At 41.8% G+C, this 143,088-nt stretch overlaps 4 protein-coding genes and 3 pseudogenes across 25 annotated transcripts; 3 read left to right on the top strand and 4 right to left on the bottom strand.

Annotated features, from left to right (window-relative positions):
• Nucleotides 1–8,520: 8,520 nt before the first annotated feature.
• Nucleotides 8,521–15,277, top strand: TROAP (trophinin associated protein). Of its 7 annotated transcripts, XM_081129224.1 has the most exons (15): nt 8,547–8,656; nt 8,829–8,983; nt 9,071–9,254; nt 9,985–10,142; nt 10,226–10,363; nt 10,548–10,630; nt 11,141–11,193; nt 11,861–11,982; nt 12,935–13,051; nt 13,160–13,243; nt 13,328–13,387; nt 13,645–13,779; nt 13,935–14,562; nt 14,736–14,929; nt 15,094–15,277. In XM_081129224.1, exons 2-15 carry the CDS (start codon nt 8,840–8,842, stop codon nt 15,139–15,141), a joined length of 2,148 nt encoding a protein of 715 aa, XP_080985350.1. In that variant the 5' UTR covers nt 8,547–8,656; nt 8,829–8,839; the 3' UTR covers nt 15,142–15,277. The 7 variants fall into 7 exon arrangements, with proteins under 7 accessions (XP_080985349.1, XP_080985348.1, XP_080985350.1 ...); XM_081129223.1 differs by having other exon boundaries at nt 8,521–8,592; nt 13,160–13,387; XM_081129222.1 differs by having other exon boundaries at nt 8,530–8,614; nt 13,160–13,387.
• Nucleotides 15,278–16,521: 1,244 nt separating this feature from the next.
• On the bottom strand, nt 16,522–19,105 carry C1QL4 (complement C1q like 4; the record flags this gene model as incomplete). The annotated part of the gene is made up of 2 exons (XM_081128870.1): nt 16,522–16,701; nt 18,569–19,105. The coding sequence occupies 2 exons, from the start codon at nt 19,103–19,105 to the stop codon at nt 16,522–16,524; spliced, it is 717 nt and encodes a 238-aa protein (XP_080984996.1).
• A 10,723-nt stretch (nt 19,106–29,828) lies between these two features.
• Nucleotides 29,829–35,960, top strand: DNAJC22 (DnaJ heat shock protein family (Hsp40) member C22). Of its 3 annotated transcripts, none has more exons than XM_081128131.1 (4): nt 29,829–30,109; nt 30,844–31,792; nt 32,711–32,892; nt 33,411–35,498. In XM_081128131.1, exons 2-3 carry the CDS (start codon nt 30,953–30,955, stop codon nt 32,888–32,890), a joined length of 1,020 nt encoding a protein of 339 aa, XP_080984257.1. In that variant the 5' UTR covers nt 29,829–30,109; nt 30,844–30,952; the 3' UTR covers nt 32,891–32,892; nt 33,411–35,498. The 3 variants fall into 3 exon arrangements, with proteins under 3 accessions (XP_080984257.1, XP_080984258.1, XP_080984256.1); XM_081128132.1 differs by lacking the exon at nt 33,411–35,498 and adding an exon at nt 35,942–35,960 and having other exon boundaries at nt 29,905–30,109; XM_081128130.1 differs by lacking the exon at nt 33,411–35,498 and having other exon boundaries at nt 29,905–30,109; nt 32,711–33,399.
• A 6,510-nt stretch (nt 35,961–42,470) lies between these two features.
• On the top strand, nt 42,471–135,195 carry SPATS2 (spermatogenesis associated serine rich 2). Of its 11 annotated transcripts, none has more exons than XM_081129121.1 (15): nt 43,015–43,402; nt 44,161–44,241; nt 88,583–88,704; nt 88,994–89,257; nt 100,781–100,860; nt 104,117–104,225; nt 104,905–104,954; nt 109,632–109,893; nt 111,344–111,511; nt 114,215–114,350; nt 124,055–124,113; nt 128,072–128,181; nt 131,424–131,526; nt 132,692–132,906; nt 133,965–135,195. In XM_081129121.1, the coding sequence occupies exons 4-15, from the start codon at nt 89,233–89,235 to the stop codon at nt 134,274–134,276; spliced, it is 1,629 nt and encodes a 542-aa protein (XP_080985247.1). In that variant the 5' UTR covers nt 43,015–43,402; nt 44,161–44,241; nt 88,583–88,704; nt 88,994–89,232; the 3' UTR covers nt 134,277–135,195. The 11 variants fall into 11 exon arrangements, with proteins under 11 accessions (XP_080985245.1, XP_080985242.1, XP_080985238.1 ...); XM_081129118.1 differs by having other exon boundaries at nt 43,090–43,402; nt 44,158–44,241; XM_081129119.1 differs by lacking the exons at nt 43,015–43,402; nt 88,583–88,704 and adding an exon at nt 42,471–42,970.
• On the bottom strand, nt 71,656–72,303 carry LOC308553285 (large ribosomal subunit protein eL32-like; annotated as a pseudogene). The gene is made up of 2 exons: nt 72,238–72,303; nt 71,656–71,991 (listed from the first exon to the last, which is right to left on the bottom strand). The product of its transcript is annotated as a large ribosomal subunit protein eL32-like (transcript).
• LOC308552561 (large ribosomal subunit protein eL15 pseudogene) lies at nt 80,479–81,083 on the bottom strand (annotated as a pseudogene). The gene has a single exon. The product of its transcript is annotated as a large ribosomal subunit protein eL15 pseudogene (transcript).
• Nucleotides 91,725–92,867, bottom strand: LOC308553588 (keratin, type I cytoskeletal 18 pseudogene; annotated as a pseudogene). Its single transcript has one exon. The product of its transcript is annotated as a keratin, type I cytoskeletal 18 pseudogene (transcript).
• Nucleotides 135,196–143,088: the final 7,893 nt, after the last annotated feature.

The raw sequence follows: 143,088 nt of genomic DNA, 5'->3' as shown, positions 1-143,088 counted from the left end.
TATAGCCATACAATAAACACTATATTCAGCTATAAAAAGAAATGAAGTACTTATATATGCTAGAAAACATTATGCTAGGTGGAAGAAGCCAGACACAGGAGGCCACATATATATGATTCCATTTATATGAAATATTTGGACTAGGGAGACAAAAAGCAGATTGGTGGTTGCCAGGGGTGTGGGGAGGGACGAGTGAGGAGTGACTGATTTATGGGTATGAGGCTTCCTTTTGAGGTGATGAACATGTTTTGGAACTAGATAGAGGTGGTGATTATACAACACTGTGAGTGTACTAAGTGTCACAGATGCTCACTTTAAAATGTTTTATGTTATGTGACTTTTACCTGAATTAAAAAAAGAAGAAACACTGCCCAGCCAGGCGTGGCTCAGTGGTTGAGCGTCGACCTAGGATCCAGGCGATCGGGGTTCAATTCCCCGTCAGGGCACATGCCCGGGTTGCGGGCTCGATCCCCAGTCGGGAGCTTGCAGGAAGCAGCCGATCAATGACTCTCTCATCATTGATGTTTCTATCTCTCTCTCTCCCTCTCCTTTCCTCTCTCTGAAATCAATAAAGATATATTTTTTTAAAAGAGAAAGAAAAAGAAAAACCACTAAAAAAAGCTTATAGCTAAGACCGAGTAGAACCAATATTTCAAATGAATATAATTAACATTGTGAGAGAGATAAGAAATAATCTAATCTCCATAAAAAATAGATAGTTACAAAAAAAGAATAATTAGAGACCTTGGAAATAAAAATTGTAATTGTTGAAATGTAAAATTCATCCTTTGAGTTCCTTATGTGATGGTCAGTCACATTCAGCAACAAGAGGAGACACAGGAAAAGCATAGGAAACCAAAGTTTATTATATTCACAGGTCCTAGAGAGGGGTCATCACATGCCACACAGGGTCGCAGGGGAAGCTGTGGGTTTTGGCCCAGTGGCAGAAGACAGGAGGGAAAGAAGAGCTTAGGCCACCACGTTTATTGGAGTTTCCAAGGGAAAAGTAAGGCAGGGCAGAGTGAACAGTTTGGGATTGGCTAGAAGAAATCATTTCGGCAGGCCCTAAACTATAGGGGTGGGCCCTAGTTGCCTGATATCTGGTCCTGGGACAGTTAAGGCAGAGGAATATTGCCTCCTGGGGTATAAGGACCACATAGAGGAGGAAAGGCTCTAGATTGGTTAATTTGCATATCAAAGGAATGCTCCAGGCTGAGCTGTGGAATTAGCTAGCCCTGAAGAGGCAGTCTTTTTAGTTTGAAAGCCTTTTTTTAAGATATCAAAAGATTATAACATGCAAAAAAAATTCATATATTATATATTACATATAAGTTATATATATGTATACACACACACATACACACACACACACATATGTATATATATATATCCCTGACACACATTACAGAGATGATTTGAAGAATTCCAGAATGTTTTTATTAAAAACTAAATTAGGGCTGCATTCTTCCAGAATTTACAAAAGGATAAAGAGAAAGCATAAAAGTTGAAAACATGAATAATAGATGCAGAAAATCCTAAATCTGTCCAACAGGAGTTTTAGTGGGAGAGAACAGAGTAAACTAGTACTTCCCAAACTTTAGCAAGTATACAAATCATGTGAGGATCTTATTAAAATGCAGATTCTGATTCAGAGGAGCCACAAACCAGACTTTTGTTGTTGTTGTTAATAGATCTTTATTGATTTCAAAGAGAGGAAGGGAGAGGGAGAGAGAGAGAGAAATATCAATGATGAGAGAGTCATTGATCAGCTGCCTCCTGCACGCACCCTGCTGGGAATCGAGCCTGCAACTGGGGCATGTGCCCTGACCGGGAATGGAACAGTGATCTCCTGGATCCTAGGTTGATGCTCAACCGCTGAGCCCCCATTGGCTGGGCGATGAACCAAACTTCAATAAAAATTCCCCAAAGCAGAAGATGGGTGTAATTCCTGAGGTTGAAAGGCTCTTCAAGTGCTCATTTGGATAAATTAAAACAAACACCAGGGTATAGTGAGAGAGGAGAGAGGTCTGAGATGAGGTTGGAGAGGAGGCAGCGGAGACCAGGGAGCACTTATAAGGCATAATACTCTAGAAAAACTTTGGTTGATTCTGACTGCAACTGCAAAGGACTCTTCAGAATAAACAATGTTACAGTATTTCCTTTCCTGGAGAAGAAATGGAATTGATAAATTATCATTATTTTTACTGGATTAAGGTCTGTCTAGTTCAAGAGATAATTTATACATTTTGCAACATGCAACAAAATTCTTATAACTTTTTGCCCAGACTAGTATGCTTGCTACTTTTAAAGATTTCTGTTACAGAATGGAAAATGCTGGCTTCTTAATACCTCCACACTATTAAGATTATAAAAGGGGAATACTGACAACTTTCTTCTAGGAAACATACATAGAACTTGACCATAAATGTACCTCTCTTTTTTGCTCCTCCTTTTAACACAAAGGAGCCTCAAATATTTGAAATGAAAAAATAAACTTCACCAGCAGAGGGCTAAGAAACCACTGCAAGTTGTGCCTGATGCTTACTTAATGTTTGGGTATATTAATTGTAAAATAAAACAACTATAGAAAAACACTATTTGGGCTGATCTCTGTCCCTTTTTATTGCAAAATTTTTAATCTCAATTCATTAATTGGAGCAAAGAGAAGAGAGTCTACCTTATTTTAGCAAGTTCCTAAGTAAGATGTTTATAAGGACAATAGAAAGCCTTTGAAGTGTATTTTAAAACAGGTAACATGGTTTTTATTTATTTTTTAATCATACAATTTTATTTATTTTATTTATTTGAGAGAGAGAAATATCACTTTTTATTGTTCCATTTATTTATGCATTCATTAGTTGACTCTTGTATGTGTCCTGACCAGGGACCGTGGCATATCAGAACAATGCTGTGGACGAAAAGGGGCCACATACTAAACCTGACAAGCTCAGGGGAGTCCTGTGTGGTGGCCTTATAAACTCAGAGACTTAAAGTAACCATATAAGATGGTCTGAGATGAAAACTTTTTAACTAAAAGCAGTTTATGGTGGGTAGTCACCATAATTCTAGGCTAGAATCTTCCCTGACAAAAGTCAGTCTTTACCTTAATTGAGCCTGTGTCTTTTTACATCTACAATAACATACCTTTGGAAAGTCAAAGTAATTTCCTTTTTTCTGAACCCTTTACCTGGGCCAGTATGGCTCATTTGGGACCCCTCGAAGCATAGGCACCAGAGTGGAGACTACATATCCCCTTATTGATATTTTTATCATGTTAATTATTGACTGTTAACTATCCTGCACCCACCTATGGAAAAGTATGTGTCTATCATTTTACTTTTTATCCACTCCTAGAGGTTTCCTCACTTTGCTTTCTCTGGCCTCCCTAATCTATCACCAGTGGATTTCATGTAACCCACTTATGCCTCCTCTTTTTAAAAAAATATTTTTATTGATTTCAGACAGAGGAAGGGAGAGGGAGAGAGAAATAGAAACATCAATGATGAGTCATTGATTGCTGCCTCCTGCACGCCCCCTGCTGGGGATCAAGCCTGAAACCCAGGCATGTGCCCTGATCGAACTGAGATCTCCTGGATCATAGGTCAGTGCTCAACCTCTGAGCCACACCCGCCAGGCGCGCCCCCTCTTTTGAATGTAATGTATAAAATAAGATGCAGAACTACCATTTTCTGGAGCATTTTCTCAGTCCATTGAAATTTTGCCGATTCAATCCCTGGTCAGGGCATGATCCCCACCCCAGTAGGGTGTGTGCAGGAGGCAGCTGGCTCATGTTTTGCTCTCACATCAATGTTTCTCTCTCTCTCTTTCCCTCTCTCTTCCTCTCTAAAAATCAATAAAAAAAATATAAAAAAATTATTTTCTTCTGTTAAATCTGTCTCTGTTAATTTGATTATTAGCACAGCCAGAAGAATTTCGAAGGTGGGAGGAAATGTATTAGTTTTTTTTTTAGCTCCCACATACTGAAGGATACAGAAGACAACTTGAAAGGGCTCTCAGTGATGAAATCAAACAACTTGAGTATCAAAATAAACAATATTAGTCACTGGATAATAACCCACTGAATATAATAGGAATTTATGCATCCATACTGATATAATTAAGTAAATAAAGTGAAAGTGTGATGAGGAATGGAGTATTTACATTATCTCAAAGTTCTTTCCACCCCAGAGCTCCCCCAATACTTATTAATACAGCAGGGAAAGAGTAATTTATAGTACAGAAACCTGGCAGATACCACATTAATCAAGTAAAGTAAAAGGACAGATGGAAACAGGCACCTCCTGATAGGACTCAGTAGGCAGAAAACGACATCATTTCTGTGACGGTCCTGCCGATGATGCACACCTTGAGGAACTTTCAGACAAACCCAAGTTGAGGGACATTCTACAAAAACTGGACTGTAATCCTCAAAAGTGTCAAGGTCATCAAAGTCAAGAATGAAAAATTGTTGAATACTTACCTGGCAGGGGAGATACCATGATCACGAAAAATTGTTGGAGATTGAAGGAGACTAAAAAGACATGATAAGTAAATGCAACACATTACTGTGGACTGGATCCTTTTGCTATAAAAGGCATCACTTGGAAAACTGGTGAAACTTGAATGGGGTCTGAGGCTTAGGAATGGTAGGAATGCATCATCAATGTTCTTGTCCTGATTTTGGTTGTTGTATTGTGATTAAGTAGGAACATGTCCTTGTTAGCAGGAAATATACACTAACATATTGGGGTGGGTGTGTGGTGCAACTTACTCTCAAATGGCCCGGCCGGTGTGGCTCAGTGGATTGAGTGTTGTCCTATGCACCAAGAGGTCACTGGTTTGATTCCTGGTCAGGGCACATGCCCAGGTTGTGAGCTTGATCCTCAGTAGGGGGCATGCAGGAGGCAGCCGATCAATGTTTCTCACATCGATGTTTCTCTCTCTCCCTCTCCCTTCCTCTCTCTAAATATCAATAAAAACATATTTTTAAAAACACACACACAAAAAACAACAAGAATAAGAAACCCAACAAGATAGATGTAAAGACTGAAAGGGAACATATAGGGAACATTCTTATTAGCAGAAGACACAATTATCTCTATAGAAAACCCAGCAGGATCAACAGACAAACTAGGAAAACCAAGAAAAGAGTTTAGCCCGGCTGGGCGTGGCTCAGCGCTTGAGCATCGACCTAGGATCTAGGCGACCGGGGTTTGATTCCCAGTCAGAGCATATGCCCGGGTTGTGGGCTGCAACCAATCAATGACTCTCATCATTGATGTTTCCATCTCTCTCTCTCCATCTCCTTTCCTATCTCTGAAATCAATAAAGATATATTAAAAATAAAATATTTTTAAAAAAATGTTTATTAAGGTTGTCAGCTAGTAAATCAATGATCTTCCTCTACAGACCTAAAGGAAATATTTGCAATGTCTAAAGTGGACATGGGGTTAATATATGAATGTACAGTGAAATCTTATACATCAACAAGATTAAAGACAGGAAAGCCAATTGGAAAAAATATGCAAAGCATATGAGTAGGCATTTCAAAGAGAACAAAGCTCTACTGCCTAACAAGAATGTGAAGTAACACTCAAACTCCCTAATAACAAGAGAAATGCAACTTAAAAGAACCAAGAGTCTACTTAATTATCCATTAGAACTGTAAAAATTAGAAAGTTGTATAATATCAAGTGTTGGAGAGAATAGAGGTGATAAAAACTTTCAATTAATATTGAGAGTGTAAACAGATACAGACATTCTGAAAAGTGATCTGGCAGTATTTAGTGAAGTTAAGTGTGCATAAGCCTCATGACTCCAAAATTCCACTCTCTTTATGGTATATTTCCTAGGGAAATTCTTGAATGGATCCAAAGGGGACCAGGTAAGAAGATAATTCTCTAGAATTGCTTGTAGAAGTGCAGAATGGATAAGTAAACTATGATGGATGCCCCCTATGAAATCCTATGCAGGCCCCAGTAGAAAACTGTCATAAGCAATGAACTAGATTTATATATAGCAATAAGTATGGATCCTAGACACGAAGTTGACTGGAAAAAAGTAAAAACACAATCAAATGGCAATGCCACTTATGCAAATTAAAAATGCATACACTAAAAAAGCTGTAGTAAGCTGAATAATGAATGCCTCCCCCCAAAAATGTCCACATCTTAACCCCTGAGTCTGTGAGTCCCCTGAGTATGGCAAAAGGGATTCTGCAGGTGTGATTAAGTTCAGTACCTTGAGATGTGAGATGGGGATATTATTTTGGATTAGACGGTAGACCTGATATAATTACAGGGTCTTTATAAGAGGGAGGCAGAAGTGAGTGCGTGGGAAATGTGATGACAGAGCAAGAAGTTACAGAGAAGGAAGATGGGGCCACAAACTGAGGAATGCTGGCAGCCTCTAGATCTAGAAGCTGGAAAAGGCAAAGAGACTCCCCGGAAGCCTCCAGAAGGAATAGAGCCCTGCCAATACTTGATTCTAGATTTCTGACCTCCAGATCTGAAAGAGAATAAATTTGTATTGTTTTAAAAAGCCATTAAAATTGTGGCAATTTTTTATAGCAGTAATAGGAAACTCAAGCATACATGCATAGTTAGGAACATATATCAATCACACTTGAGTGGTGTCTATGGGGGAGAATAGGAGAGCAGACAGAGAATGAAGGGGGTAATAGAACAAAACAAGAGAGGTGGCTTGTACATTGATGAAAACACTATGTTGTAACCTGAAGAAGAAGATTAGCTCAAGTCTCTGTAGAGAAGATCTGGCAAAGACAGACAGAAGCAGGTCACTCTGAACGATGTGTAGAAAACAGGTTGGCCCAGCTGGGGTTGCTCAGTGGTTGAGCATCAACCTGTGATCCAGGAGATCACTGTTCGATTCGGGGTCAGGGCACATGCCAGGCTTTCAGGCGGGATGCCCAGCAGGGGGTGTGCAGGAGGCAGCCAACCAATGACTTTTTTTCATCATTGATGTTTTTACCTCTCTCCCCCTCCCCTTCCTTTCTCTGAAATCAATAAAAACATATTTAAAAAAGAAAGCAGGTTGGCTGTTCTGGTAGGCTTGGCAGATATTCTGAGCATTGGCTCTTTTAAAGACTTTTCTGATATAAAATCAGTCTCCCTTGTACCTTGATTCAGTAAAGCGGGTGCCCTGAGGAACAGGCAGAAGTGTTTTGGTTATCTATACCGCTCATGAGAAATCACTCAGTTTCTCTTACAAATTTGATTAGTGTGAGTCAGTCCAAAGATCTACCCTGGGTAGCCTGACAAATTCAAGTTTCCAAGTTTGTGACGATGAGAACCAGCCTGCACTGTGCTGACTGCCTTCAGATCATGCAGAGCCGGGGTGCAGCCGCCGCCACCGGGCGCTCCCCCCTCCCTCGGACCGAGGCCTCCTTCCCCCTGGCATCCCAAATGCCAGCAGAGGGCCGTACACACACACAGTAGGCACACAGCGCTTGTTAGTAACCATCTCTGCTCGCCTAGGTGTTAGGATTTGGCATTCACAGTACCTGTTAGTGGCATAAGGTGACCTTCCCTTTCCCTCAACTCAGACCATCTGTAGTTTTATTTCCTATGCTGCATCTACCCCCAAGGGCTCAGTAGTCTCTGAATACTCCATATTCTCTCATATCCACTTGCCTTTGCAAGTACTGTTCCCAGTGCCTAGAATAATGTTCTCTTTTTAAAGAAGTTCCAATATTACTTCTTCTTGGAGTTCTTCCTTGTCTTTCCATGCATTCATTTGATCAATTATTCATCCATCTATGGACTCATTCAATAAACATTGAGCACCTTTACCAGCTGGGCACAATGCAAGGCACTGACAATGTGATAGTAAACCAAATATAAAGGGTCACCACCCTCATGGAGGCCTAGCGGGGGAGACCGAGTTTAATAAACATAATTTATTATGTTCACATTGATGAATATACAAGTACCAACAGATACATGCTCTAAGGAAACAAACTGTTCTTTGAGAGCACATAACCAAGAAATCTATTTGGATTAGGGTGAGTTATGAGTAGAGGGGTTCAAGGGGGGCCTCTCTGAGGAAATGTTTTCTTTAGGTGTCTGGAACGGCGTCCCCAAGGCTTGACGCCGCACTGCGATTCCAGTCGGGTCGCGGGCTCTCCCACCGGCAGCCGACAGAGGCGCCGCGATCACGACGGCCAGCCCTTCCCACAACGCAGGCGGAACGCTCCTTCCCTCGCCAGTCCCGAGACCTCGCGAGAGTACGAGGGCACCCGTTATTGCCCAGACTTGGGGCGCCACGCCTTCCGGTCCTCAGAACCGCCTCCTCCTTCCTCTTTCCTCGCCTTCCACCCCGCGCTCCGCTCTTGGATTGGCTGATTGAGTCGCGTCAGTTTTTTCCTGGCTAGAAAGTGGTTCGATAACCAGTCCTATTTTGGCCCCGCCCACGAAGCCTGCGGATTGGGCGGCTGAGTTCGAGCGTCACGCGCCTCACGGCAGACCAGCCAATCAGGAGCTTGGCGTATTTTACAAACTGGTGAAGTAGCTGCCCCAGAAGCCAAGTCAGGAAAAAGCGGAGTGGGGGCGATCCTGAGGGGTTCCGGGGAAGGTGTGGCACGGGGATCTTGAAGGTTCTTAAGGAGCAGAGGCAGCTCGGGGTCCTGGGGCGAAAAGTAGGCTCAGAGTGTCTGGAAGTGGCACCCAGAAGAGCCGGCCTTGCAGGCGCCGGGACTTCTGGGCGCGTGGATTTGAGCGAAGGTGGAAGTATCTGGGATGTGAGGACCGCACCAATGCCCCAAACTGGCTGACCTTTAATCCCTGATCTTGCCTTCTTCTCCATCTCAGTTGTAGCCATCATGGCCACTTTCCAAACCAAGAAGGATCCTCTCCTCCGGGGTGTTTCACCCACCCCTAGCAAGATTCCAGTACGCTCAAAGAGACGCCCGCCTCTCCCCACAGTCAAGCCTTGCTCCCTGGACCAGGAGAACCAAGATCCAAAGGTAAGGGGGCTTGGTGGTGAACACAGTAGCTACAAGGAGGCAGCACACACCAGCAACGCTGAATTTTTTTGTCCTCCCTTCCCCCAGAGATTGGAGCAGAAGTTCACTATTCAGCGTCCCCTTGTTGACTCAGCAGGCCAGCCAAAGGCCACCCATCAAACAGAGAAATCAGAGAGATTGGTGGGGAGCACTCTACTTCGGAACCCATTGGAGGAGCTCAGGCCTAGCCCTAAGGGACAAAATGTGGGGCCTGGGCCCCCTTCCCAGACAGGTATTTGTTGGAGGCCTAGAACACAGTCTCCTTGGCTGGTTGGGAGAATGAGATGGGGATGGTGGAGTTTGAGGGCTTTCCACTCCTCCAGTCTCCTGCAGACTATAAGAGTCTTTCCTGGTCCCTGCTCCTGGAAAGCTCGGCTCTTAGAAATCCTCTGCTTCCTTCAGCAAAATGTCATCTCTTCTAAAGCCTTTTCCAGCTCCCCAGTCACAATCCATTACTCTGTGTTCTAATACTTTGCTATACTCTTTTATAACAGTTCCATACTTTATTTTTGTTTTTGTTTGTTTGTTTGTTTTTAGAGAGAGAGGAAGGGGACGCGAGAGAGAAACATCGATTTGTTATTCCACTTATTTATGCATTCATTGTTTGATTCTTGTCTGTGCCCTGACTGGGGATAGAACCTGCAACCTTGGTGTATTGGGACGACACTCTAACCCACTGAGCTACCTGGCCAGGGCACATGTCCATACTTTGGGTTGAGTCTGTTACTGCTCTGTAGTTTGATGATAGCTTTTTGAGGATGGGCTTTGTCTTATTCATCTCTGGGCCTTAGGGCCTAGAATAGTGTCTTACGTAAAGTTCTGTGAACATTTGGTGAGTTGAGTCCTATTATCTGAGTCTCTGGCTCGCTGTTACACCTCAAGATGACTACCCTAGGGTACCTGTCCCCTCTCAGCCTTCCCTCTTCCTATTCCATCTTACCTTTCCTTCTCTTCCTTTGCAGAGATTCCAGGGGTCATAGAGTTTGTGGCTGACCCTGAGGCCCTAGCTACCATCCTGTCAGGTGAGGGGGTGAAGAGCTGTCACCTGGGACGCCAGCCCAGTCTGGCTCAGAGAGTACTGGTTCGAGGGAGCCAGGGAGGCACCGTCCGGAGGGGCCAGGTAATGAGACAGGATATAATGAGATCAGGCTGGGGTGGACTGAGGAGGGAATCCTGAGCTCATAGCCTCTTTTGCTGTCCCAGGGTACCCGGGCCTCTACATATTTGGCCCCCATAACCCCCCATAACCGACTGGACCCTGCCAGGGCTTCCTGCTTTTCGAGGCTGGAGGGACCAGGACCCCGCAGCAGGACTTTGTGCGCCCAGAGGCTAGAAACTGTGGTGAGTGCCTTTGGGAGGCTGATACTCTGCTTCTGGGAGCTCCTTCCAGGGACAAAGCTTGGGAGAGAAGGTACCTCATGATGAGCCAAAGGGGTTCTGTAAAGGCAGGTGGGGTTGGTGGTGAGGCCTGAAGGTTTGGGACTCACCTCTGACTCTGCTTTTTTCTTTTGCTTTTATGGGTCAGATTCCACCTGCAGGACCTTTCTTTCACCCCTCTGCTCGCCCCAGCTTCCAGGAGCTAAAAAGAGAGACAGGTGGCAGCAGCCGGTGAGAAGGAGGGGGTCATTTGGAAGAGAAAGATCCAATGTCCCATACAGGGGTCCTTCAGAGCTAGGATCTTCCAGTAGCTTTAGGACTTCCCACCAACCCAGGAGGGGAAGAGGGGAAACCTGTGACTGCCCAGGTGAGCCCTTGGAATAGGATTCGGGCCTTGCTAGCCAGGCTTCTATAGGACATCAGTTTCTTCAGGTTGTGGGAGCAGAAGAGTACAAAAATGAGAGGTGCTATCTCTTTCGTGTAGTGGCTAGAGCACAGTCTGTGGCAATATATGGAACCTGAGTTTGATTCCTGACTCTTAGCAAACTTAACTAGTTGTGTGAGTTTGCCTTAATCTCCACACTTTAATTTCTTTAATCTGTCAAATGAGGATAATGTTTGTGTCATCATTAGAGGTTGTTGGGAGAATGAAATGAAATGATGTTTGTTAAGTAGTTAGCACAGTGCCCAGCTCATACTTGATACTCAGTGACTGCTAGCTGCTGCCCTTATTGTCATCAGGACTGCAGTGAGCCAGGCCTCAAGACTGCACCTGGAGACCCCAGCCCAGCCTGGTGAGTGTGTCTGGCCATGGGGAGAGGACAGGGGCAGGTGGGCTGTTTGCAGTATGAAGCAAGAGGAAAAAGCTCAACATGCTGGGTCAGAGGTTGGCCCGGTTGCACTTGTGTCGAAGGATGTGGTCCCCACTCCTACCCTCTCCCTGCCACTTCCTGCAAAAATTGCCTTCCACTCACTATTTTCTGTTTTATCCTTAGCCCCTAAGAGCCATCAACACACCCGGAGCCCACTCAGGGTATTCAGATTAATAAACAATTCCTCAAATACTTCTGGGCTCCAAGGGGATGCTGGATGTGTCCTCATCCCTCACGGGGCAGTGGGCACTGTCAAACTGACATACCCTCTTTATTTTTATTTTTAATCCTCACTCGAGGATATCTTTTCCATTGCTTTTCAGAGAGAGTAGAAGGGGGGGGAGAGAGAAAAACATTGATTGGTTGCCTTTCGCACGCACCCTGACTGGAGCCGAGGATCGAACTTGCAACCGAGGTGTATTCCCTTGGCCAGAATCAATTCCGGGACCCTTCAGTCCACAGGCCAACACACTAACCACTGAGCAAAACCAGCTAGGGCATGACATATCCTCTGTAAAGGTTGCAAAGCCCTGTGCTGAACTTTAGTGGGTGTTCCAGATACTACAGCAAATTTCCTATCTCCTCCTAGCTTCCTCTCTCCCTGAAGGAGAACATGAAGTTGTCACTCACTCAGATGAAGGAGGAAGGGGCCCCCTCGGTCTGGCCCAGTGGGTTCCATTAAGAGAAACCCGGGAGATAACCCACACCAGGGTGAGATGGGACCCTCCTGGGATAGGGGAAGTGGAGGGGGGGAGGCGGTGCTTGGGGAAATTCCCCAGCAGCAGCCAACATTGAGGATTGTGGGTGAAGCCAAGTAGTCCTGGGCTTCAGGTGTTAATTGGATCTGGGTTTGCTCCTGATGGGCCCAGTCCCTCTCCAGAGAGGGACTGGTCTCTGTTTACCAGGTGTCTGGGTTCTGGAGGTAAGAGATCACAGTCTAGTATATATTTGTATCACCATCACATCAGTGCTGAGAGATCTGACACTTGTTAGCCAAAGCATTCATTCATTCACAAGTATTTATTGAGCAGCTACTGTGTGCTAAGCACTGTTCTAGGTTCTGGATATACAATAGCAAATAAGTTCACATTCTAGAAGGGAGAGGCAAAAAGTAAAATATATAGTATATCAGATGTGGTAAGTTCTCTGAAAATTAATTAATTAATTAATTAATTAATTAATTAAGGCACTGAAGGGAAATGGAAATGTGGAGGTGGTATTGTAACTTCAAATAGATTGGTCAGTGGGATCTTATTGAGATGACATTTAAGTGAAGACCAGAAGGGACTGAGGGAGTAAGCCATCCAGATATCTGGGGGAAGAACACACCGAGAGAACTGCAGATGCAAAGACCCTGAGGAAGGAATATTCCTAGTTTGTTTAAGGATCAGCAAAAAGTTGATGCCAGCAAGACTTAAGTAAGGAGAACAACAGGAAGTGAGGTTAGAGCAATGACAGGATTTGACTGGTAAGGATTTACAAACAAGTGTAAGACCTTGGAGTTTACTTGGAATGAGTGGAAAGCCATGGGGAGAGGGAATGAACAAGGGAGTGACATGATTTGATTAAGTCTTAAAAGAATCACACTGGCTGCAGTAATGAGAACAAGACCTAGGAAGGCAAGGAAGGAGGGACCACTCTTCCATCTTGTTCCTCTCCACAGGACAACCATGATGGCCACCTGATGGCCTCCCCTGGCCATGTGCTGCTACCATCCGCCCCCCGTCCATCCCCCTTTGGATTAGCTCAGCGTGTTCCCTCCCCTGGTTCCTCAGCTCCGGTTTGTACCCATAGCTTCTAGGGGCTGGGCAAGGGCAGAACAGTCTGGCTGGTATCCCTGCTAGATCTAGGTTTTGTCACTGCTCAGCCAGCCCCATCTCTTCTCCAGCCCTCATATTCAGTGTTGCGGCGTCTCGCCATTCACCCCAAAACTCAGCTCACACCCATTCCATTGGCCCCCAGAGCTCAGCAGGTAAGAGAGGGCAGGGGAGGTAGCTGGCACAGGAAGGGAATGGATGGGTACAGGAAGAGTTATGACATCTCACTTCTGCCCCAGGCCCGATGTTTGAGTGGCCTCTCTCCTCAGTCTTGCCCTGAAGAGCCTGCCCTGCCCTGGGTAAGTGCCCAAAGCCTTCCCATTCTGAAATTCCTCACTGTTCTATCAGTCTGAGGTCCAGCAGTTTGTGGCAGGTGGGCTCTCTGAAAAAGCTACCTAACTCTCCAACTCTTCCTGCTTCTCTACTGTTTGTCCTCATCTCAGTCTAGGGCCTCTTAGTTAGGGACCTGATCCCTTCCTCATGAGGGTAGGACTCAGACTGGTCTTCTCATCCCAGCCAGGCTTCCTCACGTGGTCCCTCTCTTCCCATGTGGCAGGAGCAGATTGCAGTCCGGTTATTTGACCAGGAGAGTTGTAAAAGGTTACAGGAGGGGCCTGGGAAACCACCTGTGGCAACTCCTCATGAACCCCACCCTAGTAGAACCCCTAACCTCCAAGAGCTGAAGATGCAGGTGGGTTTTTATAGGCAACCATTTTGACACCTGATGGGCAGTGACAGGGCTGGGGAAGGGAGAAATGGGAGAGAGGGTATAGGAATAGGACAGTGTGGGTAGAGACTTGAACCCACATCTTGACATCACACTGGGGTATTCTCTTCCACCCACAGCGCATCAGTATCCTGAAGCAGCTTTTGCAACAGGAGGTAAAGGGGCTGGCAGGGAGCAAGTGTGCCCCCCTTAATGGAGGCTCCTCTCTGGATATGGTTGAACTTCAGTCTCTGCTGGCAGAGATTCCTAGAACTCTGAATGCCCCAGAGCATAATTCTGGGGCTTTCCACCTTCCTGAACTGTTACAGCACTCTGAACTGCCAAAGCCTTGCTTTCCAGAGTGTGGGGAACCACAGCTCTGCCCTGGAGCAGAGCCTGATGTTGCTCAGCCCTGCCCTCCAGCAGAGCCAGGGCCCCCAGAGTCCTGTCTTAGGAGGGAGCCTGAGATACCAGAGCCTACCACCCAGAAACAGCCTGAGGTATCTGAGGCCTGCCCTCCAGTAGAGCCTGGACCCCTTCAGGCCTGCTCCCAGGGGCAGACTGGACTCCTAGAGCCCTCCCCTAGGGTAGAGGCTGGGGCATCAGAGGCCTGCTCCCTGGAACCTAGGAGTACAGAGTCCAGTCCACAGCCCTGTTGCTGTCAATGGGCTCCAGCGACCACCAACGTGATCCCCTCCCAACGCCCACTTTGTGCCAGCCCTCCTATCTGCTCACTTCAGCCTCTGAGGCCTCCAATAGGCCAGGCAGGTAAGTGGTTGGGAGGGGCTTTGAATAAAGGGGGTCCTCATGTTGCTGGGAGTGGGACCTAATTAGTATGCTCCTAATTGGCTTGCCTCTTTGTGGGGGATTGAGAAAGGGCAATATAAGGTGAGAGTTTAGGATGCAGAGCCCACCCTGAACTCTGGCCCTCGAACCCCCAGGCCCCAGCAGTCTGGCTCCTCGAACCGTAGCCCTGAGGCAGCGCCTCAAAGCGTGTCTTACCGCCATCCATTGCTTCCACGAGGCCCGCCTGGATGATGAGTGTGCCTTCTACACCAGCCGAGCCCCTCCCTCAGGCCCCTCTCGGGTCTGCACCAATCCTGTGGCCATGCTATTGGAATGGCAGGATGCCCTGGTAAGCCTCCCCATCCACAGCCAGGCTGTGCCTGTACAGCAAGCCTGTGGGAAGTAGGAAGCAGGGCAGGGAGCCAGCCTTGGCTCCTTTACAAAGGTTAGTGGGGAGGGGTTGACTCAGTTCAAGGATGGCTGGGCTGTGATAAAGTCTTTCTCTCTCTCCAGTGTTTTATTCCAATTGGTTCTGCTGCCCCTCCGGACTCTCCAACATGAAACACCCACCTCCACCCGCTCCAGCCCCGTCTTGATCCTTCCTTTCAGCCCTTATTTATTGTCATTGTTGGTCCACCCCATGTGATTGGGAGTTGACACCCTTTTGTCCTTCAATAAAGTTTCTAAAGTGTCCAAATGTTTGCTTCCCGCTGGTCTGACCTGGGCCAGCTACTGCTGTTGCTCTCCAGTTGCCCACGTGGTGGCAGTGTCCTCCAGCTTAGAGCCAGCCCTGGGCTCTCCGGGTCCCCACGCAACCTCACCTTGGATCTGTCCTGAAGGGAGGAAGTCATCCTACTCTTGTTCACCCCACCTGCTCAGCAAGCTCTATGAGTATGTTGGGGGACATCACTCATTGTCCCCTTTGGGGACCTGCTCTTCTCCCTGGTTTTTGAGATCAGTACCACTTCCAGAAGCCATCAGCAACTCCTTCATCCCCTAGAGCTCCTCTTCTTAGAACTCTCCCTGTATCAGGCAGAAAACTGAACACTGGACCCATATCCTTGGAACCCTCCCCTGTTAATGTCACTCTGGTTGGTGTCTACCTATAGCGTAAGGCTGGAAGCTCTCCTGAAGCTGCTACCGCCCCCCTCCCCCTTCCCACATCCCAGCAGAAGCCCTGGGCTACTCCCCTCCTCCTCCAGAGGCAGGCTTGCTGGGAAGAACTAAACTTTTGCCTCAGGCTAGGTGGGTGGGAGTCCTCCAGAGGAGTATGGGTAAGGGTCAGCCCCCAGTCCCCCCTCCGCACCAGTTAAGAGGCACACACATTCTCTAATGTCACTTTATTGGAAGAGGCAACAGCAGCTGTAGCCCCAGGGCTCAGCCCAGATGGGGGTGAAGTGGCGACTGTACAGAATGAGTTTCAAATGCTAGGAAAGAATTCACTGGTTCCTCCAGTTCACAAGAAGGCTGCCAAGGCGGGAGCCTGGAGCCTGAAAAATGGGGATGGCAAGAGTTTTTATGACAGGACCAGCGCCTACTCCCGCCCTAACGTCTCCTCCCACCTACATGGGCTCCTTCTATCTGCTCTCTGCCCCCCCAAAATGCCAGGTGTGGCTAGTAAGGCTGTTCCCCAGCTCCGGAGCGGAAGAGAGGGCCACGACCTCCTCCGCACCTCATCAGACCGGCTCTCACGCGCCCCACGCACACAGATGCTGGTGGTCCCTTCCCCAGCTGCTCTGCTCCTCTGGCCGGGCCTCCTCCGCCCTCTAGCCTCTCATCCCCCGGAGCACCGAGTCCGCCTCTGCCTCGGGAGCAGGCAGGTCCGCCCCCCACCGCCAGGCTCTCAAAGGATGGGGTGGCGCCTTGGATGGAGCCGATTGAAAGTGGGTGAGGAGGGAAGCGAAGACGAAGGGCAAACGAGGGGCGTGGATGGGGCCCGGCTCAGTCCGGGTAGATGATGAAGCCGGAGAAAGTGCTGTACTTGTTGGTGTTCCCGCCGTGCACCTTTCCGCCGTCCAGCTTGATGAAGACTTCGTCGCCCACATCCAGGTGCAGGATGACGCTGTTGCTGGCGTAGTCGTAGTTCTGGTCTGCGTCCTGGGCAATAGCACTGGCCCGGACCTACCGAGAGAGAACAGAACAGCCGCTTCACCCCCTGTGCAGAGCTGGGGTGATGAGAGGGGTCGGCCGAGTAAGTGCAGCTGGGCCTGTGAAGGCAGAGCGAGAGTAGCTGGCTGCAGGCGCTGGGGGGGAAGGAGAGGCCAGGAGATGGCTGAGCTTCTCAGGCACCACCATTCACCAGCTGTGCGACTCAGGCAAGTTTCAGGCCTTCTCTGGTCCTTAATTTGAGCTGTAAGGTGGGAGGTAATTATAGAACCTACCTTCTAATGTTGTTTGGATTAAATGAGTTACTACATGTGAAGTGTGTTAGAAGAGTGTTTGGCTAAATGCTATAAGCCTTTGCTATTATTATCATTTAGAAAATAAAATTAGCCTGTAGGATAATTTCTAAGATTCTGAACCCCCTGTGGCCTCCTAAACTTGCATTCCTATCCCCAAGTGAGAGGTGTGTCCATGAGTATGCAAAGGTGTGGGCCTTAAATGGGAAGGTACAATGATGCATTCTTGCTTTGGGGTGTCCATTTCCCTCCTAGTTCCCTCTGGCACACCAACGTGGGGGTCGCCTTCTGCCCCAACAGGTAGCCCCTCCTCCCCTCTGGTCTCGCTGCTGCTGGTTGCCACCAGCCCCGGCCCCCCGCAACCCCCCTCTTCCTATCCCGAGGGGGCTGGTTATTAACTCATTAATTATTCATCATTATTCTAATCACTATTTACCGTCCTCAGGGCCCGCAGTGCCCGTGCTGTGCAATACTGAGTGGGAGCCTTGCAGCCCTGGCCCCCTTGGAAACCGGCACACTCTAGATACACACTGGCCCCTCCACCCACTCACAGATATCCCCTCCACCTACTCACAGATATCCCGCATAGACCACACACACCTGCTCAGTGACACAAGCAGATAGACACACTCTTTGTTCACACCTTCGTACCACCCTGGCACCCACAGACGCACTCGCATCACCACACTCACACTCCCTTGCACACATGCTCTATCGCACTCCCATACAGACACACACACACTCTAACGCCCTTTCCCTGGGTTCCTGGGGCGGCCCTGCTGGGAGGAGACCCCAATGCAGTGCCTGCAGGTCTTGGAGCAGGTGAGTGCTGTAGCCTAGCAGAACCCAGGTTTCCCACAGCCAGGATGAACAGGCCGATGCATCACTGCATGGTCAATGCCACCCAGTCGCGTGGGCATTCAGAGGTCACCGCTAAGTCCCAACCTTACCCCCAGATGCTAGTGCGGCCCAGGCACCTAATCCAACCCCCACGCCTAAGGCCTCTCACTCCCTCTGTGTGTGTCCGGGTCCTGGAGCTAAATCCTTGGGGCTATTCTCCCAAGCCAAGGAGGCAGTGACTCCAGCTGTGACCACAGGGTCAGGGAGCAGCAGAACCTGGAGGCCGGAGGTTGCCAGGGAGGATGTGCGGCCTACTGGACTAGGCCCCACACCTTCTGCTTTGCCTTTCCTCCTCCAAACCCGTCCTTTGCCTCTTTCCTTCTCCAAATCCGTTCCTCCAAGCAGGCTGGCTGGTCTCTTGAGCTACCAAACCATTTCTCACCTGCGCTTACTGACTCAGTATGAGCTGAGCGGAAGGCCGCCCTAGAATTGGTTCCAGGCCCTGGGACTAGCAATAGAGCTGATGGTAAATGAGCCACTATTTTCCTTCTTTTTTACCTTTTCCTAAAAAATCCAAGCTGAATGCCCCCACACCGGAGCGCCTGCCCCATGTGCACTGCCTGTGACCTGGCAGCCTGGCGTTCCTGGATTCAGCGACGCTGTTTTGGGGAAGGGGATCGGGTTGTGTGATGCAGAGAGATTTAAGAAGCTGCCGGGCGAATCTGGGGCTGGGGGGGGGGGCATCTCACCTGGCCGTTCTTCATCAGGTCAGCCCACATGCTGGTGCCGTCGCCGCCGCGCATGAGCACATGGTAAGCGAAGAAGTAGACACCCGGCATGGGGCAGGTGAACTTGCCGCTGGCCGCCTCGTAAGCGTTGCCCACGTTAGTTACCACGTCGTCGAAGCGCAGCACCTCGTAACCCTCGTGTGGCCGCCGCAGGCCCGCGTAGAAGGCAATGCGAGGCACGTAGCCGGCAGGAGGCGCCACCCCGCCGGGGCCTGGGCCAGGAGGGCCCGGGGGACCTGGCCTGCCGGGCTCTCCGGGTGGCCCCCTGGGACCTGGAGGTCCTGGGGGCCCTCGAAGACCTGCCTTCCCGCGCCGACCTACCTCTCCCTTGGAGCCCGGGGGAAAGGGGGACACGGAGACGGGCGTGCCGTCGGGTCCTGGGCCTCGAGACCCATGCGGGTCGCATACCATGCGACAACGACCCAGCATCTCGTAGTGCGCCGGCCCCCGGGAGCTGTGTACCAGCAGTGGAATAGCCACCAGCAGCAGCAGCACCATGGCCACCCCGACGGCCGCGCCCGCCACGCGCTTGCGGCGGCTCAGACGCGACGCGGCCAGGGCCAGCAGATCTTCCTCACTCTTGGGCGCAATGGTGGCGGAGGCTCGGGGCTCTCCGCGGGCCCGGGAGGCGGTGGCCGGGCTCGCGCCTGGGTCGGGCCAGCCCCGACGGCTGCGCCCAGTCCCCCCCGCCCCTGTGGGCTCCCGCCTCAGCTGTGCGGTTCCCCAAACCTTCCGTCAAGGCGAAGGTCTCGCGTGGGTTGGGCCAGGCGCAGCTCCCGACGGATCAGAGCCCGGGGTCCTCTATTACCCTCCTGTTCAGCCTAATGTTCCCCGGCGCCTGACATCTGCGGCTTCTCGGACGGCTGGTTTCTTACAGGTTTCGGATGCTTGCTCTCTGGACAGCTTCTTTCTCAAGGATGCCGGAGCCTAGGTCCCCAGCTACCCAGACTGATCTCTCGTGGCCGGAGCGGAGACTACTGTCCGCGCTCTGGACGTCCCGGGCTCTGCGCTGAGCGTGGCACCCACTGGGCTCGACCTCCTCGTAGGTTTGCGCTCTGGCTCTCGGCGAGCACTGACCCGCCTTTCTGCCCCACCCGCGGCCCCAGCCCCTGCTGGAGCCCTGGCCCCGCGTGTCTCTCTGGTAGCTCACTCCCTCTCTGCGTCCCTAACCTTCCTCTCCTCGCTCCCAGGGCGGCAGTGCCGGCGGTGTGAGCAGCTGCGCTCCGGGAGCCGCTATAAGCGGCCCGGGGCGGAGCGACCCCTGGCGCCCGGAGCGGGAAGCGCGGGGGCGGGGCAGGCAGCGGCCCCCACCCTCGGACCCCCGCCTCTCGGTGGATGCTGGGCTCTGAGCGATTCTGCAGGGGTTCATTGCTCCCACCTATCCTTACTTTCACCCTGTACCCCGAGTTGGGTGTTCCCAGAGCCCAGAGGAAGCCAGAAATAGCGATGGGATAGAAAGAGGTGGGGATGCACACAGAAGAGACAGGTGGATTCCTGAGCTAAAAAGAGCCACCACCACCACCCCAAAAAAAAGAAAAAAGAAAGAAAAATGGAAATAAAATCCAACAAGCAAACAAACGAAAAAGAAGGGAGAGAAAAAAGAAATTCGCCACCCCAGACCCCTCAGTGCCCCTGACCGAAAATCATATGGTAAAGGGTTCAATGGTACATGTTGGCTTGAACTAGAAAAGGCAAATCTCCAGCCTCGACCCCCAGCACTGGGGAGCGCAGAGCCGCCGGGACAGCGAGGGAGCAAGAGAGAAAACAGACCAGCCTGTGGAAGCCAGCAGGAAACCGACAGGAAAGCAGGAGGGGCGACAGAAATCAAAGAGACAGAAAGCCAGATAGAGACGCAGAGACAGAGACAAAGCTTGGAAAAGAGACTAACTGACAGCCCCAGAGGGGGAGAGGGAGAGACAGAGACGGAGAGAGAGAGACAGGAGCCGAGACAGGTTGACAGATCGAGAGAGAAATGTAAATGGCGCGCTGCAGAGAGACACCCTGGTCCGTGTTCGGACTCCAATGTGACATATCAACTGTGGGGAAGACGCGGGGGCGGGGCGGTTCTTCAGCAGAGAGGTAGGCTCTGGGCCTGTGCATTGTGACAGTGTGCTGCCAGGTGTGGACGTGGCCATGGGGGCCCTGGCCTTGTGTGTCCCTGGGTGAGTGGGATTATTGTGGATTGTTTTGTCCTGGTGTGTGTATGTGTGAGGGCTATTTGAAGGGAGGTTTTGTATTTGTCTTCCTCTTAGCCCTTAAATGTGGGACTCTAAGAATGCCATCTTTCCTATCTCAGGACCGGAGAGTAGAGAGTCTACTGGGGAAGAGAATCAGAAGGCAGCTTGTCCCTTGTCCAGCCCAGCCCAGCCTAATTCCAGCCCTGCCCTAGTCCCAGATTTTGTCCAGCCCTAGGATCTCTGCCACCTTCCTTCCCCTTTCCTCATAGATCTATGATTAGATAGAAACCCAGAGAAGTTGGACCCCCACATAATAAATGTTTGGAGGAGGGGTGTGAAGTTGGTTATACAAATTACCATAACCAAAAATGCAGATTAAGTGCTAAGCATCCTCCTGTGGGAGGTGACTGTGTCTACCATTCCCCATGACCAAGAGGAAACACGCTTTGATAGATCCCTCTCTGTGAGGGGTCAGAGTCCAGAGAAAAAGCTAGGAGCTGCATTCTTCCTTAGCGTCTGGCCCTTCTGGGGGAAATTGCTTGCTTACAGGGACCCCAGGGCCAGAGGCTTGGAGAAGGGGCTCCAGGGCTGGCAAAGTGGGGGTGTTTGAAGACCCTGGAGGTGGACAGCTGCAAAGGGCCTCTTAGACTAGGATAAGCCAGGACCGTAATGTATGGGAATATAGCATGTAAAATGAAGGACACAGGCACAGCAGGGCATGATTATTGGGTGAAGGTGATTTCCTCATTTCTTGTTTACTGTACCCCTTTTCTGCCTCTCCCAGCCCATAATGGTGCAGGGAGGAAGAGGCTGCTGAGGCTGGGCCTGTGTGGAGGGAGGCCCCTAAATGCTTGAAAGGGTTGGAAGAGAAAGAATTGGCAGTCAGTGGGGGAGGGGCCTCCTCCTCCAACCATAAATACAAATTTTATTCAAGGTCTTTGTCGCCATTTGTCTTCCTCGGGGGGCTGAGGGCCATGTCGGGCCCGTGCATGTCTAATTCCAGATCTGCTCCCTCAGGCTGGATGATGGATGGATCAGAGAGGAGAGAGCAGTCCAGGGCTCACATCAGCCTCTCCTGCCTGATCCTCAAGGCCCATCGACCTCAGGTCCTGCCACTCTCCTTCCTCTTCCCCACTCCCTCCATTCACCAGAGGCAATCTTTGTTCAGCCCCACTCCGCACCCCACTCTCCTACTCACCAAAGCCCTCCTTTTGAGCTCCTCACCTCAGCCCTCTTCTCTCTGGAGCTGCCCTCTCCTATCCCCAGCCCAGGCTATGAGCTGCGGTGACCAGCAGGCTGCAGGCGGCAGCGGGCGTGTGTGTGGGGGGAGCAGGCTTGGCTCACAGGGAGCTGAGGGGCCAGCTCCATGAATTTATTCATGTTCTGTTGCTCTTTCCCCACGCTCTGGAATGAAGCTGCCAGCTCACCAGGTCCTTATTGCTTCCCCTGCAGCTGTCACAAGGAGGAATCTGGGTAGGGTCAATGCCAGTCAGTGCTCCTGAGGCCAAAAGCCAAGTGTCTGGGCTCAGGAGGAAATTCTGGGGCCCAGGCTGGGATCTGGGATGATGTACCCAGAGCTCCCCAGGCAGCCAAACTGGGAGGCCCTAGGAAGGTGATATGGTTGGGAAGGGGAGATAGGCAGAGAAGGTTGTGCTATGGGACATAGAAGGGGCAGTGGAGGTGACAAGGCTGATGGGGGAGAGGAAGCCTTTAAAGAGTTCCCTAGGCACAGCCTAGTCTGAATCCTGCCTTAACCTCCAATCTTGACTCTGCACTAACCCTGACCCTAACCCCAAATTATACACTTGACTCCTCTCCAATCCTAATAGGAACCTTAACTCCATAGCCTTACCCTAAATGGAACCCCTCCCCGCAGGTCCTGTCCTGGAACCCAAGGTTCTCTCATGAATTTTCCCCAGGGCTTACAGCCAGGTGTGCTTCAGAGTTCTGAGGACCAGACTTTTGATTAGCATGTGATTAGCATTTGATTTGCATGTAATATATGTCTTCTACTCTGTGGAAGTTTTCATGTTAAAATTTTATGAAGTCTAGCAGAAAGGTCCTGGCTTCTTGAAGACTCTCTCTTTTTGTTCTTTCTCCCACACCGCTTATCACTGATCCCAATGCCCTAAGGGGAAATAAAAGGGGTAAGGAGATGAGCAATATAGGGCTCATGGGAGGGAAGATTCTGGCAGTGTGATCTGTTCCTGTCATTTTTGGTGTAACCTCCACAAGCCTCAGTTTCCTCATCTGTAAGAGGAGAGGAACCAGCTGGCTGGTGTTACATTAAGATTTAAGGAGGCACTTTTTTCCTTGCACTCTTTCCTTCCCCAATTTTTAGAGTCATTCATGGTGTGATTCTCCTTCCTCCCCACCCCATACATTCTGATTTTCAGCTCCCACATCTAAGATGACATAGGATTGGAAGCAGCCTGGGTTGCCTGGTACCAGATTCTTGATATGAAGAGAAAGAAACATAGTCCACTTGATGGCATGGAAAGGGAAATAGCATTATTGGGTGTTTACTGTATGCTAGGGCTTTTACATGCAAGTTCTTACTGCACCCTCACAGCACCCTGAGAGGTGGATATAGTGTCTCCATTTTACAGATAAGGAAATGGTCCCAGAAAGGGAAAATGGCTTGTCCTAGATCACCCTGAAAGTGGCAGCTCTGAAACTAGAGTTCTAATCTCCTGGCTTCCTTGGAGAAGAGAAAAGGCACCTGACGCAATGGAAGGGTGAGAGAAGCAAGACAGGAGTGTGGCGTGAGGTTTGAACTCCTGTCAAAGGGGAGACCTGTGTGTGAAGCCAGCAGGGTAGGTACCTGGCTCAGGGTAGCCCCCATCTCCAATCACCAGCGCTATGGAGACTAACACCCAGGGGGTGTTCAATTTCTAGTTAACAGATGTCGGTGGACGTTAGCTGCAGAGAAGAGCTGTTCCGAGGGAAGAAAAAAGAGGTAGGTAGAAGGAAACGAAGCGAAACTGAGGGAAATGTGCTCAAGAGGTGACAGGGAGGAGAGCTGGTCAAGAGGGCTGAGGATGGCTCTCCTCCCACCACCAGGAGGAAAGCAGCCAGGATCCTAAAGCCTGCATGCACTTTGCCCCCTTGCACAAAGGGTCGGCAGGCCTCGGCCGCCGGGGAGAGGGCGCGGGCACCGCGCGGCCTAGGGCTTCCACTCCTCTGCCGCAGGAGCCCCGGGAACCGCAGCTCCCGCAGCCTTGGGTTCGGAGCACCGGGCAGAGGACGCGCTCTTGGCTCCACAGGGATTGCGTCCGAGGTGTCTGTCAGACCACAGCCTGCTAGCTTCCGCAGCCCTTGACCCCTGGTCAGGCGCAGCTCCTAGCCCTGACCTTCCTCTCCACCTCCCTTTCGACCCCCTCGTCCCCACCGTCCCCCGGTTCCAGCCTCCAGGTAATGCAATGAGGCGAGCGGCTGCACAGACAGCTGTCAGACCCCTCATTTCTCCGCCGGGATATGGGATCCCGCGCTGGGAGACCGACAGGTGAGCAGAGGAGGGGTGGTGCAGGGAGCCGAGGGAGGGGTGCTGGCTGGTGAGGCCCGGGAGCCCAGGAGGCAGCACCGCGCTCAAAGCCCCGAGGGCCCGGCTAAGCGACGTCGGCCCTAGGTGCTCTTCCTGCCCAGGGCCCCTAGCTTTTTCCTCTCCAACCAGCAGGAGACTTAACGAGCCCCACACCCACCGCGCCCGCGCCCGGGGCTCCGGGTCCTGCACCCCCGGCCAGCCTGGCTCGTTTGTGCGCCTCGCGTAGCGGCTCTGCGCCGGCGGGCGCGGCCCGGTGCTTCTCCCACCTCCTTCCATCCCTTCCTTCTGGCTCCCCCGCCTTCCCGCGCTCCCTCCCCGGCGGCCGCGGCCTTTATTAGGGATTCCGCGGCTGTCGGTCCCACCATCCATCCTGTCCGCCGGCAATTAGGCGGCCAGACAAAGAGCAGCTTCGGATGGATGAGGGTCCCGGCGGATCGGAAATGTGAAGGGTCAGCGCTGCCGCCCGCGGCGCACCCCGCTCCCCTCTCTGCATAATCGCCGGCCGCCCGTCACTCAGCCGGCCGCCGGGGGAGCTCCGGGGCGCGGGCTGGGGAGAGGGCGGGGCTCGGAGTGCAGCCCAGGCGCTCGGGGCCGGAGGACCAGCCACAGGGCGCCTCCTGCGGGAGAACTTAGGGCTGCGGCAGACCCGAGGCGCCGAGGGAAGAGAGGGTAGGATCCGGCCCCGGGGGGTCCCTGAAGGCGGGCTGGGGAAAGGCTGCCTGGGGGCTTCCAGTGAGGAAGCCGGGACTGTAACTGCGGGAGACGAGAGGCCGGGGGCCCAGACGCCCACTGCTGGGAGTCTGGGGGACCGAAGGCTTAGGGTCTCCGGTCTGTATAAGTGGAACTGCGCCCAGTAAGAGCCGCCTTAGGGAAACTGAGGATCCATAGCCTGGTGCGCCTCTGTCGGAACAGAATGTTACTACTCTCCTATCCCCCATCTCTTAAGTGAAATCCAACCCATTCCCATCAAATCCGGAAAAGCTCCAGGGCTGAGCGAGCCCGGATGGAACCGCGAGGAAGTTCAAGGAGTGTGGGTTTTTGCTGCGGATTCTTTGGCACTGCCTTCCAGCTGACAAATCAACATCTCAATCTGACAATTAGTGGTCGAGGTGGGGGGAGAGGGGCTCTCGCCGCCAGGACCGCTTAACCCTCCCAGCGAGCCGCAGAGAGGTGGGCGGTGCTGGCAGTGATGAACGACTCCAGGGGGGGGCCCGGGGCCCCGAGCGCGCATTCATTACTCGACTGACAGGCGGGCGGCGGGCCTGGCGGGCCTGGCGGGCCGCGCGGGTGGACGTGCTGGGAAGAGACCTGTGGCAGGAGGGAGCGTAAGGGCGGCGTTTAACAGCTCCACCGCCTGGTCAGCTCCCTGCTCTTCGCCTCGACCCTGGTACTTGACTTCCTCGAGCTTGGCCTCTCAGCTGTTGGGGCTGGCCCTGGCTGCAGAATTTGGGGAGCGGGGACAGGGGACCTAAGCCCTCTCTTCAGGTTAGGCGATTTAAAGATCTGAGATGCCAAGAAAGGGTGTAGACAGGCCTTAGGACTAGGAGCTTTGGCCTGACCTGGGAGGAACTGTGCGTGTCTGCACGCAAGCACAGAGGTGGGGTGTGACAGGGACTGATGGGTGTGGATCCCGCCTGGGGGGCAGTGACTGTGTGTGTCAGTGTTAGGATGTGCCGGCCTGATTTTGTCAGTGGAGGTGTGAGCTGGGAGTGTCTGAGGATGAGCTCCCTGCCCGTCTGCCCCCCCCGCCCCCCACAGACACACTCGCTGTCAGCTCTGTCTTCAGTTCTGTAGGAAATGGCAGTGTGCTCAGTGACAGCTGGGTGTGCTGCTGGGGGTGGGGAGATAGGTGTTCCCGGTGAGGATGCTGGTCTGGACAACTACTCCCTTCCACCACCTCCACCCCAAACATCACCCTTTTCCCAAGCTTCCTGAAAGTAGTGGGTATTTTCCCTCCAACAGAGACCCAGTTGCTGAGTCCTGGGGGAGGAAGTGGTTACTATCCGTATTCTATAGTCCACGCACAGTCTCCATCACACACACAGTCTCTAATATAAGCAGATGTGATCTCTACCCACCCGGCTTCCCCACGCCTGTGGTGATAAGAGAGGAAGGTGGATCTCAGGAAGGGAAGAGGCAGGCCACCAGACCTCCAGGAGAGCCGCCTCTTTGGGGCCCAGCCTAGCGGCCCCTGGGACTCTTACCTCTTGGATCTCAGGTCCAGTCACTGGCTGGCGCCTTGGGAGGATAATGCTAGTCATAGTCTAATAACTCTCATCACCCGACTTTGTCTCCACTCTCCTCCCCACTCTCAAACACAAACAGGATGATCCTTCTCTTCAGCTCCGAATCTCCTGGGTCTACAGGGCAGAGATTTGGGGTGATTCGGAATCTCTGGTCCCCCGTTTGTTCAGTGTGTTTCTCAGCCACCTTCCCTTTGCCTTGCTCTCCCTCAGATCGAGGGTGTCTCTTGGACCCTCTATGTCTTTGTTCCCAAAATCCTCCTCCTTTTATCGGCATCTCTCCACATTTAGGGATCTTTCCAAATTTGTCTCCCCACATTTGGGGGTCTCTCTATGTTCCTCTGGGGCTTCTCCCTCTGGGAATACCCCAAGGCAGCAGTGAGGCCCATTGGAGTGAAGAGAGGGACAGGGCTTCCTTCCCGCTCCCATCCAGGGGCGACTGCAACCCAAAGGTGGCCAGGCAGCGGCGGGGCGCGGCCAGGTCGCTTCTCATTCAGGGCACAGGCGCCAGGTCGATGCCCCGCTGTCCACCCCCCTCCAGGCCGCCCTTCTCCAGGCCCTCGCCCCCTCCGCACTCCTGGAAAAGGCAAATTTGACATTTTTAAATCCCGAGCCTTAGAGGGATCGATGCGGCCCGGGGGCCCCGCCCGGGGTCGATATTCCTGATTGGGAAGCGGCCGAGGCGCGGAGCCGGGTGTAAATCACGCGGGCTGGGGGAGGGGCTCGGGGAGCCAGCCGCGCCCCAGGCACGTGGAGTCAGGCAGGGTCCCGGCCTTGGGGGAAGGGGAACCCCAGGGCGCTGAAAGGACCGACCTCAGCGACCCCGACACAACCCCGCCCAGGGCTCCCCTCCCCCCTCCCCCCCCCAGCTCTGCCAACTCTGCGGGCCGGCTCCCGTCTCGCTTCAGCGGCCGCTACCCTCCGTTGCCCCTGCGGCCGCCAGGGAGGCCGGTGCCGGAGCCAGCCATGCGGCGGCTCCTCTGCGGCCGCTCCCGCGGGGCCTGGGCTTCGGCGGCGGCTGTCACGAAGCCGACAGGCAGGCCAGGCCGGGCAGGGGCGGGTGGCGGGGGAGAGTTGCTGGAGGTTGGGGGGGGGGGCTGGCGCGGATCTGGCGCACAGTGGGCGCGCAACAGATGTTTGTGGAATTGAGGGACTGCAAAGCGGCTTGGAGCACCGAGGGGGGGGGAGCCCCGGGCTGCAGGGAGGGGCCGGGAGTGGGAGTCCAGCTATTCTGAGGGGCTGAGCTGGGACAGACGCCTCCCTCCCTGTGACCCGGGTAGTGAAGAACAAAAAAGAATGGGGTGAGCAGGGAGGTTTAGGCCCCAACCTACAACTGCCTCCACCGCCCCTGCCCCGAATCATCGCAGTTCTCTGTTAGGGAAACCGAGGCACCGCGTGTGAGAGAGACCAGGAAGGTTAAAAGCAGGATCAGCGACGGGGCTGGGGCAGCAGCCAGATTTACCGGGTGGGCCTCTGAGTTCACCTGCCTGCCCCGGGTCCGCTTCTTGGTAAATACACCCCCACACCCCCGGCGCAGCTCAGACCCTCGCTGCCACTTCAGCTTGTCGAATCCCCCCACTTCCCACCCCGCGCCAGTTTATAGAACAATTTGGGGAAAACAATCCGGGCCGAGTGACGGCCCCGTAATTGTGACAAAGTGAGTGCGGGCGACTGGAGAGAGCGCTGGGGCGGGAGCGCGGCGGGCCGAGGTGCAGGCAATCGCGCTCCCGCCCGCCCCGCCGCCCTCTCGTTCTCATTCCGGTCACCTCCCATCCCTCTCCTTGACTCTTCTCCAATTCTTCTTCTCCCGGCCCCCGGCGCCTCCCTCCGCTTGTTCCTCCATCGCTCTTCCCTTTCCTCTAGGTAACGGCTCTTCTCCCGCCCCCGCCGCGCTGCAGCCCCTCCCCCGGTGCTTTTCCCCTGTCTCTTCTCCCTCTCTCCTCCGCCCTCCACTCGTTTCTCCATCTTTTCCTTGCGCTCAGGTCGCCCTGGGGCCCCTGGCTTCCAGCGCGCAATCCCCAGTCCTAGCTCCTGAGCTCCAGCCCTACGCCTCCTCCCGGGGAGGCCAGCGCAGCGCCGCGCTCCTGGGTTCCCCGCGGCGCTCAGGGCCCGCGCTGCCCGCCCCTTCCCTCCCCCGCCGCCCGCCGCCTTCTCCGCCCCTCTCCCTGCGCCCGGAGCTAGTTTGTTTGTGCAGCGGCGGCCGCTGCCGCCGGAGCTGTTTGCCCAGCTTAGCGCGCTGTCGCGCGGCGCGGGCCCAATTAAGTCTCATTCATTATTCAGCGCCCGGGTCCGCCCCCACCCCCAGCTGGCTGCAACCGAGGCGCTTGGGGGCCCCTCCCAGCCCTCGCCGCCTAACGCGCTCTAAGGCTCTATGGAGCGCTGTCTTCCTTCCCGCTGCCGGGGTAAGGACTGAGGGGGCTGGGAGTGTGGAGGAAACAGAAACACTGCCAACTGTAGGGAGGCGACCAGGCTAAGGCTCACCAGGCCCAGCCCACCCCCCAGTCGCGGCTGGGAGACCTTGGAGAGCCAAGCCTTTTCTGTACAGACGAGGAAACAGTCCCCAGGAGCGGCGTGACTTGGCCAAGGTCACACAGCAAAGCCAGGGTTGGAGCCCAGGATACTAAAGTGAAGGCATCTTTCATCCCAGCTCCATCACAGCATCGAGGCGAGGCGGGAGGAAGGCAGACTACGCTCGGGCTGCGGCCTTGCTCTCCTGGTGGGATGCCCCTCACCCCCTGTCCCTTTTTGCCACTGGTTCTCCCTTCTGCCATAGCTGCCGGGATACAGCCGACTTGGGCTCCTGCTTGATCGAGAGGTTCTTCAGGCCTCAGGCTCAGGTCCAGATGTAGTTCCCCCTGACCGGCACGCCTGGAACGCGGCAGTGAGGCAAACTCAGGGGTGTGTGTGTTTGTGTGTGTGTGTGTGTGTGTGTGTGTGTGTGTGTGTGTGTGTGTGTGGTGGGGGTCCCTCTGTGTAGCCTGTCCGTGGATGTCTCTGCCTTAGAGGAATTGGAAGTGGAGCCATCCACGGCAGTCTTGAAGGACTGGTAGAGAGAAGAGAGTGCAGCCTGCAGTGATGGGGAAGCCACCCTCCTGCTTGTGGGGGTGGAAAGGGGCGATCAAGGGCCTATTTTTGCATTTATAGGGGGACTGCCCAGAGTAGTTTTGCCGGGGCAACTGGACAAGGTGAGTGCGGGGACCCGCCGGGCCCTTACCTGGCCGGCAGCGCCACCTGGCGGCCGCGGTGCCGGAGCGCTCGGCCGGGAGCGGGACGCTCCGCCCGCCCCTGGAGCCTGGGGGGCTGGATACGCCCAGAAAACCATAAACCGATTTTACCCGAGAGGGCGGGCGAGAGGAGCTCGAGGCTGACAGGTGATCTAGAGGGGGCCGGGGAGGACCTCGGGGAGGGGCCTGGCCCCAACGACCCGACTTCCGTGACACAGCAAACGCAGAAAGACAAAGTCCACTTGGATGGAAGTGGGAGCGCAGAGAGGGGCCATTTTGACTCCGGTGCGACGCGCGGGGAGCCGGGGTCCCAGGTACGGCCGCTCGTCCCGGGGCCAGCGGGGACTGGCTGGTGGTCAGGAGTCACGCTCTCGGCGGAGGGCAGAGACTGGCAGGCACACTCTGGCATGTGGTTTGCTATTGTGGGGACTTATGGCTGCTTTGGAGAGACTTTCCGAGTCGGCCCTGGCAGGAGGTGGTTGAATTGCGGGGTGCCAGGGTCTAGGTCAAAATGTAGTTTTCCGGAGCTGTGTAAGTGGAGGGAATTCAGGACCTTTTTCAAGTTGGGCTGTGGGAAGATGCCATGGCCTGGAGAGCTAGGGAGGCTGGAGAAGGGCTAGAACCTTGGCCAAGGTTCTGAGGGCCGCCACAGTCGGAGTTGAATTGGGGGACAGGGACTTTCCAAATGCGTAGGAGCTTTAGGAGGACACCCTGTTCACACCTAGTCACGCCACTCCCCACTGAGTAATTCCCAGGTCAGGGATCAGGGGAGGTCTACAATTTAAGCTGCTGATTTGTTTTGTTTTGTTTTGTTTTTGTACCTGTGTTGAATCCTCAGTTACTCAACTGAAAGCATTTAAAACATTCTTCTTTCCTAAATTTGAAGTCGCTATGGTTGTAAAAAACAGACATGAGGCGCTAAAGCAAAGGGTTTGGAAGAACCAGCATTTCAGGGACACTCTGGAAGATCTGGACTCTTATTGGAAGAAGTGGTTACTGTGTTGGGACCTGGGTATAGTCTTACGGCTGCTTTTTTTCCATCTCCTAGGGTCTAAGGATAACTCTGTGGCCATGATTCTCACAGAGGACCCCAGATTTCTGCATTCTGAGCAATGTCGTGTGCCGCTGGACTTGTTCTGAGACCCTTTTCCTAAAGGATGGCCAAGGGGCTCCTGATGACCTATGTCCTCTGGGCTATCGGGGGCCCTGCTGGGCTCCACCACCTGTACCTGGGCAGGGACAGCCATGCACTGCTCTGGATGCTTACCCTGGGAGGGGGTGGGCTGGGCTGGCTCTGGGAGTTCTGGAAGCTCCCAAGCTTTGTAGCTCAGGCCAACAGAGCCCAAGGACAGAGGCAGAGTTCAGGAGGGGGGATACCCCCTCTGAGTCCAATTCGCTTTGCTGCCCAGATAATAGTGGGCATCTATTTTGGCCTTGTGGCTCTCATTAGCCTTTCCTTCATGGCCAGCTTCTATATTGTGGGCCTCCCACTGGCAGTTGGCTTAGGAGTCTTGCTGGTGGCTGCTGTTGGCAACCAGACCTCAGACTTTAAGAACACTCTAGGGGTGGCATTTCTTACTTCCCCTGTCTTCTATGGCCGCCCCATAGCTATTCTGCCCATCAGTTTGGCGGCCAGCATCACAGCCCAGAAGCATCGCCGCTACAAAGCTTCAGTTGGGTCAGAGACACTCGGTGTGCGGCTCTACCGCCTGGGCTTAGCTTACCTTGCTTTCACGGGCCCGATAGCATACAGCGCCCTCTGCAACACAGCTGCCACCCTCAACTATGTGGCAGAGATCCTTGGCTCCTTCTTGAGTTGGTTCAACTTCTTCCCCCTCCTTGGCCACCTCATGGAGTCTGTCCTCCTTCTGCCTTACCGTGTCTGGAAGCTGCTGGTGGTGGATCTTGGCTTCAGCAGTGGCCATTTCCAGGAATGGGAGAAGCTCTATGAGTTTGTTCACAGTTTTCAGGATGAGAAGCGTCAGCTGGCTTACCAGGTAAGGTTTTCTTCCCTCTCATTCCTATCTGGGAGTTAGGCTAAGCCTTATTGGAACCCGTGCCCCTTATGTGGAAGCCTTGTTTTCATGTCTGCTGGGTCAGGCCTCAGAAGGGTGTCCTGGCTTCTTTGGGTTTCTCTGTGCAATGGGTGAAGGCGCAGAGGCTCTAATAGTGAGTGGGGGAAAATATATGTATTATTTACTTTTTATTGAGGCATAACATATATAAAGTATACTAATTTTATGTATATACCCATATAACCACCACTCAAATCAAGGTATGGAATATTTCCATCTCTACTAGAACATTCCCTCATGCCCCTTCCCAAGCTATATTTTCCTCAGAGGTAACATCTATTCTGACTTCTGTTACCATAGATTAGTTTTGCCCATTCTTGAACCTCATATAAATGAATCATTCAGTATGTGCTCTTTTGTGTCTGCTTTCATTCAACATTATGTCTGTGAGATTTATTCATACTGTTGCACACAATTGTAAATTGCTTGTTTTCTTGTATAGTATCCCATTATATGAATATACCAGAATTTATGTATCCACTCTATTGTTAATGAACATTTGATTTCCGGTATGGGACTATTCTGAATAAAGCTGCTATGAACATTCTTGTACATGTCTTTGGTAGACATACATGCTTATTTCTCTTGCAAGGAGATCTTGTCAGGTATGTGAAGTTGGAAAATGGGCAGCTGTGATTAAAGGCAAATTCTGGTTCTTGCCATGAGATCCAGAACTTGTCCTTGTTTCAAAAGGCTGGAATTCTAATGTGAGGCTCTAGGCCATTTTCACGGTCAAGTAGGAGCCAATCCCAGAGATATCAAAACCTGATTTAAGAAGGGAGCAGAGAAAGGCCCAATTGCCCTGTGGGATTCTAATTTATCAGCTTCTGTTTCCCTAAGGTTTTAGGTCTCTTAGAGGGGGCAACAAATGAAGAAGTACATCAGAGATACCGGGAACTAGTGAAGATCTGGCACCCTGACCACAACCGGCAGCAGACAGAAGAGGCTCAGAGGCACTTCCTGGAGATCCAGGCTGCATATGAAGTCCTGAGTCAGCCCAGGAAGCCCAGGGGATTCTAGAGGTGAGAAGAAAACTTCCCTTCGAGGATGGACTCTTCCTGGCAGAGCTGGGCAGGGTGTCACAGCTCAGCTTTGCCCACAGGGGGCACCCAACAGCATTAAAGAAACTGCTTGTAGTGGAGATGAGAAAACCTTAAAGGGGTGAGAAAGCTATTGTGGTGGAAGAATGTATTTATGTATTGAATTTCTGAGTTCTTGGCTATTGTATTCCTGACTATTTTTTCTTCAAACTATACAGTGAAATGAAAGACATTATAAAACCAATAAAATATCTGTTAGAGAATATACCACCTTATCCCACCCCTGGTACATTGATGAGTGAAGGAGGAAGGTTATTTAACTTTTTCTTTTTTAATGTGCAAAGCACTGGATTAGGAGATTGGAGGAAAAATATGAAGGTTCTAATATTTCACAAGTTATCCTGTGACAAAAGCGATTAGATCTATTCTGTGGATTATTAAGAGGTAAGACTGATGTTAAATTTCAAAATTTCAGAAAAATATTTCAATTCCATTTATAGAACTTTCTAGGAGCTGCACTTTCCCCAAGAAGGAACAAGCTGCTGAGGAGGAGGGGATATTCCCCTATCACAGACTCTTCTGCCTGGAGTATTGTGGAGAGTTCATGGGTGGTTGGACTGGCTGACTTCTCAGGTCTTCCCCAAATTTAAGATCTGATTCAGAGCTACAACACCTTGCTCTCTGGGAGCTTACAGTCTGGCGGGGGATAATCACACAGGTACACAGATATCAAAGTCCACTTCGTTCAGTGTTTTGAACTAAGTGTCATAAGAGGTGTAAATAGAGTGCATTGGGATATTAGACAAGAGACAGATGACACTGTTTTAAGAGAACTCACAGAAAAATTCATGATCTTATATCTCATATGCCTTTATGGGGACTTTGAAGAAACCCTACGGAACCAGCAGCTTGAGCATCTTAAAGGAGCCTTACTTAATTCCCAAGTTACTAACCAAGTGTGGAAGAAACAGTCCAGGATGCAAAGGAAGACTGGAGACCAGGCACAGGATGTTAAAATGATATACTTTTACTCCAGCTGTCTTCTTCTTTTTTATGTGTGTGTATCTTTCACACTCTTTCTTTCTTTTTTCCTGGAAGTTAACTCTGAGCAGTATATATATGTATTAAAGTATGCAAAAAAACCCCCCCCAAACCTCTGGAAAAACCCCCAACTCTTTTTTTCTGGAAGTTAACTCTGAACAGTATATATGTATATATGTATACTGTTCAGAGTTAAAAAGTAGAATTTAAAAAGAATTATTTTGGCTAGTATTCTCTACAAATTAAAAAAGAAAGTCCAATCAATTGAGAGGAGTGAAATTTGTAGACTTCTTTTCTTTGCATTCATATATAAAATACTTTAATTTTTTTGCCAATGAATTTATATATCATGATTTCAAATTAACTTTCACACCTTTTTAAAGTTGCCAAAAATTATACACATTTCCTTTGAAAAACACAGTTTGTCAAATTATCACATGGAGTTTTAATGAGGCATTTTCATGAGCTATTAATTGGTAACTTAACGTGATATGTAGTACTACATCTACAAAATGTAAATATATGTATATTTTAAAATATGTTTTTATTGATTTTAGAGAGAGAAGAAGGGAGAGGGATAGAGAGAGAGAAACATGGATTGACTGCCTCCTGCATGCCCCTTACTGGGGATTGAGTCTGAAACCCTCAACACGGGTATGTGACCTGACCTGGAATTGATCCTGTGACCTCTTGATTCATGGGTCGATGCTCAGCAATTGAGCCACACTGACTGGGCAAAAGTGTAAATATATTAAAAAATAATCTATGAGGTAAAAGAGGCAAAAGAGTGATTAGGGTCTTTACTTGATTTAGAAAATTATTTTAATGTCCTCAAATTTTGTTTTTGTTACAAAAATATGAGTATATTTTAATTTACTCAAATGGGAGTAAATACTAATATAGGGTCAAACAGAATGGCATTTTAAATGATTGATAATTCAGGAAAAGATTATAACAATTTATACTTTCACTAGCAGTGTAAGAAAGTGGACTTCTCTTTGTAACTGGCATGGACTGTTAATCACTCTTTTAAATTTTTGTCAAGATGATGGGTGAGCAATAGTATTTGCTTACTCTAATTTGCCTTTCCCTGACTCCTAGGGAAGTTTGTCGTCAGTGAATTGCCTGGTCTTATCATCTGCCTATTTGTTTTGTTTTTAAATAAATGTGATCCAGTTTGTCTTTATGAAATCTATTTTGTTTTCCTTGCTTGGTAGAAACCTTAACCATTTGTCTTATTATAGATATTTTCCCCTAATCTATAACTTGTCTTTTGTTTGAACATGGGTTTTAGGGTCAGGAGGATTAGGATTTGAATCTGGTTCCATGATTTTTAGCAATGTGATCGTGGGTTTCTTTCGCCTTAGTTTCCTCTAAAATTGAGGTAATATTATGTACTTTTAAAGGGTTGCTGTTGGAAAAAAGATAGCATATGTAGAATGAGCAAATATAACCAGTAGCTCCCTTTCCCCTTTCTAGCCTATGTAAAGAAATAGGGCTGGCATATTTAATGAGTTAACTGGTGTAGAATAAAGGTTCTACCTGTCAGGCCGAATTTTCTGAGAGTTTATTTTGTATTTTTTACAAAATTTTCTTTTGGCTTCCTGTAAATCACTGTGTGAATGCTTGCAAATCATGGTTAGAAAGAATTGAATAGGAATGCTGGATTGTGTTGTGGTGGTAGGGTTACAAGTGGCCCCTCTCCCCCCTCTCTCTTTTCTAGATGCTCTCTCGTTTTATAATTAAGAAAATTCCAGCGTTTCTTAGCTGTTTATGGGGAACCAGTGAAGTAGTTTGGGTTTGGAGGTGGTTATAGTTTTAAAATGGGGCAGAGCTTGTCTGAGCTAGCTGTGATGGCAGAAGGCCTCAGAATGAGACAACTCCGAGGGTACGATGAATTTCATGGGAAGAAGATGGGGAACTGCTTGTAAGGTGGCCCTTTTCCCCTGCAGAATCTCCTTACACAATTCTCTTGTCATTTCTTTGGCAGATTCATTTCAATTAGGGAGGCTGTTCCTTGATATTTGGAGTCTCAATCGTTCCATGCAGAAAAGCAGAGGTATTTATAGTATTTTATGAAGTGCTACACTATGGGTGGTCTGCTGCCCAACTCGTACCCCCATCCCATTGGTCGCTTTTTTGTTTGTTTTTTTGGTTAATCCTCCTTCTTGTCCTGTCTTTGAGCAGATACTGAAATTGAGTCCTTGCCAGAATTAGACTAGCCACCCACCCCCTGAGGACATCTGTTCATATATCTAATAGCCAATGGTGTAGCCCAGCCTTTTTTTTTTTTTAAGGATAACAGTAACCTTTTTTTTTTTAAATCCTCCCCTGAGGATATTTTTTCCATTGCTTTTCAGAGAGAGTGGAAAGGGGAGAGAGAGAAAGAGAGAGAGGGAGAGAAACACACCAACTATGAGAGACACACACCAATTGGTTCCCTCCGGCACATGCCCCAACCAGTGTCGGGGATTGAGCCTGCAATCGAGGTATGTGCCCTTGGCTGGAATGGAACCTGGGACCCTTCAGCCTGAGGCTCTAACCACTGAGCAAAATTGGTTGGGGCAAAATTCACCCTTTTAAAGTATACAATTTAGTGGGTTTTAGTATATTCATAAGGTTGTGCAAACATCAACACTATCTAATTCCAGAACGTTTTTACCATCACAAAAAGAAACCCCATACCCATTAGCAATCAGTCTCCATTCTCTCTTTCCCCCAGCTCTGGGCAAGTACTAATCTACTTTCTGTCTCTATAGATTTGCCTACATTGAACATTTTATATAAACAGAATCATACAACATCTCCTTTTCTGTCTGGCTTCTTTCTCTTATAATGTTTTCAAGATTCATCTATGTTGTAGCATGCATTATCACTTTTTTTCCCCCAAATAACATAGCATCATATTTTAATGCTGTATAATATTCCCTTTTTTGGGAGACATTTAGGCTATTAATATATATTTTTGTTATAAAGAATGCTACATCGATACCTTTATGCTTCTAATTCATCTATTCTCTTGAATTATTTCAGAATAAATTCCCATGGGTGGGATTACTGGGTCAAAAGGTATGAACATTTTTATGGCTCTTGTCAATATTGCTCTTAAATTGTGGTGCCAAGAACTAAATGCAATTCTCAGATGTGTATAGACAGAACAGGGTACTGTGGGGTTATTAAGTTCTCAAGGTCTGGACAATATATCATTCTTTAAATCAAGCAGCCTAAGAATTTATTAGCTTTTTTTGTTGTTGCTTATTGAGCTTATAGCCAATAAGGCCCTTAGATATTTTCCTAGGCACTGTGTCTTAAAGCGATGTTTGCATCTACTCTATGACCCAGTGGTTTCTGAGGACTCTCTGACCTGAATTTAGTATTTCTTTGTTTTCTTTTTTCTTTAACAGTGATCCTAAGAAGCTAACAAGAGGTGTTTACTGCAGTTTTAGCTGAGAACTGCAGATGGCGCCTTAAGGCTGTCACAAGGGTAAAATATGTGCCTTCCCTTTTTTTAGGATCTGATAGTGGCACCTCCATAGCAGGTTCATTACCAGAGTTCAGTCCTCCCCATTTGTGGGGAAGAAGAGAGCAACTGTGAAGTTGGATTTGGGTGTTATTCAGAGAAAGCTCCAACTGAAGCAAGTTTTCTAGTTGTCATTTGATTTCCTAGGGGACTCTGGGGCAGTGTATTTCGTGTTAGAGGTTTCTTTGCTTCAACATACATTTCATGCCACTGCTTTGGTTTTTGAAGTTGACACCCTGAGAAGCTGAGATTTTTGTTTCTCTTCCTGTTCCTTGCCATCTCTTTCTCTTAGCCACTGCAAGGGATTGAAACTTGTTCAACTAACTGGTTTTGTTTGTTTTGCTAAGGTGGGTTTTGAACGACAAAAGCAGACAATTTACATGAGGGTTCAGCTAAATGAGGTTTCACTTCAATGATTTGTTGCTCTTTTCATTTTCCTTGTTTTTTTTCCTTCCAATTCTCTCCTTTCTCCCTACCTCTCACCTACCCCTCCCATAGTCCATCTGCTTATTTGCAAATTATTGTAAATTTAAGCAAGACCTTGAATTTTCTGAATTTAAACCTGACAAGTTTCAACAGAACAAGGCAGTGCCTTGTGTGGGAAAGTTGGAAGGGATTCATTTCAACTCATTCTGTGCCAGACTTTAGTCTCATATCTGGGCTGAGAAAGGTTGTAGGGAACATCCTCTGTCAGGCGGTGACTGGGTTAGCATGTGAGCCTGGCTTTGCAAGCACCACTTAAAAGGACATTATTTCCTAGCATTAATGGGTCAGGCACCTTCCAGATGAATTACTATCAAGAAAGAAATGGGGGGGGGCATATAAATGTGTTCCATTCATATGTTTCCCAGTCACAGATCTGAGGGCAAGTAAGGCTCATGTTACGACCCCACCTTTTCTTCCATACCCATAACCACCAGTTTAGACTTGGCTTCTCTTGTTTCTTTCTCCTTTTCATTCCTGGAGTCCACAGCAGAGAGTGTACGTTTACTGCTTTTCTGTATAATTTGGGTTGGAAAGCAAATAACTGCTCATTAGGTGCAAGTGGTGCCATATTATTTTATATTAATTGACTGTGAACTCATTGTCTCTTAGCAGTTGACTTTTCTTGCACAGCTAAGAGACTGATACTTTCAGACTCATCTCCCTTCAAACTCTAATTCTTTTCCATCAGTGTGTTTCTTGTCCTCATGTTAATACCTTTTCTGATGTCACTCTTCTTTCCTGTAATTATTTTTCTTTCTGTTAATTGAAATCTTTATATTTCTTTTACGATCCAGCTTAAGGTTTATCCCTAAGTGATGCCTTCACTGACTAATTCCATCTCCAGTAATCTTCCCCCCTTAAATTCCTTCAGCATTCTTGTCAAGTTTGTACCATTCTATCTAGCATTTTCTTACATACTGCCATATAATCATTCCGTCTCATGTTTGTAATTCTTGTCTCCCTAACTATGCCAAAGCCCTTTGAAGGAAGGGACCGTCTTCTCCCAGTTCAACTAACGGGACATTTATTAAATCTATTAACTTGTTATTTAACAATTTAAAGTCTCAGTTTCCCCATTTGTTACATGGGGATAATGATGCCTGTGTCACAGGGATGTTGAGACAATAAAATGAGACAATGTATTGAGAGCAGTTTATGAACCAAAAATCATATGCAGAGAGTAGGCATTATTAATTTTTTAAAAATGGTGACAGACTGTATAAATGAAAGAATATGCTGAAATTCCATGAATGAACTTACATAAAAGCAGTATTAGTTATATATCTTACACATAGAAACAAATTCACTAAAGATCAAATTCAAGTTTTTAATGAAGTTTCAAGGTCACTCTCTCTGAATTGAGTGTTTATAAAATCTGAGTTTTGGTTCTGACATTGCCACCAATTTTGCAATGTAACAATTTAACCTTCCATACTTTAAGGCCTTTTCCAGCTCTAAACATTTGATACACAACTGAATTTGGGTATCTTACCCGTGTCTTTGGACCTCAGTTTTGTTATCTGTAAAATGGGAAATGCCAACCTAATCAAAATCCTTTAATAAAACTTTAGAGTGGATGTTCAAAGAAACATTAACCCTGTACAGAAGTCTCTTGGGAGAAAAAAGTTTCCTTGGGGGAAAGCTGCATACTATATAGTGCATTCCCTTCAATATTAGCAAAGCATATTACCATATCAAATGCTCTTAGAAGTAAAGCAACCAATTTATCTTGATCTTACCCAGTGTTTCCTAAACTTATTTGGACCTGGGATAGTTTTTTCAGATAACATTTATTTAGCATCCATGAAACTAATTTTCTAAGACACACAGTTTGGACTGATAACATGAATATTCTTAGGTATTAGAAGTTGTCCAAGCAAAGGGAAAAATACACCCTTATGAGATGTTCTCTGCTAGTCTTTGTGCCTGTTGTGGCTTGTAGCTTAATCTTTAGTCAACAGAGACTTTGAAAAATCATGCTCCTCAGTTAGTCATTGATTATCAAGTCTCTAAGATAATGAGTAAAACTTTTAATTCTCTCAGATTATTGTTTAATTTTAGCCTCCTTTTCTTCTTCATAAAAACATGGAATCTGGCAATTGATCACTTTAGTTACAAAATACCAATTCAAAATACACAAGAAAAGTTCTCATCTTCCAGGATCTATTCAAAACATAACAAATTAGGTCAGGTTAATATCTGCAGATTGTAACTGCCAAGGTGAAGAGTATGTCATGATTTATTCTTAGTTCTAGTTTTGGCACTCGATCATTAGGTAACCAGAGATAAATTAATTCCCTTAAGGCTGAACTGAGACATATGGATGTTATTTCAAAATGATCTTGTTTAGTAATCCTTAGCAGTTATTCTAGTAACTTCAGAAATTTGGTGGTTTTTGGTTTGTTGTCTTCAGAGTAGGTTACAAGAATTATATGTTGAATTTATTACAGCATTTCTTATTTATAGACAGACTGTAAACAATTTGCAATTATTTCAAAGCAGGAACAATTACTTTGTTTTATTGTGAAGTATAGCATACAAAATAAAAAATATATAGGTAATATATAGAACAATGATAAAATTAATCTTTGTAACCCAGTTCCAAAAAGTATTTTTGAAACATTTGTTGAGTGTCCTTTGAGAGGTTGAGTGCTGCATGGAGAAAGGGCAAAGGTGGACCATGAGTTACACTCGGGGTATTTGCAAACCCCAGTCAGCAAGACATATGCTATATGTGACCCACCCTCATTGGAGGGCTATTTTTTGAGTAAAATCCTTAGGAGGAGCTTATGTACCCTTACTGCCACCCCAGGGATTTAGCAAAATGTTCCTCTCAACCACATTCAGAATTCTCCCTTGAAGATCTGTTAAATATGATATTCTTCATCTTATTAGATTTTCAATGTTTGACAACTCTCCTCCTAGATTGGGCCTAAGCGTGCTCTTTAATCCACCTCTTCTCTTTGAGTGGGGTATCCACACAGAAAAAACTCTCTCCTGTTAGATCAGGGGCTCTCTTAGAAGAAGCATGATATTTTTCCTAAACCGACCATATGGTTTCCAGGAGTGGGGCCTTTATTTTTCTCCAAAAGAAACTATATTGGTTTTGCAGCAGCAACAGGCCCTGTAATGACAGCATTTCCAGAGTGACTTTAAAAAAAAAAATTTATTGATTTCAGAGAGAGGAAGGGAGGAGGAGAGAGAAACATCGATGATGACAGAGAATCATTGATCGCCTGCCTCCTGCATGTCCCAGATTGGGCACTGAGTCTGAAACCAGAGCAAATGCCTGACCTGGAATGGAGCTGTGATCTCCAGGTTCATGGGTCGAAGCTCAACCGCTGAGCCATGCCGGCCAGGCCAGAGTGACTTACAGTAGGTGAAATCAGTCACTATGGACTAAGAGCTTGGATCCTATTGGTTCAGGTCCCATTCTTTAGTATGAAGTTTCCTATTAACCAGAACTTATCACATGTTCCCACTCTGTATGGGAGGGAAATGGAATTGTAACTGTCATTTATTCCACTTTGCACTTTTCTTTTTCAGCACTTACCACGTTATTATAGTTAATTATTTAATAACTTATATCCTCCTTTACAACTGGGTACTCTCCTTGGTGATAATGCTATTGTTTTATTCTTTTTTGTACACGACCCAGTGCCTAGAACAATGCCTACCACTCATTATTGGGTACTTATGCCAATTTAGTGAATGAAAAGAGAGCAGATATTTGGAGGTCTGCTTCCATTTGAATCTTTGAAAGAAGATTCAATAGGAAGCAACACATGGTGTAGTGCCTTTACTAGTTGGATGATTTACTCTTGTTTCCTTAGATTTGTAAATGATATGGTTGGATTAGATTAGGCATTATTAACCAGGGGTCAGGGGGCTCCAAGGTATTTTTGACTTCCCACCCCTAGCAAAGTTAAAACAAAGGACTGGATGACTTCACAGAGATTTACTATACTACTCCATAATATGTACTGCAACTGCAGTAACAAATATGCGGAAACCAAAACTGCATTGTGCCTGTGGCCATACACATTCATATACACTCTCGGGTTTGTCCAGAGCCCTTATGCTTTGGCTTCAAAAGATAAAAACTCGAGGACAGATTCTGATTAATTTTTTTAATGCTGATTACCCAAACTCCCAGCTTGTAGCCGCTCCTAATAGGCGGCTGACCAGTGGGGCGAGAGCTTCACATACGCAGGATGCTGGTTAGGAAAGGGCACAGATAGTAGAGGTGGTTCTGGCCCTGGGGAGGTTGGGAGTTTGACCACGAAGACAGAACGCTATTTAACAGGAAGATTCGACGGGCCGTGAGGCTGACCGCAGAGAGGGATGCAGACAGCCGAGATCAGAAAACCGACTCAGCCATGGACTTGGGGAGTGTGGCGGGGGCACCTGGCTGGGGTAGAGAACCCTCAACTCGCCGCTGAGGTGACCTCGCGTCGGGCCCGGGTGGCGGCTCCACCCGCCCCATCCCCCACCGACCCGCAGGCCTCCCAGGAGGCTGAGCGGCGGCCAAATCCGGACCTCCCGGAGTTTCCCGCTGTCTGCGGCTCTGAAATAGCCTTTTGTTGTAAAAATTGGGTCTGGAAGGAGGCGAAGGGGAAAGTGGTGAAAACTCACAGGGCGGAGATATCAGCGGCAAAAGGGCGGGCGCCCTGAGGGACCATGTTCCGGCCACGACGTAGAGAGAAAAGCCCCTCGCGCGGTTACCCTCCAGGCGCCCGCCTTCGGCCACCTCCGGGAGAGTTTCGGCTCTTTCCGGCAGTTCCAGCTCGGGCGCAGCACTCCCAGCGCGCGCTGTCCCCCTCCCCCACGCCGCCCGCTTCCTCTGGCCGCTGGCCGTTCTGGTGGATGCGAGCTCGCGTCCCACCCGTCTCCATGTCCATCTAGTTTGTTTCCGACCAAATCCTTCAATCCTTTCCCTTCCTCGTTATCCCAATCCCCGGCGACGCCCGAGCTCTCAACTCAGCCGCGAGGGACCTGGTCACGAAGGCGACGGTAAGCCGACCGACCAAAGTCCGCCTCGTTCCCGCAGCCTTCCCACTCGCGCGCCGAGTTCGCGCCGGCGCGAGCACGCGCCCCGTGCGCTGGCTGGCTGGCGCGCACGCGCCCGAGCGGGCTTCGGGGCGGGGCGAACAGCTCGAGCCCCGGCGAGGTCGGTGTGGACCCCCACTCTAGCTCCGGCCCCCAGCCGCGGCGGCGATTCCCAGACCGCCCGCCGGCCGAGGAGGGAAGCGGGGAAAGGGGCGGGAGGGGGCGGGGCGGCGTCCTGCTCTGGGAGAGCTGGGGGAGGAGCGCGGCAGCGACGGCGGCGGCTCTGGGAGAGTCGAAGGAGGCGGCGGAGCTCCTTTCGTCTTTTCAGACCCCAGAGCGTCCAGGACGCAGAGCCCGGAACTAGGGGGACGCGGCGACTGCGGGGGCGCGGCGTAGGTGAGGCTGAGTGTGCTGGGTGGAGGGGCTTGGTGGGGGATGAAGGGGGAGCGCTGAGGAACAGAGCGGGCTTGAGGGAGGGCACTGGGGAAAGAGTAGTTGTTGGGGGCTGGGTACGGAGAGGAGGGGGACGTGAGCCCTTAGGACTTGGAGCACCCAGATGGTAAAAGGTTTTTGGGGTCAGTGGGGCGGGCCGAAGCACACCGGTCCAAGTTGGGGTGTTTTCAGAGACATAGGCCGGGGAAACAATGGAGTGAGGGGGGTTTCTGGTGTGACCGTGTGGGGGGTATTGGATTTTAAGAGACAACAAGAGATAGAAAATAATGAAAGAATGGGTTGTTTGGGAGAAGCACAATGAATTAGGAATGCAGTGGGGATGCGTAAGGTCATCTGCTTGGGTGCCAGAGGTCCTTAAGATTTGGGGGCAAAGTGGGATTTGAAAATAAGAGACAGAGCATTTTTGGAATTGAGGAGAGATAGAAGAGCATTCTTGGAATTGGGGGGTGGAAGAGAACGGAAAATAATGCGAAGTGGGGCAGAGAAATAAAATAGATGTGGTTTGGGCTTGAATTAAAGCAGAAGAGTAGATCCAGTTAGAGAGTGTAGGGTAGGTGGACTAGAGTGGCATCTTTCTCTTAATTCATCCAGGATGATTGGGTAAGGAGTACAAGCTGTTCTTTTCATAATTTGGTTATAATTTATAGACCGTTTCATTGATAAAGCATGCTTGTAATAGTTATTTCTCCTTTGTTCAGTAGGTTACGGTACCTAATTTACCCGTGGTTAATGAAGCAGGAGAGGACAGATAACCAGAAGCAGGCATCTTGCTTTTGAGACAGGTCAGTGATAATGCAGAGTTCATGGTGTTTGAGGGAGAACCAGATTTGTTTTCGTTAAGACCAAAAAGTGATGAATAGCCTTGATAAAATCTTAGTTATCTGTACTTTGTTAGAATTGCAGTTTCTCACTGAGAAATATTCATGTACCATCTGCTACTGGTTTTATGTTCGTGGGAGAGAGCTTAGGTGCTGCCTCAAATTCTTGATGCCGATTTCAAATGATCAGGCTGCCTCATACCGTCTAGTTTGAATGAAGGTGATTTGAAAATCACTTTATATGAAAATACTGTGGGGAAGTATTTCTGGGGTTATGATCTTTACATTTCCTTGACACTTGGATTTCCAGACTAAATTTTGAATGAATGGTATTAGATATAAGATTGCCAATTTTGAAATTGTAGTTACCTTTATGTGTTCATAAATAGTCCATGTTAGGCTTTTTATTTGTTGGGTGCTAATTTTTGCTGACTCATCTAAGATTTCTGGGAATTCATCAGCTTATATTTATTTCTCAGCTAGGTCTTGGATAGTAGCATCAGGCCACTTCATAAAGATCCAAAAGTAATGATCTAAATTGTCACTTATATGTTATAAAAACTGAACAAAGCAAGGAGTGTCCTCATTAGTGATAATGTGGCTCTTTATTGACCTCTTTCAGTGGGCTAGGACCGTGCTAAGATTGTTTTGTATGTATTATCTCATTTAATTCAATCCTCACAATTATTTCCCATTTTATAAATTAAGAGGTGAAATAATTTACTGAGGTCACAGAGCTAGTAAATAAAGCTGAATTTGGGCCCAGCTCTGTTGGATTCCTTCTTTAAATCTTCACTGCCTGGTGGTTCTTCCTGCTCTCTCCCTCCTCCAATCTTAGTTGTAGTACAAGAAGAATGTATGGGTTGCAACTTGGTCCTGATATGATATTAGTGATTTAGAGGAAGATTGGGTTAGTGGGCTACATCTGTAGAGTTAATTGAATGTTTACTGCTCCTGTGATATCTGGGGTCCTGATAATAGGGCTAAATCATGTTGCTAAGGGTTTGTCCTATGAGCACACATTTTTTGTTTAGTGTACTGCTGAAGTACTGTGCATACGTGTCACTCTTCCTTGTAGGAGTCAAGACAGCCAGTTGTGGAACCAAAACTAATTCACACTGGAAAACAATCGAAAACTGCTGAGTGCTCAAGTGCCCTCCAAGCACCTGTTGAGCCCATAGTTGGAACTAGCATTATCTCTAAATATAGGTAGGATCCTCTTAGAAACCCCTAGTGAAACAACTAGAACTGAGAGAAACAGCTGGGGCCTGAGGGAGGAGCCATAGGTTACTGGTCAAAACTTCAGCAGCATAGCCCCTGGAGGCTGATCCAGGAGTAGCTAAGGGCTACCGATAATAGTGAATGGTGGGAAGGGAGGGAATTATTTGAGCATTTATCTATTCCAGGCTTTGAACTCAATGTGTTTTATGTATATTACTTTATAAGATCGTCAAACAATCCTTATAAGATAGATATAAGCATTATCCTCATTTCTCAAATGAGGCTCAGAAAGGTTAAGTAACTCTTACAAAATCAGTTAATAATAGCAGTGAAGAAAGTTTGTATGTAGTATTATTATTATTGTTGTTCTTGTTGTTGTTGTTTTAAATTGCTCCTTGCAGTTTTTCACTGTAGAGCCACCATATTAAAATTGGGAACTTAAAAGTCACTCGGCCTGGCCGGGCGTGGCTCAGCGACTGAGCGTCGACCTAGGATCCAGGCGATCACGGTTCGATTCCCGGTCAGGGCACATGCCCGGGTTGTGGGCTGCAGCCAATCAATGACTCTCATCATTGATGTTTCCATCTCTCTCTCTCCATCTCCTTTCCTCTCTCTGAAATCAATAAAGATATATTAAAAAAATAAAATAAAAAAGAAAATACTGAAATAAAATTAAAAAAAAAAAAAAGTCACTCGTTAGGATCCACTGCACTCCTTTGATAGAAGTAAAACTGGTTATATCAGTCTTGCTGCTTTCATTGGAGACTGGAAGGAAAAGCTTTTTTTCTTTTTTCTTTTTCTGACTTAATTGTTGGGAAGGGGAGCCCATTCATTTACTTGACAAATGACCTCTTGTAGAATATAATTCAACTTCCTCAGTTGCTTGGTATATATATCGGTAGCAACATGAAAATGGCATGTCCATCTCTCCTCTGTTCTGAGATCTTGACTTTCAGGTAAGTCATCTCGGCTCTAGATGATGACAGTGAAGCATGCGTGCTACAGACTTTTACCACTTCTCATGATATTTTTTTCCACAAAAATTTGATCATCGTTCTTGCTTGGTTACTTTTAAAAAAATTATGGTAAAATATACATAAAAAAAGTTACTTTTTAAACTATCTTTAACTGTACATTTCAGTGGCATTAAGTATACTCACATTGCTGTGTAATCACCACCACCATCCGTCTCCAGAACATTTTTATCTTCCCAAATTGAAACTCTGTACCTATTAAATAATAACTTGAGAGTCCTTTCTTCTCCCAGGCCTGGCAACCACCATTCTACTTTCTGTCTCTGTGAATGTAAGTACTCTGGGCACCTCATATAAATGGAATCATAGTATTTGCCCATTTGTGTCGGGCTTATTTAGCACAGTGTCCTCAAGGTTCATCAGTGTTTTAGCCTCTGTCAGAGTTTCATTTCTCTTTTAGGACTGCATAATATTCTACTGTATGTGTATATCACACTTTGTTGATCTATTCATCAATAGATACTTGGGTGGTTTCTGCCTTTTGGCTATTGCGAATAATTCTGTTGTGAACACTGGTGTACAAATACCTGGTTGAGTCCTTGCTTTCAGTTCTTTCGGGTATATACTTAGAAGTGGGATTTCTGGGTCATATGGTAATTCTGTGTTTACTTTTTTAAGGGAGCTTGGTTAATTGTAAATGGTGATTTTATTATGTGTTCACCTGTAGGTACCACTTGGCCTATGTTTGAGGGATGATGTTTCCTCTACTAATTTTTTCTGTACTATTTTCAGGACACTTGTACTGGAAATGATTCAAAAGGAAATGATTTACCTAGTTGTGATTGCTTTCTTTTAGCTTCTGCCTACTTCTATTTATGTATCATGACATCTGGCAAACACATTAAAATATGTTTCAATTTAGCAATAAAAGTCCTTTTGAAAAATGTTTAAACATTTCAGCTGATGAATAAAATGGGAGTTTCTGTTCTAAAGTGTGAAATGTATCCAGTGGAAGGAACCATGCAGATCTTTTCAGTCATACCTGTAAATATGGGTAATCATCTTAAGAACATTATGTGTATGTGAAAAATGTGTCAGTAGTGTAGAACATTTTCAGTTTATTTTGCTGCCTTTGATTGAAATTCAAGGTACTTTTTCATTTAAAAATGTTTTACATGTATGAGATACTGACTACTACTTATCTTTGGTATTCCTTCTTCATTCATTGAATAAGGTTTTTGTGTCTGCTATATGCTTTAAATATTTCAGGAAGGTAGCTGTAATACAGGAAGTAAAATTGGCTGAAGTCATTTGTTTGACTCCATTTTCTTTCCCTCCCTTCATATGTGAGAGAAAGTTGACACACTACAAAATACAATAGGTAGAAATAGCTACAGATTGACACAGTGAATTGTCTCTCTTTTCTAAATGACACAGTGAGGTTAATTATCCCTGCATCTTGCTTCTTGAGATTATTGGGTTATAAAGGGACTTCAGGCTCATGTGCCATTTTCCAGGAGCCTCAAAGGAGACTTAGTGAGTCCATACTTATCTTGGAAGTGGTCTGTTGATTCTGAAATATCTCTAAAGATTTAAAGTTTGTGAACACCTTTTCTTAAGGTTACTGGATATTAAGGGTTGGTCAGAGGCCAGCATTTAGTGTCCATGTTCAAATCTATCATGGCAGCCTTCATAAGGGTGCCTTCCTGAAGTATACATCACCTTCAGCATAGATTTTGCAGCAGCCCCAGGCCCTTAAAACATTCTTCAAGGTCTGAGAATGTAGCCATTAGTTTAAAGGTAACTTCTGCAGTCATTGTTCTATGACTAATTTGTGGTTAGGGGTTAGCTAGCAATTCTTATTAGTTCAAACCCTAAATAATAACCTTCGATTACTGGTAAAGAGGATTTTTACATTACTTAATTAGCAAAATGACATGATTACTAGTTGTGGAGGATGGGTGTTCTTGAGAATTGGCTAAAGGGTGTTGGGACTAAGGAGAGGAAGGAGGTATGTGACCAGGCCATTATATGGTTGTAGATGAATCATAGATACGTGAAGATGTCTTTTGTATTTGAAGATGCTGCTAATGATGTTAGTCCCTATTGACCTGTATTGGACTGAAAAGACCATCTTGAAAAGCCTGCAGTCCTTCCTTTCTTGAGTACATATGATCTGTCCAGTAGAAAATGATTTGCTGTTGTTTTAAGGCTAACACCAGTAGTAGAGCAATACTTTTCTTTAAATTATCCACTTGGTCTCTCATTACAGCATGCCAGTGTGGTCAGCTCACTGGTTATCTTCTACTGTTACATTGACTCAAAGTATGCATTAGTGGGTGATGAAAGTGACTCTTCAGCTTGCTTTGTTTGGTCATCCTCTTATATCTTTATAGTAAATTGCCTTCATAGCTTACCTGCATATCCTGCACAAGCTTTCAATACAAGGATCTCATTATAAGAAGCTCTCTCACTTTTGATGAAAACAATGAAACTTGTGTATAACTAAAATGGAATGACAGGAAGCTAAAGTATTGTATCTGAGTATGTGATATTGAACCACCCTGGACTAAATGAGCCATATAGCTTAGATACAAACTTGATGTTTTGTTATATCATACTAGTCAGTACCTAGTAGGTTTCTTCAGATGGTTTATCTAATTCCTTAAGTGGACAGTGCCTTTTTTTTTTTTTTTTTTTAAATCCTCACCTGAGGCTATTTTTTCCATTGCTTTTCAGAGAGAGTGGAAGGGAGGAGAGAGAGAGAAACATTGATGTGAGAGAGACACATCGATTGGTTGCCGCCCGCATGCACCCCAACTGGGGCCAGGGATTGAGCCTGCAACCGAGGTATGTGGCCTTGGCCAGAATTGAACCCAGGACCCTTTAGTCTGTGGGCCAATGCTCTCAACCACTGAGCCAAACCAGTGAGGGCAAGTGGATGTTGCTTTAAACAAGGCTTAGTTGGGTAATCTTTTTTCACATCTGTCACTACTCAAAGGTTGTACATATTTTATGTCAATCTTTGACAAATTGATATTCGACATTTGTCATTGGTCTGCCTGTCCTGTAATATTATGATTGATCCTATGAGTTAGACTACAAGGTATTAATATATGATGCTGTATAATTTGGGAGCAAAGGAATGCAACAATAACGATGACTGAATTTGTGTTTGGGCGTCTAATTTGATGACATAGGAAAAGCTCCTGATAAGGGAGGAATATTTGGTACCTTCATCCTGATTACTTGTTACTTGAAATCTTAACATTTAAGTAAGATTAAGTAGAATTATATTCAATTTTTACATGATTACATTTTTGATTGGGCAGTAAAGCTGAGAACACATCATCCTTTCACACTACTGGCTAATCATTTCCATTGTGAAATAACTCAGAGTACATTATTAAACTTCTTGGCAGATGAACTTTTTTTTATCCCCACTCAAGTATATGTTTTTATTGATTTTTAGAGAGAGAGAAAGCGGGAGAGAAACATTCATTGCTTGCCTCCCATACACACCCTGACCAGAAATCGAACCTGCAACCTAGATATGTGCCCTGACTGGGAATTGAACACAAAACCTTTTAGTGTACAGGACAATGTTCCAACCAACTGAGTCACCTGACCAGGGCCTGACAGATGAAATTTTGATGCCTGAAATGTGAATTTACTGAGTGGTATTAGTTAGGATCAGGCTAATACTGAGAGTATATTTATAATCCCATATTGTAGTATTTTTCTTCTAATTGCTTATTAAAATAGGGGAGCTGTATGACATGTTAAAAGCACAGACCTCCACAGTTGTGTCATGTAGGAGTTGCTAATGAGTTGGATTATAGATAGTTGTGCATAAAATTAATTGTTGGGGAGAGGGGCTATGAAGGTCCTTCATTCTATCAACAGCAACGATAAAAGAGTACAAATCTGGTGCACAGATCTGGCTTACAATCTTTACTCCTCTACCTACTTCCTCTGTGGACTTGGTCAAGGCATTTAATTTCTCCCCAGCCTGTGTTTCTGAATCTGCAAAATTGGTGCAGTAGTAATCTCTACCACAAAGTTGTCATGACTGTTGAATTTTTTCTTTTTTGAGGTGAAATTCACATAACATAAAATTAGCCCTTTTAAAGTATACAGGTCAGTGGTATTTAGTACCTTCACAGTATTTTACAACCATCATTCTATCTAGTTCCGGAACTTTGGCATCTCTCCCAGGGGAGACCCTGTACCCAGTAAGCAGTCACTCCTCATTTTCCTCTCCCCCTATCTCTTGGTAAACAGTAGTCTGCTTTCCATCTCTATAAATATATCTATTCTGGATATTTCAAATACATGGAATTATATAAGTGACCTTTTGTGTCTGGCTTCTTTCACTCGGCATAATGTTTTTGAGATTCATCCATATTGTAGCATGTGTCAGTACTTCATCTCTTTTTATAGCTGAATACTATTCCATTGTGTGGATACATCACATTTTGTTTATCCATTTATCTGTTGATGGACAATTATGTCATTTCTACCTTTGGCTATTGTGAATAATGTACCAGTATTTGTTTGAATACCTATTTTCAGTTCTTTTGTGTCTGTACCTGAGAATGGAATTGCTGGGCCATATAGTATTTCTATATCTTTTTGAGGAACTCTCATACTGTTTTCCACAGAGGCTGCACCGTTTTACATTCCCACCAGCAATGTTCAAGGGTTCTAATTTCTCCACATCCTTGCCAACAGTTGTTATGTTCCTTTTATTTGATTGTAGCCATCTCAGTAGGTGTGAAGTAGTATCATATTGTGAATTTGATTTGCATTTTCTTAGTAACTAGTGATGTTGAGCATCTTTTCATGCACTTGTTAGTCTTTGGAGAGATGTCTGAGTCCTTTGCCCTTTTTAAAAATTGGGTTGTCTTTTTGTTGTGTTACAAACATTGAATTTTAATGGCTATAAAACATTTAGTTCAGTAATGATTAACTAATAATATAATTAGAATTATTTTTGCTGCATGTGGCCTGAATTGGAAAGCTAAAAAACTTTGTTTAGCTTTTCTAAATAGGAGTGGAGAGGCAACAAAACTTAGTTGTTGTGAGTAAAGGTTTGACGCTGTCATTGTTGGTTCTTTGATTTTAATTGATACTCCCAATCAAGAAATTAGACACACATAAGCAAAAATCAGTTTATCTTTGGCAGAAATCAGTACAGTAAATCCTCACTTAACGTTGTTGATAGACTTTGTGACTTTAAATGAAATGTTGTATAATAAAATCAGTTTTATCATAGGCTAATTGACATAAACGAGTTAAGTTCCTGTGGCATCTCATCAATGTTATAACAAAATGATGTTATTTGTAGACCTGCTGTAGTGCCTTCTAGCTATAACTGAGATTTAGATTGTCTATCTTTATTTTACCCTGTTATGAGATACTTGTTATAAATACTACTTCAAAATTTTTTGAAAACTGGGTCAAGGAAGCCTACTTTTTATATTTACTGGTATGCAGTTGATGAATTGTCATGTTTTTATGCTTATTGCAACTTGGCCATATGGGCTGTTCAAAAGAAGATAGTTGAGAATAGGAGGTCAAAGTAATTATTAATTTAGAATCCTACTCTCTAGTAAGGATTGTACTATCTTGAACTGATGAACATATTTTGCTTGGTTTATAGGTAGACATACTCATTTCATTATGTCATGATTTGGAGTGAGGTGGTTGCTTTAATCAGAACATGCAGAAAACTATGCAAATCTAAATTGTGGTTATTTTTTTGGAAAAGGCAGCAAAGAAGAGAAAGTGTATGCTTTCAGGAACTGGAGATTATTCAGATCTCTCCTGAAGCCCACCTACCACCCCACCCTTGCCCCTGCCCGGCTGTCTTCCCAAGCTTTATATGCCTCAGCTCTGAACCCTCCTTTTGTGATGCCTCTATGCCTTTACCTATTTCCTAAACTCTGCCTGGAATGCCTTCTAAATCTGATGGTGACTTGCCTTCCTGAAGTCTCTCAGGCAGACCGAACACTCCTTTTGGACTTTTAATTGTTACATACTTTTATAACAGTATTTATCATAGTGTGCTTTTATTTTTAATTATTTTATTAAGTCCTCACCCGAGGTTTTTTTTTCCCATTGCTTTTCAGAGAGAGTGAAAGAGGGAAGGAGAGAGGGAAAGAGAGAGAGAAACATCGATGTGAGAGAGAGACGTCGATTGGTTGCCTCCTGCTCACATGCTGACTGGTGTTGGGGATTGAGCCTGCAACTGAGGTATGTGCCCTTGGCCAGACTCGAACCCAGGACCCTTTAGTCCGAGGGTGGGTGCTCCAACCACTGAGACAAACTGGCTAGAGCTATTTTTTATTTATTTTTTTGTTAATCCTCACCAAAGGATATTTTTTTCCATTGATTTTTTTAGAGATAGTGGAAGGGAGGGGGAGAGACAGAGAGAGAGAGAAACATCTATGTGAGAGAGACATATTAATTGGTTGCCTCCCGCACACGCCCCTGACCAGGGCCAGGGATCTAGCCTGCAACCGAGGTACGTGCCCTTGACTGGAATTGAACCCACGGCCGTTCAGTCCTCAGGCAAGTGCTCTAACCACTGAGAAAAACTAGCCAGGGCCATAGTGTGCTTTTATTTTTTAAAATATATCTTTATTGATTTCAGAGAAAGGAAGGGAGAGTGGGAGAGAGATAGAAACCTCAATAATGAGAGTCACCCGGCTGGGCATGGCTCAGCGGTTGAGCGTCGACCTGGGATCCAGGCGATCAGGGTTCGATTCCCGGTCAGGGTACATGCCCGGGTTGTGGGCTCGATCAATGACTCTCTCATCATTGATGTTTCTATCTCTCCCTCTCTCCCTCTCCTTTCCTCTCTCTGGAATCAATAAAGATATATTTAAAAAAAAAAAAAAAAAAAGAGTCATTGATTGGCTGCCTCCTGCACGCCTCCCACTGGGGATCAAGCCCACAACCTGGGCATGTGCCCTGACTGGGGATCGAACCACAATCCCCTGGATCATAGGTTGATGCTCAACCACTGAGCCACACCGGCTGGGCCCATAATGTGCTTTTAAAATGCGCGTTAAAATTTTTAAAGGTGTACATGCACATGTTAAAATTGAACAGTACAGAATAAGTGGTGAAAACAATTTCTCTGGTTCTCTTCCCCAGAGGCAATCACTGATAGGACTTTTTCTTCTCTGTCCTTCCAGTGTTAGTCAGTGCTGATACAATAATTTTTATAGTGTATGAAATGCTTAGTTTTCTTAATTTTTTTGCAAAGAAAAAATTCAAGCATTATAGAAATACACAGAATGAAAAGTGAAAGGTCCCTTTTTCCTTGATCCTTAATTCTTTTCCTTCCTATGTAGTTATTGTCTTTCTCAATAACATTCCTTTGTACAGAGATAATCCTATTATAAGCCCTTTTAGTTTGTTCCACTTACATTTACTATTTATATAAAATACTTTGCATGTATTGTTGTTTTAGTGATTTTTATATATCCTGTAACTTCCTCTATATAGCCTAATTGCCGTTTCTAGCAATATTTCAATGAACACTTTTTTCTATGCTTCTTGTTGGACATATTTGAGTTTTTATTTAGGTTGCTAGAAAACTGCTGACTAAAAGTATATTCTAAAAATTTTGTTGAATACTGCCAAATTCCTTTTTTTTAAATCTTTTTATTTTGAAATAATTTCAGACTTGGAGAAGAGTAAAGATAGTACAGAGCGTACCCATGTATTCTTACCCCAGCCTCCCCTAATGTTAACATCTTTCGTAACCTAGTACATGTTATCAAAACTAAGAAATTAACATTGGTACAGTAGTATTAAACTGTAGACTTTATTTGGATTTGCCCAGTTTTTCCACTAATGTCCTAAAAAGTTGTAGGATTCGGTTCAGGATCCCACATTGCAGTTAGCCATCATGTCTCTGTAGTGTCCTCCTATCTGTTGACAGTTTCTCAGTTTTTCCTTGTCTTCTTCATTACCTTAACACTTTTTTTTAAGCCTCACCCGAGGGTATTTTTTCCATTGATGTATCAGAAGAGTGGAAAGGAGAGAGAGAGAGAAACATCAATGTGAGAAACATTGATTGGTTGCCTCCTGCACATGCTGGGGGCTGGGGATGGAGCCTGCAACCGAGATACGTGCCCGTGGCCGGAATTGAATCCGGGACCCTTCAGTCCAAGGGCTGACGCTCCAACCACTGAGCCAAACTAGCTAGGGCACTATCTTTACACCTTTGAAGAGTACTGGTCATGAATTTTGTAGGACATCTCTTAATATAGCTTTGTCTGACATTTTCTCATAATCAGACAGAGGTTATGGATTTTGGGGAAGAATACTACAGAGGTCATGTGCCCTTCTCATTGCGTCATATTGGGGTAGATGATAATAACAACATGTCTTATTACTGGTGATGTTAACCTTGGTGACTTGATTAAAGTGGTGTCTGCCAAGTTTCTTCATTGTAAAATTTCTGCGTTTTCCATTTGATAACTTTATGTGTTGCTAAGTCCAGCCCACACTTAAGTTCCACCTCCTGGAGGGAGAAGTATCAAAGAATTTGGACACATGTTTACACCTCCACAGTAATAAGTGTTTTAGGGAGATAGTTTCAGGCTATGCAAATATGCTGTTTCTCTTTAAAGTTCCACCTGTTAATTTTAGCATTCATTAGTGGATCTTGCCTGCAGCAGTTATTACTGTGGTATTCTAACAGTTATTTTCCATTTCTTTCATTCTCCATTTTTTAATTAGATATTTTCTGTAAGGAGACTTGTATTTTGTCCCCCATTTATTCATTTAATAACTTATTTACATCACTGTGGACTCATGGATATTTATTTTATTCTTTGGCTACAGTCCTCTGCTTTGCTAGCTGAGCTATCGGAGGGAGCGTATTTTATTATTTGGATCACAACATTATTTACTCTGTTGCTCATTAGATTGTTTTTAAAAACCTGTACCAGTTTATACTCCAACTAATAGTTGTATTTATTTATTTAAAATATATCTTTATTGATTTCAGAGAGAGGAAAGGAGAGGAAGAGAGACAGATAGAAACATCAATGATGAGAGAGTCATTGATTGGCTGCCTCCTCCATGCCCCTGACTGGGGATCAAGCCCACAACCTGGGCATGTGCCCTGACCAGGAATCATACCCCAATCGCCTGGATCCTACCTAGATCGACGCTCCACCGATGATCCACGCCCAGTCGGGCCAACTAATAGTTGTAGATAATGAACTTATACACTTATAACATTAGCTATTATCTGATGAATTAAAACACTTTAATTTTTCCTCTTGAAACATGAAATTGAGTGTTTTATATGGTTATTGACTATATTTCTTTGTGAATTTTTTTTTATATACTTTGCCCATTTTAAATTGTTTTTATTTTTTATTTTATAGACTTTTTACACTCTGAATATTAATTCTCTGTTAAATATAATTGTTTTTCCTTTTGGGAAGAAATGTTTTCCTTCTCTCTTTTTTAAATTACAAAAGTAATATGCTTATTGTAAATCATGTATAAAGTGAAAAGGGAACGTCTCCTCACGCTCTCTTCAGTCTCATTCCCTCTGCATAGTACTGTTCTTATACTACAGGCTAACAGTTTGGTATTTTTTCTTCCAGAACTTTTTCTGGAAAAAATGTGTATGTGTGTGTTGTATGTACATGCTAGTGCATATGTGTATATATGTTTTTTATAAGAATGGAATCATAAAATAGTAGTTCTTCATTTTGCTTTTATCACAGGATTAAACAAATCATAGAATACTAATGTGTTGTAAATGTATGTTTCAGTATCTTTCACTGGATTTATAAGCTCCTTTGTATACAGACTGTGGTTCTTTTCACTATAAAGGTATTCTTTTGCTGTGTAAATGATACCACCATCCATCTATTTGTTCATGCCAGAAGCTTTTTATTTCTTTCAAAAAAATTTTTTAAATTTATTAATTAGAGAGAGAGAGGGAAACATTGATTTGTTGTTCCACTTATTTATGCAGTCATTGGTTGATTCCTGTATGTGCCCCGACCAGGGGTCGAACCTGCAACCTATTGTGTTGGGTCAACACTCCAAACAACTGAGCTCCCTGGCCAGGGCAGAAGCATTTTAATTCTTGAGCAAAGTTTTATTGAGTGCCTACTATATGTCTGATACACAAAGTAAAGTAAGATAAAAATCCTTGTCTGCATGCAACGTATAGTCTAGTAGGGGAAGAAGGGTATTAAGCAAAGGTGTATAATGCTTAGTATTTCAATTGGTGATAACTGGTGTTGAAAAAACACACACCCAAAACAAAATCAGGAACGGTGATAGAGAAACTCTGTTAGCATGTGACTCAGTGTGAGAGAGGAGTGGGTGAGGAGAGAGAGGAAGGGAGGAAAGAGGCCTTATTGAGAAAGTAATACAGTGGTACCTTGGTTTTCGAACATCTCCATGGATGAACATTTTGGTTTACAAACACCGTAAACCCAGAAGTAAATGCTTCGGTTTTCAAACACACCTCAGAAGTTGAACATGCCACACGGCTTCCGCTGAGGGCAAGATCCTGAGGCCTTGCTGTCGGGTATTGATCCATCGGTTTTTGAACATTTCAAAACTCGAGTGGTCTTCCGGAATAGATTACATTAGAAAACTGAGGTACCACTGTATTCAAACAAAGTCATCTTTGATTCCTTTCTCTTCCTCATACCTCTGTCAGATTCATTTCCAGTTCTTATTGATTTTGTCTTCAAAATACACCTCAAACGCACCCAAGTAGGTGGATTAAATTGGCAGTAGCAGTTTGTAAAAGTTGTCTTCTAATTGTTTTAATATTTTCAATAAGTTAGGAATCAAAGTGCTCAGCTGAGAGTGAGGGTGGGGAGGAGAATGTAACGGAGGTTTGTGGAGAGAGGAGGTGTGAAATTGTTCAGGAGAGTGGGAGAATGACTGAAGCAGGGAAATATTGTATGATTGCCAGGTGGCATTAAGGGCCCCTTGAGGTTTGTCGCCATGAATTCAAAGTGAGATTAGTCAGTATGGTTTTTTACTCCAGCCACGTTCAGCTGCAGTGGTATATGTTTGGAGTGGATTTAACCATAGAAAGGTTTTACCAAAATAGTAGAACAAAACACAAGACGATCAAGAAATAGAGGACATGTGCAAGGGAGTGAATATGTATTCTGTGGAATTTAAACAAGGTAAGGAGGAAAGGGAGGACATTAAGTGGCTAAGAGATGGTTAAAAAAAATGGTTGAATAAATGAATTGAAGGGCCTGGTGGGATCAAAAGATGTTGGAATTTGGGTATATGAGATATAGCTATAAAGATAGCAGGTTGTGGTCAGATAGTAGATACAAAAATTAAGATCGTAGAGGCATTATTGTGGGATACGTGGGTAAGGGACAAGATCATTTGAGGCAAGGAATTTAAAGAGATAGGGATTCAGAGAGATGGGATGTTGGAAAGATCATCAATTTGAAATCATTTAGACTTAAGACTAGCAGTGTTGTAGAGAGTCATAGTGTTAGGGTTCTCCAGAGAAAAAGAACCAATAAGATCTCTCTCCTTCTCATCAGTGTTCATGTCTTATCTCTCTATATTTGTCTTGAATGAAATCTATTGTAAGGATTGGTTCATGCCATTATGGGGGTGGAGAAGTCCCACGGTGAGCCATCTGCAAGTCAGAGACCCAGGAAAGCTGGTGGTGTAAATTCCAGTCCAAGTTTGAAGGCCCGAGAACCAGGAACATCTTAAGTTCCAGTGCAAGGGCAGATTGATACCTCAGCTCAACCATCAGCCAAAGAGAGAGAGGGAGAGAAGGAATGTCCCCTTCCTCTGCCTTTTTGTTATTCTAGCCCTCAGTGGTCTGGATGATACCCACTTATATTGAGGAGGGGCCATCTGCTTTATTCAGTCTGCCTATTCAGATGCTAATTTCAGAGGAAAACACCCTCTTGGCACATCCAGATATGTTTAGTCATATATTTGGGCACCTTGTCATCTAGTCAGGTTGACACATAAAATTAGCCATCACAGCCAGGTATGGGTAATAGAGTTTTCATGTGATATTCAAAGTAGAGGTTTTCTAGGGAAGGGGGAAGGAAACTGATTTGGAAGCATCAGTGAGGAGCAAGGAGGACACTTTCCTCATCCCTGGTTCCAGTGTAGGAGGGGTGGGGAAAGATAGCTTTCACCACTTAAGGACTGTGAGGGGTGTTTGACTTGAAAGGAGAACCAGGTTTATTTTGTTTGTTTGTTTTTTTATTTTATTTTTTTTAATTTTTAAATTTATTGTTGAGAGTATTACAGGTTTCCCATTTCCCCCCCCAATTGATCACCTCCACTTTGCTCCCACCCCGTCCCTAGGCCTTCTCCCGGTTATTGACTGTGTCCATGGGTTATGCATATATGCATATAACTTCTTTGGTTAATCTCTTCCCACCCTCCAACCCCCTTCCCTCTTTCCTCTGAAATATGATCGTCTGTTGCATGCGTCAATGTCTCTGGATCTATTTAGTTCGTCAGATTCTTTTGTTCATTAGCTTCTTCCTAAACTTCTTTCAACTTTTCCTGTAGTGCTGGTCTGGTGGTGATGAACTCCTTTAGCTTTTTCTTATCTTTGAAGCTCTTTATTTGACCTTCAATTCTAAATGATAGCTTTGCTGGGTAGAGCAATCTTGGTTGTAGTTTCATGTTTTACATCACTTTGAATATTTCTTGCCACTCCCTTCTGGCCTGCAAAGTTTCTGTTGAGAAATCAGCTGACAGTCGTATGGGTGCTCCCTTGTAGGTAATTAACTGCTTTTCTCTTGCTGCTTTTAAGATTCTCTCTTTGTCTTTAACCTTTGGCATTTTAATTATGATGTGTCTTGCTGTGGGCCTCTTTGGGTTCCTTTTGTTTGGGACCCTCTGTGCTTCCTGGACTTGTAAGTCTATTTCTTTCCCCAGGTAGGGGAAGTTTTCTGTAATTATTTTTTCAAATAGGTTTTCAATTCCTTGGTCTCTTTCTGCCTCTTCTGGCACCCCAGTAATACGAATGTTGAGCCTCTTGAAGTTGTCCCAGAGGCTCCTTATACTATTTTCATATTTCTGGATTCTTTTTTCTTTTTGCTCTTCTGGTTGGGTGTTTTTTGTTTCCTCATGTCCCAAATTGCTGATTTGATTCTTAGCGTCCTCTACTCTACTGTTGATTCCCTGTAAATTATTATTCATTTCAGTTCGTGTAGCCTTCATTTCAAATTGGGACTTTATTATGTTATCGATTTTCTCAGTTATTTCCCTAATAGTCTGCTTAAACATCCCTATAACCAAAATTCTGAACTCTCTATCTGTTAGCTTGCTTGGATCTGTTTCATTTAGTTCCTCTTCTAGAGATTTCTTCTGTTCTTTCCTTTGTGACATATTTCTTTGCCTCCACATTTTGGCTGCTTCCAGGTGTTTGTTTCGATGTATTAGGTAGAGCTGCTATGTCTCCTGGAATTTGTAGAGTGGCTTTGTGTAGTAGGTGTCCTGTAGGGTCCAGTGGCTCAGCCTCCCCAGTCACCTGAGCTGGGCCTTCTAGGTGCTCCCCTGTGTGGGCTGTGTGCACTGTAGTTGAGCCTTGGTTGCTGTTGGTGTCACTGAGAGGAGTTGACCCCCAGGCCAATCAGCTGTGAGGATCAGCTGCAACTACAGCCAAAGAGCTTCTGTGCTGGAGACACCCCTATGGAGCAGGATTTACTTCAGTGGAGCTTTGGTGTTCAAGTGAGCCCCTTGAGTGTCACTTGTGGGTTTGGTAGGGTTGTAATCCAGCGTGGTTGATTCTAACCACCAGGTGCACTGTCTCTGGGGCCTCCGGGGAGGTGCAAAGTCAGCCTGTGCCAGTGCCTTGCCCAACATGAGCTACACAGCAAACCGTAGTTGGCTGCTACTTGTGCTGGGTTTGGAGGTGTGCAGGAGAGACCAAGCTATGAGCCAATACAGGCTGCCACTAGTGCCAGGCCTGGGGCCTCTTATCAAGCCATATGGGGCCTGCTGCTGCTTGTTTGAGAGATTTTAGGAAAGTCCTAAGCATGAGGCTCGAGAGTCCACTTGCACAGAAAAGCCCCTGGAAATGGCCTGGATGAGCCTGCAGGTGGGGAGGAGAATGGCCTCGGGAATCATGGGGCGGGGCCAGAGGTGTGAGTCAGGCGCTGGCGATTCAAATATGGCGCCTGCCTGCCAAAGAAGCAATGGCCTCTGCCAGCTCTTCTGCCCGGGAGGAAGCTGCCCCTCCACCTCTCACTCCAACTTCAGGCAGCTTAGTTCCTCCCCAGGTGTCCCAGGTTCCTTTCAAGCTGCTGCCGGGCGCTGGGCTCAGAGGGAGCGCGTCTCAGTGAGTCCCTGCGTGGGCCCTTTAAAAGGAGCTGCCTGGGCCTCTGCAGCCTCCGAGTCCCTCAGTGACAGTCCCCGCTGGTTTTTACAGCCCAAAGTTGTAGGGACTTCTCTTCTCGGCCATGGAGTCCTAGGCTGGGGGCCCGATGTGGGGCTGGGACCCCTCACTCCTCTGGGAAACCGCCACCACTGAGATATCCCTCCCAGGTTTATTTTTTTATTATTATTATTATTTTTAATATATCTTTATTGATTTCAGAGAGAGGAAGGGAGAGGGAGAGAGAGAGATAGAAACATCAGTGGTGAGAGAGTCATTGATAGGCTGCAGCCTGCAAGCCGGGCATGTGCCCTGACCGGGAATTGAATCCCAGTCTCCTGGATCCTAGGTCCAACGCTCAACCCCTGAGCCATGCCTGGCCGGGCTCCCTCCCAGGTGTAAACCCGGCACCCAGTGTGGGCCCTGGGCTGTGTCTCTGGGATTCAGCCCCATCCTCCCGCGTCTCCGCGTCTCCTACTGGTCTCTGTGCTTCTTCAGTTCCCTGGTTGTAGGGCTTCTGTTCAGCTGGATTTCAGGAGGTTCTGAGTGATGGTGGTTCGGTATTTTAGTTGTAATTTTTTTTTTAATTTTTAAAAAATATATCTTTATTGATTGCAGAGAGAGGAAGGGAGGAGGAGAGAGAGAGAGATAGAAACATTAATGATGAGAGTCATTGATCGGCTGCCTCCTGCACACCCGACTGGGGGTTGAGCCCGCAACCTTGGCATGTGCCCTGACCCGGAATCTAACCCCGATCACCTGGATCCTGGTCGATGCTCAACCGCTGAGCCACGTCCGGCTGGGCATTAGTTGCAATTTTGATGTGGTTGTGGGAGGCCGTGGGTATGGCTGTAACCTACACTGCCATCTTGTTTCTCTCCCTCTTCTACTGATTTTCAAATTGAACATTGTCTTTCTCTTTTTAGTAGTTAATCCTTAAATTTTTAACATGCATATATACTGAACTCTAAAATTAATGTCTGCCTTCCTGAACAATACAGGAACTTTAGAATGCTTTAAATCACAATCCTTATCTCTACCCCAATCTGTTTTTATTGTTTGCTACTTTAGTTTCACTTTAAATCTTGCTTACTGTAAATATTTCAAATGTACAGGTAAAAATGGAGAATACAGTAAGTAGTTCCTCCTTATCTACAGTTTCACTTTCCATGGTGTCTGGTCAACTGTGGTCTGAAAATATGAAGTGGAAAATGCCAGAAATAAATAATGCATAAGTTCTAAGTTGTTCCATGTAGCGTAATGAAATTCTGAGTCCTCAGCTCCATCCAGCCCAAGACTTGAATTGTCCCTTTGTCCAGCGTATCCATGTGGTGGTATAAGCTACCCCCGTTAGTCACTTTGGTGGTATATGCTAGCCCCGTTAGTAGCCTCTTGGTTAGCAGATCAATTGTCTTGGTATCACAGTGCTTGTGTTCTAGTAACCCTTATCTTACTTAATGGCCCCCAATCCCTGGCAGGGTAGCTCAGTAGGTTAGAGTGTTGTTCCGATACACCAAGGTTGTGGGTTCGATCCCCAGGTGGGGCACATACAAGAATCAACCAGTGAATGAATGGATGGGTGAAACAACAAATCTCTCTGTCTCTCCCTCCCTTCCTCCCTTGTTATCCCCCTCCCTCCCTCCCTTCCCACTTCTCTCTCGATCTCTCAAAAAAAAAAAAATCAAAAGAAGAGATTTATTTTAAAAAAATACTGGCCCCAGAGTGCAAGGGTATGCTGGTAATTCAGATATGCCAAAGAGACGCTGTAAAATGCTTCCTTTAAGTGAAAAGGTAAAAGTTCTTGATTTAAGAAAGAAAAAAATTGTATGCCAAGATTGCTAATATCTATGGTAAGAACGAATCTTCTATCCATGAAATTGCCTACTTTATAAATTAAACTTTACCATAGGTAGTATGTATAGGGTTTGATACTATCCTTGATTCAGGCATCCACTGGGGTCTTGGAATGTATACCCCACAGATAATGAGAGGGACTACTATAATACAGAAACACGTGTACTCACCACAGTGCTTTGTCTAATCTTTATTATGCCAGTTTGCTCCACATCTTTTTTAAACTGACCCTGTATATTTTCAACATTTCATACATGTAGAAAGAATAATATAATGAATTCCCATGTACCCTCATCTAGCTAGTAAGTATCAACAATTTTTCCATTCTTAGTTTCATCTATTCTTCCCTCTCCCTCTTTTGATCAGTTGGTTTGGGTACTGTCAGCATGATCCATTCTTTTCTAAAAGTTCTCCATGGGCCTTTCATCAGTGGTTTTAACAACCTATTGCTTAGATCCATTCTTCCATTAAGGCTTGCAAAATAGTGATTTTTCTAATGCTGCTATTCTGTATTTATTAGCTGGAATTCTTCTATAAGGATGAATTTTCCTTCATTAACTTTTGGATTACTCTGAAATATGGTTTATACAGGAGAGGCAGAATAAATGCTTTGGTTCTTTCTCTTCATAAATATTTAGAATAATGAAAAAGTGACCAATGAGGTTTTTTGCTTGAGTATGATTAAGAGTTGATTTTTACGTATTTAATATGTTTTAGGCACTGTAGACATTATTCTTATTGGTATTCATATTGCCCCATCTTAGTCTAGTGGGAACCCATTTAAGTTGGCTCCTGTGTCCTTAATAAGACCCCAGTAGTCTTTGATAGCTTCCTTGCTTTAGACACAAGAAAATACCCCAGGCTCATCCTTCCATAAACCCGGAACCAGCCATTTCTCTAAGAAGCCCTGGTTTCTTTTATTGGGAAATTGTATTTAGAGACCACAACTTAGGCATCATAAAAAACAAAGCAAAAAACATGGCAGTTATGTTGCCCTCCTTCCTTCCCCAGAGTTAGCCACTATAGCATACTCAGTGACAATCCCTTGAATGCTTTTAAAATTTTTGCTATGTGTATATGAGTATATACAAACTATAGAGTATTTCATTGGTTTTAAGATGCGTATCTCCCCCCCATACTCCCCCATTTAATCTCTGAATTTGTGATGTGTTTACATTTGATTATATTTTGGCCGAGTTTTTTTCTTAGTAGTTTATAAGATAATGACCTGTTTTATCTGTAGTTTCTTAGGTTAGAAGGAAAATAGTATTTAAAATTTTACACTCCATGAAAGCATCATCATATTGGCTTATCTTTTGGCAGTTTGCTTTACTTGCTCAACATGGTTTTTGAGATTTGTCCCATGTTAATAAATGTAGCTCTAGTTTGTTTTAAGCTTTCTATGTGTTTGGTTGTATGGATATGCATTTTATTTATTTATTTATATTTTCATTTTTTTTTAAAGGACTTTATTTACATATGTTTTTTATTAATTGATTTTTAGAGAGAGGGAGGGGGAGAGAGAGATTTGTTGTTCCATTTATTTATGTATTCATTGGTTGATTCTTGTATGTGCCAACCAGATGGGAGATTATATTTGCAACTAGTAGCTTTGACAAAGGTTTAGTTTCCAAAATATATAAAGAACTCATAAAAATCAACACCAAATAAACAAACAACCCAATCAGAAATTGGGCAGAGGACCAGAACAGACACCTCTCCCAAGAAGACATACGAACAAATAAATATATGAAAAGAAGTTCGACCTCACTAGCAATTAGGGAAATGCAAATCAAAACTACAGTGAGATACCACCTCACACCTGTTAGAGTGGCTATTATCAACAAGACAAGCAATAACAAGTGTTGGAGAAGTTGTGGAGAAAAGGGAACCCTCATTCATTGTTGGTGGGAACATTGATAAAACCACTATGGAAAGCAGTCTGGCGATTCCTCAAAAAATTAAGAAGAGAGCTACCACACGACCCAGCAATCCCTCTCCTGGGTATATACTCAAAAAACTCAAAAACATGTATTTGAAAAGATTTATGCACCCCTATGTTCACTGCAGCATTATCATGGCGTCTAAGACATGGAAACAACCAAAGTAGGACTGAATAAAGAAAATGTGGTACATGTACACAATGGAATACTACTCAGCCATAAGAAAGGATGAAATACTGCCATTTGTGACAACATGGATAGATCTTGAGAATATTATGCTGTGAAATAAGTCAGTCAGAAAAAGCTAAGAACCATATGATTTCACTCATATGTGGGATATAAAACTAAAACTTGGGGACACAAACAGCAATGTGGTGGTTGCCAGAAGGAAGGGGGTGGGGGGTAGGGGGTAAAGGGGTCTTAATATATGGTGATGGGAGAAGATATGACTTTGGATGCTGGGCACATAGCAATATACAGATCTTGTAACATTGAAAACCCACACCTGAAACCTCTATGTTCATATTAACCATTGTCACCCCAATAAATTTAATAAAGTATTTAAAAAAACCACAAACAAAAAAATGTCTTCTCAAACTGATTATGTTATATTTTATTTATTCTCACTGCTTTCTGGCTAGCTAAAAAAAAAAAAATATTTGACAGTCTAGGAAAAAGTGAAAAAAGAAAGTTTAATTGCTGCTAAATAATGTGGGATGTTTTAGTTATTTGGGAGCATAGAGGATTAAGGCTTTTTTCCTTAAAATGTGTAGTTGGGCCCTGGCCGATTGGCTCAGTGGTTAGAGTGTCAGCCTGTGCACCAAAGGGTCATAGATTTGATTCCCAGTCAAGGGCATGGACCTGGGTTGCTGGTTCAATCCTGTGCACCAGGGTACATGTGGGAGGCATCCAATCGATGTTTCTCTCTCTCCCTTCCACTCTCTAAAAATCAATAGAAAAAATATCCTTGGACGAGGATTAACAACAACAGCAAAAACAACAAACAAAATGTGTAGTTGGAAGTGCTTATACAATGGAGAAAGTAATTCCATTTTCAGAGTACGTTATCTTACCTCAGGCCTCCTTGTTCTTCCTACTCCAGAGTACCTTCTGCCATTCTGCTGGGGCCAATTAGTTCTTAGCTCAGGTGTTTCAGTTTCTCTACAGAAGTTGAGCTTAGCTATGTTTATAACCTGTGAACATCAAATTCCTTTTTCTTCTAAGAGTTAGAACATTAAGTTCCTTGCCAGTGATCTAAAACACACTGAATTCCACATCTTCAGATGCAAAACATTTATTTTGTCTGAACTTTGATCATGATGTTTAAAAACGAAGACCTTAGATCGCTTCTCAGCCTTTTGGCTAAGATCAAGTGTAGTAAAAACAAAGACCTTAGAAAGGAAGAGACTAGGTTATTACCTGTTAGTGATACTTATTCTAGTTCTGCTGCAGATATATACGCAGTTGAAAACACTACAAATTAGTGTTTTGTTGCAGAGGATGTAGTATGACCACCAGTCTCAAATTATTTAATCATTTTAAGAAATATTTATAAAATAACTGAAATCATGCTAGTAACCAGCAAATCATTAACTTTGTGTGTGTGTAAATATAGGTGATTTCAAATGACACTTAGACTGGCATACAATTTGAAACATACTAATTGTCACATTGCAGTTGTATACATGTTAAATCAATCATAATACCTTTTTACCATGGTCAAATCAAATATTTCAGCTGGGGGAAAAAGGAACTGAGTGAGCATAATGATATTATTTGATGTTATTTGGTTGGTAATGTAGAAAGGCAGGCTAAATTTGACCTAATATTTCAGGCTAGGGTCTCCGGCACGTTGTTTCAGTTGTCTATTGCTAAGGAACAAAAACCATTCCAAACTTGGCATAAGACTTTTACGGTTCTGAGTGTTGATTGGGCTCAGCTAAGTTGTTTTTGAACAAGTTCTGTCGTGCAGAGCTTGTAGTCACACGGGACCTGGAGTTACCCTGAAGGCTTCCTTCCAGACACATGTCTGGCACTTGAGCAGGGAAGTCCAAATATCTAGGAGCTGGAATAGCCAGAGCTCCTTGAACATCTTTATTTCTTCTCTATTTCTTTGTAGTCTCTCCAGCATAGGGGCTTCATAGTAGGCAGACATCTTGCATGGAGAGGCCTAGGGTTCCAGAAGCACTTGTTCTGAGTAGGGGAGCTGTATTGACTTTTATGACCTAAATTCAGAATCAGTGTCGTTTCCACTGCATTTTTTTCATTGGAAGCAAGTTACTAAGTCGAACCCATATTCAAAAGGAAGGGAACTAGACTCCATCTTTTGCTGGGAGGAGTGTGAAGATTATGCAGACATATTTCAAAATCATTTCAGTCTTCCCTCTGGCCACAGATTATATTCCTGCTACATTCAAAACACACCCCTTCTCAAGGCCCCCAAAGTCTTACCTAGTACAGCTTCAGGCTCATGCTTGAGGTTCAGGATCTTTCTGTCTAAATCAAGTCCAGGTGCAGATAAGGCTGTGTGGATATGGTTCCTTAGGTATAGCTCCTTGAGTACTATTGCTTTCACTTTAAAGACCTGTGAACTAGAGTCACATTATCTCACCTTATACCCAGCCCACCCAGTATGCAGCATTGGACAGGCATAAGATAATCACTATAGACACTCCTGTTCAAAAATAAAGAAAAATGTAAGGTACACAATAGTCACTGGTTCAAAGCAGTTCTGAAATCCAGCCAGGCACATCTTAACCAGTTCTGTGATCAGCCCTACTGCCTAGGAACCATTCATCACAGCTCTTAGTTTTGCCCTTGAGTTATTCTTTTCCATAAAATGTATCCAGTGTTTGCAGCTGAGTAGTTTTCTCAGCCTATATCCTGGCCATAGAGGTGTGAGAGTGTGTGTGTGTGTGTGGGGGGGGGGGGGGTCCTCCCAAAACCTCTTTTCTTTTTTTTCTTTTTTAAAAATATATCTTTATTGATTTCAGAGAGGGGAAGGGAGAGGGGGAGAGAGAGAGAGAAACATCAGTGATGAGAGAGTCATTGATCGGCTGCAGCCCACAACCTGGGCAGGTGCCCTGACCGGGAATCAAACCTTGATCTCCTGGATCCTAGGTCGATGCTCAACCACTGAGCCACGCCTGGCTGGGCCCCAAAACCTCTTTTCATTTTGTACTGTCTCTGTCCTTTTTAGTCTAAGGTAACAATGTTTCTGAACATAAATTCTCTGAATCTTATTGATGGGTTCATTCTATTAGACACATTGATATAAGCCCTTTTCTTTCTACTCTGGGCTCTGTAGAGAAGGAAAAAGTTTTCCTTGAATCTCTTAGGTCCATGGATGGATCTGAAAATTAAACTGACAAAGATTAAGAGGAGAAAACATACATGTTTATTTATATGTTTTATGTGACATAGAGCCTTCGTAAGTACCTGAAGACCCAAAGAAATGTTTAAAATTGAGTACTTTTATGCTGTGTTTGATGAAGAGTGGACAGTCGTGAAGGAATGTGATAGGTTAAGGAGCATGAATTAAGTGTATAAATGGGAAATTTGGCAAGGTCTGTTTGTTAGGATTCTTCTCTGTGTCCCTTTGTATTTGTAGATAAGGATGTTCCTTTCCTTCTGGTTATAGGGAGGACATGTTTTACATGAGGATTTTATTACTTGCTTTAGGGGAGAAGGGCAGGGAAAGGACAGAATGACCTTCCTGCTTCTGCCATTTGCTCCAGTTCCTTCAGCTTTAAGTATTCAGTATGCCGAGGTGCCATATTTTGGCGTAGCATGTCCTGAACCCTATCAGCTCCGTTAAAGACTTTTGTGGGACAGTACCTTTAAGATATTTGGAAGGACTTTTGTTTGAAAGGATCTGTGAGGCACAACCTTCAATCTCTTTGGAGTCTAAACTAGGGGTAGGCAAACTATGGCCAGTGAGCTACATTTGTTTTCACATTTATTTTTAAAGGGTTGTTAAAAAAAAAAAGACTGTTCGCCAGACTGTGTGTTCCCTTCAATGCCTAAAATATTTATATGACCCTTTACAGAAAAAGTTTGCCAACCTTTAGTCTAAACAGAAGTTTAATTTTTTAAAATTAAATATTTTTATTGATTTTTTTTTTTTTTTAGGGAGAGAGCAAGGGAGAGGGAGAGGGAGAAACATGGAAGATCACCTGCCTCCTGCACACCCCCTACTGGGGACTGAGCCCACAACTCAGGCTTGTGCCCTGACAGGGAATCAAACCAGCAACCTTTTGGTGCACAGGATGATGCCCAACCGACTGAGCAGCACTAGCCAGCCAAAAGTTTAATCTTTAGGCCCTGTTTCCCTGCCTTGGATTTGATCTTTGAGAAGTTTCTTAATTTGAGAAACATTTTGTCATATGGTGAAACTGGGAGTAAGGAAAGGGGGTTTTTTTGGACCTAACAGGTCCTTTATTTTATATTTCCTCTATAGTCTGCTTGAAAATTATATAATCCCTTCTTTTTCTTATCTCTACCTGTATTTTATGATACGTAGCTAAACAACGACAACAAAACCAACTGGTTGACACTTTGACATTCTGCCTGGAAATCTTACCTAGATTCATTATTTCATTAGTTCTATTTTCTGTTTTCCACATTGCTGCAGGTGACTTCTTTGCTAAACTTTACACCATTATCTAGTAAGATTCTTCTTTCCGTCAGCTTCCAATAACTCTTTTAAGCCAAGCAACCTTTTTCTGTCATGAGTGAGATAATTAATATTTTAGGTTTTTTGAGCCATATGATCTCTGGCAGACCTACTCAATTCTGCTGTTATAGGAGAAAGCAACCACAGACAATATGTAAATGGGGATGGCTGTGTTCCAATAAAGCTTTATTTACAAAAACAGTAGGTTGAATTTTGCCAGTAGATTATAGTTGGTTGTTTTTAAATCTTAATTGACATCTTCCTTGAGGTTTTTCCTAATAGGGTCCTTAAGACCCTTCAGCCTTTCACTAACACTTTTTTTTTTTTAATATATATATCTTTATTGATTTCAGAGAGAGGAAAGGAGAGGGAGAGAGAGAGATAGAAACATCAATGATGAGAAAGTCATTGATCGAGCCTGCAACCCGGGCATGTGCCCTGACCTGGAATCGAACCCCGATCGCCTGGATCCTAGGTCGATGCTCAACCGCTGAGCCACGCCCGGCTGGGCTTCACTAACACTTTCAAGGCTCTTCTTGCCTTCATCTGCCACCCAGTCCCAAAGCCAAACAATTTAATTTTTTGTTATGGGAACAACCCACTCCCTATACCAAAATCTGTTTTGGTTATCTATTGCTGTATAACACACCATGAAAAATTTAGTGGTGTAAAATAACACTCCTTTTTATCTTCATGGTTCTGATGTTTAGACTTCATTAGGTAGTCGTTTCTCAGGGTTTCTCATGAGGATGCAATCAGATGATAGCTGGGGATGGAATCATTTAAGAGGCTTCTTCACCAAAGTCTCTTAATGCAGTTGGAGGCAGCTGGTAGCTAGCTGGGCCTAGAGATGACTCCTCATTCACATGTCTGATGGCTGGGCTAAGAGGATTGAAAACAGCTGGCATTCCTCAGGCATCTAACTCTCTATGAGGCCTGGCCCATAGTCTCTCCATCACAAGGGCTTTAGGGAAGCTGGATATCTTATATGGTGAATCAGGCTCCAAAGTTGTGTGGCCTGGAAGAGCACCAGGCAGAAGTTTCATTAGCTTTTATAACCTAACTTCTAAGGTTGCTCAGTGTCACTTCTGCTTCATTCCTTCTATGGGAAGAGAATTAGACTCTACCTTTTGATGGGAGTAGCATCATAGAACTTGCAAATACGTTTTAAAACACAGAATGCTCCCCCACATATCAAAGAGTTTTGGAAGCTGGGATGTAGTGGCTCTTTCTCTCTTCCCTGCTCATGGGGTTGGAGGTAGGAGACCACTTCACTTCATTTAATGTTCCAGAATGGATTTGTCAAGATGTCAAGAACTGTGGAAGGAGACTTCACAAAAAATGCCTCTTCAGTAGAGAGAGGACTGGGAGCTTTGGACTTGACATTCTTTTTCCTTTTGTATGAGAGTAAGCATAATGGTGCTTCCATCCCAAAAGAGAAAACAAAGGAAACAAACAAAAATCTCTCAAACTATTAAAAGTTCGACCATTTATAGATTTGTTTGAATTGACTAATAAAATTTTTGTAAGGATTAAAGAATATGTGTGCCTGCTTGTCATTTATACTTTCCATTGAATTAGTTTATCTAACTTTCTTGATGCCTGCAGGGATATTTCCAAGGGAAACTTTGCAAGGGGGGTAGGTGATAGAAATAATTTTAAATTTGGGGATTCTAGAGCAGGTGGAAAAGCAGGTTATAAGAGACTTTGAATAGCATTAGGGAATGGTCTGTAGAACTGTACTACTACCAGACCCCATCTGAAAAGACTTTTTCACCTTATGTAGTGATCTGGCTCTGGAAGTAAAATAATCAGAAAAATTTGTGTTTTGTGATACGTGCTTTATAGAGGCTGTTGTGCTATTTTTTTCTCTTTCTCTCTAGATAGAAGAAGGTGTCAGTGAATACGTTTTGCTTCATTTGTTTATGGTCACACAGGCAATGTGAATATTGCATTTTTATGTTCTTTTCATTGTTTTCTTTTTCTTCCCATTTTGCTTCTTTCTTTACCCTTCTTTCTGGTTTTGTACACCAAATTCTCTGATGATCTGAAAAAAGAAGATGGCTTAGTGAATCAGAAGTTATAATAGAAATAGCTGCCTGCCATTATCTTTCCACTTTTGGAAAGAAGAAATGCTTGTATTCAATCTTTTACCTGTTTTATTTTTCCGCGTATCCAGATCTATATATACATTGTTGAATTGGGGGTAGAGAAAAGCCTATTAACTTTTATTTTAAATGATTCAGTTATTTTATTTTTGAAATGCCAGGTGGTAGAATTTTATGGTTTTATTAACACAAATACAATGTGCACACAAGCTGCCTATTCATTTTCTTCGCTGCGCAGCTGGGCGTTGGGATTGGTAACTGATGGCCAGCTGGGCTGCTCTTTCCATAATGGCATGTGGGTCTTTGAGGAGATGCCGTGAGCAATCTCAGCACAATAAGATTTGTTGCACACCTGCAGCACTTCAAGCTCCTTGATGCTGTGGACCAGGAACTTTAGAAAGCCACTGGGCAGCATGTGGTTTGTTTTCTTGTTGCTCCTGTAACCAATGCTGGGCATCAAGACCTGACCCTTGAATCTTCTGTATACTCTATTGTCTCTGGGTTTCCACCAGTTACACTTAATTTTGACATCAGTCTGGTGCCAGATGAACTTTTTTTTAAAAATATGCTTTTATTGATTTCAGAGAGAGGAAGTGAGAGGAAGAGAGAGATAGAAACATCGATGAGAGAAACATTGACCAGCTGCCTCCTGCATGCACCCTCCTGGGGATCAACCTCAAAACCTGGGCATGTGCCCTGACTGGGAACTGAACCAGTGACCTCCTGGTACATGGGACTACACTTAACCAACTGAGCCATACCGAGCCACACTGACTGGGCATTAATTTCAGATGAACTTCTTGGTCCTCTTTTTTATTATCTTGGGTTTCACAAGGGGTCTGAGGGCAGTCATGCCATGTAGGAGATGGCTGCCTGATTCAGTTATTTTTTGTATGGTATTTGAAAAATGATTTTACAGAGTTTTGATAGAATCCTACAAACACATGCTAATAATATGTAGTGGTATGATAACCTCGAGAAGAGTCAGAAAAGAAAGTTCTGGAATGAGTTACATTCCTAAGGAGGACAATACATAGCCATCTTTAACTACTGAAAATGGGGAAGACTTCATTACAGTTCTTTAACTTCAGTTGCAACTTGGAAGAGGTAACATCTGCACCTTTTTCAATTGTTTATCTGCATTCTTTTTCCTCTCTCCTTCTAGTTGACACATGGTTGGGTGGGAATAGAGGTGGGGAGAAGGAAGAGTTAACTTTTCATGCTTTTAAGTCGCTAATATTACTTAACTGATTTCAACTAGATGAAAACTTATCTTTTAGAATATTCAGTGGATGATATGCTGCATGCATTATACATTCATTTTAAGAATTATAGTGGCATGAATTTATGAATGACATGGATACCAGCTTATTTCCAGTCTGATCTTGCTCTGTTCATTTTTGGACAAAGTAATTACTTGTTAGAGCAATATTTTTCTGGCATGTTATATGCCATGAGAATGGTTTGGAAGGATCTGAATGAATGCTTGAGTGTAAAGATTTTGGGTGCAACTTGATTTTATTCTTTTTTTAGCATATTGGCAGAGTAGTTTGATCTTAGGAGAGGAAAAAAGCTGCTTTGTGAGACCAGTAATTCCATAGAGACTAGTGGTATTAGAGATGTTTTAAATTTAGGGTTCAGAAAGCCAGAAGATCTGAGTGTTGGTATGTTCTTTCCCCATGTATTAATGAATTTAAAATATGTTGTTGATTTAATGTTTAGTTTGTGTATTGACTTTTGGTTTGGGCTTCTTTAAGTTGTATGTACTTATTTGAATCAAGTTAGTTAGTTAAAAAATATTTAATTATTCTGTCCTTTCAACTGACATACAGTATTTTGAAAATATTAGTTTGAAAAGACAACTATTATTTTGAAAACAACAGATGTATTATTTTTGTGATTGTACAAATGTTACTGGCAAAAAATCTTCTGGATCATAAAAAGCATTTGTCAAATGTATATTTTTAGTTTAGTATGAAAATGTACCATCTATATTGTTGGGGAGTATAATTAACAACAATAGTTCAGATAAAAGATTCTAAGCCTTTCTGAAATGGTGAGACTTCTGTCCTTAAGACTGTTTTATTTACACTATGCATAAGGAAAAAAGCAGCTGGAAATACCATTTGAAAGAATTCTTTTGTGACTTATGGGCTTTTTCAAGACCAGCTTCAGCAATGACTGTGCTGCTTAGAATCTTAAAAGTTTCAGAGCTGGGAAGGGACAAGAAAAAGTTTTGTCTGGCCTTCTTAAATATATACATGACTAGAAAAGGATGTTTTCTTCCCTTGAGCTTTTGCATTAAATTTTTCACTTTCCATGGTGTTCACTATGTGGTGTATGAAATTCATTGTTAAAGGATTTTTTAAAAACAGGCAAAATCATGATTTTCATACAAACATGAAATGAACACATGTAAAAGATGTTATTAAACTCATTAATTAATGAGAGAACCAGTAAGATGTTGAAATTAGTTCAAAGGAAAATTCAAAGTACCATGCATATATAGGACCAAGAATGCTAAAATGTATTTACAAATCGACCCAAAACTAGCTTTTTCTACTTTACATGTGGGAAATCATTCCTACCTTCACTGGATAGAATCTATTTGTTTATGTATAGACAAGAATCCTTTGCATTGCTCTCAGTTATCTGTAACTTACAGTTCTAAAATAGCTCAAAGATCATAAAGGATGCAAACCTCGTAGAATCAGATAACTAGAAAGGGCGCACATTACACAATGCCAGTTTTTTCATTGAAGATGCCCAGCAATCTTTTTGGTTCATTTCAAAGTTTTTTACAGTTTTCTCCATCATAAAAGGACAAAATAAATGGGCTTGTATTCTGTTTATTTTTATTTTTTTTTTAATCCTCACCCAAGGATATCTTTTCCATTGCTTTTCAGAGAGAGAGTGAAAGGGGGAGAGAGAGAGAAACATCAATGTGTCTCTCTTATCGATGTGAGAGAGACATCGACTGGTTGCCTCTTGCACACGCCCTGGCCGGGGATTGAGCTCGGAACTGAGGTACACCCCCTTGGCTGGAATCAAACCCAGGACCCTTATTTCAAGGGCTGACGCTCTAACCGCTGAGCAAAACCGGCTAGGGCTGTATTCTGTTTTTTTACAACAAGCCAATGTCTCTTAGTCTTAGGGCCTTACTGTTGTTATTCCTTGTAAATAAGTTTTCAAAATTAAAGAAAATTAAGTTATTCTTAGGTGGATGTTTTTTAGTATTTTAATTGGCATTAGAACACTTCCTCAGATTAGTGTTTGAAGTTCGGACAGATTGTTAAACTGCATCTTTAAGTGGTTAGGTAGCAAGTTTTGTAAGACTACCCAGGGCCTACTATTTTATAGACATTTAATTAGTAAAGAATAGTAGTAATAATTTGAAGGGAGATAAAACTCTCCTGCCCAATTTTAGTCCTTAAAAGTACATACTAATTTGTTAGAACTTTAGCAACTTCCCCATGTAAATACTTTTTACCTAGGTTATTGAAGCTAGGGAGGAGAGGGCACAGAGTTGGCATTATCTACTCCAAATTCATACTAGTTTTAACTGGACCTTTGCTACTTCATGATATGTTTATTTCCCTCATATTTCTTCCCTTTCATATCCCTGATTTTGAAGTGCCAGGGTGGTATGGTGGAAAGAAATAGAATTTGTAGTCTCATAGACCTGGGTTTGAATCACCACCCCTTCATTTACCAGCTGTTTGATCTTCAGAAATTCGTATAATCTCAAGTTCCTTCAATTAAATGAATAATAAATACCAAACAAAATTATGAACTCTGTATGTAGAGGATGTAACAGTTCCTGACAGTTAGGCAGTAAATGTGTTTTCTTACCTGTTCCTTTCAAGCCCTCAAACCTTCTTGCTTGCTCTTCTGTTTCTGTTAATTGAAACAATTGCAGTCATGTGATACGACCTCCCTCATCTTCCCTCTTCTATGTCTTTATTTCGTCTTATCTTTTTTGCTTGTTTCAGAATCATTTTTCTTTTATCTTCAGGGTTGTTGTAAGGCTTAAATAAGATAATGTGTAGGAAATTGCTTAGTATATTTCCTGGCATATATTAAATAAAGATTAGATGAATCTGAATGTAAGGTTAATTTTATCTTTGATTACCTTTCTATCTTGCTTTTTCTTTCAGTTATTTTCTCTTTTCTACAAGTATTATCCTTCTCTGTAGTATGTTTGACCTTTTTCTTTTTTTAGAATAGTTTATTGATTTTTAGAGGGAGAGGGAGAGAGAAACATTTATGTGAGAGCGCAACATCAATCAGCTGCCACCTGCACTCCCCCCACTCGGGATCAAGCCAGCAACCCAGGCATGTGCCCTTGACCGGGAATCCAACTGGCAAACTACTGGTGCACTGAACAACACCCAACGAACTGAGCCATACCAGCCAGGGCTTTCTTTCTCTGTTTTGAAAAAGTGTTCCCTATTTTGGAGGTAAATTTACCCTTTTATTTTGCCTTGCTAAAACTCTAGCTAATAGCCGATTTCATTTCTTTATGGCCAAACTTCTCAATTGAGTAGTTAAGGGATTTGGCCACCACTTTTTCATCACCTGCTCTTACAGTAAACTCTTGCACTCTGATATACCATAATTCTCCCCTGAATCTGAAACAGCAGCGCCCTCCCACTCAAGCTCCCATAAGGCTTAGAATGTAGTAGGCATTCAATGAATATTAGTTGAATAATAAATGAACTAGAAGCTTTAAAATACTATCACTGAAAGCTATCTAATTCTTTCAATCAGTGGGTTTACAGATAAGAACCCTGGCCAGATGGTTCAGTTGGTTGGAGCATTTTTCCATACACCAAAAGGTTGCGGGTTTGATTCCCAGTCAGGACACATACCTAGGTTGCAGGTTCGATCCCTGGTTGGGGCACATATAGGAGGCAACTGATCAGTGTTTTTCTTTCACATCTATGTCTCCCTCCCTCTCTCCCTCCCTCTTCCCCCTCCCTTCCTCCCTTCTCTCTCTTTTAAATCAATTAAAAAAAAACCCTTGGGTGAGGACTAAAATAAAAACAAACCAACAACAAAAAAGAAGTCTGACAAGAAAGTATTATACTTAAATTCAGTCTTAACTGGATGCTCGTGTATAATGTGAGTTTTGTTTTTTTTTCTGAGAAACCCATGGTTTGTATCCAATTCTGGAAAGATTTTAAATACTGTGTTTTAGAGAAAGTTTAACTCTCAAGGAAAACTTATTAGCAAAAGCATCTTTTCTATTTTTAAAAAATATATATTGATTTAGGAGAGAGGGAAGGGAGAGGGAGAGAGAGAGAAACATTAATGATGAGTCATTGATTGGCTGCTTCCTGCATGCCCCCTACTGGGGGTCAAATGGAAACCCAGATATGTGCCTTGACCAGGAATTGAGCCGCTATCTCCTGGATCATAGGTTGATACTCAACCGCCAAGCCATGCCAGCTGGGCTTTTCTATTTTTCTTATGAGAACTCACACCATTGTTTTTCCTGTTCAGTGATACTCAGACCTTGGTTCTTGAGCCCCATGTAGGCCTTTCAGCAGCCATCTTCTTCTAAGACCTCCATTGTGTTAACCAGATTGTGTCATGATAGGGTAACCATGTTGCCCTCCGATTAATGATAACTAATATGGCACCAAAAGTATATTCTTTTAAATACAACAGTTCCAGCTTTGGCCAATTGATTTATCTCTAGTCATTTTACTAAGTAGACTTGACAGTTAATATTTTCACTTTAGTTGTCTAGTAGATAGTATTAATTTGCAAAAAGTTAATACAAATTTTCTTTGATTATAGTAGAAGTCTCCTTGTCTGTTGCTATTCTGTTTTATATAGTTTATTGTTAATTGAAAAAGTTGGTTAAAGCAGGAGTTTAAAAATGATACATACCATAAGCATTTTATTTCAGCTTAAAACAAATAAATATACATTTATTCACCAACCTTATGATGTATTAAGTGTGAGTCTGCTGATTAGAGTTCTTCATCTTTTTGGCATTAATTATACTCTGTGATGCATTGCTTGAAACTTCCAATTACAGTTTTTCTAAATGAAGTGAGAACTCAGTTACTTGAAGCAATGTGTATAGGCTCCTCCTAGATTTTTAATTTTCCCCAAGTTTATTTATGTGTTTTACCCCACTTAAATTGAAGACAGTTTATTTATTTATTTTTATTGAATTTATTGGGGGGTGATGTTGGTTAATAAGATTATACAGGGTTCAGGTATATAATTCTACAATACATCAACTGTATATTGTATTGTGTGTTTATCACCACCACCCCCCAGGACAGTTTTTCAGATGATTTATATTTAGTCTTCCAGAGCCTTCAACTTAGTTTTCAAAGAAATAGCAGCTTTTTTTTACATTCATAGTTTATTAGTATACTTAGTATTTTAGTATAATTATGTAATTGTAATTATGGGCACAACTGGCATTGAGTAGGTTTGAGAACAAATACATCAGGTCAGTGTAGTGTAGTGGGAGCAGAAATGCTCCGTGCCAGTGTTGCCTGTTAGCTACCAGTGTTCAGCCAGGGTTACAGGCAGTGCATGGTAAAGGGAATAGTGACTATCAGGTAAACTTTCACATTAAGAGGTAAAAGGATGTTTAGCTTAATTGGTAATCTTTTACATGTAATAGACACAAAGTGAAATGCAAAATGCTTAAGGGTACAGTTTGATGAATTTTTACACTGTAAATACACCCATATAACCATTACTCAGATCATGGTAATAGGACATTACTAGGATCCTAGAAGCCTCCTTTGTGCCCTGACCCAGTTTCTCTCCCACCACTATTCTGACCTCTATTACTATGGATTAGTCTTGCTAGTTTTTGACTTTCATAGAAATGGAATCTTACAGTATGCACTCTTTTACACCTGCCATTTTTCACTTAGCATTGCTTTTGAAATTCATCCATGTTATATTGGTAGCTTTTTCTTTTTCATTGTGGCACAATATTCTATTCTGTGACTATACCACAGTTTATCCATTCTGTCATTCATAGATGTTTAGGTTTGTTTCTAGTTTTGGACTCTTACAAATATTGCTGCTCTAAACATTCTTGTACATGTCTTTGGTGCACATATGCATACGTTTTTGTTGAGTATATACTTTGGAGTGAGACATCTGGATCATGGGATATGCTTATGCTCCACTGTCAATATGTGAGAATCAGTTATTCCACATTTACCAATGGCACTTTAAAAAAACTGTATTATGTACTTATTTAGATTGTTGTTTTATGTTGTATATTTGTTTTTTTAGAATGTGATGTAGAATATTTATGAACCCACCATCTAACCTAAGCAGTTTAATATTGAATATTGACAGTATCTAACATATTTTCCTCTCTAATGTCCCCTTGGTTTTCTAGGTAAATGCTATTCTAAATTTATTTCTTACCTTTTTTTTTTTTTTTTAAATATATCTTTATTGATTTCAGAGAGAGGAAAGGAGAGGGAGAGAGAGAGATAGAAACATCAATGATGAGTCATTGATTGGCTGCCTCCTGCACACCCCCTTCTGGGGATCGAGCCCGCAACCCGGGCATGTGCCCTGACGGGGAATCAGACCCCGATTGCCTGTATCCTAGGTCAACCCTCAACTGCTGAGCCATGCCTGGCCGGGCTATTTCCTACTCTTTTCATTGCCTTTCCAAATAACAGTTTTATCAGATACATATGAGTGTCTAAATAATATATTGTCTAATGTTAGTTGTGTTTGAATTTTTAAAAATGATATGCAGTATGTAATCTGGAAATTGATTTTTCTTTCATTTTTATGCTTAACATTATTTTGCTAAAATTTATTCATATTGTTACATATAGTTGTAGTTGGCTCATTTTCTTTGCAGTGTAATATTTCATTTAGTGAATACATCACAACTTACTCATTTTCCTATCGATAACATTTGGATTATTTCCATTTCTTACTGTTATGAATGAATTCTACATGTTTTTGCATGTACCATGAGCAAGAATTTCTCTTGGTATTTACGAATGTAATTTCTGGGTCATAGGATTAATAAATGTTTTACTTTACAAATAATGCCTATACTCCAAAGGGGTTGTACCAATTTACACTCTTGCCAACAGTAGATCAGAGATGAGATCATTTTCGTTATGAGAGAATTTTAAATTACAACCTCAATTACTTTTAAAGATATAGGGCTATTTAGATTTTCTATTTTTGTGTGTGTCTCTTCAGTAACTTGTATTTTTCAAGAAGTTCTCTAAATTTTCAAAAGTATTTACATAATGTCTGTATGATTGTATTATATTTTTGTTTGTAAGATCTATACTGATTCTTTTTAAAAAATCTTGATATTGGTATTTGTGCTTTATTTTTTCCCTTGGTCAGTATTTCTAGGGATTTTTTTGCTGGACCAAGAAATCAGTTTTTTCTTTCATATTTTTTTATCTTATTGTGGTAAAAATTTTAAACATTATGGTAAAATACGCATAACATAAAATTGACAGTTTAAACAATTTCATTATTTTTTTATGCTTAGTTTGTAATCTTTTTAAAAATCTTTATTGCTGAAACTATTATAGATGTCTCCCATTTTACCTCAATTTTTCCCATCCCCCCCAGGCCTACCGCACTATTGTCTTATGCATGTATGTATATGAACAATTTTAAAGTGTACAGTTCAGTAACATTAAGTACATTCACATTGTTGTGCAACTATCACCAATTCATCGTCAGAACCTTTTAATCTTCCTCAACTGAAACTCTGTACCCATTAAACAATTCCTCATTCTCCTCTCCCCACAACCCCTGGTAACTACCATTCTACTTTGTCTGTATAAATTTGACTACTCTTAAGTACCTCATATAAGTGGAATCATACAGTATTTGTCTTTTTGTGACTGGCTCATTTCATTTAGCATGTCCCAAGGTTTATCTATGTTTTAGCATCAGAATTTTTTTCCTTTTTAAGGCTGATTAATAGTCTGTCTTTCATAATTGTTTGTCTTAAATTGTTTATTAGGTAAGAATTTAACAAACGTTACATATATTATTTGTAACAGTAGAGCTGGAGAGTATTGCACCTTCTCCAAGCTCCACAGTGAGAACCACCAAATTGTGTGGTGGAACTTGTGGCCCTTTCTAAGGCCATTGCACTTTTGGCCTGCACATGTCAGCCCTCACATCTCCCTGTGCTTGTAAGCTGGTTTGGTGATCCATTGCATGTCAGGATTCCTTCTGATGGCCTTATGGAATGGATCAATGAGCATAACCTCAAAGAATCTATGTGGAATCTTCACCAACCCAGTGAGAATTCAGGACTCCTAGTGGCATGCAGCTTGCTCCTCGGCAACTGAAAGCTTGAGCAAACTTTAGCTGTTTAACACCATGATGGACAGACTTTACTGTAGGTCGCACCTTTAGGAAATGGGCATTTGCAGCCACCCCAGTGCACACAAATCCAATATATGACATAACCTTGCTTGTTCTTGTATCCCAGCCTGCGCACTTTTATCAGGCTGGGTGAGGGTGGAGGGGCACCCTGTGGAGTGCAGAGAGCTGGTGGTACTGCCAGCAGCACACCCTGAGAAGAAAGTTCATTATATCGGACTGCTTCTTTCTCTATAGCCCCCGGACATACTTGTAAGCGTCCATCTTGGCTTACTTGATGGCTGTGGCTAGATGGAAAAGCTCCTAATTTTTTATCACAAGTACTGGCACATAGTAGATTCATGTTAAATACTTATTAATTGATCAGTTAATAATGTTTGCTAAGTTAGCAGGGGTGTTAGAAATCACTTTCTATATGCATGGAATCTCACTTTATGGATTGGAATCCATGAATAAGGTTGTTTTTAATTGCCTTGTTTTGTTTTTGCCTGGTAGCTGTCTCAGTTCCCTTGAGCTGCTATGCATCTGTGCTTTGGGGAGATGAGAGGAATAGAGTTTATGTGTGTGTGGGGGGGTGGGGATGAAATGATCAGTATTGTTTAACACAATTATTGAAGAATTTATATAGGTGATAATTTGGCTTGATTAGGTTTGGGATATAGCCACCTGCATGAGGAGGAGGATACAGACAGCTCTACCAACCCAGCTAGCAGTGAAATACAAGAGACAAACATATATATTTGTTCGCCTGCTTCTCTTGAGCCCCTCTACTCTCACACTTACAGCTGCCACTGATGACTAATGTTAAGCAATTTGGAGGGCCCTGTGTCTTTTACTAGTAGTAAAGAGGAGTTGTGGTATCATCTGGTTTCTGATTTTCCACTTAGATTGTGTTTTAAATTTTCAGAATTTTTTTTTGTTCCAATTTCCAGTTCTATGTTATTTTAATTAGAGGTTTTTATTAATAAAAAAGAATTTATTGGTTTTTCTAAATGAAAATTTTATTTTCCAAAATAAAGTTTATGGTGATCATACCTTATAATTATGGGAGAGTTTTTAGATTAGAGTGGCATATGGATCAGAAAGTGCCAATGAGTAAAGATATTTGTTGAAAAAACAGACTTTGGAAAGGCCTCACATTCGCCTTTTTGACTTAAGGAAATCATCTTTTTTTTGTTTCTGATTATTTTTTAGAATATGTCAGTGCATTAATTTGGGTCTCATCTCCTTTTTCATATTCCTTGATAAAGGTAATGAGAATGATATTTATCGACAAACTGATGACTGAGGAATAAAAGCTCTTGGTTACTTTCTTATAATCAAACTCTTTAAAATCAGAAAAAATATTTTTATTTGGAACTTCCGATTTTCTTGCTTTTGGTTATTATTCTACAGGTCTAAAGAGTTAGGGTTTTGTAGGTTCTCTTATTGACATTTCTTGAACCTGTTGATTGGGTTTCTAACTTAGAATAAATATTATTTAGATTCAGTAGGTTTTTAGCTTTAATTTAATTTACTGGGAAGGAGTCTGTAAAAAAAAAATTAAAAATTTTTTGAACAGATAAGTTGTTTATACAGTTCCAATGTAAAAAAAAAGTAGATTGAAAAGTCTTTCTTAACCTAGTTCCCTATTTTTTTCAGTTTCCATTCCTCGATGGATCATTACTATTGCTGGTTTCTTGTTTATCTTTCCAGATATACAATATGTATGTGTATACCAGTGAATATAACTATATTCTTGTCCTCCATCATATTTATTTAAAAATATATCTTACTATATCAATACACAAAAAACTTTCTTTTCTAAAAAATATTTGCATAGTATCTTCGTATAAGGATGAACCATCATTTATTAAATTAGTGTCCTGTTGATGTACAATTAGGTTGTTTTCAGTCTTTTGCTCTTATAAAGAATGTTGTATTGGATAACTTTGAACACATCAGTTCACACAGTTGCAAATATGTTTGTAGGGTAAATTTCTAGAAATTGTCTTGCTGGACCAAACAATATGCATTTTTAATTTTGATAACTAATGTCTAGATGTCTTTCATAGGTATTGTACAAATTTACACTCTCACTTAGATATGAGTGTATAATCATTTTAGATATTTGCCAGTCACAGGGTAAACAATAGTGTCTTAGTAGTTTTAATTTGTATAAAATAGGTTAAATTATTGTTTAGTCTAAATATACATACACAGTATAAGAAGTCAAATATCGTAAGGCTTATAATAATTTATTTAGAAAATAGTCCTCTGCTCCCCTCTCCCCCAACTCCCTATTCTAGCTCTCCATGGATAATCATAAATATTTCTTCTAGTATTAATCTTCGTATTTCCGAACAACATGGTGATACGGACTGACTGTTTAATTTTTTCAGGGCCAATTCTGTTGTGGAAGATGAGGATTTAGTCTTCTTCCCTCCTTACCCATCCCCCTTTTCCTTGGTTTTATAGATAGGTAGATTTTGTGACCATCTGTATTTTAAATTTAAAATAACTGCAGGTACCTTGGTGTATAGTCCAGTTAATTATTTGTTAGTGTGTCAGGTCCTTGTAATGTATGCCAATGTGAAAAGTTATATACTCCAAGACTTGAGAATTATACTCTATATCTTTAGAGTGCTTTGAATCGTTTGATTTCCTAATTGCACATCATCTAAATTTAATGGAGTTGCCATTCTAAAGCTATATTAACTGTAATTGTGACCTATTGCTAGTAACCCATAGTCTTGGTAAAGTTCCCATTTGTTTGTTACTTTTAGTTTGAGGGGACACATCTTTTATTCAGTTAATACCAACCATTGTTTATTGAGTAGTTGTCAATAAGTGTCAGGCATTTTTCTAAGTGCTACAACTGTATGAACTCACTTAAACCATATAGCAACCTTGTGAGGAAGATGCTAGCATTACTTGCATTTTACAGATGGAGAAACTGAGACACAGGGAAAGTAAGTAGCTTGCTTGAAGTCATTCAGCTAGGAGGTGGTGTAGCTGGGATGGAAACCCAGGCAGTCTGGCGCTAAAGCCCTCATTTATCCACTCTGCTACACTGTATCTGTATTAACGATATACTCAACCTCAATAGAGAATGTGCTTTGGTTTGGTTTTCTACTAGGGTGATGGATTTATTGCTAATCCATCCATGTTTAACATTTCTCACTTCTTTTTTTCCAAATCAATATATTCCTGAAGATTTTAAAAAAGAATTTAAGCCCTACCCTAGCCAGTTTGGCTCAGTGGTAGAGTGTCAGCCTGTGGGCCAAAGGGTCCTGGTCCTGGGTTTGATTCCCGCCAAGGGCATGTACCTCGGTTGCAGGCTTGGCTCCGGTGGGGGCTTGAGCGAGAGGCAACCACTCAATGTGTCTCTCTCACATCGATGTTTCTATTTCTCTCCAAAATAAATAAAAAACATATCCTCAGGTGAGGATTAAAAAAATAATAAATAAAAATAATTTAGTATTTTTAAATTGTGGTAAAAAACCCATAATATAAAATTTACCATCCTAGCCCGGCCGGGCGTGGCTCAGCGGTTGAGCGTCTACCTAGGATCCAGGCGATCGGGGTTCGATTCCCGGTCAGGGCACATGCCCGGGTTGCGGGCTCGGTCCCCAGTCGGGGGCATGCAGGAGGCAGCCGATCAATGACTCTCTCATCATTGATGTTTCTATCTCTCTCTCCCTCTCCTTTCCTCTCTCTGAAATCAATAAAGACATATTTTTTTAAAAAAAGGTGAGCTCACTACCCTTCTCCCTTTAAAAAAAAAAAAAATTTACTATCCTAACAGTTTTTTATTGTACAGGTCAGTAGAATTAAGTATACTGCCCCTGGTATCCACCATTCTGCTTTCTGTTTCTGTGATTTGACTACTTTAGTATAAGTGGAATCATATAGTCGCTGTCTTTTTTGTGACTGGCATTTCATTTAGCATAATGTCCTCAAGGTTCATCCACGTTGTTGCATGTGATAGGATTTCCTTCTTTTTAAAAGCTGAATAATTTCCCATTGTATGTATATATTACCTTGTTTATCTTGTCGTCCTTCACTGGTCATTGGGGGTTGTTTCTATCCCTTGTCTAATAAGAATAGTGCTACAATGAACATGAGTGTGCAAATATTTCTGATATGCTGCTTTCAGTTCTTTCAGATAAATCCCCAGAAGTGGGATTGCTGGGTCATACAGTAGTTCTATTTTGAATTTTTGAGGAACCTCCATACTGTTTCCATAGTTGCTGCACTGTTTCACAGTCCCACCAACAATGAACAAGGGTTTCAATTTCTCCACATCCTTGCCAACACTTTTTTTTTGTAGCAGCCATCCTAATGGTTATGAGATAATATCTCATTGTGGTTTTGATTTGTATTTCTCTAATGAGTGGTGTTAATCATTTTTTAATATGCTTGTTGGCCGTTTGTATATCTTCTTTGGGAAATAGCTATTCAGGTCCTTTGCCAGTTTTAAACTGTATTTTGTTGTTGTTGTTAAGTTGTAGGAGTTCTTTATATATTCTGGATATTAACTCCTTATCAGATAAGTGATTTGCAAATACTTTTTTTCATTCCAGTTGCCTTTTCAGCCTGTTGATTATTTCTTTTGATGTATAGACGTTTTTAAGTTTCATGTAGTCCCATTTGTCTATATTTGCTTTCTTTGTGCTTTGGTATCCTCTATCCAAGAAATCATTGCCAAGTCCTGTGTCATAAAGCTTTTCTCTGTGTTTTCTAGGAGGTTTAGGTTTTATGTTGAGGCCTTTAATCCATCTTGAGTTAATTTTTGTATATGATGTAAGGTAAGAGTTCAACTTCATTCTTTTGCATGTGGACATCTCATTTTCCAAGCACCATTTTTAAAAATTAAATTTATTGGGATTACATTGGTTAGTTAATATATGTTTCAAGTGTATAATACATTATCTGTGTATCGCATTGTGTTCTCACCCCTCAAAGTATAGTTTCCTCATCACCATATATTTGGCCCTCTTTACCCTTTTCATCTTTCCCCTACCCCTCTTCCCCCCTGGTAACCACCATACTGTTGTCTGCCAACACTGTTTGTTAAGAGACTGTTCTTATCCCATTGAGTGGTCTTGGTGCCCTTGTCAAGTCATTTGACCACCCGGCCTGATGTGGCTCAGTGGTTTAGCATCAACCTAGGATCCAGAAGATCATGGTTCAAGTCCTGGCCAGGGCACATGCCCGGGTTGCAGGCTTGATCCCCAGTAGGAGGCATGCAGGAAGCAGCTGATCAATAACGACTCTCTCATCATTGATGTTCTCTCTCTCTCTCTCCCTCCCTCTCCCTTCCTCTCTCTGAAATCAATAAAGATATATTAAAAAAAAAAGTCATTTGACTATATATGTGAGTTTATTTCTGGGCCCTCTATTCAATTCTGTCGGACTAAATGCCTCTCTTTATGCCAATACCACACTTTTTATTACTGTAGCTTTATAATGTGTATTGAAATTAGGAGATATGAGGCCTTTAACTTTGTTCTTTTTCAAGATTGTTTTTGGTTATTCAAGATCTATTCCTGAAATTTAAAAAATTTATACATAACATAATATTTATCATTTTAACCGTTTATAAGTGTGACATTAAATACATCCACAGTATTATATGACCATCACCATTCTCTACACCCAAACTTTTTCATCATCCCTAACAAAAACTTTGTACTCATTAAAACAATGACATTCTCTTTCCTACTGCCCCCTAGCTACTGGTAACCTCTCTTCTACTTTCTTTCTTTTTTATCCCTTTTAACCCATTCTGATAGAGTATATGTACCTTATGCCCTTTTTTGTTGTGATTTGAAGTGAAAAAATAAATATAACAATAATAAATCAAAGAAATAGATTTTAAAACTACTGTCCATCCTTTTTCCATTTCCCCACCTTGAGAGTCACCAAGCTGTACCCTCAGGCTTAGGGTGCCTAAGAACCAGCAGCATATGTTTGTATACCTGGTAATAGGTGTGAGGTCCGTGACCATGGACTTCTTTAGAGCAAAACGAAATGAAGATGAAATAGGGTTCGTTGATTTTCTTAGCTTTAAGTTCTAGCTCACAAAAGTAACTAATCCCAGACTGACCATGTCGAATTTGCTTTAGTACTTAATAAGCAGCAACAAATTAGTACAGATTTAATTTTGTTTTTTTAATCCATCCATCCCAACCAGTTTCCCCACACTTCAGACTTTAATTTCATCAGTACAAAGAAGTATTGCGTACATTTTGTTCCCATGTTGAAAAAATGCTTGACTGAATTGTTTCTTACGTGCAAATGAGTGGCTTGGTCAAGAATGTCCTTTGTTTTTTTTCCCTTAGTTTTTACAGAAAATTTAAGGTTTTTTAAGTTATATTTTATTTACAGTAAAATGCACAGATCTTAAGAGTACATATGTATGCATCCATATAAGTACCACTCAGGTCAAGATAAAGAACATTGTACCCCTCAGAAAGTTCCCTGTTTCATTCTCAGAGGGACACCCTCCTTCCAGAGAAGGAATGTGATGACCCTTTTATTATAATGATATAGCTCTGTCTCTAGTAATATCTTTTGCCTTAAAGATATTTAAGGCAAAATATCTTTGAATTTTGAGTTTGGCTCAAACTCTTATAAAACTTCAAAAAAAAAAGATTTGAATTTTGTTCTTCTAAAATCTCATAAAATGTTTTTTGTGTTGTTGTTTTTTTAATATATCTTTATTGATTTCAGAGAGAGGAAGGGAGAGGTAGAGAGAAAGATAGAAACATCAATGATGAGAGAGTCATTATTGATTGGCTGCCTCCTGCACGCCCCAACTGGGAATCAAGCCTGCAACCTGGGCATGTGCCCTGACCAGGAAATGAACCACGATCTCCTGGATCATAGGTCAGTGCTCAACCACTAAGCCACGGCTGGCTGGGCCTCATAAAATGTTTTCTATCAGGCCTACTCTATCCACTGGTAAATTTCATGTATTTCCAGAGGCTTTGACTGATTCTCCCAGTATGGCTTAGTACTCTGGAAGATGGTAAGCCCCAGAGTTGCCTCCTCCACGCACCCTAACCAAGTCTTGGGATCGAACCTGCAACCCAGGTACATGCCTTTGACCAGGAATCAAACCCGAGACCTTTTGGTGCAAGGGCCAATGCTCTAACCACTGAGCCACTCCAGCCAGGGCTCTTACTCTTTTTTTTTTTTACTTTTAAAAATTATTTACTTATTGTTATTTTTAATCCTCACCTGAAGATATGTTTTTTCCCCCATTGATTCTAGAGAGAGAGGAAGGGAGAGGGAGAGAGAGAAAAACACTGATTAGTTACCTCCCATATGAGACCCAACCTGGGAACGAACCTGCAGTCTGGGTGTGTGCCCTGACTGGAAATCGAACCCACGACCCTTCAGTGCATGGGATCATGCTCTAACCACTGAGTCACACAAGCCAGGCAAGCCTCTTACTCTTAATGGATTTTTAAAAAAACTTTCCCAGGGCTATCTACTCATCCCTTCATTCTCCTTCCACATTGGAAAGTATTTCATACAAGGTTACTTTATTTCCTTCTTGGGTTGCAGTTCATAAAATGTTTTTTCTTTATCTAGAAATCTTGGACATGCATTTTTTAAATGTTTAGTAATGTGGAAAAAAATAGCATTTTTATCTTTATAATTTATAGAAGCTTTCTGTAGTATGGACTAAGCCAAATTTTGATGTTTCAGGTTTCCTTATTAAAATTCCTTTGTGTTTTCCCCATTCACCCCCTACCCCAACTTTCTTGCAGATGCATTTGAGCTGGAAAACCTGAGAAGAGATTAGAAATAGGAAATTCTAGAGGAAGAGAAAGGACCCTTGATTTGGATAGGAAGAGCAGGTAGCAAGAAAGATCTTATGGAATGATAAGAGGTAATATTTTAGTTTGTGAAGCAGAGATGTGGATATTTGAGATAGATACAAAATATAAGATGACTAAGAAAACATGCTTTCTGAATTAAGGAGATGGTTTGATTCTAAGATTAAAGTTTCTGAAAGAGGAAAACATTGCTTTTTACAGCCATATTTTAAAAATTCTTTTCTTCTGATCGCTAGTTTTGTTTAGAAAAAGTACAAAATAAAACCTGTGGATATCTCAGAAATTTTGTACAGATAGCTATTACTATAACAGTAAATATGTGTGTATTTTTTCCCCTTATAGAATCTTCGTGGGAAGAGAGACATGAATGCCTGCAATGATATTTCCTGACAAGAAGTTAATAGAAGGAAAGGAGATTACCAGTTAGAGAGCAGAATTTCAAATAACAAGGAGTTTGTATTTATCACCTCCAACTGCAGACTTTTCTTGCCTACCTTTAAATCAGAGATAACTACAATCAGAACCCAGACAAGGCAAAAGAATACTTTTCTTCTGTATCTTTTGAGATCAAAGAAACTACAATGTCTAGGAAACAAAACCAGAAGGGTAAGATTATTTGTGGGCATAAATTGTTAAAAGTATAGTTGTGGAGTAATGATCGCCATTTATATCTACATTTTAAAAATACATTCTCTTACTGTGTTTTGAATGGTTATGCTTTCCCTCACCCTGTGTAGTACTACTGATAGTTACAACTTTTTGTCACGACAGAAATTAATTTTAGAAGAGTACAGAACATTCATAACTTTATGTGTTATCTCATTAACTAAGTATCTGTAGATATTACTTTATAGCTTTGTGTATTACTAATTTGGGAATTCATATAACAGTTGCTTTTCTAGTCTGATAAACCTAATAAATTGGAATATAATTGCAAGAAAGCCAAATGCCTCCTGAAAATGCAGTTTTTGGAGAGTGAACATATGTTAGGGGGAGTGGTAGGAGATAATTTACTGCAGGATATTCTGTTTCCTTTGAGTTGATGTTTGATTCGGGACAGGAAATGAAGCAAGAATAAATGCTTCTAGATATTGATTGCTTCTTTAGCTTTCCTTCCGGGATTATTACTGTAGCTACTTGTCAAAAGTAAAATATAAGGTGCAAAGAGTCAAGAAATATCAAGAATAGTTATAAGGAGGGGAAGGACAACAAAGACTATGTAAAATCACTTTTCCATTTCCTAGAATAGCTGCAAGAACATTAAGGGACAAATTTAATAATAGCACTAGAACTGTTATACACAACTGGAATGTATTTATTAAGAGAATGATCATAGCTATTCTGGCTACCCCCCTTTCAGTTTAATATTTCTTTAATTGAAAACAAAGCTGTAGATACAGATCTCACATGTTAAATATGAAAGAAATGCTTTTAAACTTAATTTTGACTTGGCAGTTTAAAAACCTTATTATAAGAATAATATATCAAAGCTCCTTGTGCTTTTGAAAGCTGTCATTTCGTTGTATAGTAAAGCCACATAAAGAAAATCTGGGCTCTAAGGAATGGTTAGATTATTAAAGATGCTGAACTGTCCTATGGAACGAGTTTTATTAGCCGAAAAGTTTTTATAACCTTTTTGTTTCTTCTTCAGACAAAGTTTAATTTCATCATAATTCAGTTTGCTTTTTACTGATACACTGAGTATCTATTTTCCTCCTGCAAATGAGAAATACTATAGTAAAAATAGGATTCCAGACTTTAAAATAAAATAATTTCATCTAAAAGGTTTAGCATTTAACTTTTCCTAAAAAAGTTAACTTTAGCAGATTGCTTTGACCTTTAAAAACTTGAGTCTTTATGTTTGTGTTTTGCCAGAGCTCTAAAAATGCCTTGATTACTGTAGCTTTATAGTGTTCTTGAAGTCAGGTAGCATTAGTTCTTCAACGTTGTTCTTCAGTATTGTGTTGGCTATTCTATGTCTTTTATTTGTCCATATTAACTTGAGGATCAGTTTGTAAATATCCACAAAATAAATTAGTGGGGTTTTTACTGCGATTGCTTTTAATCTACAGACCAATTTGGCAAGAACTGACATCTTGACAATATTGAATCTTCCTATCCATGAACATAGAATGCCTCTCCATTTATTTAGTTCTTTTATTTCTTTCCTCAGAGTTCTGTAGTTTTTTTCATATAGGCCTTATGCATACTTTGTTAGATTTATACGCAAGTATTTTGGGGGTGCTAATGTAAATGGTATTGTGTTTTTTATTTTAAATTCCACTTGTACATTGCTGTTACATGGGAAAGTGATGGACTTTTCTATATTAACCTTGTGTCCTGCAAACTTGATATAATCATTATTAGTTCCAGGAGTTTTTGTTTTGTTTTTTAAACATATCTTTATTGATTTCAGAGAGAGGAAAGGAGGGGGGGGGAGAGAGAGATAGAAACATCAATGATGAGAGAATCATTGATTGGCTGCAGCCTGCAACCCGGGCATGTGCCCTGACCGGGAATCGAACCCCGATCTCCTGGATCCTAGGTCAATGCTCAACCGCTGAGCCACGCCTGGCCAGGCAATTCCAGGAGTTTTAAGTAACATTTATTTTAAAAGTTTTTTATTGAGCCCTAGCCGGTTTGGCTCAGTGGTTAGAGAGTTGGCCCCTGGACTGAAGGGTCTTGGGTTCAATTCCGGTCAAGGGCACATACCTTGGTTACAGGCTCAATCCCCGGCTCCTGTCAGGGCAAATGTGGGAGGCAACCAGTCGATGTCTTTCTCTCGCATTCGACGTTTCTTTCTCTCTCTCTCTTTCCCTCTCTGAAAAGCAATAAAAAAAAAAAATCCTCAGGTGAGGATTAAAAAAAAAGTTTATTATTGAAATTTTAAGCTTATAAAAAACAGAATAGTATGATGCACTCCCCAATACCTATAACTGAGGTTCAATAATTAACAGCACATGGCCAATCTTTTCATCTATACTTTAACACCCAGTGGATTATTATTATTTTTAATGTTCAATGATCTCTGAATTTTGGCCTCCTCTCCCCCTTCTGCCCCCCTTCTGCTACCTTAACAACTCAGAACTTTGGTGTCATTGACCTCAGATACCACTTTGCCATCCATAATCCTGTGGGTGGTTGTCCTTTGGATGGATTGCATGGAGTTGCTGGTGTCCAGGGTGTCACCAAGATCGAAGTCCTCCCCTTCTTCCAGCAGGTGGTGGTAGGTGGCGATCTCAGCCTCCAGCTTGACCTTGATGTTCAGCAGGGCTTTGTATTCCTGGACCTGGCACTTTCCCTCTGCCTGGGTCTGGACCAGCTCTGATTCCAGGTGCAGCGGGATCCCATTGAGCTATTCCATCTGCATGGCATAGTGCATCTCCATCTCCCTCAGGCTGTTCTCCAACTGACATTCAGATTTCTCATGGAGTGCAGGTCAGTCTCCAAGGACTGGACCATACATCTCAGCTCTGTGTCATCTCAGCAGCTCCTGTCTCAGTGATCTATGAGGTGACTACTGTGGTGTTCTCCTCAGTCTGCTGGGTCCAATACTTGTCTAGTTTCTCTTGGTTCTTCTGAGTCAGTTCATCATACTGGGCCCAGATGTCTGCCATGATCTTGCTGAAGTCCTGATAATTTGGTGACATCCAACTCCCTGGTAAACCCAGACTTGGCAATCTGGGTTTATAGGACATTTACTTCCTCCTTATGGTTCTTCATGAAGAGTAGCTCCTCCTTGAGAGCCTCGATCTCTATCGCCAGCTGAAGCTGAGTGATATTGGTGTCATCAGGGCCCTTCAGAGCCCTTTGTTATCACTCTCCACAGATTAGCGCATGGCCAGCTCTGTCTCATACTTGACTCTGAAGTCATCATCAGCAAGACGGGCATTGTCAGTCAGCACAGAACGATGCGAACATTGTCCACAGAACTTTCAAAGATCTGAGCCCTCAGGTCCTTGATAGTCTTGAAATAATGCCCCTAATCTCTGCCCTGGGGTCCCTTCTTTTCCAGGTGTTCCTGGATTTTGCTTTTCAGTTTCTGATAATCAGCTTCCAGGGTTCTCACCCTCTCCAGGTAGGAGGCCAGGTGGTCCTTCAGGCATTGCATAGTCTCCTCACTCCGGATGCCCCCTATGCTTGCCAGAACCCTGGCCATCCCCACAGCCAGGCCCCTGGACTTCCAGCTGCCCTGCATGCTGGTGGAATAGGACATGGAGATCTAGGAGCTTGAGCCCCTGGCACCTGCAAAGACTCTGGCAGGTGTAACACTTAAATCTAGGGTTCACTGTGTGATAATTATAACAACTATTTGGAAATAGAAGTATTTATAATTAAAATAGATTATTGATTTATAAGTCAGTTTAAGAAAGAAGAAGCTAATAGACTTAATTCTTATTTGCATGAGGTTAATGAATGAAGAATAACAGATTTTGCAGTGCTGTGGTTTTATGAGAAGGATGATTTTGTTGGAGACTGAGCATGTGATTAGAATTGATGTGTTCATTTCTGTGCTTTGAAGCAAGGGGATGGGATGGGGTGGAGAGGGACAACATTGACTATTTGACAGGGCTAGAAGGAACATCCAAAGCAAAGTCTTTTATAATGAAAAGGAAATATCTCTCACATCTAACATACAGTTTTTTTTTGTGTTTTTTGTAAACATATCTTTATTGATTTCAGAGAGAGGAAAGGAAAGGGGAGAGAGATAGAAACATCAGTGATGAGAGAGTCATTCATCGGCTGCCTAGCCCACAACCTGGGCATGTGCCCTGACCGGGAATCGAGCCCCGATCTCCTGGATCCTAGATTGATGCTCAGCTGCTGAGCCACGCCTGGCCGGGCCATACAGATTTAAAGAGATGATTTCCTTTTCTTCACTCTCCAGATTCTCAAAAATTCTACTAGCTAGTCTGTACTGATCTTAGTAATTGAAGATTTGTTTGACTTTTAAATGTCACAGTTCTTAAATGTTTTAATTTTTTTGACTTATGGAATTGAGTTTCCTGGAATAAGCTGGTAGAATTCTTAAGAATCTGAAGGACGGTAAGGAGTAGGAAATAATTTTTTTTTAAAAGATCTGTGTTCAACCCACCTACCTAATCCATCTAAGCCCAGAAATATGGCATATGTTACAGTAATATCCAAGAATAACAATCCCATAAAATAGAAGATCCCATTAAATAGAGAAATGTTAGTGAAATCTAAAAATTAGGCTTTGATTTGTAAGAGAGAATGAAGTAGGCCCTTAGTAGCTGAAAGTATGTTTTTCTTCAGACTTAATTGACCAGCTCCCACAGAGGCATTTTATAAGACATAATTTATTTGCAGACTGATTTTCTGGCTTTTAGGTTATCCAGATTTCTTGATTTTTTCCCCCCCTCTTTTCATTGGCTGTCCAGCTTTTAGCCACATCACAATTTATTTTTACCTTTCCCAAAAGAAAGGGAGAGATTAGCTGGTAGAAGGGTAAAACTCAAATTAGTCCTTCTTACTGTGTACTTGGTAATAAAGACTTAGCTAAATATTTTAATTTTTATTCTATTTTTGTGTACCTTTCCTTAAAAAAGCCTGAATATTGACTGTAAACATATCAAAATAATTCTAATGTGGCTTCATAATTTTCTAAATAACTGTTTGAATTCATGTAATCTGTCGGACTACGTACAAAGTTGTTTGAATAAAACTAGCTCAGAGATGATCTAGAATAAGCAAAGAATATGTACTGATCTTAGCAATGCAAAATTTGAGGGTTTTGTTTTTGTTTTTTAAATCAGTTCTTAGGTGCTTTAATTTTTTTGACTTATGAAATTGAGTTTCTTTCTTGGAACAGCTGGTAGAATTTCTGCGAATCTAAATGATGTTAAGAAGTAGGAAAAAAAAATTTTAACCATATATTTTATTTCATATGTGGGAGAACTAATTCCAGACTAATGAGAAGTGACATTGAGACAGAAGAGGTTGGGCATTAAAATCAATGTTATTGCCTTCTGGCTATTCTCTAGAGTATATTACTAAGAAGGTTTTTGAAAGGTGAACTGAGTTTCCTATCCAGTCACCATTCATGGAAGAATTGACAGAATTATTATTGGAACCAGAAACTTTTTAAATAATGAGACCCTCAAGAATTCTTGGAACTTAAAAAATAGAAGCTTATTCTGTTGCTCCTGCTGGAAACCTGAGAAAATCTATTGGTGCAAGTAAGGTAGGATTTAATTGCCTCTCTGTATCTTTAATAAAAACCCTGACTTTCCATCAAGTTCTACCAGGAAAAATCAGAATTCATTCTAGAAGTTTGGAGCCCAGCCGGACGTGGCTCAGCAGTTGAGTGTCAACCTAGGATCCAGGTAATTGGGGTTCGATTCCCGGTCGGGGCATATGCCCAGGTTGCGGGCTTGATCCCCAGTCGGGGGCGTGCAAGAGGCAGCCGATCAATGACTCTCTCATCATTGATGTTTCTATCTCTCTCTTCCTCTTCTTTCCTCTTTCTGAAATCAATAAAGATATATTTTTTAAAAAAAGACACAAAAAAAGAGCCTTTAGAAGTTTGGAGATTTCCCAGTGTAAGAGCTTTGTTTTATAAGAAGAGGCCCAGTATCCTTTAGAATGTAGATGAAGCACTCAAAGGAACAAAGTAAAGAAAAAAATTTCATCATCTGTTAATACTATATGATACATAAAAGCAGAGATAACAGAAAGATAAAAGGCTGCTTGCTTCATTCAAGAACCATTTAGCAGATTGATCATTGAAGTTTGGACTTTTCTGAACATACAAACCACAGTAATCATCCAAGGTGACTGGGAAGACCAGTTGACGAGACTACTGAGAGGATTTGTGTGTTTGGCCATTGGCAGCCAAGGTGGAGGTTTCTTTACAACTTTTAAAGAACTAAATATTAAAAAGTATTAGCATTTCAGAAGGCCACAACAGTACACTAAAATAGAATTACTTACAACAGACTAGAAGTCTTACAAAATGGCACTTTGACATCGTTGTCTTACAAAAATTTTCATCTCCGATTTGCTCCCCTTCCAAGCCTGATTCCCATTATTTACACATTCTCTCCCTTTTTAAAATACATAAATATCTTATTTCTTACCAAAACAGTCACAATTCTTCCAAACTTAGGTGATAAATTGGCAGAAGAGAGTATTACTACCTAGGAAACAGAAGTTGGTGGAATATTTAGTTTTGAAGTTGTAAATACACTCTAGGCTTTCTAGTAGTGTCTGTGACAATATAACTTTTCCTTGATTCACATTTGTACAATATAACCCCTGCCCCCATATTTGCCACTAGTGCAAATGAAGACACTGAACTCCACTTGTCCTTTCACTGGTGACTTATACGTGGATTATTCTCAAAATTGAGAAAAAGCTATTTGAAGACACTGGTGGTTGAGTATTGTCTGTGTTCACTCTAAATAAGAACTTCAGGTTGTTTAATTGTTCATGAGATACCACTTCTGCAAAATTTGGCACTTAAATAACCTCTGCTCTTGAGTTTGCTTTTTAATTTTTAAGAGGAAGTTTATACAGTTTGAGAAAATATGACAAATGATCGTTACACTTGTTAGATTATCTGTTTGGACAGGCTTCCTTACCTCAGAGCATATCTGCATTTAATTGGATCTAACCTCTGAGGCTTCTCTTTGGCCATGGTAAAATGTGAATAATTTTGTTACCCAACTTGTTTTATGTATGTGTAAGAAATATCAGTGAGTAATAACAAGAATCTGAGATCCTTACAAGAAAGGTAATATACCAAGGTACTGTTAAAATAATGGCGACTTAGGAACCAGTTTATTTGGTGAGTTACTGTGGTTTAAAACTTGTTAGGATACTTGTTCAATTCCAAAGAAGACATATAGATGGCCAACAGGTACATGAAAAGGTGCTCAGCATCACTAATCATCAGAGAAATGAAAATTGGAACCACAATTCTGATTAAAAAAAAAGACAGGAAATAACAAGTGTTGTCCAGGATGTGCAGAAAAGGGAACTTTGTGTTAGAATGTAAATTGGTGCAGACACTATGGAAAATAGTGTGGAGTTTCCTCAAAAAATTAAAAATTGAACTATATGACCCAGCAGTTCTACTTCTGGGTATTTATCTGAAGAAAACAAAAACACTATCTCAAAAAGATAATATATTCCCCCATGTTCACTGCAGCATTATTTATAATAGTTAAGATATGGAAACAACCTAAGTGTTCATTGATGGTTGAATGGATAAAGAAAATGTGACACATATATAATTCTCATTCAGTCATGAAAAGAAGGAAATCTTGCCATTTGTGACAACATGCATGGACCTTAAGGGCATTATACTAAGCTAAATAAATCAGAAAGATGAGTATCATATGTGGAATCTAAAAAAAAAAAATCAAAATGAAAATAAACCTAGCTCATAGATAACAGAGAATAGGTTGGTGGTTACCAGAGGAAGGGGTGGGGCATGGGGGGAATGGGTAAAGAGGGTCAAAAGGTACAAACTTTCAGTTATAAAATAAATCCTGAGGATGTTATGTACAACATGGTGACTATAGTTAATTATACTGTATTGCACATTTGAAAGTTGCTAAAAGAAAAAAATTTTATAACCATGTTAACTGAATAGACTTATTGTTGTGATCATTTCACAGTATATACAAATATCAAATCATTATGTTGTATACCTGAAACTAATATAATGTTATATAAATGTTAATTATACTTCAATTAAAAACTTGTTCAAGGTTGGTTTGATATATGGAATAATCAGACTCAGACATTTCTGTGTCATTCTCAATCCCTAAAACAACTTTTGCCTGATTTTTGAAGCCAGCAAAAATAATAATAATAGCCCAGCCACGCGTGGCTCAGCAGTTGAGCGTTGACCTAGGATCCAGGCGATCGGGTTTGATTCCAGGCCAGGGCGCATGCCCGGATTGCGGGCTCGATCCCCAGTCGGGGGCGTGCAGGAGGCAGCCGATCAATGACCCTCTCATCATTGATGTTTCTCTCTCTCTCTCTCCCTCTCCCTTCCTCTCTCTGAAATCAATAAAGATGTATTTTTTAAAAACAAAACAATAATAATAAAGCCTGCAGTATTTACAAATATGTCAGTGATACTGTAAAGAACATACTTTTTTCAAAATGTTTCTAACTGTGTGCTATTTGAAATAATTCCAAGAAACTTCTGAGATGGTTCCTGATAGAGGGAAATAACTGATAAAAAGAGAACTCGATTTCAAGGGTTCCTTGTGTCCTTTATGAATCTTGCCTGATAATAGTATTTGACTGCATTTTTTCCTTTAAAAATATATTTCTCATAGAGTATACATGCTCTTCTATCACAGGATAAAACCCTTATTTCCTACCAATGAAGTTAAGTAAATTCTGGGCTTTCTTTGCATGTAAAAATAAGAGCATTGTTAAAGCACTAAGTATTGTTGATAAGAATTAAAAATAACTTTCTTTGTAATGCTGAGAGGCACTCAAGCTCTAGTTCTTTGATGAAAGATTTTCAATCTACCCACTTAAATTGTTGGTTTAAGAGGCAGTGTAGCTGGTGAATAGACAAGATGTTAAACTATTGCTTTTCCTTTTTGGAGAACTCGTGATTTAAAAGATAAATACTCCCTCAATGGCTCTCTTGCCCCCTAGCTTCTGGTTGGTTTTGGCCATTGGGCAGCATGGGCAGGAGATGGAGAAAGGGGTAGAGTGCGGTAGGAATATTTATTCCCTCAATCTTTCCCTGTGGGGTGGGTCACTGTGAGCTTACTGTGACCTTTGACCAAAGGTCATAGCTACCATCCTATGGCCCTTACCACACCAGGTAAAACAAAGATGAAAAAGCCCTGTCTCTGGTTTCCTGTAATTGCTGTCTCCTTATACCTCTTTTAAAAACCTCAGGGGAACAGTGCACATTGCTTTTATCAGCCAAGGGGTAATCACTACATCTTGTGGTTTCCCTACTCTCTATGAGCACCTTCTAAAATAGTCTTTTTAAAAAAACTCAGATTTCCCGAGTGTGCCATTTGTTTTCTGCTGGGATCCTGACTTAAATAATAGCTGCTTTATGTGTTTTTAATCATTATCCTAATTGATATGCCAGATAAACCCTAATAATACTGTACTAATTTGGGGGGAATAATAACTGAAGGTGTTTGCGGAACTACCCTTTGTTTTCCTTGCACTTTGTTTCATCTAGTGTGTGGATAAAGAAAAAAAATAAAGTGTATAAGGAGTTAGTAATACTAATAGTTCATTTAAAGATAGACACCGAAATGCTGTTTTATTTTGTGCCCCCTCTCTTCCCTAAAAAAGATTGGTGGTTTGATTCTCTAATAAGATTATTGAATTCCTTTGTGTCATCTTACTGCTCATTACTGTGTCTTAGGAGAGAATACTTATAACTTTCAAGTTGTATCATTTGGCTAACCTACAGCAATTCTGAGAGGGTTGCTAGAAAGTATTTTGGTTATATAGGATTTTCATCATTATGTACTGTGACTCTTCAATTATTAAAGATAATTGGGAATTAATCATATTATGTAGTCATCTGGAAAACTCGGGCTTAAATACTGAGTTTGTATAAGTGCAGTCTGATTATTTGTTAACAGTCTCACAACTGCCAGTATTACAGAGGTTAAATCTAAATGAATTCATGGTTCATTGGTAATTGGCAAACGTAGTTTCTTTTGGAATGACATACGTTGTATTCATATCCTCCTTTCCGCTTTTAGTACCAAAATGTGTTATCATTCTAACTTATAAATTATCAGTCTTCCATAGCAACTAGGAGGCATTTGAAAACACAGGATAAAGATTGGGCTGTAAAAGAGGTTTTAACTGAAACACATCTGTAATAAGAGCAAAATAATTTGGAAAATGTACTAGAATATTACTGTATTTTTTAAAACCCCTGGCCATTCAGGTTACTTATAACACAATGGATGGCTTATAAACAACAGAAATTAATTTCTCACAGTCCTAGAGGCTGGAAGTCTGAGATCAGAGTGTCAGCATGGTTGGGGTGAGGGTCCTCTTCTGGCTCGCAGACTTCTCATTAGGTCTTAATATGGTGGCAGGGTTCTAGGGAGCTCTGTGCAATCGCTTTTATAAGAGCACTGATCCCATTCATGAGGGCTCCACTGAGGATTTATTTACCTTCCAGAGGCCCCAACTACTAATACCGTCACTTTAGGGTTTTGACATACAAATTTGGTAAGGGGGGGACACAAACATTCAGACCATAGCAACCCTTTTTTTCAAAACTTTATTTTAGTTGCTTTGTTGAAATTCTAACCCCCAAGCTACTCCCAAGTATGGTGCATGGATCAGCAATGTTCATACTACCAGGGAGTAAAAATCTTAGGCCGCAGGCTAGACTACTGAATCAGAACCTACATTTTAAGCTAAGATACCCCAGATAAGTATACACATCAGAATCTGAGAAGCATTCTGACCATTTTTTGGATTGCATCTAATTAGATTAAAACAAAGTTGTCAAGTGTTTAAAGCCGAGGTAATTTATTGATCACATAGTCTCAGGTAAAGAAATTAAATTTGCAGATAGCCTTTTTTTTGTAAGTATAGGGAAGTCGAACTTTTTTCTGTAATCACATTAAACTCAGTTTTCCCATGTTGTGCTGGTAATGTAAACTCAGGGACATTGCTTCATCAGGGATTATATTGGGGACAAACATGAATGTATTCATGGAGTTCATAGTCTAAAAACATGATGTGTGTGGTGCAGTCTAGAATATTGAAATTACTTTCTTGTGTTGTTAATGCCACAGACGTTTTCAGATTTGTTAGTGAAAATTTTACCTTGGGGAGCGGTTGACTTTCAACATTTCTAGAGGGCCTTTTAAATTAAGATAAGATAGTTAACAAAGATATCAAGGATTACTGGAATAGTTTAACATAGTCTATGTATTTAGTGTTTGTCTCAAGCTGTGACAGTTTCTATTAAAATCACATTTTATTTTATAATATTAACTCAAATGTAGTTATCAGTTATCTATATAATAGGATTTGCAGAGTAAGTTGTTAACTGTTTAAGGCCCTTTTATTTGGGGGATGGATCACATGTCAGTTTTGGATCCTGTTGAATATACTTTTTCCTTCTCATTCTTTCAGATTCATCAGGATTCATTTTTGATTTGCAGTCCAATACTGTACTGGCGCAGGGTGGAGCTTTTGAGAACATGAAAGAGAAGGTATGATTAGTTACTGTAGATCAGTGATTTTCAACCAGTGTGTTACAAGAATTTTAAAAATATGCAATACCTAACTATTTAGTCAGAGACACTGACTTCTTTTCCCTTAGATTGTCAAATAAAAAAATCACAACAGCCAACACAACAGTAGCCGCCCAGTGCCAATGAATCAAAATTATACCTATTTTTTTTGTCAGATTGGCAAAAAATATAGTGTATTATTTGGTGTGCCATAGAATTTTAGTAATTCGTTTATGTGTGCCATGAGAGGAAAAGGTTGAAATCACTGCTGTAGATAATGAACTTGAATGTCATAGTAAAATTTAAGTACTAATACAATAGTGGCTGCACAAACTCATTAAGAATGTGAAACTTTAAGAACAAAACAAATTGCCACTGTATATCAGAACGTAACTACCATGAAGGTTTTGAGGAATCAGAGGCTATTAAGTGCAAACATGATTTTTTTTTTTCATATCTCTCTCTATATTCATTCTAAATTCTTTTGAAGACACCTTAATATTGTAACATTTATAGGGCTAAGTGTGTATCTCATTTGGCAACATTTTTTTTTTAAGGAACAAGCTGAGTAGGCTCTATCCATTCACTTGAAGATTCTGAAGTTCAGGAGATTTCAGAGTAAGATGAGAAGTAGATCTTCCAAGTAAAATTCCTTTGGAAGAAAAACAAGTGTTTTTAGTAATATAACGCTGAGTCAACTATACTGAGAAAAATATAAAACAAAAGCTTTATGCACTTTTTAAAAATTTTGTCTTATTAAAAAAAAGTATGCTGTTGATTATGGAGTCATAGATACATATTATTTCAGTAATATAAACATTTTCAAATTTTAAGTTACCAGAATCTTACCTTTATTGTCGAATCTGTAGGTTTTGCCTAAAGTCCATCTTCTAGTGATTAGTGCTAAGTTTTTTGCTCATCTCAAAAATGTATAATTATAAATTATCCCTGTGTCGATTATATACTTTCCCACTTGTATGGTTTTAAACCTTATATTGTTTAATTAAGCCTGAAACAGAAAAAAAGGATAGAATATGAAAGCAAGTGTACTAAAAAGACTTAGGTTCTGATATAGACTATGCGTATTACTTGGACGAGATACTTCTTGTCTCTAAAGGACTTCCTTTTCTAGCAGTATTGCTGACTAGGTAACTTGAAAACATTCATAATATAAACTGAGAAATACAGAATGAAAAATAATATACATCATTTTAAATGCATAGCTGAACAGAAGTTTGGGAAACCCCTAGGAACTCTATAAAGGGGAAATAAAAAACCAGAGTGGTAAGTCTAAGCTAGCTAACTGATGTGTTTTGCCAGTCTCTATAACAAATGGGTTTTACCACAGGGCCATAAAGCTCAAGGCTTGTCCTTGGTTAGTAATTGGAGCTGTGGTCTTATATAAGATTGAGATCCTAAAAATATTTTACCTTCAGGGAAAGGGTGAACTAGAACAAATCTTCCCACTGACTTTTGAACACAGTATTCTTACTGTACATGTCTAGAGGGATATATTGAAAGGACAAAAGGAATTGCAAATAAATCTTAAATTTTATTTAATGTTTTATCAGTAGTAATATGTCATAGTATTATTAGTAATATTATTTTATGAATATTACAGAATAAAGCAAATCAGTAAATAATTTAACATTTTTAGGACCTAAAACTTTTGGTTTAGAGGAAAGAGATTTATGTTTAAAATCATATGAGAAAAAAGCCTTTTAATATTATATTTGAATTAAAGATGTCAATATGAACTCATGTTGTAAAAAACAAAACCTCCTAGCTCTATCCAGTGAAAGGACCTAGAAATAATGACTCCCCAGTAGCAGTAAACACACCTAGTTCTTAGATCTTGGTTTCTAATTACTACTTCCCACCAAAGTAATTACTACTTCCACCAAAAAGAACCAGGTCCTTTTATAGAAATAACTAATTTTACATTGTATAGTAAGACAAGAAATGAAAACGGTAAGGATTGAAAAGGAAGAAGAAAACTGCTATTATTTATAGGCAATGAAGTTTATGTAGAAAAACCAAGAAAGCAACAAATGGTTAGGAATAATAAGAGTTCATCAAGGTTGCTGGATAAAAATTATTGATATATAAAAATGAAAATGTGCAATTATTATAAATTGAATATTTTTAATCTCAAAAAATAAAATTCCTTGGGAATAAATATGACAAAATTGACATACCTATTTTAAAGAGCAATTTGATATTATCTAATGAATTCGTAGATATCCTACTATTCACAGATTTTACTAGGTGTTATATACAAGAGAGACATTCTCTCACTGTTCACAGAAGACCTGATTTTTTTTTCTTAAAATATGCTAAACATTATTTTAGGCGTTGAGGATTCAGCAGCAAATAAGCATAGGAATGTTCAGTAGTTTTCATAATAGCCAAACACTGAAAACTGTGTAAGTGCCTATCAGCAGGAGAATGAATCAATTCACTGTATTCATACAGTGGAAATGCTGTGTAGCAGTTACATAAATAAGAGATGCATTTATCAACATGAAAAAAGCAAATTGAATATAGACATGTACAATATGATAATATTTGTGTAATGCAAAATAGTAGTATACATTACCTGTGGATACATACATACATCGTAAAAGTACAAAATGTGTATCGAAATAACATCAAATTGAAGGTAGAAATCTGTGGAGAGGAGGGAAATGGGATTTATGAGGGACTTCATGGGGGCTTCAATTTCATCTATTTTATTTTATTAAACTGGCTGTCACGCAGTGAGTGTTTATTATACTTTGTATGCCTGAAATAGCTTATAGTAATTTAAATTGTCTTTATAGTGTTATATAATTAAATGACATGAAATAAAATGTTTTGAAAAATGCTGTATAAAAATCTAAGGTGTTATTGGTGGTCATTAAACTTTTCATCTTTCTCTACAGTATGCTAAAAGCAAGGAAACGTTGATGCTGAAATTAATACCTGATACCTAAATTAAACCTCCTTTTCTTGGAGTAAAATCTAGCTCATACCTTCTATTTCTAGAAATGTTCTGCTTTTCTAAGTTTTGAAATTAACTTTTGTATGCTGTTATCACTCATCTATTAGTCATTCCCAGTGACATGGTTGTATGTACGCTCACTGACGCTAAAGAGTGTTACATATTGTTAAGAATGAAATGTCACTCTAATAGGCTTCAGTTGCCAACTGACTGACTGATGTTAAAATCTAATGATCCTCTCATCTTTTCCAGATAAATGCAGTGCGTGCAATAGTTCCCAATAAGAGCAACAATGAAATCATCCTGGTTTTGCAGCACTTCGATAATTGTGTGGACAAAACAGTACAAGCATTTATGGAAGGTAATCTTAGTTCAGTTTTTCAATAAGTTTGTGTTTGTTCAAATAGAAGTGGCTTTAGTCTTTTATAACGTTCATTCAGCAACCTGGTGTTTTCATAGATGATATAGTAGAGCCCGTGATAATATAACAAACCAGGCCAATTTTAAAAGACCACTGAATAGCTACATCAGATTAGGTCTCCCTGTTTCTGTTTTGCTGCCATTGTAGAATAAGCAGGTCCAAATACTATAAGGTTTTTTTCATTGTCATTTGTTTTCTTTATAACTTTAGCATTTGGGTCTAGGGTAGTGTACAGCTCTCTAAAACAATGTAGCCAAGGTGGTGTGTAATCTTCTGGAGGAGAGGGGATGGCATACTTAGGCTGAAACCACTCATCTTTGTATTTAGTCTAAGTTATATAAATAAAAGAATTTCAAAATGGTTAGGCTACATCAGTCTCTTCTCGGAAGAACTTACTGAGGAAATTACATGGAGAAGGGGAATCTAAATTGGCAGGTATCCCAAAAGATGATAAGCATGATATGATTATCTCATTACATTAGCTCTGAGACTTGAACCTTAACTTTTCCTGTTAAGAACTTTAGAAATTCTCCAGCAATTACAAAATGCAGGGACACTGATTTCTGCTTTGAGCATGTGTGTGCTAGGAGAGAAAGTCTGTAATTGGTTTCTCTTACAGGTAGTGCCAGTGAAGTACTCAAAGAATGGACAGTAACAGGCAAGAAAAAGGTAAAAAATGAATTATTTTTAAAAGCATGATATTGATATTATAAAAATATTTAGGCTCTGCAAAAATATTTGAAAGAAAAGATTTACATATGCACCTTCAGTTCACCTGGTTTAAAAAAATCTGTGACATTAAAACACAGCTGTGTACATAGAATACCATACAATCTCCTCCATGTTTTTTAAGACAGAAACAGCCCTAGCCAGCTTGGCTCAGTGGTTAGAGCGTTGGCTCCTGGACTGAAGGGTCCTGGGTTCAATTCTGGCCAAGGACACTTACTTGTGTTGCAGGCTTGATCCCTAGCCCTGGTCGGGGCACATGTGGGAGGCAACCAGTCGATAATTTCTTTCACATTGGTGTTTTCATTCTCTCTCCCCCTTCCACTCTCTGAAAAGCAATGGAAAAGAGATCCTCAGGTAAGGATTAAAAAAAAAAGGGGGGGGAGCCAGGAAACAGAATGGCCCTGCCATGGTGGAGTTGCTGAGGATATATTAATATTAGGAATGAAACAAGAGAGTATGTCAAGGAAAGCAGAGCTCCACTAGAGAAAATGATACAGTCTAGTGGTTTTCAACAGCATTTTTATCATAGATCAGTTAAAATAGTTTAGATTTTTAGGTCAGACAACTGTGTTGTAGTCTCTGATATTAATGAGCTTTGACTTAAAGCCCAAAGAGGGCCTTTGCTACTGTTAGCTATACAGAGGGGTCTGATGTTCCAATTTAGAGAGGGAAAGGCACTTGGGCTGTAAAGTCAATCAGAACGGAATTTATATCCTGTTCTACTTACTGGCCTTGCAACCTGGGAGTATTGTTTAACCTTTGTATACCTTGGTTTGCTCATCTCTTAAATAGGAACATAATACTAACAAATACTAGTACCTAAGTTGTGGCATACTAGTTCTCATTTCTTTCTTGTCCACTTGAAACCAAAATATTTTCCCCAAAGAATACTAGCTGGTCTCAAAATGCTTCCCACAGCTCTGTACTCTAAATCTAGCTCCTTTAGGAAATGCTTGAAGTATGGATTTTAATCAGGTATCTCTATGAAATCTCTTTGGAAATCCTTTTCCTATATCAGGTTAGTACTGGAGTTCTGAAATGCTTTCTTGATGACTCTAAATCATTTCATTAGGACATCTGTTAAGTCTTGACCAAACCAGGCTTAGTTCCAAGGACCCTGAGAGTTCTTTCCAAGGAGAACCTAATATTACTACAGATTCCCCTGAGGCTCTCCATACCTGTAGCTTTGACTCTTTGCTTAACTTCTTCCCATTGCTTTCACTACATAAACAGCTCAGTGTTCTCTGGAAAACACTGGCTTATTAATTTATTGATCCAGGATAGTAAGGTGTTTAGTGATGTAATATATGCTTGAAGCTCGAAAAGTATGTGTTGGCGACACATAAATTTCTTAAAATTTAGAGAAAGAAAAATGGCTTCGGTTTGACAGTCCCAAATGCCCAAGTCCAGTCCAGTTAACTGTTTGAATTAGTTCAATAGTATGTGACCATGAGCAGTTACTGGGACAGTTATTATATACATGACACAGCAATATGAAAACTTATCTAGTTCACATGGGAGAAAATATTTAAGAGAAAGAAAGAATGAGAGGTGTGGGGAGGAGAAAATTATATCTATCGAGTTCCATTAGTGTTCCTGTTAGGGTCATGAGAAGGACTTGGGGAAATATTGATGCAGTAATGTCAGTCTAACCTTAGGAATAGAATTAAGTATTGCTAGTAGAGCTGTGGTTTGCCAAAATAAAAGGTAAAGGACTTTTTTGTTTTAATTTTACTACTTGCCTAGGTAATATAGTCATATGGCTCCAAATTTAAAGCTACAAAAGTTAATGCACTGAAACATCTTTATCCTATCCCTGTTCCCCAACCACTTGGTTCTCTTCCCCAGAGGTAAAGAGTATTATCGATTTGCTATTTTCAGGATATTTTATGCATATATGAGCAAATATGAATATATATATATTTTTCTTCTCTTTGCCTGCTTTTTTGTTTTTAATTGTTGTTGGCAGTATTACAGATGTCTCCCATTTTCTCCCTTTTTGACCTCCCCCACCCAACCCCTCACCCCTACCCCAGGACTTCCCCATGCCTGCTTTTTAAATGTACTATATTTTGGAACTTATTCTATATCAGTATATAAAGAGCTTTGTTTTTTATGGATGTGTAGTCATCCTACTGTTTGGATATACCATAACTAATTTAACTAGTCTTTTTCTTTTAATGTCTTTTTATTGGTTTCAGAGAGAGGAAGGGGGAGAGGGAGAGAAAGAGAGAAAAATCAGTGATGAGAGAGAGAAATTTATCGACTGCCTCCTGCATGCCCCCCACTGGGGATCAAGCTCACAATGCAGGCATGTGCCCTGATTGGGAATCAGACCGTGACCTCCTGGTTCATAGGTCAGTGCTCAACAGCAGCCATGCCAGCCAGGCTTAACTAGTCCTTTTATTGATCAGCATTTTGGTTGTTTCCAGTACTTTGCAATTTTTTTTTAATCTTCATCCAACGATATTTTTCCCATTGACTTTTTTTTTTCCCCCCTTTAGAGAGAGTGGAAAGGAGGTGGGGGGGGGGGGGGGAGGAGAACCGATGTGAGAGAGACTCATCTATTGGTTGCCTCTTGCACGTGCCCAGACTGGGGCCAGGGCCCAAACCTGCAACCCACGTATGTGCCCTTGACCAGGAATTGAACCCTCTACCTTTTGGTGCACCAGCTGATGCTGTAACCACTGAGCAACACTGGCTAGGGCTCCTTTGCTATTATTATGAATACTTTAGTGAATACTCTTGTACACGTACCATTTTGCACATGTGTTAGTATTGCCGAGGATAAATTCCTAGAAGTGGAATTGCTAGGTCAAAGAGTATGTGCATTTGTAATTTTGATAAGTTTTTCCAGATTGCCATAGAGAATACTATTTTACTCTCCCACAAGGAATGTAGGAGAACGCCTGTTTCTCCGTGCCTTCAACTCTACAGTGTTATCAAACTTTTTGACCTTTGCTAATCTAGTAGATAAAAAAAATGATATTGTAGTACATTGTTTTTTCCCAAGTGTTCCTTATTGTACAAAACACATAACATTTATCATTTAACTGTTTTTAAGTGTGTAACTTAGTAATATGAAATAAATTCATAATATACAACTATCACTACCATCTATCTATAGAACCCCTTTTCTGGCTTTTATTCTAAGCCAATATCTGAACTACTTTGCCAGTGAAGGCTTTATATTTTACTTTTTTTTTATTGAGAATAATTGACACAAACATATTAGTATCAGGTGCACAACATAGTGATTTAATATTTGTGTGTATTATGAAATAAGTCTGGTTAACATCCATCACCATACATGGTTACAAAATTTTTTTTATGATGAGAACTTTTAATATCTCTCATAGCACTTTTTTTTTTAATCCTCACCCAAAGATACTTTTTCCATTGATTTTTTTTTACAGAGAGTGGAGGGGGAGGGAGAGCACGAGGAAGAGGGAGAGGGAGAGCGAGAGAAACATCAGTGTGACAGAGACACATCAATTGGTTGCCTCCTGCACGCTCCCTGACCAGGCTGGGGATCAAGCCTGCAACAGAAGTACATGTCCTTGACTGGCAATCAAACCTGGAACCCTTCAGTCTTTGTGCCAACACTCTAACCACTGAGCAAAACTGGCCAGGGCTCAGCACTTTTTAAATATTCATCTTTAGAACTCTTTTTATCTTATAAAACTGAAACTCTATACCAATTAAAAAACAATTCCTCATTTTCCCCTCCCCGTGGTCCCTGGCAACCACCAATTCTTTCTATTTCTATGATTTTGACTAAGTACCTTATATAAGTAGAATCATACAGTATTTGTCTTTTTGTGACTGGCTTATTTCAGTTAGCATAACATTCTCAAGGTTCTATCCATGTTGTAGTATATTGCAGAATTTCCCTCTTCTTACAACCTGAATAATATTCCATTGTGTATATACCTGTGTATATATATGCTTATCCATTTATCCATCAATGGACACTTGGGTTGCTTCCATGTTTTAGCTATTGTGAATAATGCTGCTATGAACATGGGTACACAAATCTGTCTTTGAGACCCTGCTTTCAATTCTTTGGGATATATACCCAGAAGTGGAATTGCTAGATCATATGGTAATTCTAGTTTTAATATTTAGAAGAACTGCCATACTGTTTTCCACAGCAGCTGTACCATTTTACATCCCACCAACAGTGTACAGGAGTTCCAGTTTATCCACATCCTTGTCAACACTTGTTGTTTTCTGTTTTTTCTGATAGTAGCCATCCTGATGAGTGTGAGATGGTATCTCATAGTTTTGACTTGCATCTTCCTAATGATTAGTGGTGTTTAGCATCTTCTCATGTGTTTGTTGACTATTTGTCTATCTTCTGTTTTTAAATTTATCTTTGTTGTTGAAAATATTACAGATGTCCCCTTTTCCCCCCATTGACCCCCTCTACCTGCCTCGCGCCCTCTCCCCAGGCTTTCATCACACTATTTTCTGTGTCCATAGGTTATGCATATATGCATATAAGTTCTTTGGTTAATCTCTTCCCACCCTCCCCACCCCGCTCCCCTCTGATGTATGTCAATTTGTTGCTTGCTTCAGTGTCTCTTTTCTTTTTTTCAAATCTTTAACCATTAGAACAAAAAGAAGAAAAGCAAACCAAAACCTGCAGTAGAAGCAAGTAACAGTATCCCCGATTCCAGTAAATTGGTTTCCATTCAAGAGGAGCGGTCCGAGCCTTCTTCAGAAAAAGGTGATATTAATGGTTACCATGTTAATGGTGCCATCAATGATACTGAGTCTGTGGACTCACTCAGTGAAGGTGTGGAGACACTTTCAATAGATGCCAGAGAACTGGAGGATCCTGAGTCTACCATGCCAGATATGCTGGACAGAACAGGTGAGTATATTAACAGGTCTTTGTAAAGTTGCATTCTCAGTCAGGGGCTTCCTGATTGAGAAAGCAATCAATAAATTAAATCTAGTTAGTCTTTTACTTTTTAGTTTTTGTTACCTCTCATATGAAAGAGTCACATCTTATAATTATCAAAGGCCTAGAAAAATATAATTCTTTTCCATTGTCTCATATTTTAATTTCAATCTAAAGCAGTCTTATGGAAATCTTCTAATTTAATAGTCCCTTAGTACTTAGAGACTACAAAAGGGGACCTTAAGATTTTTTTAAAATTTTACATTTATTAAGGAAAATTATTATAATGAGTTGATGTTGATGTTATTATTCTAAGATCCAACACAGTGAAAAATATATAATAATAACTGTAAACCCATGGCTTTCATGAGAAGTAGACTGTTGGGTTTTTTGTTTGTTTGTTTTTTAAATATATCTTTATTGATTTCAGAGAGAGGAAGGGAGAGGAAGAGGGAGATAGAAACATCAGTGATGAGAGAGGCGTCGTTAATTGGCTGCCTCCTGCAGGCCCCAGACTGGCAACCCGGGCATGTACCCTGACTGGGAATCAAACCACGATCTCCTGGATCCTAGGTCGATGCTCAACCGCTGAGCCAGGCCTAGCCAGGAGACTCTTGGTTTTTATAGTCTCACATTTGTTTTCTAATAAAGAGTTAAGATTAGTGTTAGTTGTAAATTCAAATAGTTTGTATGTTTTCCTTTGTTTTATCAACCATTTCGATGAGTGCTGGGAAGATGTTGGAAATATCTCTTTTAAAATAGTTTTTAAAATTACTTTTTTGTTAATCCAGTTCCCCTGTTCTGTTGCACTGGCTTTATAAATATAATGGCAATTTGAAAATTATGCTTTTCTTTCTTATGTTCTTTTATTGATTAGTTTGCACAAACACAAAAAGAGAAAAATATAACGCCTAAAGTGACCACAAACAAACCAAGATAGTCTGGCTTCAGTTTTTTTTGGAGCTGGCTCTCTCATTTTCTAACTCTTTACCCTTTCTGTTCCCTAAAGCTTTTAAAGCTCTTCATGCCCTAGGACAGTATAGAGCTCTTTTTTCCTCAGTACAACTTATAGAAGCTATCAGAAGTTGGTGATGTTGACTCTGTTCACTTCCTTGTGCCCAGAGCTACAAGGAAGCTACCAAGGTACCAAGAATGAAACGAGCTAGCCTGTCTAGAGATGGGTTAACACAGACTTCTTTTCTTCATTAACGACGCTGACTAGAGCTAAGCCACAGAGCACTGTTCAACTGATTCTGCTCAGTTGATTTTGTTCACAGCCATTTAAAAACCATTGTTGGGGGGGGAATGAAAAAGAAACATAGTTTTCCCTAAAACATTTTTACCCTTTTTCTTTATGTACATTTAAGATTGCTTGAGTGATTTACCCTTAAATCTTGCTAAACTACTGTTTCTTTGACAGGATCCCTGCTGGCAAATGGTGTCTCTGATTTTGAGTCCAAGTCTTTGACTATGCACCCCCCTCAGAATTCTCAACAAAATAGGAATGCTGCCAAATCTCTCTCGAGATCTCAGTTTTCAAATCTGGACATGGAAGATGTTCCACTCTCTTCCACCAACAAAAAGCTGGGTAAATAGAGGCATAGCCTACCTTTTAGAGAAAACAAAAAAATCTGTGTTTTTGACGAAGGAGGGCAAATTTCCTCTTTGTTTCCATAGATAAGGTCCGAGAAGGTTCTATAGTCTTTTTCCTGTTTTCCAGGCCGTGACTGTCCAATTCTTACCTGACTCTGTGTACACAGTTGGAGTCTAATAGTAGTTCACATGTTACACAGTCTTGTTACAATAGTTGGGATTTTTTGTGTGAATGGAAATCAAACTCTACTGCCAGAATGACTTTTATGCTACCATTAATCTGTTTCATTTGTTTTACTGCAACATTCTTGTGTTGTTTTTTTCATTTTTATCTACTGGTTGACTCAACAGTAAAAAGCTCTGCCATTCCTGACACGATGTTTGAAAGAAATATTTTCATTTCTCTTCACAACTTTATGCTCTTACTAAAATCTGTCAGACTCTAGCTTTAAACAAGATCATTTTCTCTTAACTACTTAGCATTGAATACTAGTGGTAGCTTTTTAAATTTAACTATAATAGTCATTTAAATATTCAGTCAATAATTAAACAGAGATAATAGCCCTTTTGAATATCATACATATAAACAAGATGGTCCACTCCAACTGAAACACAGAAATGTGAAAGATACTTGTAACCTGTAGCTCTTTACTGAATTATTTATTCCACATGAGCTAAATTTAATTGGTGACACTCTCCTTTTTTCATCTTTCTAACATAATCCTCAGCTTGGTGCAGAAAAGCAAGTCTGAGAATATTCGGGCAAACAAAATAAAGGCACAAGGCTTGAAAGCTTTTAGGTAGATTTTAAAAAGAAATAGAGTTGATTGAGGAAAATGTAAATAAAAAATTAAAAATATTTATCTGGGCACATTATAAACTTCTAAGATCTGTGATTCCAACTATCAATTATATGTATAACATTGACATTGGTGAGGATAGAAAGGTTAGTAGAACTTTAGAAACTGGTTAAAATTGTGTTGGGTAGGTAAATATATTTTATCTTTATTTACAAAGTTGGCTTACCCACATATAATGATTCAAACTGTACATTTGCGTTGTCTATATAGTGAATTATATTCTAAATCCTGTCATTAACAGTTTTGAAAATTTGATGCCTATTCAGATAGGGGTTTTTTAGTCTTTTTCTCTACATTTCATTTTGGATAGTTTCTAAAAATTGCTGTCTTCATATTTATTTATTAATTTTAAAAGTTTTTTATCTCGCCCGGCTGGGCGTGGCTCAGCAAACGACCTGGGATCCAGGTGATCAGGGTTCGATTCCTGGTCAGGGCACATGCCGGGGTTGTGGGCTTGATGACTCTCTCATCATTGATGTTTCTATCTCTCTCTCTCCCTCTCCTTTCTTCTCTCTGAAATCAATAAAGATATATTTTTTTTTAAAAAAAAAAGTTTTTTATCTTCTGTTAATCCCACCTAGTATATTTTTCCTTTTTTCTCCTTTTTTAAAAAAAATGTTTTAGTGATTTCAGAGAAAGGAAGGGAGAGGGAAAGAGAGATTGAAACATTAATGATGAGAGAGTCATTGATCAGCTGCCTTCTGCACCCCCCCCCCCACTGGGAATCAAGCCCGCAACTCGGGCATGTGCCCTGACTGCGAATTGAACCGCGATCCCCTGGATTATAGGTTGATGCTCAACCACTGAGCCACGCCTGGCTGGGCTGGGTATTTTTGTATTTTTTAAAATATCCGTGCGCCCAGCTGGGCGTGGCTCAGCTGTTGAGCATCGACCTAGGCTCTAGGACATTGAGGTTCGATTCCCGATCAGGGCACATGCCCGGGTTGCGGGCTCCATCCCCAATGACTCTCTCATCATTGGTGTTTCTATCTCTCTCTCCCTCTGCTGCCCTCTCTCTGAAATCAATAAAGGTATATAAAAAATAAATAAATAATAAAATATCCTTGTGATTTGTTCTGTGACTGTTATTTGGAAACAGTTTGAGACTTGCTTTTAAGCTTTGTTAGGTGGTGCTAGAGCAGCCTTTATTTTAGAGCTAATTTTGCCTCATTACTGAGCACTTACAAGTGCTGTTACCTCATGCCTCATCCACTCTGGCTGGTGTGAAAATGAACTATTCGTGGCCTAGGTGAGCCCTGGGGATTATTCTACCTGCTCCTTTCCAGTGGTTCTTTTCCCTGTCTTGGGTAGTTTCCTCACACTCAGGCATTCAGAATCCTCTGTGGATCTCTGTACAGCTCTCCCCTCTCCAGTACTCTCCCCTCTCCAGAATTCTAACCTTGGCCTTGGCCTCCCTGGATTCTCAGCGCTGTCCCTTCAATTCAGGGAGACTTCCATGAGGTTTAGGATTTCTCCTCCTTGCATTGCAGTCTGGAAACTCTCTTGGGTCAATCATAGGCCTCACTTCTTTTATTTCTGTTTTTTCAGGGAAAAAGTACTGCCTATTGTCCACTGTCTAAAAACCATTGTTTCAGATTTTGTGTGTGTGTGTGTGTTGTGTAAGACAGGAGAGTAAATTAAATTCCTATTGCTCCATCTTGGCCGGGATACTTATTATTTTTTTAAATCTATGAAAACAGGTTTTTTTTGAAGAGGGTGGCCCTTTAGGAACCATTCTTAGTCCACACATTTATGACTTTACATGCTTAAGTATTCAGATCCATCTTTCAAATTACCTATACTTCTAAAGATTAATCTTTGGCTCTTTTTCCCCCAAGGCTCCAATATTGAAAAATCTGTGAAAGACCTCCAGCGCTGCACAGTGTCTCTTGCACGATACCGAGTTGTAGTTAAAGAAGAGATGGATGCTTCCATTAAGAAAATGAAACAAGCTTTTGCTGATTTGCAGAGCTGGTAAGTTAAGTTGCATTTGATGTCAATAGCACAAAAATGATTATTTATAAAGATGGTCAACCATTCACCAAGTTATTTAATTCCTGACTTCTAACTACTCTAAATAGTGAGGACAGACTTTAAAACCCTATGATACATTTAGCTTTCTGCTTTGTTCTGCTGCTTTTGGTCAGTGTGGGAATGAGTGGGACCGAGAACTCATAATACCCTAGAAAGGGACCTGAGGTTAATATTGTTCAGAAAGCGACAAATAATTATAGAGTAGATCATGCATTCTTACTTTAGGAATCTGTAATAAATGACATGATTTTTGCAAATACAATTATAAAGTAGAAAAGATCTGTTTTTGTTTTCTACCTCCTTAATCCTTCCTGCATTAGGAATCCTTACTAATGCACCCCACCCTAATGGTCTCTTTGTGCTTTATTATCAGTCATTGATTTGTTTAATTTTGTATTTTTTCAAACTGTGTCCTAAAGATACTCATATCTTAAAATATATTAATATATATTCTGTAGGGGGAAATACGGTTTGGTAGTTAAAGAGGTTTAAAAATACTTTTAACAAAAATTTTACTATTGGACTCTTAGTACCTTTAAAATGTTAATGTGCATTGTGAATCTGCAAGAGGTGTACTGTGTGAAAAATTAGAGGAAGTATTCATGAATAGAGAGAACCGATACCACCCTTCCTCCCAACCATCTGTGTTCTTGCCTGTCACGTTCCCTTAGGTCATGGTCAACTGTGTCTCTATTCACAAACAGCCTGGTTACTTTACGCCGCAACAGACCAGAAGTAGAGGGAGTATGGGTAGCCTCAGCCCTCCTTTTCTCTGGAATTGAAAAGGAGTGAATTACTGAGATGTAGAATAAAGCCTCCAAAAAGTTACTGACCCCTATGTTTATCATTTGCAGATTATAGAATGGTCCATTGAACCATTATAACTAAAAAGTAATTTTAGGATAGGTAATTCATGTACTAGTCTATCCATGCTTTGTTCCGAATCCCAAGTTTCCCTTTTCAGGCTTTAATAGCTAGAAACTTAATGTCATATCTTCTGTAAACATTTTTGCTCCAGCCAGATTAAGTTCTAACTTTGGAAAATTTTCTACGTGACTGATTTGTTCTCTTTCTGCACCTATGTGAGGAAGCATTATGCCTTTTGCCCTGGATTATGATCATATCAGATATTGTTGGCTCATTTGGAGAAAAATAAAGTGCTAAGAGTAAGTCATCACAACTTTGCCTTGATAAGCCTTTAGTCGCCATGATTGTTTAGCTTATTGGTTACTTAGCCGCAGGATCTGATTCCATTCAGAACCAGCCAGAAGCAGGAAATACAGTTCCGGGAGAGATTTGTGAGTTCCTGTTGACTTGGAACCCAGCCAGGGGAGCCTCCTTCAGTAAATGACAAATGAAATGGTTTCCTGCCTAGTCACTGCGTATTTAGGGTTGATAAGCAAACATAGCTAATTGATTACCAGGTCAATTTAACTCAAGTAAAGAGATTACCTGCCCTTCCCTGCTAGTATAAAACCTTCTCTTTTGCAGATTGGGTTTTTAAACTACCTTACTTCAGTGTCCCTTGTAGTTGTTACTTCAAGACATAATTGGCAGGTGAGCTAACTCCATTTGGCACTGAACCAGAGCTTGGAATTAATGTCACTTAGGAAGCCATTTTTTTGTATTGGTTGTAGTGTAAAAGAAAGGAAAGGGGTTCTAACAAATTTGCAACAGTAAGATTGCATTACCCCTGACAGGGCACTAGGGGAATTATACAGATCACTGCTTTCCCTGTGAGGTCAAATGAAAGCTGAGACATAACTGTAGGAAGGTAAAATCAGAAGCTCCCTAGTATGTAATACTTAAAAATCTGCTCATATTGCTGATTCAGTAATAATCACCTCTGGACTTAAGTTTACTTATTACTAATAAAATTTGTCTGACATTGTTGGCGCTATTAGTTGACCTAAGTTTAAGGCTATTAAGCAGGATATGGAGTGGAACTTGAAGCTGGATTATATAAACTACTTTGGACAGTTGTTATACGTGTTATACAAACAGGATACACATTCAGCTTGCCTTTTAAATAAAATTTTCTATTTTATTGAAGTCAGAAGGAGAAAACAGGTAAGAGAAAAAGACTGTCGAGAAATTTGCCGTTGTACAGCTCATAAAGTCAGTGTAAGTCTGTGCTTAAGATTGTGAAAATTTTCCTAGCTGATTCCTCATTGACCTTAGAAAAGTTATTTTTATTTGAGCTTCTCTTTTCTTCTTATTTTAAGCTACCAGTAGTCTTACCAAAGGCTTTTAGATCCTTAAATTTAAAGTCTATATAGAGATGCTGTGATCATTTTATGGACTGTGGCACTTTCAAAAATGTCTCAAAACACAAATAAAGGAATGGGCTAATGTATTATAAAAAATGTACATATCCTATAGTCTTAAATTATTCTTCAAATTTTTCATGTTTAGGACATTGATACCTTATTTCTACTAATACTTAGTTCCATGGGTCTCAATGTTCTTTGATTTAAAATTTTAACTGTTAAAAATAATTCTTTAACCATTTCTGAAAATAACTAATAACATGAAAATTATGTTTCTCCAAACATGTTTAATCATGTTACCTGATATATTTATCCAGATTTTTGTCCTATGAGGTAGGAATTTACATTCTACTTTACTATGAAAAGGGATTTTAGTCTTAGGTTAAGTGATTTTTCTCACATGATATCTTCAGACTCAGTATTTGAATCTGTATTCTGACTCCCAGTAACCTTATGATCTTCTTCCCATCCGTCACTGATGGCTCACTTCCCCACTAACTCTTGGGAATAAGGCTGGAGATTGTTGGTACATGTCACATATATTATTTCCTTCTCGGCTTAAAGGCTATGTCAAGAAACCCCACTGTAGGAAAATTTAGGGACTAAGGAACTTAGTCCCTATGAAACGGTAAAATGAGGAGGACCAAGATTTTGACTGAGCCTATGGAAGCCTTTATAAGTATTTTTTTAGTTCAAAAATAAAACTATAAGAAGGAATATTCCATCCAAATATTCAATTATTTTATTTTATTTTGTAATTCAGAAGATCCTAAGTTACTTTTGTTAAGTCCCTTGGAGTGACTTGTGATTCAGGTATTCCTCAGGTCAGATCCTAGTTGTGAGAAAGGTATGAAGATTAAGGGAAAAGTAACTATGGAATGGAGTCAATTAGAAAAGATTTCTTGGAGGAAATGAATCATTATCAAACTTTGAAAGAAACATGGAACTTACACTGGCAGAATGGGGATAGATCACTGCATTTAGGAAATATAATATAAGCAAAGGGATAGAAGGGACATGCAAGGACTCTACACAGTGTAGCTAGAGTAGTAGCAAGTAGTGAGAGGTGAAGTCAGAGACAGAGGTAGAATGAGAGCATTTGATGAAGGAATCTGAATTTTGGGGTTTTTTTAAGGTTCCATTATTCCCTCTTACTTTTACTATATTTCCCATAATTATAACAATAGTTTTTTAAAAATAGAAGTGAGCCCTGGCCAGTGCAGCTCAGTGGACAGAGTGATTCCCGGTCAAGGGCATGTACCTGGGTTGCAGGTTCCATCCCTAGTCCCAGTTGGGGCCTGTACTGGAGGCAACCAGTCAGTGTTTCTCTCTCACATCGATGCTTTCTCTCTCTCTCTCTCTCTCTCTCTTTCTCTTTCTCTCTCTTTCTCCCTCCCCCTCCCTCCCCCCTCCCTTCCTCCCCCTTTCCTCCCTCCCCCCTTCCACTCTGTCTAAAAATCAATAGAAAAAATATCCTCTGGTGAGGATTAACAAGGAAAAAAATAAAAATGAAAGTCATATAACTCAACCACCATAACACATAGTTTTCTCTGTTCCCTCGGTTCCCTTCTCTGCCTGCATACATAATCTTAATAGTTCTAATCATAGTGAGACTGTAACTCTGTAATACATTCCTTTCACTTAAAATTATCTTAGATTCACCTCTGTATAACTGCCTGCATGGTGTTAGTGTGTGTACATGTTTATTTAAGAACTTCTAAACAATGGATCTGGAATGTATAATGATTTGTCAGTTACTATGAAGACATTTTACTAAATAGATATTCTGAAACTGAGAAATCAAAATTAGTACAGAAAGTTAGAATAATAATTGCTGCTGCCATTTATTGAGCTGTTATTGTATGTTAGAAGCTTTATGCACAACATCTCTAATGTATATAACAGTATCACTTATAGTATTATATTCATTTTATAGATGAGAAAAGATGGACACAGGAAAAAAATAATCTATCCAAAGTCATACTTGATGTTAAGTGACACTTTCCCACTATACCATGCTTCCTTTTTCTGTATCTTATCAAGTCTCTGTTTGCCTTTATTCTTCAATTGCTATCATAATTCCAGAGAGGATTCAAAAGAACAAATCACAGTTTCAAATGAGGATTTCATCAGCCACTCACTATGTGACTTAACACTAACCAGTTTTCCTTTCCAACTAGAAACTTGATCAATAAACTCCTTGGTAATCTAGATTGCTGCTGGTTCTTTTTTCCGAAATGTGTTATAAAATGTTATCAAGACATATGGCCTCTAGTTTTACTTTAGAATTAAGATACTTTTGACCATTGAAAAAGAACAGAAAGAAAGGTTATTCATTGAGGGCATGTCCCACAAGAACAGCTTATGTTCACATTGTAACTTTTTAAAAGCTACTTTAGACTCTTGAAATATGAAATCACATGTCTACATGCTTTGTAAAAGACTCCTGACAAAGAGGAACCCATCACATTTTTCATAAGATCCAAATTTGATCTAATAAGTCAGTTTTTTCATTTCATTTTACCCAATTGTTCAGCTCTATATGACTACCTGGCTACCTAACTGGTATTTGGGGTGGGGGTGGTTTGAGCCCAGATGTGTGTACCATACTCCAGTAAGGCCAGTGCTGGGAGTATGGAGTTTTACCAAACATACTGAAGCATCATTAAGTCTCTGCTAATAAAAACTACTGACAGTTCTCTTTTGGTTGTTTTATATGTGAAGAGGGAAGTGTCTTCAGAGAAATGCAGGTATTTGCATTGGCTTTGCTTGCATTTCTGCCTTGATTGGCTAAAGGAATTAGAACAAATAGGTTTTAGGTTTTCAGCAAATAAAATCAAGTACAAATATTTTCTAAGAACATTATTGAGTGGTTTAGAGTATTATCCCTGGAAATCATTGGCTATGGAATTGCTAGAATTGCATTTCCATTATAACATTATGGAACCATGTTTGTTTTCTAATGCAACAACCATAAACAAACAATAGTTAACGGTTCTTTGGTACTGAAGGCAAGAGCTAGAATCAGTAAGCTACCTGTTAAATATCATAATCAAAGGGTTTGCTTCATTAATAGACAGAATATATCATAGAGATATTAATGGTAATGCTACAGAAACAACTATTCTGAGCAACTAAATTGCATAAAAGCTTTAAAATAAGTTGAGCAAATGTGAAGGTGATAAAAGTTCTAGTAAACAGGGAAGGAAAATACAGAACATTCAGACATTTACTAGTACTTTTCCTTAGTAACAGTGACTAATCATTTAAAGCCATCTTTCATGATTAAACAAAGAATGTTGAAAGTTTTTACACTGTATAAGACCCAGGTTTAATATGGTTAATAAATTTAGCTGAATTTCATTAGCAGTTTCAGAATCCAGTATATCGGATGCTTATTATGGTATTTCCATTCAGGAAAGCCTTAAGAGAACAGTTGCAAGCTTAGTATCCTAATGGATTGGAATGAGCAAGACAGCAGAAAGTGTGACAGTCTGAATGAGCCTTTCATCACTCTCTGAGGGGAGTCACTGCTTGCATTTATGTCATCTAAAACCTGTTACTTCGCCCAGGCTGAGTGGCTCAGTTGGTAGAGCATCATCGTGATACACCAAGATTGTGGGTTTGATCCTGGTCAGGGCACATACAAGAATCAGTGAATGAGTGCTTAAATAAGTGAAACAAAAAATCGATTTCTCTCCTCCCCGCCCCCTCTCTAAAAGCAATAAATAAATTAATTAAAAACGGTTACCTCACCCTAGGCAGTTTTCCTCAATGGTTAGAGCGTCGGCCTGCAGACTGAAGGGTCCCAGGTTCAATTCCAGCCGAGAGCATGTACCTCAGTTGCAGGCTCAATCCCTGCCGCAGTCAGAGCACGCGCGGGAGGCAACCAATTGATGTGTGTTTCTCTCTCTCTCCCCCCCCTTCCATTCTCTCTGAAAAGCAATGGAAATAATATCCTCAGGTGAGGATTAAAAAAATAAAAACTGTTATCAAAGTACAGATACTTTTGAATCTCTTGGCCGCAGATCCATACTGGGACCACCATTTTAGCTTAGGAACAGATGGAAAACTTTAGCTTAACTTTCTTCATTGTTTGTTCTATTATAGTAAATTATTGTTTTTAATTGTAAAAAATGCCTCTACTATTTATCCTTATGTTGAGCCTACTTTCCAGTTTTGAACTCTTCCTACCTTCTGTTTATTTTTTAATGCACATAGTTCCCCAACAATTTATTAGGAAAGCTTTCAAGAAATAGAAAAGTTAAAGGGATAGTACAACAATTACTGTATTTACTCTGTGTGTGTGTGTGTGTGTGTGTGTGTGTGTGTGTGTTGGTGGAACCATTTGGAAGTTGCACACATGATGTGTCACCCCTAAAATGCTTTAGTATGAATGACCTAAAAATACAATTTTTCTTCTACACAACCGTAATATATTATGTGATGTACTTTTAATAAGAAAGTTATTACATGTTTTGTGTTGGTCTCAACGTAGTGGGGCTATCAGCTAGGAATGCCTGGGGCACTCACCTGGGCCCATACTACTGTGGAAATCTTCCAAATGAGCCAGTGTTGTAGGTGGACTGGCCCTTGTGGCTCTTATGATTGTAAGATACCTTCAGCAATAGCATCTAGGAACTTTGAAAAAATAAGATTTATTATTCAATTTCTGAAGGATTGGGGCTTCCCAGGGCCACACAGCAAGGCCAAAGAAAGAGAGAGAGAACACCTGGGATTCTTCCTTTTTATTGGGGCAAAGTGTGTGTGGGGTGCCTAGGGTTTTGCTGGTTCACTCTTTATTGGTGAATTTAAAGCATAAGAGTGGGAATTAAAGTGCAGAAGGGAAAAGCAGGGTCATTCAGGTGGTCTGTTACCTAGGTCACTCAGGGCATTCTAAAAGGAAAACTTCATAGGTGGGGAAACCTGGCTTTTTATCTAGTCGTGTACCTGGCAATGTGATGGATGCCTTTGAAATAGACATCTCAGCAATCAAAAGCTTAATGTCAAGCACTTACACTACATGTGTTTTAACATTAATTTTTGTATTTTAAGACTTGTGAAAAATTTAATGGAAATTTGCAAATATTCATCAAGCTTTTCTCTGAGAAAATATCCCAACAGCTTTAGTTAACCAGATTTCTCTGCTTAATGCTTAGCTGACATCACAGTACCTATCAGTAGATGTTATCAATAGATGGCAACATGAAAACAAAAAGAAGTAGAAGTGCTTACTGCTTGTCAATATTTTTTGGCATAAAAATGTAAACTAAGCCCTGCCGATGTTTCTCAGTGGTTGACTGTTGACCCATGAACCAAGAGATCACTGGTTCGATTCCCAGTCAGAGCACATGCCCGAGTTTCAGGCTTTATCTCCAGTAGGAGGCATGCAGAAGACAGTCCATCAATATTTCTCTCTCTCCCTTCCTCTCTAAAACCAATAAAAACATTTAAAAAAGGAGAGAGAGAGAAAAAAAGTAAACTAATTTTTTAAAATCCTCACCCAAGGATATGTTTATTGATTTGAGAGGTTGAGAGAAAGAGAAACATTGGTTGTCTCTTGTACATGCCCCAACCAGGACTGAAACTGTAACCTAGGTGTGTGCCCCAACCAAGAATCGAACCCGCAACCTTTTGGTGTACGGGACAATGCTCCAACCAACTGAGCCACACTGACAAGGGCTAAACTGATTTTTTTTTAGTGGAGTGGTTGTATGGTTGTCCATGTGCTGCCTGATGAATTTCTTATGATCACCAATGAGCCAATCAAACAACAAAGTTTATTTAAATGAATGCATTTTCTCAGGGGGGGGAAGTGCCATCACAATGTACTAGCTCATAATGCCACAAAAAAGTCTAATTGTGATACTGCAGAATTTTTTTTTCCTTGCAAAAAGAAAGGTCATATGGCAGTCTGTTTTTCATAATAAAGATTGTTATGAATATTATTAACATAACTACATAAGCTACAAAAAGCTTGCTTGTTTGCTGAAGTCTTTTAATAGTTTACAGGCTTTGTCAGAGATAAATTTGCCATCTGGTGGACGCAGTATCTGTATTCAGCAACAGAAGAGAAGTAATGTCAAACTCCAGACCTGGCAGCTCCTGTCTCAGTTGTGCTTTTGTTTTGCCTTTTAGGTATTCCACATGCTGCTAGAATTCTTGGAGCAAAATATTGCCAAGGTTTGGGAAATGCTTTCCTAACAAAGTATTGCTACCCCACAATAGTTGTATCTCCTCTCTAGTCTGGTGCTTTTGGATTAATATGCCAACCACATTTGTTCTATTATAAGTGTATTTATTAACATCATGCATAACGATTATCAAATCTGTGTTCTCTGGCACTTCACTATAAAGGATTTTGCTCCTTGAGGAAATGTCCCTGCCTTATACCTTTTTGTGTATCTCACACTTGTGTTAACTACTTTGTGCTAACCTAACTACGTATTGAGCTAAATTGAATTTGTGTGTGTGTGTGTGTGTGTGTGTGTGTGATTGGTTTTACAACAAGAAACAAGAGTAGAATTTTCATTAACCCTTTAATTATATTGCCATGCAAAAGGAGAAATCAGAATAAATTCCAAATTTGAAGAAAGTTGGAACATTTTATGGTTGTGTAGGTATTAAAATTTTAGAATTTTTTCCCCCACCACTAATACAGTAAAGAAAATTATTTGCATCCAGGGTTGAATATCAGGGCAGCTTACTTTCTGGGCTGTTCTATAAGGATGTGGAAAAGCTATATGTGCCATTTACGTTTGCAATGGAGAAAGTGCTAATTGTCTATTTAATGTTCTTTTTCTGTAAAAATCCTACCAGAAAACTTTGATTCCATATTTTCCAGATTACTAGTAAGTGTTTACCCGAAACCAGCACAAATTTGACTACCCTTCATTCTAAAGATTAAAGTGCCAGTAGACTTAGTGCAACTCTGGGAAAATGTTGACGGTATACAAATCCTAATCATGGACAAATGTACCGCCTGGTAAATTCATTAGAAGCAAAGCTGTCCAACTTTATAGACCAAACTATAGAACAAAAATATGTGAGCACATATGTGGAAATACGTAATTTCCGTAAGGACTTTTGCTTTAAGCACAATTTAGCAAGAAATGTGTTTAATAGCTTGCTACTGCCATCTACTGGTCTAATGTAATATATAGAAATAAAAGGGAATTAGTTCTGTTTATTAGAATCTTTAAAATATTCTTTACTGAGGGTAACATAGAATTTCCTTGTGGTCCATACAGTGTTTACTTTGTAGTATGCTTTTAGTGAACAAACTCCATAAGTCTTTCTCCCCTATTACAATGTGCTTTTTATCTGTTTCAAGTTTCTGATCAAACCTTTTTTTCCTTTGTCATCCCTTCTTAGTTTAATGGATCGAGAAGTGGCATTGCTTGCTGAAATGGACAAAGTGAAAGCCGAAGCAAGTAAGATTGATCTTTAATTAAAGCTATTACCAGTTAGTAGGTACCTGCCTCTCAACCCCTATAGCTAAAGCTCATAAATGCCACAAGAGTTTATATATTTAGTTTAACAATCTTGAGCAATTGTACTGTACTGATATATGAATTTTTTCAGGCAAAACAACTAAAAAAGGAGCCTGTTTTTTAAATATTTCCAAATTTTAATATTTTGGATGTAGAGTTCATTGTATGAGAGACTACATCATGGTATCTTCCACCACAGCATCAACTTAGGAAAATAAAGTCTCCTGCTGGCACCTGGGCTTTATTTATTTTATTTTATTTATTTATTTATTTTATTATTTTATTTTATTTTATTATTTTTTCTCCAATGATTAAAGATTTCCTTTGACATAATCAGAGAGACTTCACCAGGTTGCCTGCAATTCAGTGTATACATTCATGTCGTTACCTGTCTCAGAACTTTGTTTTCTCGGTTTGTAGAACAGTCTTTACTCAGTGTCTTATCATTTGGGTAGAGGAAAAGTCGGTGGATTGAGGGTTCAAGATCCCTTGCTAAGGTTCCTTGAAAGCTTACTAAAATAGATTCTGGAGGAATAGAGTCTAACTTGGGTAATTTGTGGGGTTTTATACAGAGGAATCAGATATCTGTTTTTGGTAATTTCTATGAGTAAAGGTTAAAGATATACAGCTCTTTGAAAAGAAGAAAATGTCAACTGCGGCTTATACAGTGGCATTAATTTGGGACTTTTCAGTAGCAGATTTTACTTTCACACATTGAAATGCCAGATTTGTAATTAAGGAGGTTGTTTCTTTTAACCTGCTTAAACTGGTAAGAATGGAAATAGGTTAAGATGATGACTCACAGTTAAATCATTTGTGTCTGTGGTCATGGCCAGAGGAGGCAACTTTGAAGCACTGAACTGAATTCAGTTTTGATCCATTTCAAATGGTTCAATACATAGCAGGGGTGTTATCCACTATTTTTCAGAGGTAAGATTTCATTTAAATTGAGTGATATATCTTGAACTTTCTAAATGTGACAGGTTTTAGTCCATTCATGTACGTATGTGTTCTTTTTGAAGATGAAGGTTCAGATAACATAAATCTAGTAAGAAAACATAGTCCTTACTTTTAACATATTTCAAATAGAGAGGCTAATAAAATTAATCCCCTTCACCCAGCTTCAACCAGTTATAAATTCATGGCCAATCTTATTTTATCAAATTCAGAGCTACAGTTTTACTGAACTTCATCAATTTTATATCTGTCTCCTTTCTCCCATGCTAAAAACCCTGGTTCTCAATGACACTAATACAATTACTCACTTACCAGTACTACCAAGGTGCTGCTTTTTAAAAAATCACATTAAGTTTTATTAATTTGTATATTCACAGTACTTCACGATTCAGAGGTTTTTTTACTCATATATAATCTTCATTCAACTTTATGAGGTAGTTAGGGTTTCCTTTTTCCCATTTCATAACTAAAGACACTATTGGGAAAAAATGTGACTTGTTCAAAGTAATATAATTAGGTTCTCTGAGTTAATCTGATATGTGCAGAAATCTTTACTCAACACATTTTCTCCATCTTCGAATTCTATAATGCTGGAACTAAGAGAAAGTCAATTTTATACAAATAGCAAGTAGACTTTATCTTGGGAGCCAGACCAATAGATCATTTGTGGCTATTGGGCTTTGGTGTTTATAGGCACGTTCCTACTCTATTGGAAAAATATGCCCTTACTGATTAACCTGATGTGGGTATGGGCAACCTGTGGTGGCATATATGTGGCAATCAGGTTAAGAAAACTTGCTAAAGAGGTTCAGCTCTCTGTAATGCCTGATGTAGCTCTTTGAAAATTCAGTTTTTTCTAAATAAATTTGGCTAATTTATCAGTATGATTACAGGATTCTGTGTATAACAGGAATTGAGTTCGATTACATGTAACAGAGTAGCCTAAATAAATGTGAGTTTTTCTCATGAAATGAAAGGTCCAGAAGTAAGTGATCTAGGGCTGAAGGGCATCTCCAAAATCACATGAAGGACCCAGCCTTCTCTATCCTTCTACCCAGCCATCCTTAGAGTGTTTATGGTAAAAGGGGCTCGAGTCAAGGAGGGGCAAAATGTCACATGCCAGCTGAGACGCCTTTAAAGAGCTTTCCTGTAAGCCGCGCCCTGTGAGTTCTGCTTAGATCTTAATGGCCAAACTGTATCACATGACTCTCTTATCTGCAGCAGAGTCAGGAAATGTAGAGCTACCTAAGCAGGTTCCTATCCAACAACATTGGACTTCTGGTAGGAAGAAGAGGAGAATGGGTATGCAGTCACTAGCAGTCTTTGCTATAGTCCATCCTGCAGTATCCCTCTTTTTCCCCAAGTGAATACACTCACCTCTTCCTTAATGGCATCACCTCCAAAGTCTCATCTAGTTAGTATATTCAGCTGAAAGTTCAGGACTTCTGGGAAATGTTAGATCTTTGAATAGGTCTGGATATGGCACACAGCATTCTGGGCCCCATACACTAAAAGAAAAGTTAAATGCTCCCTTCTCCAATATTACACTGATAGAGAAAGAAGAGATAATTACAGTAAAAATTCCCACTTGGAAAAGCAGTGATCAAATCTTACTGAACAGGAAAAGCAGAGTCCCTGCCCTAGTGGAAGAGAAATTTCCTTGGTTCATCTGGCAACTCCTAGTTCTACTTCCTAGGAGGACTTCTATTGTCCATGCCCTCTTGTAGCCCCTGTTTTCTACTCTGAGAGGCTTTTTGTTTGTTTATTTGCTTGTTTGTTTGTTGTCCTTCACAGTCATATCTGAGTTATACATCTGGGAACATGCCAAAGAAGAAGTTTCTTAACAGGCTGTAAACGACCTAAATGTCCATCATTAGGGAACTTGGTAAATAATTGTGGTATATTCATATAGTAGAATACTAAGTGGCTGTGAAGGAGATCCAGTGTATTAATAGGAATTAAACCTCAAGATATGTTAAGTAAAAATAGCTAAGGTAGAGGAATGACCATGTATATGATACACTCCCATGTGGGTGTGGGGGCGGGGGAGAGAGGTGTTATATATGCATAGAATATATTGGAAGGATACATAAGAAATGCCCGGCTGGGCGTGGCTCAGCGGTTGAGCGTCGCCCTAGGATCCAGGCGATCGGGGTACGATTCCCAGTCAGGGCACATGCCCAGGTTGTGGGCTCGATCAGAGACTCTCTCATCATTGATGTTTCTGTCTCTCTCTCTCTCCCTTTCCTTTCCTCTCTCTGAAAACAATAAAGATATATTTAAAAAAAAAAAAATTAACAGTGATTTCCTCTGGGGAGGGGACCACAAAGTCAGAAGTTTGAGGGACACTTTTACTTTTCATTTCATGCTCATTTATTCTAGGTAAGTCTTTTTTACCATGTGTGCATATTTCTGTTTTAATTTATATGCTGCTTTAAAAGAATTTTTTAAAATTTATTTTAGAGAGAGGAGGGGAGAGGGGGAGGGAGAGAGAGAGAAACATCAATGTGAGAGCAAAACATTGATCTGCTTCCTCCTGCATGCCCCCCTACCGGGGATCAAGCCCATAGCCTGAGCATGTACCCTTACTGGGAACCAAACTGGCAACCTTTTGGTGCATGAGACGACACCCAACCAACTGAGCCACACTGGCCAGGGTGTTAATTATATGCTTCTTGATAAAAAGAATTCTTTTTCTGGGAAGAAGGAAAAGAGAAATGACAAATGATTTATGTGTCTTTTTGATTTCATGAAGTATTTACCTTTTAACTGCATTTAGAGCCCATCAAGAAGATGGAAACTGGACCTTTGGTATTTTCATTTTCTAAATGGGTGGGCAGCTAAGCCTTTAGCTCTTCAGATACATACTACAAGGCCTGTACTTCCAGTTCTTTATCCTTTTGAGCAGAACATAAGAGTTATACTCCTTTTTCCTCTACAGTGGAAATTTTGCTCAGCCGACAAAAGAAAGCTGAACTTCTGAAGAAGATGACTGATGTGGCTGTTCGAATGTCAGAGGAGCAGTTGGTTGAGCTCAGAGCTGATATCAAGGTAAAACTTCCTTCTCCTTTCTGCCTTTCTTCTTGCCCTCAGAGACCTAAAGTAGCAAATTTCCATAATTCATGGCCATATCTAATGTATTGAACTTATGATCTTCCCTTTCAAAACCTGGCCCTCTTCTAGATTTCTTTTCTCTGTAGGTGGTACTGTCATCTATCCAGTTGTCCAAGCTGGAAACCTTGGGTGACTTCTCCTTTCCTACATGAAATCTATCAGCAGACCCTGCCCATTTGAATTCCTACTGAATCTCAGATCTGACTTTTCTCTTCATTTCCACCACTGTCATGATCAGGTCACTATTATCTCTTGCTTGGACTTCTATAATAGCCTTTTAACTGATCCACTCAGCCTCTCCATTCCTCCACATCTGCTCCTCACACTACAGTAAACTGCTTCAAACTTTCCATTGCTTTTATTTAATGTTTTGTTAATCCTCACCTGAGAATATTTTCCCATTGATCTTCAGACAGAGTGGAAGAGAGGGGAGGGGAAGAGAGAGAGACATCAATGTGAGACACACACATCAATTGGTTGTCTCCCCCACACCACCGAACTGGGTTGGGGATCAAACCTGCAACCCAGGTATGTGCCCATGACTGGGAATTGAACCTGTGACCCTTCCCTGTGCAGGCTGATATTGTAAGCACTGAGCCACACCAGCCAGGGCTGTACCATGCTGTTTTGATTACTCTAGATAGCCTTATAGTATAGTTTGATATCAGGTAGCGTGGTAACTCCAACTTCGTTCTTTCTCAGGATTGCTGTGGCTTTTCGGGACCTTCTGTGGTTCCATATATGTTTTTGTATTTTTGTTTTAGTTCTTTGAAAAATGCCATTGGTATTTTGATGGGGATTGCATTGAATCTATACATTATTTTTATTTTTTAAAATTTTTTAAAAAAAATATATCTTTATTGATTTCAGAGAGAGGAAGGGAGAGGGAGAGAGAGAGATAGAAATATCAATGATGAGAGAGTCATTGATGGCTGTAGCCCGCAACCCGGGCATGTGCCCTGACCGGGAATCAAACCCTGATCTCCTGGATCCTAGGCCGAAGTTCAACCGCTGAGCCACGCCCGGCTGGGCTATTTTTATTTTTTTGATGCAATTGTATATGAGATTGTTTTCTTAGTTTCCCTTTCTGATAGTTTATCATTGGCGTATTAAAATGAAACCGATTTCTGAATGTTTATTTTGTATCCTGCTACTTTACTGAATTCATTTATCAGCTGTAGTAGTTTTTTGGTGGAATATTTAGAGTTCCTAACACTCATACATTTTAAATTCTTAACTAAACAACGTTTCTGAAACTTAAGCATGTGAACCCAAGAGAGGTTGCGATATTCATTGAAAGTTGTAGACACTGGTGTTCTAAAAAATTGCTTATAAACTGTGAGCTATATAGACAAGAGGAGTTGGCCTTCCCTACCCCTGATCCCTTAACTTCTGTTCATTCTGAATACATGAGATTTATTGTTATATTTAAGAGAAATACTTGCTGCAGAGGCTATGTAACAGCCTTTGTGAAATAAAAACACAGATGGAAGATCACCTTGTGACAGGTATCCTTGTCATCATTCTGACCCAGTGTTTCACACAAACCCTAGGTCATGTTATTATTCTCTAACTTCTTCCCCTAAGACTCTATTGGGGTGAAATAGCAAAACAATGCAAATTTTAAATTACCATTTTCTGATTAAAACTATATTACTAAATTTTATAGAAAGTCGTCTTCATATTGATGCCAGTCAGTCTCATTCAACTATCTGGGAGAAGCCAGAAACCCCTTTGGAATTAGATGAGAATTCTGGCTCTCACAGGCTTCATCTGTTCTCCTTCCCACATGGTTGAGGAGCTGCTAGAAATATTTCTGCAAGCTAAGGATCTGTTTCTCTCTGCATTTTCAGTGTACTGAAGTGGATGCTATGCAATTTAAATGTCTTATTTCCAGATCATTTTATTTGCATCATTCCTGTTATGTCTTTGGCTCAATAAACTAGAATTTGTTTCAGACTTAATCTCAGACTGATATTACATGTCAGAAGGCTTTATCATAGAGGTTCATGTGCTTTCCTAAGCCACAGTTTACTCTGAAGCTTTAGAGCTTCAAGGGCCAGAGGTAATTTTTATTTCTCCTTTCCCTTTCACTGCTTCTAGATGCATCTCAAGGATTCTGATTCATTCAGTTCTACCCCTTGAACATCCAAAGTGGAATTTGACCACTGCCAGTTAGAGGACTGATGCTCTAAGGAGTTTAATTCTTCTAAATTTTATCTAGAATTACAACTTTTCTTTTTCATCTGAAAAAGATGATTCTAGGCTACATTAGAAATTGTTTATTGAAATAGACCCTCAGAAATACTTAATTCCTAACATCTATTTAGTCCCACAATTTCTGTAGTATAGTTAGTTTTTGGCCCAAGGGGTTTATTACTTCTCAGCTCTGTCCTCTTAAAAGGATTAAATTATTTGCAGCATAAACTTCTCATTTGTAAAGTTGACTTTTTCACGTGAATGATTTTCCATCTCAAGAAATTGTTTCTATTTCAAGGATTAACAAATCCTACTTTATAAAGAGTTAAAGGGGTTTCCTAAGGAAGTTTCTATTAAAGAACCAAACCATCTATTTAAATGGAATCATTGTTGTAACTTATGAGCGTTTTTGCTGCTGCCTCCGCATCTGTATAAAATGGAATGATGTGCCCAGCTGGCTTGTGGCTCAACGGGTGATCCAGGAGATTGCGGTTCGATTCCCAGTCGGGGCAAATGCCTGGATTGCGGGCTCGATCCCCAGTGGGAGGGGCACGCAGGAGGCAGCCAATCAATGACTCTCATCATTGATGTTCCTATCTCTCCCTCTCCCTTCCTCTCTCTGAAATCAATAAAGATATATATATATATTTTTAAATGGAACAATGTGGAGAGTAGCCAACAGTGGAAAGATGACCCTCTGCTATAAATTCTTTCTGTACAGTTTCTCTAGATTTTGCTTAGTGGGCTTTGACCGTCATGTAGTATTTCATAAAGCTCCCAAATAGACTTCTCTTTGGGCTCTGAAGAAAATTACCAAATTTTGTCAATCACCCAGCATTGATATTGTCGCCATTGAGTAAACTTTGAAGCAATAAGAATAATTCCATTGAAAATAATTCTGTTTCATCCATCCATACAAGCTGTAGATTCCATGTATACCGTTTGTCTCACCTGGAGGCTTTTCTTTATCCTTTCTCCAGCACTTTGTTAGTGAACGTAAATATGACGAGGATCTGGGACGAGTAGCCCGGTTCACCTGTGACATAGAGACCTTAAAGAAGAACATTGACTCATTTGGACAAGGTGAGATAGTTAGAGATTCCAGGCACTGGAGATGGTGATGAGAAGACCACGCTTTACTAATTAGAGACTGGAGTGCCGGTTGGCTTCTCCACTGATTCTTCTTTAGCACCTCTTGTCTTTTTGTTTGTTTGCTTGTTTTTATGAAAAGTAGCTCTGAGATCTTTAAGAAGTCAGTGGATGCAGATGCTTGGAGCACTGAGGATAGGCAAAAGATATTTTCATCCATTCTCTGTTGAGTTGAGAGGTGTATAATACATAGTGTAAAAAGCATGGAGCTCTGGAGTCAGACCAAGTTTGAATCTTTGCCTCTACACTGACCTCTGGAACCTAATTTTATTCACAATATCTGCCTTGCCTGGCACATAATAGGTACTAAAATAATAACTTCAAAGGGGGTAGTGCCTCTAAGGTGAGAGTTTGTGGGACACCAACCCTGACCTTGGTTTTTTCCATCTCAGTATGAAAGTGAAATGTTGGATCTAGGGCAGTGATTGTGAACCCAACATTAGTCCAGGCTTAACACCAAGAAAAAAAATCTAGTGGGGAGCATTAAACCATTGAATTCTGACAAATTGTGAATTGAAAATTAATATTTTTCAGCTAGATTGGTATTTTGAATTTGGGATTATTTTTGTGAAAGAACTTTAGGAAGATACATGTTTGTTGTAAAAACTAGTTCTGTTCATATTAACTAATCTTGATTATTTGTACTGTGCATCATTCAAATTTTTATAACAAAATTTAGCTCTTTACCTTTGTCTTTCTTTGTAGAGTCTGTACTTTAGAGTGTTCCTCACATAGGAAACTAAACATATGGCTTATATTATTATTCCTAGGCTTAGTCAACTGCCAGAGCCAGAGCCAGGAGTTAAGGTAGTAGGAAGTGTCAAGAAGTCATTAGTTGGTGGGGGAATGAGTCATTCTGATCTTAAACTGTTGTCCTGTCTCTAAGAGTTTCTTTACAGAGTTGTGGGGATTTAGAGGAAGTGGAGGAAGAGGGCAGAAGAGAGATTTTCCTTTTTGTTACCCATTTTATAAGCTTTCTTTACAACTACCCGAGTAGACATTTCTTTATCTTAAATTGCTTATTGTGAGATTAGGAAATAGAGAAAACCTTCATGCTCTTTCATCATATGACCATATATTTCTTATATTTCTGTTTCAGTATCCCATCCAAAGAACAGCTATTCAACACGGTCCCGATGTAGCTCAGTTACATCTGTGTCCTTGAGTAGCCTGTGTGATGCCTCTGCTGCTTCCTCTTCCACCTGTGCCTCTGCTCCCAGCCTTACAAGTACTAACAAGAAAAACTCAGCTCCAGGAGAGACTCCTGAAGGCATAGCAAACTCCAGTGGCCGATCCTATCAGCCTCATCGAGAGGTAACTTGCCTTCCACACTGAGCTAATCAGGAAGAAAGCTACCAGATTGTCACAGTTTAAGTGCTGACAGCTCAGTACATTACCTTTCTCTCTTTATTCCCATTCCATACCTGTTTTGAATCCCTCCAGCCCCAGTTAGTTCCAGAGAAAGCATTTGGTATGTATGTTCCAAACCACCAGCCAGTTTAGATTTCCTGTTGCCAAGACTGCTGACTTTCTGAGTTGGCAGTGATTCTAGCTGTCGTAGGTAGTATCGCCTGGTAATTAGTCACACTGGGAGTCGTGTACCCATCTCGAGTTAGGTAAGTACCACAGTGGCAGGCTTACCAGAGTGAAGCAGCAACTCCCTAGAAGCACAATGGAGAATATATCAGGGAAAAAGAGTGAACCTGGTGTGGTGGGGAGGGAACACTAGAAAGTTGAAGCATAATCCATAGTTTCTTTTCCTTGGTTTGAAAAAGATACACAAGAGCAATTGAAGGCAGTGCTGTCAGTAATTCTTCAGAACTGGTATTACATTGAAACTGGAAGATAAAAATGAAATCCCATGCCATAAACTTTCTGGGTTGTAATGTAAAAATGTACTACATGTCATAGCAGTGTGATTGATCTGTGGTTTATGATATATAGCAAAGTGGATCATAATGACATTTATTTTATTATAACAAATGTTCATTATCTTTACAAATTGCTTATTGTCTGCAAATCTCAGACATGTGATAAGATACTTGCCCAGTTGAGGGCTTGTAACCCCAAGAATGTTCGTTCTTCTTCCTTCTTTAGCTTGTACCCAGCTAAAGAAAGGTGAGCTCCTCTTCTGGGGAGAAGAGCCTAGGGGTGAAAGACAGGGAAAAAAATAGTGAAAGAATGATCATTTCTGATGTGGTGGCTAGGTCAAACTGGCTGGCAGAGTTCTGTGAGTCTTGAGAGAGAACTGAATCCCAAGCATGGACTACTAACCACAGTTATGCTGTCAGAATACTCCTATAAACTAAATGGGAAAAAATGAAACACCACGATGACAGAGTGCTTCGAACATCACATTCTTTTATCCTTAGGTGTTGCCGGGGAACAGACGAGGACAAGGCTACAGGCCACAAGGCCAGAAGTTCAGTGACCCCACAAACCAAGGACGACATAACAGTGTGGGTCGTCACAGAAATAGTTCATGGTATTCATCTGGTTCTAGGTACCAGAGTGCACCACCCCAGGCACCAGGAAACACTAGTGACTGGGGCCAGGCTCATTCTGCAGGGACCAATGGAACTGGAGCCAGCATGGAACCCGGCCCACCAAAGCCCTCGTTCAAAAGGGGCTCGCTCCCCCAGCGCAAACCCAGGACCTCTCACCCTGAAGCTGTGAACTCTTGAGGGAAACTCCAGTTGGCCTCTCTCCTCTATCCCACACAATTCACCTTGGTAACTGGACTTTAGGAAACTTATAGTTAGATTTAATAACAAAAAGTTTTCGCATATCACTTTTTATGTCATTCTAAATATTTTTGGTTTCTTCTTTCCTCATTTCCTCTCTACCATTTTTGGAGGGGAATCTGTTTTTTCCCTTGACCTTTCCCAGTGATTTGGATTGATTCTGATTTGTCATTTTCACCAGGAATCATGGGCAATGATTCCCTGGTTTCCCAAACAATGTTCTTCCTGGGGCACTAAGCCTTCCAGCTGCCTGAGGAGGCCTTCCTCAGCACCCGCACTGTTCGGGCTCTTGGGAGGAGGTGGGTCAGAGCTACTCTTGTTGCCTTTCCAGTCTAAGCAAAGCCACACATGCCTGTCAGGTTACCTCTAAACAACAGTTTAACCAGGAGAGGCAGTGAGGGGATTGTGTACTGCACTGAATTATCCAGAGAAGGGGAAATTTAATTGGTGAAAAGGAAAGAACACTAGGAAGTAGTTGAGAATCTGCCTCTCCTCCCAGAATGTGCCTGAGTTTGACACTCAGATCGGGGTTTCAGTCTCCTGCTTGGCACAATAGCTTAACCTGCAGTTTCTTCAAAATGCCCAAAGCCTTGTTTCCTTAATTACCTTAGACTGCAAACCAGTCTAGGGAAGTATATGGGAAAGTAGCAATTATTTAAATTTACAAGAAGGAAAAAAAGTATTTCTTTGTTTTAATGTTTGAAGATTTTTGTTGTTATTCTTTCCTGAATCGTATTCTTATCCTGAATCAGATTTATAGCAATGTAATTAGTGATAATTTAAGGTTTGTTATCCATCAAAAAATTGCCGCAATCTTTATAGTTGAGTAAATAAAAACAACTGCATAAATGTTCCCATACTTGTTTCCCAGCAGCAAGTGACTTCATTTCATTTTCTGTTTTTCTTTGGGCCTCATGCTGTAGAAGTCTCTCAGCTACCTTGTTCAGGGCTTAAATGAGGGTTTCTGATGCCTAAGTCATCTGTCCACTGCTTAGCTTCAGAACCAAATTAAATGTGAAAGCCAGGATGAGCAAATGCAGCTGTTCTTGTGGGAAAGAGTCATAGGATAGGGAATGGTGACTTTCCAAAGGAAAGCTTACCGGTTTAGAAAAACCACAGCTGCCGACAGCTTTCCCAGGCAACCAAAGGTTATATCAGCACCACTCTCCTCCCTGCCTGTCCCTTGACAGAAGTAGTGAATGTAACAGTATAATTGAGCTCCCCCATGTAGCAGGTGGCATTGGTGCCAGACCCTTCCACCCTGCCCCCACTCCCAGCATCTATGATTTAATAACAGCAGAGCTATTTATTTCCCCAGCATTTGTTCCCCCAAGTCTGAAGCCCAGACTGTAAGTGGCAGTGGTGCAGAACTTAGCTGCCTCAGGGTTTCCCCTGGCTCTTGGGCTGAAGCTGAGCTGCCGGGTTCAGGTTGGTTGAACAGATTTAGAGAGAAAGAAGGAGGGTGTGTGTCTTTCAGGAAAACAGAAGTCAAGGACTACTGGGAAGCCATTTTCTAAGAGGCTGATCACCTCATTTTTGGGAGTTTGTCCAACAACATCATCAGCCTGCTGGGTGTCAGGAAAAAGCCCTGCTTTCCTGATTAATTGCTTACCTTTACTATTTAAAAAAAAAAAAAAATCTTTTGATTTCAGAGAGAGGAAGGGAGAGGGAAAGAGAGAGAAACATCAGTGATGAGAGTCATTGATTGGCTGCCTCCTGCATTCCCCCTGCTGGGGATCAAGCCTGCAACCCTGGCATGTGCCCTGACCAGGAATTGAACTGTGATCTCCTGGATCATTGGTCAATGCTCGCCTGCTGAGCCACGCTGGCCACGCTGCTTACCTTACTTTATAAGAAATCCAGAGATTGAAACAACTTTGAAGGTCTATCCCTGTATCCAGGCAAAACTGTATTTAACCATCCAGACAGATGGGAAGCCACTGTTTGTGGAAACTGTCTTCAAGTCAAAATTAAAATCGTAAGAAAAGTATTTGAAGATATTTTTCTGTGACCATAAAAGGTGTGAAAATTATGAAGATTTTTATACATTTTGTATTGAATTACAAAAGTAGTATTTAAAATATCAAATAATACAGAAATGTAAAAGGAGAAAATTAAAGTTTCCATCTTCTCATTCTATTCCTCAGGGTTAGTGATGACTATTAATAATCTGTTGTATATCTTTGTAGACTTTTTCCAAAGCATATATGTGTATATACACATGAATATATAGGTTTTTGTTTTTTTATGTGCTTTATGGTTCTTTTTTTAAATCATGTCTAAACCATAGTTCATTTAGGATCTTCTGTTGTAGATATTCTGCTCTTAAATTTGCCAATTTGACTTTCTTCGATAAAGATAAGTTAGGTTTATCTTAAGTTTGAATTGTGTAGCCCCTTCCTTGCTCCCCATAATAGCTCTGGGCTTCCTAAGAGGAGAGAGGCTCCAAACCCTAGGCAGTTCCCACTGGCTGGTCAGAGAGATCCTTCCTAGTCTTTTTTCATTCCTTTTCCATTTCCTCTTAGAGATGAAAATCTTGCCCTTTCCCAACTTAGAGATAGAACTTGAAACTTCAGGTTGCTTAGCTCTGGCAGTTATGTGCCCCTAGAGAAAGAACATTTAAATTAGCATGGCTTCATTATGAACATCAGGTATCTCCTAGGCCCCTTACGGCAATTCTTAAAATTCTCTCTCTCCCCTTCCCGCGCTCCCTCCCTTCCACTCTCTCTTAAAAAAAAAAATCAATGGAAAAAGTATCCTCAGCTGAGGATTAGCCACAACAAACAGGTACAAACGTATGCATGATAAAAAGTGAAAAATCCTCCCCTATCTTGTCCCACTGATGAATTTCTTATATATCATGCCACAGATTTTCTAAATTCAAACATGTAAATATATTTTTCTTTCTTTGATATAAATGGGAATCAAATTATGCATACTTCTATAACCTTGCTTTTTTCACTTCTCACTTTTTATAACTAGTTTTTGTTTTACAAAAAATCAATATATATATATAAATGGTAAAGATAATAATAATAAATTTAAACAGTTTAAAAGCTCATATGATGAAAAATACGCCTCCATCCCATTCTGGACTTTTTGCCCCCTCCCCTGAGGGAGCAAAAAATACCTTGTGATTCCCTCCAGAGATTTTCTGTACTAGCACACATATCATAAGGATGTATAGCATTTAGACCTCTTTCCATTTTAGTACACACAAACATACCTTCTTTCTATGGCTGCGTAGAATCTCATTGTATAAATTTATCATAACTAGTTTAACCAGTCGCTAATGATGGTTTTCAGTTTTTTGCTATTATAAGTATTGCTGAAATGAGCATCTCATATTATGGATATCATTCCTCATTTGTGAACCTGTATCTTTAGGACAAATTCCTCGAGTGGAATTGCTGGATCTCATAGTTATTGAAAAACACTCGTAAAGATGCATGGATTTACACTCTCACCAACAGTGTTTTGGAGTGCTTTGTATAGTTGCTGAGCTAGAAGCTAAGGAGAGAGAAAGATAACTAAAACACATCCCTTCAAGGGGTTGACAAACCAGTTGGGGCAACTAAGACATACAGATAAAATAATACAAGGTAATAGTGTTGCATGAACGAGTCATGCCGTCTTCCATGAGTGAAATGGAGGAAGCACCACTTTAAGGGCTGGGTCGTACACTAACGTAGAACTATACTAGAGGTGCTCAGACATTTGTTCAGTGGTTTATAGGTAGGGTGACCTTATTTCAGAATCCCAAATCAGGGTACAGACTTACGAGTATGAATGTGTGTATAGGGAGAAATAGGATAAAACTACGTTAGGTTGGGAGTGACCTGGAAAAGTCAGAATGCATGGTTATCAGTCTGGGAACTAAGCTATACTGCTGGAGGTCAGTAGAATAATAACTTGTTGCCCCTGGAAACTCTGCCATGTGACCTACTTTGTCTTGCCCGATTTATTGGGTTCATCCTACCGGGTGAAGGTTATATCATTATGTCAGCACACTTCATGGAAGAAACAGGTATCCAAAAAGGTACATGTGTGGAGGTCACCAACTGATACAAGGAGCTATTTTGTCACTATTTTAACCAGTTCAGAGTACTAGACCATGCTGGTAGCCAGACAACATTCTGTAAAATCAAGCTTGACTTCTGGTTGCTTTAGCCACCTAAGCACATTCTTTAAACATTGAGGCACCTACTGTGCTAGGCACTATGCTGAGTTTTGAGGCTCAGATGGATGGTTCAAGCTCTTGCCTCAGTCACTTTGCAGGTGAAGGGAATAGGGCTCTTAGCTCTTCCTTAAATTCTTGGAAGCCATGCCTGGTGGCTAGGCTCTGTGGTAGATTGGCAAGACCCTGGACTTTTGAGACACACACTTGGATTTTAATTCTGACTTCACAACTTGGTAGTCATGTGAATAGCTAACCTTGGGTAAGTTACATCTTTGAACCTCTCCATGAACTGTAAATGAAGACAATGGCAACTATTTCATTATTATGCCAGGTGTTGCAGAACAATACCCTGGTGTCTAAGTTAACTGTGACCAATCGAAAGTTCACTCACCATAACTCTTGCTTTTTGTGTTTCCTGCCCTGCTAAAAAGTGATGAAAGACTTCCCCTGTCTCCAGCCATACAGACCTTATTAACCAAAAAAATAATTCAGTCATCCTCTTCCTTTTGTAGCTTTTCTCCTCTGAGTGTGTATCTTCCACACATGGCGCCCCTCTTGTCTGCCTGCCATACTTGTCAGAAAAGTTCACCCTCACCCCCAGTTTCTGAGTTCTCTGGATGGGGCAGGCCAGATGCTGATGGCACTGACCTGGGTAAATGGCAGCAGCATGCCCAGTGAAGGGGGCGGGGCAGGCTTTCCCAAGGGAGAGTTGGGGAATGTTATTTCATCCAGGTACGGAGGGGATTTTATTACCTACGTTGCTACTCCTTGCCAAGGAGGAAACACTATCTGAAGATTTTTCTGGGTGAGGAAACTCACCCACCATCACCATAGCCAGCACAACTGTTCTCCAGTCTGCCCGCCCCTTCACTGCTGCCAAAACAGCAGGAACAAATACCACCCACTCTGATTCCTCAGGGAAAAGTCAGGTCTCCTTTTTATGTCCCTCTTTAGCTTAACCCAGTTAGGCTTTCTCTGTGACTTGATTTCAAACAAACCCATTTTCTGGTGCTGCTAGAGCACAGACTCACTCCCCTTGCTGGCTCCAGGGAGGATTGTGGTCGCCTGCACTCCAGCAGGCAGGGCCTGCAGTCCAGGCGTGAAGTCCAGGTTGCTGTTTACAGTGGGCACTCATTGCAGGTCACTATCCAACCACTCATCAAAATGACCAGACTGTTGTCTTTCAATAGGCTGTTTACCAAAGGACAGGACAAAGCGCTCTAGCAGTGTGGCACAGTAGCACACTGCTGTCAACCCAGCCAAACCTTGGTTCATCCCCGGTTCCTTCACTACTAGCATGAGACATAAAACAGTTTATCTGTTAATAAAACCATGGGCCTTCCAGGATTCCCTTGTTTGAAAGTTTATTGTGGTTTTTTCACACTAGCTAGGATCATCCACTGAAAGAAAAGAAATGGCTTTGTAAAGTATGATTATCTAACCACTATGCTGTACACCTGAAACTAATACAAAATAATACTGAATGTAAACTCTAATTGTAAAATAAAATTTAAATAATAAACAGTGCTTCAGTAAACATCATTGAACATAAGAAAAGGAATGGCCTAAAATGAAACAGTCAAGGGGTGACCAAGTACTGGAGGTCTCAAAGTATTACAAAATGTTTATTTTGGTGGGAAAGTTAAACCTTCAGTGAGGCTTTATTCTGAGCTCGTTTTGGTAGTCCTAGCACCCAGGCCAGAGCAATCATTCAGGGGAACTTTTAACACAATCGCTACCACTTTCTAAGCTCAACAATCCTCTGAGAAAGGATGATTTCACAAATGAGGGTAACTGATGCTCTGTGAGAGTAACGCCAATCCTACCCCATCCCTGCCCCAAGTTCACCAAGCTGTTCAGTGGCAGAGTTAGAATTAGAACCCAGACTACTCTGACTTGAAAGCCTGAGATTTTCCCACCACAGCCTTAGAAACAAAGCATGGCCACCTTGGCCAAGAGACAGACCAGGGGATCTCCAGAAAGGAGGTTGAGGAGAGCTTGAAGAGGGGAGGAGAAGGGAGGGGCCCCTGGGGCTCTATTCCTCGACAGCCACCTGTTCTCACCCACACTGCACTCAGGGACTGACTCCGCCTGTGCCTGGGGGGTGGGGGCTTTTCCCATCCTTTGTGTCTTGAACATTTTTTTCCTTGCTTTGCTCTTCCCTTCTCTCTCCTTGTTCCTTTTGTAGATAATACTCCCACAGGCCTCCCACGGCAGCTGCAGAATGCAGCCTCCTGAGTTTCTTGTTGACAGTCACTTTGAGCTATGTCTGAACAGGGCTCTCCCTCAACCTTCCCCTCCCTGTGACACCCCACCATGGCTGAATGAGTTAAGACCTGGGTAAGAGGGGAGAGGAGATTACAATGAGGAAGCCAGTGCTTTGACTTCCAGTGCTCTCTTCACTTTTCAACTCCTCCCTAACCCCCAGCTTACTGTCTCCTTAATGTGGGTCCCTGCCCCTTGTGTGAGTTTGGGGGTTGGGGGAGGAGGTGGAAGGAGAAGGCACATGCTTAGGGTCTTACGGTCTTAGGTTACCAGACAGAGGCAGAGAAAGAGAGAGACTTGCTGAAGGTAACCAAGTTGGTAAAAACTGTCTACCTCTGTTTCCTCATTTGTATAGTGGAATGTTAAGTAGCACCTACCCTACCTATTTCACGGTTCCTGTGGGATTCAAAATCAGATAAACATTCACATGATGTAAATGTCACACATTGTTCTAGTCCTTGACTCATTTAATCCTAACAACCCTCTGAAGTATTATCATCCCCATTTCACAGATAAGAAAATCGAGTCACAGAAGGAAAATCATAGTAAGTGATGGTTATATTCAGACCTAGATAGCCTGGTTCCCAAGTTGATGGGTGCTTTCAACCATAGCCTCATCCCCTCTTCAAAGTGAGCTGACCCCTAAACTGCACCCTCTCCTTAGTAGAATGCCTGACGGCCATCTGGAGGGGCATAGAAGAGCGGCTAGGGAAAGGAGTATTTTGCAGCCCAGGACTCTGTCACGGATGGAAGTGGAGGTGGGGAGCATGATCTAAAGACTCCTTTTGGGCTCATTCTCCCTGAGAGCAGGATTCCAGGATTCAGAGGACGCCTCCTCGCTTTCCTCCCAAAAGCACTAATTCATTTTAGTACAGGTGCCTGGGCTTTGGCCCACGTTGCGGATGAGAGGTGGGTGGAGCAGTGGACTCTCCTTTTTTTACCGGTACTGGTGACTATGGCTGTATCTTCTAGAGGGGTGGGGAGTGCAAAGCCTCTGGCTTTACTCGTTCGGGAACAAATTGCTGTTTTGGCCCAGGCGGCTCCTCTGGGCGCGGGCGGTAGCCGCGCTCGCTGGCAAACCGTGGGAGGGAGGAGGAGCGGCGCTGGCAGCGCGAGGCTGGGGCACCGACGCAGCCGGAGACAGCAGGAGACGGCCGCTCGGGCCGCTCCGCTTCCCCCGCCTGGCTCCTCCTTCCCACCCCCTCGCCAGAGTGGGGTGGTCTCTGCAGCCACGGCATCCCACCCCTGCCAGCTTCCCCTCCAGATCCGATCAGAGTTCTCGAGGATGGAAGGGGGCCGGGAGTGGAGGCTGGGTCCTCCGACTCCCCGCTCGCCAGGACCCACGCGTAAGGTTAGAAAGTTCTTCCCAGCGCCCGACGTCTACCTGTCCCCGCTATTTGCAACCTGACCCTCTAACGCAGTCTGGGAGAAACAGGTGATGAAAGTAGACATATAGGGGACAAGACAAAGGGTCTAGGCTCCCCCTATCCCCGCACACATACACTCTTTCCACTCCCGGGACATACACCGGGAGCATTTGAATCTTTTTTCAAGGGCTTCCCACCCTCCAGTTTCCCGACAGCTCCTGGCTGCAGCGGCGAGATCCATTTTCCAGGGGTCAAGTTGAGGCTGAGAAAGCTTGCAAGCCCAGAAGCTGTGCTCAGACCATCCACCTCCAAATCGCCTTTTAGACTTCCCCTGTACAGTTGGAATCCATCTAGGGGTCCCAACCTCCGCCAGCTACCCGGCCTTCACCTCCTCCGCTGGTTGCCCAGGCCCCTTTCCAATTACAGTTTCCTCAGGGAAAGCATCCTCTACCGCCCCCTCCCCCTCCCCCTCCCCGCGCCTCTCCTCAGGTCTCTATCGCTGAGAAAGACGCCTCTTCCCTGCCACTGAGTAGCCTCAGCCAGACCGCGCGCTCCCCTGTCGCTCTCCGAGGGGCGGACGGGGCGGCTAAGAGTGGGCCGGGTGGCGGGGGTAGGAGGGCGGCAACCTCCGGGGCGCTCACCGAGGTCCCGACGGGTGGGGGTTCCCTCGGCTGGAGTCTGTCCCTTTAAGGAGGCGGCCCTGCCTGGGTGTGCCCGGTCTCCATGGTTACCCCGGTGCAGGCGGCGGGAGCCCGAGGGAGGGAGGGAAGCTGCCGCTTCTCCCCGACAGACGGAGAGAGCTGCGGGGACCCGGCACTCAGCCAAGCCCTTGCGGGAACCGAACTGCAGCTGAAACGGGAGCCACGGTCGCCGCCGTGGCGAGCGGAAGGTGCCGAGTGCGCAGCGGTCGCTGAGCCCGGAGCCCGGGATTCGTGGGCGG

Source organism: Miniopterus schreibersii (genome assembly GCF_964146895.1).
Source record: "Miniopterus schreibersii genome assembly, chromosome: 2".
Lineage (NCBI taxonomy): Eukaryota > Metazoa > Chordata > Mammalia > Chiroptera > Miniopteridae > Miniopterus > Miniopterus schreibersii.
The sequence above is the reverse complement of the archived record's forward strand: the minus strand, read 5'-3'. Positions and strand labels throughout refer to the sequence as shown.

Bases quoted from the DNA above. Each gene is read 5' to 3' on its own strand.
- TROAP (XM_081129223.1), top strand. From the start codon at position 8,840: ATGGCCACTTTCCAAACCAAGAAGGATCCTCTCCTCCGGGGTGTTTCA. The intron at 11,194-11,860 runs GTGAGTGTGTCT...ATCTCCTCCTAG, and splicing joins GGAGACCCCAGCCCAGCCTG to CTTCCTCTCTCCCTGAAGGA. The intron at 11,983-12,934 runs GTGAGATGGGAC...TCCTCTCCACAG, and splicing joins GGGAGATAACCCACACCAGG to GACAACCATGATGGCCACCT.
- DNAJC22 (XM_081128132.1), top strand. From the start codon at position 30,953: ATGGCCAAGGGGCTCCTGATGACCTATGTCCTCTGGGCTATCGGGGGC. The intron at 31,793-32,710 runs GTAAGGTTTTCT...TGTTTCCCTAAG, and splicing joins AGCGTCAGCTGGCTTACCAG to GTTTTAGGTCTCTTAGAGGG.
- SPATS2 (XM_081129112.1), top strand. From the start codon at position 89,233: ATGTCTAGGAAACAAAACCAGAAGG. The intron at 104,226-104,904 runs GTAATCTTAGTT...TTTCTCTTACAG, and splicing joins AGTACAAGCATTTATGGAAG to GTAGTGCCAGTGAAGTACTC. The intron at 131,527-132,691 runs GTGAGATAGTTA...TTTCTGTTTCAG, and splicing joins CATTGACTCATTTGGACAAG to TATCCCATCCAAAGAACAGC.